Below are 139,873 nucleotides of genomic sequence, written 5' to 3'. Positions count from 1 at the left end.
GCCGTGAAGTAAACAAGGGCTGACCTGGCCACACTCTGTGGTTCACCAGCCAAACTGAACTGCTGCTTAGCTGGAGAGCCAGCCTCTTTTTGGTTCAGACTCAGGTCAGGAGTTCAGGAAGCGCATAGTTACAAAGAACTTCCTACTTGGAGCCCTCTCATTTCAGGAGCAGAGAATCAGCAGATCAGGAACTCACCTGCACCGAAGCCAGTCTGTCATAAAGTCTTGTCTGCTGTATGTCTAAAACATACTCAGAATCCAGCTTCTCTATTTTGGCCTTCACACCAATCCAAAGCCACCTCACCTCTCCCTGACCCACACAAGGTCCTTCTCTTTGAGCTCCCTGTTGCCTCTGGTGCCCCCTCTAATAGCTTTTCCACGTAAAAGCCAGAGTGATTTGTAAAGTCACACATCAGATAATGTGGCTGCCCTCTTTTAAAATCCTCTAGATGCAATGTTTAAGAGCTTCCCATGGACCAGGCACTGTTCCAATTGCTAAATATGAAATAACTCATTTAGACCTCAAATAACCTTCTGAAGTAGGTAGTATTACTCTCTCCATTTGCAGATGAAGAAGCTGAATAGAAAACTCAACAGAAAGGTTGAGTAATTTATGTAAGGCCGCACAGCTAGTATGTGGCAGACCTAGAATTTCAACTCGTGAGCCCACACTCTGCACCACTGTCCACTATAGCTTCCCCAAAAGACCACCCGTTGCATTAAAATTAAAATCCAGATTCTCGCTTGTTGCCGACAAGGCTTTATTTGATCGGTCTCCACTTATAGCTCCATATCTTACTATTCTCTTTACTCCCAGGTTCAGCCACATTTGCCTTTGCTAAAATGTGCCGATGTTGTTCCTGCCTCAGGATCTTTGCCCATGCTGTTCCCTCTGCTGGAATGCCCTTCCCTGGCTACATTCAGGCCTTCGCTTAAAGGCTCAGAGAGCCTTTGACCAGCCTATCTAAGTGGCTCACCCCCAAGTTGTTCCCTAATACCCATTTCATTGGTCACACTTTTCACTGAGTCTCATGCGCATCTTTGATATCCGTATTCCTGCCCTGGAGTGTGTGCTGCTGTGTTGGGCAGAGACATCACCAGACTTGTTCCCAGCTCTATCCCCACTGCTTGGAACATGGCGCATGATAGGTGCTTCCTGGACTTTGGTTAAATAGATGAACAGGCAAGTGAGTAAATGAAACCTCTTTTACTGCATCCTTATCTGAGCCCTCAGAGCCTCAGACAATCAGTCCCTTGGGGCCCAAGCCTGCTTCCTTGGGACAAGGGAACCAAGCATCAGCTTTGGGGTTGGACAGGCTACCTTCCAAACTTTGTGACCTCAAGCTAGTTGCATAAGCCTCTAGTGTCATTTCCTCACCTGCCAGATGACAGTGTCACCGTCCTGATGTGTGTAAAGCAGAGCACACAGCTCTTGGCATGCCCTGCAGGCTCAGGCCACAAGAGTTCCCTGCCATCCTGTCCACACCCCACTTTGCATCAGAAGGCACCTCTAGGTGGACCTGGAACTCCAAGGTTTCACAGGCTGTTGGGCGGCCCAGGATGAGATGTTGTGTGAAATGAGGGACAGTTTAGTTATTTGGAGGGTTTTCTTCTCACATAATTGCCCCATACTTGCAGGGGAAGACATATACCCAACTGATCTCTTACACATTCTGCCTGTCCCCCAGCAGTGTCATGGATGCTGCAGGGGATCTGAAGAAGCAAGCCAATGAGACCTTTTGTAACCACAGGCCGTGTACTCCCGTCCCTCAGGTGCTGGCTTCTCTCAGTAGCATCTCCGTTTTGCCTCCTTTGAGCAGGAAGGAGTGTGACAGCTGAGGTACCTGGTCTGTACCCTGGGAGTTATTCCCTTCTCTGCCTGATGGTTAATGCAGGCATAGTCTGAGTTCTTCCACAGCCTACAAGCTCTCTGAGGACTAGGCCCAGTGCTTTCCCTGACCTGGCTTCCTCCGTGCCAAACGCGCACTTGTTGAAAGACTACAGAGGAGAGAAGCCAGGGATGCAGGGAATGCCAGGGGTCAGTGTCGCCATCCTGAAATGCCTCGTTTAACCTGCATCTCCTGGGTCACCCATGGCTCCCCCGGGCTTCACCCTGCAGAGCAGCAAATACGCGGAGAGCAAAACAGAATGGTTGTAAGCCCTGCAGGTGAGAACAGCATTTAGGGTTCCCCACCCACCCCCTGTGTGCTGGCTGAGGATTTAAGAGTTCTCTTAAAAGACTTGGGAGCCCCAAATAGCCAAATGAAAGAGAAGTCCCTTCTCTTTCTTCTTTGAGTTGGCTCAGTGTTCCTCAGCTAAGCATGTGGCACAATCATCCCACAGGCTGTGTACACACAGGGGTGACTTTGGGGATTTGCGGGGCACTGAGACACACTGACTTTTGAACCTGACCCTGTGGACTACCCAGAGCTTCTGTCCTCATAGAGGATTGTAATCGGTGCAGCGCAAGTTACGTTGGGGAGTGGGAGCTGCGAGGAGGGCAGAGGAGGGGGTCCCAACCCAGCCTGGAGGCTGGGGGCTGCCTCTCAGGGTGAGCAGCATCCAGGTGAAGTGCTTGGGCTCCGGAGCTAGGTTGCCTGGGACGGATTCCAGTCCTGCAGGTTACTACAATTGACTTTGTGCAAGTTTCTTAATTTCTCTGTGCCTCAGTTTCCTCATCTGTAATATTGGGAATAAGAGTACACATCTCACAAGGTTACTTGAACATGAAATGAGTTACTTACTACAGGTAAAGTACGAAAAAGCCCTCAGGGCTTGCTCAGTAAATGTTAGCTCTCGTGAAGATGGTGATAGCCGCCTTTCTTATGTGTAAACCAGCTTTATTGAGTATAATTCATATGTCATGAAGTTCACCCATTTCAAGTATGCAATTCAGTGGTTTTTAATACATTCACAGAGTTGTATAACCATCACCACTATCAATTTTATATTTCTTCACTTCATGAAGAAACTGTATCCTTTAGCTAGAAATTATATCCTCCTATTCTCATAGTCCCTGGTGTACTTTGTGTCTCTATAATAGAGTTACCTATTCTGGACATTTCATCCAGAATGACATCTAATATGTGGTCTTTTAGGACTGGCTTTCCTGTAACATAATGTTTTCAAGCTTCGTTTTTTAGCATGTCACCCTGCTTCAGTTCTTTTTGTGGCTGAATAGTATTTCATTGTGTGGAGATACCACATTTATCCATTCTTTGGTAGATGGGCCTTTGAGTTGTTTTCACCCTTTGACTGTCATGAATAATGTGTTTATTGAGAGCCCACTTTTATAAAAATATTTTTAAAAGAATGATCTATGTTTCAAAAATTATAAATAGTGCCTGGCACATAATAAGGACTCACTATAATCCTGGGAGTGAGGTGGCATTATCTCCACTTTTTAAAGAAACAGACTCAGGTTAAGGGCCTCACACAGCTAGAAAGCAGCTTCTGAACCTGCCTCCAGCCATGAGAAGGTTGATGAAGATGGAGATTAGGAGACGCCCTGTTTCTCTCTTCCCTGTTCCCAGCATAGGGCGCCTGCCCTCTGCTGCCCTCTGCCCGCTCTCTCCTCCCAGGTATCCACGGTGTGGAGGTGCAGTTGGAGAACCAGATGGTCCTGCTGCAGACCACCCTGCCCAGCCAGGAAGTGCAGGCCCTCCTGGAAGGCACTGGGCGGCAGGCGGTGCTCAAGGGCATGGGCAGTGACTTACTGCGTGAGTAACCACTGTGGCCTTGTCTTTGCCTCTCTGGGAGGGAGGTGGCCTGGGACTGGTACAAATCTAACCTAGGATTTGGGGGCTTTGGGTTGGAGAGGCTTTGGGGAAGGCGTAAAAGTTACGTGGGGCTCTCTCTATGCCCGCCCCCAGCTTATGAAGGGGTGGGGCTGGGTGAGGTAGCGAGCCAACTTGGATGTCTAATACATTGCAGAGAATCTGGGGGCAGCAGTGGCCATTCTGGGGGGACCTGGCCCTGTGCAGGGGGTGGTACGCTTCCTACAGCTAGCCCCTGAGCGCTGCCTCATCGAGGGGACCATTGATGGCCTGGAGCCTGGGCTTCACGGACTACATGTCCACCAGTTTGGGGACCTCACAAAGAACTGCAACAGGTAAGTCGTCTGTAACCTCCCTTGTAGAATCCTTATTCTCCCAGTCGTGCACCTACTATGTGCAGGGGGCTGTATTGAATCCTTTACACACACTGTGATACTTGTTACTCACAAGTACCCTGTGAGGCATATGCACATAGGCCCTGTGTACAGATGAGGCAACTGAGGTTCGAAGAAGTTAAATGACTTGTCAAAGGCCCCAAAGAATGTAAACAGTAAAGTGGGGATTTGAACCAAAATCTGACCTGGATGCTCCTGCTCTTAGCCACCTTTACTGCCTCTGAGATGGAAGGTAACACCCGGACATGAGAAGGGCAGGTCCCTGTGTCGTGGTGTTTGTCATGCTGTGGTACAATTAGTCGTTGACTCAGCTGTGTCTCCTCTGCAAGCTTATTGAGGGCAGGACCCATGTTCGATTCTTCTTGGTACCCTCAGACCAAAGCCTATCATAGAGAGGGCCTGTTTGTTGAATGAATGAATGAATGAATCAGTGAATGAAACAAATGTAGGGTATGGGTCACTTGGCCTATGAATTGCTGTTTTGCTGCCCACCTGCTGCCTTGTCTTCTTAGCTGTGGGGACCACTTTAACCCTGATGGAACGTCTCATGGGGGCCCGCAGGATGCTCACCGGGTGAGTGCTCGTCTGGGCGAGGCTTGGGCTGAGGGAGCCCAAGATCTCAGAGGCAGAGCAGGCAGCTCTTGGCACCTTTGGGCGAGATTCCTTTTTGGTGGGGTCTTTTCCCTTCACTTCCTTTTGTTCCCTTTAGAAGCATTTATTGACACTTCCTGTGTTCAAGGTCTGCCCCCTAGGCACTCCCAGTCCTGTGGGGTTGGAGGGGCACGGGCAGCATGTTGAAGTTGAAGGTTTTCCCTGAACTAAATAGCCATTCCCGACGCTCCAACTCCTGGTCCTGGAGTTTCCTTCTCTCCCTCCCTTCCTCCCTCCCTCCCTCCTTTCCTTCCTTTCTTCCTTCCTTCCTCTTTCTCTCTCTCTTTCTTTCTTTTTTTTTTTTTATAGGCAAGGCAACCCTTGGTTGACCTCACAGATTGCAAGGACCTTGTCAGCTTACAATCTCTTATTTTTTATTTTTTATTTTACGCCTACAGCACCTGGTCTTCTTAGGTAGTTTCCCATCCAAGTACTAACCAGGCCCGACCCTGCTTAGCTTCCAAGATCAGACGGGATCCGGCATGTTCAGGGTGGCATGGCCGTAGACTGGAGTTTCACTTTTCACCAGAGAAGTGCTTTCCCCATCAGCAGCGAAGTCACATGCTGCCTTAATGATTTTTGCCTAACCTGAGTACTGCTTGTTCTGTTACTCAATGTTTTGGTTTAAATTGACTCATTTTTTTCCTTAGGTAAATTTAGTTATTTTTAGTATTTTAACCTGTCACAGAAAGTTTCACACAGATTCCAAAGTAAAGAAACTACTGTCCCGAACCCCCGGGTCCCTGTTACCGAGTTTCAAGTCACCACCTCATGGCTGAGCCTATTTTGTCTACACCCCAGACCTTGTCCACCATTATTTTGAAGCAAATCAAGTCATTATTTTATGTAGTAAAGATAGATTTATTTTTAACAAGAAACTTGATATTGCCACAGAGAATGGCGAACCAGTACTTCTAGCCGTAATGGGAGGATCTTTGTAGAAATAAATCAGTGCAGGCCTACAAGTGTTCTTGGAGTCCTGCTGGGGATTGAGGTCCCCTTTGTCTTTTGTTAAAGTGATTAGCGAATGTTAGACAGAGCCGTGTCAAAGACCTGTTACCAGCAAACTAAAACTTTATCCCAGATGTCAAGCCAAAGAGGACTGCCTCCTCTCCTGGGGATTTGATGTCTCCTAGTGGACACACACCTAAGACCATCTTCCACTTCCGGTGGTATGTGCTCCCCCCACACGGGGATTTGGTACCAGGAAGGCTCTGGGGCCTGGTCCTAAGAACTGGTGACTCCTCTTTATGCCCTCCCAGGACTCAGGCTTCCTTGGTTTTTATTTTCTATCTTGATGAAAATTTGCAGGCTTCTGACACAAGACAAGTGAAAACATGGTATGTGTTTCTTAATTCATGTAACTGATTTTTTGTACTTTTCACAGCTCTGTCACATTTTTCATGGTCAAAAGTTTTTATTCCAACCCCTGCTCCCCCCAAAGTTGGAGAAGCCTTTCTGTCAGGTCCATTGTACAGTCCCATGCTTGCGTTTAGTGTATTAGTTATCTATTGCTGTGAATCCAATTACTCCACACTTAGGGGTTAAAGCACCAAGCACTTATCAACTCATAGCTTCTCTGGGTGCAGCTTAGTGAGGATTGGAGCGTCTGGCTCTGGGTCTCTCACAGCCTTCAGCCAAGATGTTGGCTGGGGCTATAGGATTGCCAGGCTCAAGGTGGGGACGGTCTGCTTCCATGCTCGCTCACGCTGCTATTGGCAGGCCTCGAGGCTTCCCTGGCTCTTGGCCAGATGTCAATCCTTGGCCACGTGGGCCTCTCCCTAGGGCAGCTCACAACGCAGCAGCTGGCTTCCTTCAGCAAGTGAATGAGAGAGCGAGGGAGGGCATCCAAGACCAAAGCCACACTCTTTTGTAACCTAATCTTGAGAGTGACACTGAGTCCAGTCCGCGCTCAGCGGGAAGCATACAAGTATATGAATACAAGGAAGTGCTGCTTAAGCCTGTCTTCCTCACAGAGCCTTGAAAGGTGCTGAGCCAGAATTAAGCAGGTGAAGAGTTGCGGGGCTGGTAGTGGCAGGCTTAGCAGAGACCTGGAGGCATGAACCAGCAAGGAGCATCTGGGAACTGCAGACTATGTTGCTTATGAAGCGGAGGTTTCTGAAGGACAAGAGATGACCTATGCCCTGGGCCAAGGCCCCTCTCAGGGCCAGGAATCAGAAGGGGCTGGAGTCAGCTGGAGTCCGGTGTAGATGGAAGAAGACTTGAGCAAGAGCTGTATGGCCAAGGCTGCCATGATGACTGGCAGGTTCTTTTTAGATTTCAACATCTGGTTTTGGACAGATGTGTGAGAATTTACATCCAAGCCTGGTTGTCCCTTTGCATGTCTTCGAACTGGTCTCAGCTTTCTTCCCTTCTCTCGTTGTCCCCCTCCAGTTCTTTCTCTTCATGTACCGTACTAGAGGGATCGCTGCAAAACATTGGGTCACCATGTCATACCCCTCCCTGAAACGCTTCTTGGCTCCCCTGCGCCGAGGGTACCAGGCTCTGCCCAGTTGCTTGGTGTGACATTCAAGGCCATCCGGCCCAGTTCTATCCACCCATGTGGAGGGGAGGGACTGGGAAGGCTGCCTCACCTGACCCTTTGCTGCACTGCCCACTGCTGCTCCCTCAGCCCAGTCCTGAAAACACTCCCCAAGGCTCAGTGTCCTCGCCTCCCCCTCCTTGATCTTTCTACCATAAAAGCCCCCAATACAGGGCATAACAAAAAGTACCAGATGTAAGCAGCAGATGTCTCTCTGAGAAAACAGGATAAAAGAGAAATGGCTCTTCTTGCTGCTCGTCAGACCCATCATATAGTGACATGCTTTGTGACCATACTTTTCAGCAAGGCCTTACGTACCACCCACAGTGGTATAGGTACTTGTTTCTGCCCAAGGTGTCAAGTTGGAGACAATTTATTTACACAGATGCGAGTCTCTGTGACTCACCAGTAAGGTCTACTACACACTCAGTGTTGTACTAAATAATCACTGTCTGTTCCACATCGGGCTCCCACCGAGCTGCGACCCCTTGAGGGTGGTGACCACGTATGCACCCACATGCCTGGCAGAGGGTGCCTGATGTAGGAGCTGCTCTGTAGATGTGTTATGGCATTTTTATTACCTTCAAGGGAGAAGGTGGCAGAGCCGGCTTCTGGAGGGACACAATAGGCCCTTTGCCCCTTGACTTTCTTCTCTCTGCTTCCGGAGGCCGGAAGTCAGGAAAGGATGCTGGTCTGATGGTCAAGAAGCCAAGCTTGTCCATCTTAAGCCCAGGAGAATCACAGACTGTGGAGGCCTCACAGAGTCAGCAGGAGGCTAGAGAACCGGACTTGGAGAGAAGCAGGAACTGGGCTGGCTTCTGAGACTGGGGTGCAAGGCTGGGCGATAGCCTCGTAGGAGAAACAGTCTTGACTTCCTAGGAACGGAGTCACTGGCTGTTTTCAGTGGACTGTCATTCTGCCCAGCAGATCCGGGGGCCAGCATCCAGTTGCCTTCCTTATGTCCTGGGCTATCCCTTCACCCTACCTGACGATACCCACAGGGGGACACTGGTACTTTTGGGAAGGGGAATCCGATACTGAAAAGCCAGAAGGTAGCAGCCGTGCCCCATGTGCTCCTCCTCCCTGGCTCTCATTGCAGCACCGGGGAGACCTGGGGAACGTCCGTGCGGATGCTGACGGCCGAGCCAACTTCAGGATAGAGGACGAGCAGCTAAAGGTAGGGTGGAAAAGAAAGTGGGGACCTTTCCTCACAGGTCCACTGTCTAAGGCTGTTGTCTCCCCTCAAAGATATGGGATGTGATTGGTCGAAGCCTGGTCATCGATGAGGGAGAAGACGACCTGGGCCGGGGTGGCCATCCCTTATCCAAGATCACAGGGAACTCAGGAAAGAGGTAGGTAATGCCACCCCCATTAGGAGGCCGTGCGTGCGGAGACCTGGAGGGGCCCGGACAAGTACCCACCCTTGACCACACATCCTTCTGCAGTTTGGCCTGTGGCATCATCGCACGCTCCGCTGGCCTCTTCCAGAACTCCAAGCAGATCTGCTCCTGCGACGGCCTCACCATCTGGGAGGAGCGAGGCCGGCCCATTGCTGGCGAGGGGCGAAAGGAGCCGGCCCAGCCCCCTGCCCACCTATGAGTGTGGCCTCAGCCTCGAGTCTCTTACTGCTCCCAGTGAAAGTGTGCCGTCCACTTCTGGGGGTGAGGAGAGGGAGGAGAACTAGGATATGGGGTGTGCAGGGGTGGCTGTGATGCTCCCTTGGCAAATTAAAGTTTTATTTTCATATGGAACTTTGTGTTTTGTCTGTGCCTCTATGGCCCTTAAATGAGCTCGGCGAACACAGTCCCTCTGCCTCTGCCCTCCCCTTCAAGGGCCAGCTCTTGGCTTTGGAGCCAAACAAAACTGAATTCAAATCCACCCACCTCCTCAGGCTGCATCTTCCTCCTTGAGGTCACAATGAAGGGCCGTAGCAGTCATATTTCTCTTTGTGGCCTGTCCCCCGCCCCTCACCGTAGCCAGTTAGAACCAAGATGAACACCTGACTCATGCAGGGCCTTGCCTTCCCTGAGAAAGCCGAGCAGATGTAGCTTCAGTTTCTCCCTGTGGCTGCATCTGCCACATGGGGCTATGGGGGCTGCAGGCAGCCTCTTCTCCCTGCCTTATCAACTTAAATGAGTATCCGCATCTGCCGAGGAGGATGAGTATCCACATCTGCCGAGGAGGATGAATGAGGTGGATGCACAAGGAGAACCTAAGAGTTGCTGGACAATGCCAGACGTACAAGCGTCCCCCCAACTCTAGGCCTTTCTTGAGGCCAGCTATCTCCTGACCTGTGGTTCAAGAGACACTCCTGTATCCTCCCAGTGCACCCCTCCCCCTTTTTAAAAATTAATCTGGCTTGAGTTGATTTCTTTACTCACAAGTAGAAGACTTCTCATTAATAAGCGAAGTGCTTGGCACAGGGCCTGGCACATGGCAAGTCAAGGGAGCAGTGGCTGTGATTCTGAGGCCAAACGGGGTCCTGGAGGTAGCCCCAGCCTGACTGCCCTCTCAGAGATAGCTGACATCCACAGACTAGTGTCAGGCTTGCTTATGACAAAGCTGCTTTAATGACACAGCGAACTGTTGGAGTTCAAACTTTGCCCCCTACACTGCCTACTTGATTCTTGTGGGTGGTTTTATAGTTAGTTGGCCTTGGCTTAGATGCACCTGGCTCTGTTCCCATTCTCCAGGCCCTGCCTGGTTCCCCCTGAAGGCTGCTGGCTGTACCTCTAGCCCCAGCCCTTGGACGCTGCTTTTTTTGCCAAGCCTATGCTGGTTGCTTCCCAGCTCCCCTTGGTTCCTGGGAAACCAAATCTTTCTAAGCCTGGGGCCCATGCGTCTTTCCCCATAGCCCAATCATTGTAGACACTCCTCTTAGACTCTGCCTACAGCCAACCCCCGACCTGCTCTCACCTTCCTTGTGGAATTATAGCTGGATTTAACCCTTTTATGTCTAAACTGTTCACTATTCCCTACCGATCTGTTTCAACTCTTAAGGAATCAACATCCCCATTAGTTTTCTCTTTCTGAACTCTTAGCCGTGTGGTGTTCAAACTCTGTTTTTAATCGCAAAATACTGTTCAAACATTTTGAAGCCCCATCTTTAAAGCAGTAGTGGAACTGCAGCCAAGGATGCTTAGCCCTGATAGTGATTATTAAGTGCCAGGCTCTGTTGTAAGCACTTCACATGCTGTAATTCATTTAATCCCCATGACAGAACTACAAGGTGGATTCTGTTATCATCTCATGTTACAGATGAGGAAACTGAAGCACAGAGTGGTTATGTAACTTGCTCAAGGTCACACAGCTAGTAACATGACCGGATCTAGCTAGATTCAGACGCAGGTGGTATGGCTTCAAGTCTATGCTCTTAACTAGTCTCAGCTTTCAAAAAATAGTTAGCTCACGGCCCGGCATCTTCTGAGAGAGGTGTGTCTGCCTGCTGCTCCCTGTCCTGGTATAGTAGAGATCAGGACCATCCTCCAGTTCCCCAACACTTCCCTCTAAATATATGTCACCCACTTCCAAAAAGGACCTACGTTATCTTAGCCAGAGATAGATTATACCTGAAAACACTGGGAGAGAGAAGCACCGTAACAGCTCAGCTTTAAGGCAAAGAGGAAAGTGCTGTGGGCTCCCTGGGTCTCATTGCCCAATAATAACGCTACCAATTTCAGCAGGAAAGAATCTGTCACCATGTTTATGATGCACTTTAGTGGCTTCGGTGCACTGAAAAAATTATTAACAATTAGGTGTTTGTTTGTTTGTTTGTTTGTTTGTTTGTTTTTTTAATTACTATGATAGGCTGAAAATGGCCCCCAAGTTATCAGTTCCTAATCCCTGGAAGATGTCAATGTTACCTTATTTGGAAAAAGGGTCTTTGCAGATGTGATTAAGTTAACAATTTTGAGATGAGATTATCCTGGATTATCTGGGTACTAAATGCAAGCATATGTATCCTAATGAGGCAGAAAGAGTTTTGACAGATATACAGAGAACACAATGGGAAGATGGCAGAGAGAGAGTTGATGGTTCTGACCTTGAAGATTGGAGTAATGCAGCCACCAGAAAACAGCTGGAAGATGAGAGGAATAGATTCTCTGGAGAGAGCAAGGCCCTGTTGGCACCTTGATTTCAGCCCAGTGCTACTAATTTTGGACTCCTGGCCTTCAGAACTGTGGGAGAATAAATTTGTTACTTTAAGCCAATAGGTTTACGGTAATTTATTTAAACAGCCACAAGAAACATATAATAATGATTCAATTTGATGAGATGAATACATTTAAAACCTAGTTTTCCTTAGGCTTTCAAATTCAGATTACACATTTTATTGTTCTATTTATAAATCTAGCAATATAAGAACTATTATCTTTATCTTTTCTTTGATAACTCAGGTTGGATATATCAGACTCCTTTAAATAATCATACCCATTTGCAACTTAAGTTCTCTCAATCTTCTAAAAGTATTTTTGTATATGTAATACATTTAATTTTCTTAAATACCACAGATGTCTGGCTTAAATGTAAACTTCCCAACCTACTTCCTGGTAAATCTTAAATGTATCAATACAGAGAAACTATTGTACTACCATTAACAATCTTTAAAAAATATACATATTTTTAGCTAAAAATCACAATCCTAAAATCAAAGTTTAAAAACGTTTTATTTTGAAATTATTTTAGATTAATGAAAAACTTGCAATGCAGATGAATCTTGAAAACATTATGTTAAGTGAAAGAAGCCAGAACACCAGAGTCATATATGTGTATGATTTCATTTATATGAAATGTCTTAAATGGGCTTGCAGCTACATCGTTCCAATCTTCAGGGCCAACATCTTCAGATCTCTCCGGGCTCTGTCTTCCCATCGTCTTCTCTGTTTATCTGTGTCGAATCTCCCTTTGTCCCCCTCTCATGAGGATACACATGCTTGCATTTGAGCCTACTTGAATAATCTGGGATAATCTCATCTCAAAATCCTTAACTTAATCACATTTGCAAAGATACTTTTTCCAAATAAGGTAATATTTTCAGGTTCCAAGATTAGGACCTGATATTTTTGGCCTATTACAGTGACCTAGTAAACCAAAGAACTTTTGTTAATATAATTAACCAAGGCAAAGGTCTTAAAAGTAAATTTAATTGAGCTCTGTTCTCTAGTTTACAAGACAATTTCTAAGGTTTCCTTCCATTCTTTGTAAAGAGATAAGGACTTTTCCTATCAGATTGCTTTATTACAGAAATACAAAGTTAACTCAAAGTTACCCAAAGTTAAGTTTACTCCGAGTTTTACAAAATTTGGTTTAGATCAGTGGTTCTCCATGGGGGTGCTGCTGTCCCTTAGGGCACTTATGGGGGTTTGTGAGGGAGATTTTTCTTGTTGTGACATTGCTGGGTGGGGAGGTGCTCTTGGCATTTATTGGGGGAAGGCTAGGGATCCTTGCCAGCCTGCAACGTGCAGGATAGTCCAGCTCGATAAAGAACTGTCCTATTTTCTGCATAACTCTCAAATGTCCCATCAGGGATCTTTGTATTTGAAAACGTTTATAATTAGAACCTAATTTTATTTACAAACCACAAAGCATTTATGGTACAGTTTTAATGGACACTCAATTTTCCTGTTGTTTTGTCTGGAACATTACTGAGGGTCATTCCCCATTTTGTTGCCGGTGGTAACAGCAGTTGCACTAGTGAGTTGCCAATGCAGGGCCTGCGTAACAGTCTGCATTTGACCAGACGCATAGCTCATTATGGATATTTCACATGATATATATTATTTTATTAGAAACGTCTTTCCTCTTGGTTCTTTTTTGTTTGTTTTAATTACAGTTAAGGCCATTTGGCACAGCCATGATGGGCTAGTTACACCTCTCGGGTACCACATGGGGAAAGGGGAGGCATCAGGGAAAGTCTAGCATTGTTACCAGAGAAATAGACCCAATTGTGGGTATGACGTGGGTGAAAAACTGCGAGAGACGCTTTTTGTCTTCAAACACATACAAGACATTATTAATTCTAATTGAATGTTGTTTCAGAAACTGGAAGAATGCCTGGCAGATAGTAGGTGCTTAATAAAATTCTAGTTGGGATCCCAATGTGTTTAATGCTCACATTGACCTTGTGGTTCACAGGTACTTACAAAGAGAAACTAAAACTTTTGTTTGCACAAATGCCTGTATGCGAGCTTTAGTCATAATTGCCAAAAATTGGAAATAATCAGATGTCCTTCAACTGGAGAATGGAAAAACAAATGGTGATACAATGTAAATCATTGATGAAAAGGAACTAACTACTGATACAGGCCAGGACATTGATGACTATCAGATTCATTATGCTAGTGAAAGAAGCTAGACTCAAAAAGCTATATAATGTATGACTCTATTTATACGACATTTTGGAAAAGACAAAACTATAAAAGAAAACAGATCACCGTTTGCCAGAGACCAGGGTGGCGAGGTTGGGGGAGGTTGACTACAAAGGAACAGCATAAGAAAACTTTTCATGGTGATGGCACTGTATCTTGATTGTGGTGATAGCTATGTGACTGTGTTTGTCAAAACCGAAAGAACGGTACACAAAAAAGAGTGAGCGTCATATGTAAATTACACTTTAAAAAACAAAATCCAGCAATTTCACTTCTGACTATATACCTAAAAGAAGTGAAAGCAGGGACTCAAATGGATACTCGTATACCCATATTCAGAGCTCAAAGGTGGAAGCAACCCGAATGTCCATTGTCAGATGAATGGATAAACAAAATGTAGTATATGCATACAATGTAATATTATTTAGCCTTAAAAAAGAAGGAAATGCTGACACATGCTCCAACATGGATAGACCTTGAAGACATTATGCTAAGTCAATCACAAAAGAACAAATATTTGTATGATTCCGCTTACATGAGGAATCTAGAGTAGTCAAAATTCAGACAGACAGAAAGGAAAATGGTGGTTGCCAGGGGCTGAGGGGAGGAGGGAATGGGGAGTTAATGTTTAATACGTACAGATTTTCAGTTGGGGGAAGATGAGAAAGTTCTGGAGATACAGTGTGGTGGTGGTTGCACAAAAACATGAATGTACTTTACGCCACAGAACTCTCCCCTTAAAAATGGTTAAAATGGTAAGTTTTATCTTATGTATATTTTATTTTTTGTTATGTATATTTTACAATGATAAAAAAAAATCTCGTAGGAAGGTGGGTTATTTTACAAGTGAAGGAGGTAATGTTCATACACATGAAGACTCTTGCTGACGTTCACATCGTTGAGAATCACGATTTGAACATGGCTGTAACTCCTTGACCTGGGGTAATGGAAAGATCTCCTACTCAGCTCCACTTCTACACCAGCTTGATAGTGGGAAACTCCTTTCCTGTCTCCAGCTCTGAATGGATCTTTCACCTGTAAAGTGATTGGGCCGGCCTGGCCTGGCCTGGCTCATCTCTACGAATCCTTTGCAGCTTTGTTACTATTTGTTGATGGATAGTTTGAGCTAGATCTTCCTGCCCACCCTCATTCTCCACACTTGGGGCTATTTTTAAAAATCAGATGCATCCTAAACATTGCAGTTCTGCTTTTCTAAAGGAGGTCCCTTCAGGATCAGAAAGCCATTTCAAGAGGAAGGCTAAACCTACACTAGCCAATATGGCAGCCACTGGCCACATGTGGCTACTGAATACTTGAAAAGTATGTAGTCCAGATTGAGATGTGCTATAAAAGTACAATATACAAAGAATTTCGAAGACTTAGAACAAGGAAAAGAATATAAACTATCGAATTAATAATTTTAATATCGATCACATGAAACGAGTTTTTAGATATACTGAGTTAAATAAATGTTATTAAAATTAATTTTACCTTTTCATTTTTTAAAGTGGATACCAGAAAAATTAAAGAACATATGGGTTTCACATCGTATTTCTGTTGCGCAGTGCTCTGACTCTAAACCCTACCAGCATTATTGGGACAAACATGGAACTGCCCCCATGATACCTTTAAAATCGCTGTTCTCGCTGGGTGGCTAAGGGCTTGCTGATACCCACGGTGGGAATACTATGAGCAGTTTTGATCGTGAAGATATCAGAGTGGTACCAAAGCGGTGCCCCTTTTCCTCCTTGAAACGTATTTTATTTTTTTAGTTATAAAAAATTAGTGTTTTTTTCCCCTACAGTTTAGAAAGATGTAACATAATACAATCACATTGTGGTTTTTCCTTCTTAGATTATGGTTATCCTTCTATATCAATAAATTCTGAACTACTTTTAATAGCAATATAATGTTCCATCATAAAGCAATACCTAATTCTCTTATTTATGGACATTCATGTTACTTCCACTGCTTGCTACTACAAACAATGCTACTATAAATAAATTTATACCAATATCCTTATTGATGAGTTTTCTGAATGCTAGTTTTCCAGTAAGATTACTATATCAAAGACTCACCACATTTAAAGTTTCGATATTGCCAGAATACTTCCCAAGTAGGATGTAAAATTTGCGCTATTGTCAGCAATATGTGAGTGTACTTTACTCTTACCAGGAATGTAATCTGTCATTTTTTTTTTGCAAATCTGAGGGGTGAAAAATGTTCTCATTTTCTCAGGAAATTGCATTTCCCTGACTACCAATGAAATTTCTTGTTTATTGGCTGGCTATGTGCACTTCTTTTCCTATAAAATTGCCAGTTCATGTCCTTGACCCATTTATCTTTTTTTTTTTTACGTTTAATTTGTAGTTCTTTGTACAGTACAGATGTTAACTCTTTAGATTCCCAAATTTATATCCCCAGCCCAGACCTCCGAACTGCAGATACATATTTACTTGCCCATTGGTTATTTCCACTTGGGACAACTTAAGAGGCATCTCAAACATACCATGTCCAAAATTGAATTTCTGGTCTTCCACAGAAAATTTATTTCTCCTGCAATGTTCCCCATTTCAGTAAATGGCAACTCCGTGCTTCCAGCTGCTCAACATCTCTGACTCCTCTTACACAACTCACATCCAATCTGAGCTCTACTGTCAAATTACATCCAAATCTGACCACTTCCCCCTTAATTCTACTGGGGAACCCTGACTTCTGTTGCCATCACCTCCCCCCTGTATTTTTGCACTAGTGGTAATTTTTCTGAGCAAACAACTGTTTTCTCTTTGTTCTTGCCTATTTCAATAACAACCAGAATGATATAAAACTTATGAAAGATAAGTCCTAGCAGATGATCCCCTCTGCTCTATGCCCTCCACAGACTTCCAGCATAAGAGTGAAAGCCAAAGTCATTTCAATGGCCCACAAGGTGTTACACCTCTTATCCTCCCCTCCCCCCATGCTTATGCTCTATTATTCACTCTGCTTTGGCCTCCAGCAATACTGGATCGTTGCAATTCCGTGCACCAGCGGACATGCTCCTGCCTCAGGACTTTCTGAATTGTACTTTCTGGCTGGAATGATTCCCCTGGAGGACGACTTGCTTGCTCCCTCGGTTACTTCAAGTCCTTATCACTATCCAACAGGTTATGTGTTATACTTGTTAATCTCTCTCCCCACCATAATATAAATTCCAAGAAGGTAGGGATTTTTGTTACTTTTTGTTCACTTCTATGTTCTTGGTGATGCCCACATGTCACATGTATTTGTTTTTGATGTCTTAAGCCATGCAAAATCTTTTCTACACACATCTGTCGGTTTTGAATTTTTCCTTTTTGTTTTTTTTTAAAGGCTCAACTTTTGTCCACTCAAGGACTGTCTTTTTGACCAAATTTTCTATTATATTAAACTTTTTATTGTGGAAAGTTTCATTAATTAATCTTCGCTTGTAAATTCCATAAAGGCAGGGACGTGCTCTGATTTTTCACATCTCCAGCGCCTGCCAGGACCTCAGCAACCTCAGAAGATGTGTTTCCGAAGAAGGAATTAATGGCACGAAGGTTTCTCCTGGGGCAGATGCCTCTCAGATCCCTTCAGACTGCTCTGCAAAGTCCCAGAGGCAGAAGTCCCAGGAGCCGTTAGCTGATGAAAGGCGTTAGTCTGGGTTTCTCATGCCAGGCCTGGCCTTCCCGCGGACGTTCTCTCTGCCACTTCTAGGCGTGGGTTTGGCCTAGGCTGCCAGAATAGGAGAAGCTCGGACTTCCGACTGAACAAAGTTTTTCCTTGGGCCCGCGAATCCCCGCCCCGCCCGGGCCAGAGGCTGCTTCACCAACTAGGCCGCTCGGCTGCCGGCGCACCCCGAGCGCGTACCTACCTCTCCACCTCTTCTTCCCCTCCCCCCGGTGGTGGCGGTTGGTCGCGCGCCGCCGTCCCTCTCCTACCTAGGCTAACGAGCGGGCTCCAGGCCCTCTGGGATTGGCTGTGACTGAGTGCATCTTCTCTCAGCCTCTATGATTGGCTGCAGGGCGCGCGGGATGCGAGCCCTGATTGGCTAGGTCAGAGCGCCTGCGCGGCGGGGTTCTCGGTCGCCAGCCATTCCTGGGGAGGACTGCTGGCCGACCGGACGTCTCGCCTGTCGCTGGAGGAGCGGTCCCGGCTCTCCGGGAAGGCGGCTGCGGCGGCAAAATGAAGATATTCGTAGGAAACGTCGATGGGGCGGATACGACGCCGGAGGAACTGGCAGCCCTCTTCGCGCCCTACGGCACGGTCATGAGCTGCGCCGTCATGAAACAGTTTGCCTTCGTGCACATGCGCGAGAACGCGGGCGCGCTGCGCGCCATCGAGGCCCTGCACGGCCACGAGCTGCGGCCAGGGCGCGCGCTCGTGGTGGAGATGTCGCGCCCAAGGCCTCTTAACACTTGGAAGATTTTCGTGGGCAATGTGTCGGCTGCGTGCACGAGCCAGGAATTGCGCAGCCTCTTCGAGCGCCGTGGACGCGTCATCGAATGTGACGTGGTAAAAGGTAACGCGGAGACGCGCGCGGGGGGGCGGGCGCGGGGACGCGCGGGGCACTCTGCTTGTTAGCCACGCCCCTTTCCCGGGGGTCGGTCACTGCGCGGTTGTGGGGGTGGGGAAGTCCGCGGGAGCGAGGCCGGAGGTGTTGGGGGCGCGATGGGTAGAGCCACCCTCCTCCCCTGCGATCTAGGCACCATTCACAAAATGGGAGGAAGCGGCTCTGGGTGGGTGCGGTGGCCACTGTTGGCCAAGCTACGGGGCCGGGGCCGGGGCCGCGGCCGCGCCTGACAAATTTGCGAGTGTCCCGGGGGCGCGTCTTCCACTGTTTTCCTGGGCCTGGCACCGAGCGGAAATTGGGAAGTGACGGGCACAAGCCGGATCATGGAGCGGGGAAGATCTCTCCACTTCCCCACTTCCTCTCCAGACGTCGGTCAGAGCGAGGGAAGAGGGAAAAGGTGGGGGCTGACGCCCCAAGACCACCCTCGTGTTCCCTCCCGGTGAATGCTCCCGAGCGGAAGGTAACGGGGCCCTTGGTCGTTTCTTGGGCTGGGATCTTTTTAGTATTGTGTGGCATGGGTGTATTCATGGGTATAGTTACTCATGGGTACAGGAGGGTCCCCTTCTGAACCACTTTGGCCTTTCAATACTGTTAGGTGGGTTAGGCGTGGCAACTCTGCGCTTTCCAGCTCCCGCAAAGTTGAATTTTTTTCCTTTGGGTTTGATTCTACTTATATAAACTGGAAACCCTGACCTCTCGCATGTGGAAGGAGGCTTGTTTGCTGAAGACCTCTTCTCCGTAGACTACTGGCCAAGCCTGTGCCCCAAGGCAGTGTCATTCTTTTATAAACTTGGTGATTTTGCAAGGGGGCATACTCTGGCTGAGGGGGGATATGGGAAAGGGCGTGTGAGAGGTCTTCGTTAAACATTGGCTAGACAGATTTACTTAGTAGCCGTCTTTGCTTGAATGTCTAATCTGCGCAGATCCCTATATTGCTTTTGAGAAAAATACATTACCATAATTTAGGCCTGACTTCTTTGGGACCCATTTGATGTTTTTCATAACCTGGGTTCCTACTCGTAAGCTCTTTATTTTATGTTGGCAGGATTTGGTGGGACAGCCTTGTGTATGTGGCTAGTCTCTGTACCACTTGGGAGCAGATGAGAGTTAACTTTGCCCTGCCACCTTCAAGGATGCAGCCTGGGAGTATCGGACGCCCTACTCCTGGTGTTGGGTTCATATGTGCTCATTCCCTGTGAGACAAGTTTTGAGGATAATTGTGGGTGCAGGTGCTTATTTATTTCCACCAAGATACTTCATTTGCTGTCTTGGAAAAAAAGCACATCTTTTGGGCCATACCTTGTCCTTTTCGTAACTGGGAAGTGTAACGGGTTGTAGTCTTCACTACCAGCATCAATTCCTTGTTCTGCATTAATACTGCGTTCTATTTTCCTCAACTCAGGTTATGCGAGTCCACGAATATCCGGAATCGGGCTTTCCTGCTGGGTGCTCTGAGGCAGGCTGTATGGTGCATGGATTTTTGCTTTTGTTCAGAGTAAAAGAGTGGGAAGGGCCTCAGATTGGGCACCTGGCCAGGAAACGGATGGGGGATGTATGGCTCATTATGAGAGTTCTGTGTTTAATTGACCTACTGTGTTTCTTTTGTGATTCTTAGGCAGGGTGGTTACTAGTTTGGAGTCTAGAAACTAGCTTCTGCAGGGACGGTGTGCATGGAACTCATTGGTCAAGAAGCTTGCTTTCCAGGTGGTCGGGAAAGCTGACAATTTGCCGAATTTGCGTGGGACCGACACTAAGTGGCAGTGGGGGACAGGGTGAAGTGTATAACTACACGTGTTGGCTGACTCCTTGTGAGAGAGTGAAAATTTTGTGCATTTTGTCCCTTTGTAAACATTTGATTAGCAGAAATGCATTGACTTCCGCAGGGAGTTGTGGTCAGCTGTTATTTGTAGGTACGCTGATATGTAAGGGATTGCGAAAGATTTGAGCATCATATCCTTCACTGTTGCTTTTCTATCTCTCGGGGATGAAGGAAAGTGAAGTTTTTAAATTGGGAATGTAATAGAAGAGACTGACTCTGGCTCTGCAAATAACGTACTCTTTTCTTGGGCTGGGAATGGACATTTGATTGAGTCTTGTGTCGGCTGTCAGGCGAAAAGCACAGAAGCTTGCCATGGCACAGGACATCCAGTTCTGTTTCATTTCACAGGGAAAAAAACAGTTGCTTGGTTACCCCAGGAATTTAGCTATGATTTGATTTGTGGAGTTAAAAACTCCATAGCAACAGTGCATTGTAACCACTCTCCACAGCTACATCCTATTGGGTGTTCCAGGATGAAGTAGGAGTATGAGTCCCTGACAGCTAGGAACCATTTAGACTTTAGGGGAGGTCTGAAAGGCTTGTGGGTGACCATTCTTTCTTCCTATACCCAGCTGTATAGTTTCAAGTTAGAGGTTTTTGTTCCTCTCAGGATAGGAAAACTCGTTTTTCTGGATTATCAACTTGATATGAGAGGAATTGTGAAGACCACATGGAATTCTCTGTAAAAACATTTCTTGCTACTCCCTTTAAATGCAGTGGATTTCCTTCAGAAGTCACTGTTCTTGAACTAGCTCTCCAGGAAGGTGGCTCCCTGGAGTTCTTAGATCTGTTTTTTCTTCATTGTCCTAGGAGTAGTTGAGTTCCTGGGAATCTTTGATAGGGTTAGGCCTGTCTTTGGCTGCTCACTATGATAGAATTAGCTAGCCTCGATGTGATCGAGTCAGCTGGACATCTGTTCACACTTCCCTCCAATGTCAAGTTTAGGCAATTTCTGATATAAATTGGTTATGATTGTATCTGATGGCTTCTTAAAAAAGTCAGTTATGCAGTCCATCTGGGTGGTCATTTGAATCGTGCATGTGAAATCTCAATTTTCGAATTTCACAACTCGGTCTCAATAAAACCCAACTATGTAGGAAGTAGACAATGGGATGATCTAGTCTTAAAATCCCCTTTAATTTGTTTTTTTTGTTGTTAGGTGTTTTTTCCTAGCTCATTCTAGTCTCAGTATAGTCAGGAATATAGTATGCTGCTTTTAACATTTTCTCACAGTGCTTGGAGTTTTTTCCCATTCCCTTAAGCTGCCAAGAGGTCCCGCTTTTTGCTTGGTGTTGCATTCTCTGGTTGGTTTTGCCATTCTGAAGGGTCAAGCTCAGTCTCTGCTTTTAAGGAAATCCCCTACCACCAGTATCTATTTTTAGCTCACTCTACCCAAAGTGGAGGTGAGAGATCAGAGAACAATTCTAGTTCCCTGTGGCTAGGTGGAAAGTAACACTTTTGCTTTTCACAATTGGTAGACATCAGGTTCTGGCCATGGGGGGTGTGTGGACTGAGAGCGGTGATAGTTCATTTTGTTTTATCATCTTTGGCAGGTTCCAAATTTGCATGTACAGATTTCATTGTAGCTCTTGTGTTTTCTTAGAGGTGAATAATAACGTTCTGTAGGGAAATAAGCCTGTGGTTATTCCCAGGCTTGAATAAGCATCATAATCTATCACTTTATAGCTATTTTTACTTTACAGGGCACTTTTATATTCTCATTTCAATCTAACTCTGAGGTAGGTAGGAGAGATTTGTCAGATGGAGAAGTAAATTACAAGTTCCTTGAGAATTTACAGCAAGTCTGCGATACCCAGATCTGTAACTGAGGCCTTTTAGCTCCTAGCCCAGGATTCCTTATGCTGTACCACACTTCTGACTTCTGCCTGTTGGTTAAATTTTTATTCTCATTTGTATGAGAGTCCTTTGGAGGCATCGCCTTACATCCAGGAAAATAACTTGCTCTATAGGAGCAGTAAGTGAGGGCATCCCAGTATGAAAGTTTCTAGAAAGTAGAACATGTTATTTAGAGGCCATTTAAAAGGATTTCTTATCTTCAAGAATGGAACCTTAGTAATTTCATCCAGGTAGTACTTCATTTCTTAAACTCATGTGAGAGAGATGGGGTCCTGGTACTTGGACTCTCTCTCTCTCTCTCTTTTTTTTTTTTCTCCCCGCCTGCAGCACCTGGTCTTCCTTAGGTGGTCTCCCATCCAAGTACTAATCAGGCCCGACCCTGCTTAGCTTCCGAGATCAGTTGAGATTGGGCATGTTCAGGGTAGCGTGGCCGTAGACTGGACTCTCTCTTAAAGTAGCAATAGGTCCAGGTGGAGTTAAGTGCATGGCTTTATTTCCCACAAGCATGGGCTGCTTATTGTTCCTCATATCCTGCTTGCACCATTGTGATTTGTGAGTTTGAATGTGAACAAGAATTTTTTCTCACTCCTTTCTTTCCTGAAATTTTCTCTTTCTATGCGGTAGGTGTGTAGGTCTTTGAGATCATTATCCTGTCTTAGAGCGTATCCCACCCTGCTCATTCAGATCCTGAATGAGGGCCTCAGGGGTAACCTGTTTAGCAGAGCCTGGTAGCTGTGGAAATTGCAGCTTCTTGCCTTAAAGCTGAGAAACCAAATCTTTGCTATAAATGGTCTGCTCTATGAACAGAAGCCCAAGGGGTAAGGTGTACCTCTGTCCCTTGTAGAGGAACTGATGGAGGCTGTAATGTAGCCTGGGGGTGGGGAATGGGCCTGAACTCAGACAGGTTCAGTTTCTGTTCCCACACCTTGCTGGCTTACATGAGGTCCAGCTTCTCCCTTCCCTAGTCATGTTACACACGTCTACCTTATGTGTGGACTTCTCAGGATAGACTGGTGTAGTGAAGCAGCGTGGAGACCCGGGATTCTGTTCCTGGCTCTATCTAGCACATTTTGATTTGGGGCAAGCCATATATATATTCTCTGAGTGTATTTGCCCACCTGTGAAATGGGGAGAGTGATCCTTTGTTCTGCTTACCTCACAGGATTGTCGTGCGTCTCATTGTGGTCCTGTGCATGAAAGTACTTTGAAAACTGGGAAGTACTGTGGAAAGGGGGAGATAATATTGGAGGAGTTTTATGAACTATGCATTGCAGTCTAGCTCTCTTGGCCAAATTGGACCCTACGCTGAGAAATGGGTCGTGCCAAGACATAATTGGTCATTTCCAGTGTTTGAGAGTCAAGTCTCAAAGGTGAGCAGTTGTGTTTGGTGACCTTAGGTTAGAGAATACTGAATGACAGTGATCCAGGCACCCTCTCTGTGCTTTGTTTGCTGGTTTATACTTACAGGAGCTGTGAAGATTTTTATCCTGTGTTGCAGTTCATCTTTGCTCTTTCTTCTCTCACCAGGAAGTTGGGTGAGGTGGCAGAGGGAAAGGGGAGAATGGGGAGAAGGCCACAGGCAAAGGTGGCTGCTTGGGACAGTCAGAAGCTTTGTTACATGGGAGCCACATTTTATGACAGACTCCCGGAGAGGAGGGTTTGGAGGCCTGGAGGTAGCTGGCAACAGCTGGGTGCTGTTGGTGTGTCCATTTTGGGACCCATCGGGTAGCATGCCCTGCCCCCCTAATTGCTAACCCTCTGTCTGCTGCTTTATCAGACTACGCGTTTGTTCACATGGAGAAGGAAGCAGATGCCAAAGCCGCCATCGCGCAGCTCAACGGCAAAGAAGTGAAGGGCAAGCGCATCAACGTGGAACTCTCAACCAAGGGTCAGAAGAAGGGGCCTGGCCTGGCTATCCAGTCTGGGGACAAGACCAAGAAACCAGGGGCTGGGGATGCAGCATTCCCCGGAACTGGTGGCTTCTCTGCCGCCTTCGACTACCAGCAGGCTTTTGGCAACAGCACTGGTGGCTTTGATGGGCAAGCCCGTCAGCCCACGCCACCCTTCTTTGGTCGCGACCGCAGCCCCCTGCGCCGTTCACCTCCCCGAGCCTCTTATGTGGCTCCTCTGACGGCCCAGCCAGCCACCTACCGGGCCCAGCCCTCGGTGTCGCTGGGAGCTGCCTACAGGGCCCAGCCTTCTGCCTCTTTGGGTGTCGGCTATCGGACTCAGCCCATGGCAGCCCAGGCAGCCTCTTACCGCGCTCAGCCCTCTGTCTCCCTTGGGGCCCCATATAGGGGCCAGCTGGCCAGCCCCAGCTCCCAGTCTGCCGCAGCTTCCTCACTTGGCCCATATGGTGGAGCCCAGCCCTCGGCCTCGGCCCTCTCCTACGGGGGTCAGCCAGCTGCGGCTTCCTCGCTCAATTCCTATGGGGCTCAGGGCTCCTCCATGGCTTCCTATGGCAACCAGCCATCCTCTTACGGCGCGCAGGCTGCCTCTTCCTATGGGGTTCGTGCGGCTGCCTCCTACAACACCCAGGGAGCAGCTTCCTCCTTAGGCTCCTACGGGGCCCAGGCAGCCTCCTATGGGGCCCAGTCTGCAGCCTCCTCACTGGCTTATGGGGCCCAGGCAGCTTCTTACAATGCCCAGCCCTCAGCCTCTTACAATGCCCAGTCTGCCCCATATGCTGCACAACAGGCTGCGTCCTACTCTTCACAGCCTGCTGCCTATGTGGCACAGCCAGCTGCAGCTTATGCCGGCCAGCCAGCCGCCTATGCTGCACAAGCCGCTACCCCAATGGCTGGGTCCTACGGGGCCCAGCCGGTTGTTCAGACCCAGCTGAACAGTTATGGGGCTCAAGCATCAATGGGCCTGTCAGGCTCCTATGGGGCTCAGTCAGCTGCTGCGGCCACTGGCTCCTATGGCGCCGCAGCTGCCTACGGGGCCCAGCCTTCTGCCACCCTGGCAGCTCCTTACCGCACTCAGTCAGCCTCACTGGCTGCTTCCTATGCTGCCCAGCAGCATCCCCAGGCTGCTGCCTCCTACCGTGGCCAGCCGGGCAATGCCTACGATGGGGCAGGTCAGCCGTCTGCAGCCTATCTGTCCATGTCCCAGGGGGCCGTTGCCAACGCCAACAGCACCCCGCCGCCCTATGAGCGTACCCGCCTCTCCCCACCCCGGGCCAGCTACGACGATCCCTACAAAAAGGCTGTCGCCATGTCGAAAAGGTACTGTATGCCCCCCCTGCCTCTGCCCCCAGCTGGGGCTTAGGGCAAGGGGCTGAGGTTGGCATGGGAGGGAAACTGGAGCCATCGGCCCCTCCCTTGGTTTTCTCTATTCCCGTGGGACATCCAAAGGCTGAGGGGGATATCTGTGAACTTTCCTGGTCACCAGGGTTCAAGTGGATCATAGTGCTCAGTCTGGGGTGGTACCAGCTAGTCAGGCTGGGAGAAGTGTCACCTGTCTGGGCTAGCCCAAGTGCCATTGGAGCTCCTGCCTGCAAGATCGTGGCCCATAGCCTTTCCCACCGTCTCTAGGATCCTTCAGCCTGTTACGTGGTTGGTTGTCCTGGCTCTGGTGGGGGTGGGTTTGAAAGAGTAGTCCTTTTGGCACTCACTGGCTGAAGGCAGGGTGTGTGAGGTGCGTCCACTCTGGGGGAAGTTGGGGACCTTGCTTTCGTCCGCCGTTCTGTTGATAAACAACCACGGTCTTTCTGTGTAGGGCCCAGGGGTAGGAGTAGTTTGCTCGTGGTTTGGGACTGTAGAGCAAAATCCACCCTGGCCAGCTCAGAAGGGAGGGCTTCAGCGGCGGGCTTGGTTTCCCACTGAGCCGAACCATTGATTTCTTGCCCTGGGTAGGGTGATGAGCCTTCTGACAATCTTGTTTGTTGGAGACCAGTCTGATCACACCCTCCCTGCCCCCATTGGCATCTCCCCCATGCCCACCTGGAGCCCTCCCCTCGATTGTCTCATTCACCAACTGTCTTCTTCTCTCGACTAGGTATGGTTCCGACCGGCGTTTAGCCGAGCTCTCTGATTACCGCCGTTTATCAGAGTCGCAGCTTTCGTTCCGCCGCTCGCCGACAAAGTCCTCGCTGGATTACCGTCGCCTGCCCGATGCCCATTCCGATTACGCACGCTATTCGGGCTCCTATAATGATTACCTGCGGGCAGCTCAGATGCACTCTGGCTACCAGCGCCGCATGTAGGGCCGTCCTGGGTGGGGCACCGCAGGGAGGGAAGGAGAGGAGGAGTGGGGTCGGGTGCAGACCCAGGTTATAACCACTGGCCCAGAGCTCTCCCGTTTGCGGTTTTTCATTCCTTCTACCATGTGGGCCTTCCCCAGGAGACGATCCTTTTGAGTGTTCGGCAGTAACCTACTTTGTTCCTTCGCCTCAGCAGCAAATCTTGCTACTGGCTCTAGATCTGCGGTTTCCCCTCTCCCCTGCCTCCCATCTCCCCAGGATGGGAATTTCTTTTATGTTTTTATTTTTTTCCTGGCTCCCTTTTATTTTTGTGCGCGATATTTAAGGTCGTCTGGATGGGGAAGCAACCTGCAGCTGAGGTCGGCGGCGCCTTTTTCTTTTTAGATACGAGGGAGGCCAGGAAAGGGTTAGCTTAACCATTTCCTATGCGCCAAGCTCTGCCAGCAGTCCAGGGGGCCCTGACTGTCTCTCTGTAGACTGTGTTGAGACTGAGTTCCTGTCGGGACAGTCAGTTGGTACACATCCACATCCTTACCCCTGATGTTCTAGCGGATGCCGAGTGGCACAATCCCACTTCCCCATCTCCCCAAGTAGGTGGTGTTAGAAAACCTTAATTTTTTTTCCCTTTTGTATGGACTACAAATAAAACTTGGGGCAATTTGCAGTTTGGAAACCTGGTTGTCATTGTCTTGATTGCACTCAGTTTCAGAGGAGTCAGTTTGACATCCAGGAAGACGTGACAGCTGAAGGGAAGCAGCCAGAGGACCCAGAGCAGATGAAGGAGATTTGAATGTGGAACTTAGAATGATTTCCCTGCATCCCAGAGGGATTTAGCTCATCATTGTCCTGCTCGTCCGCCATCTTTAGGACTGGAGGGTCCAGACCAAGTTGCTTGGGCTTTTTCAGCCTTTGGCTTGACTTAACCACACCAAAATGCACTAAATTCATTGCCCATTTTCCCCGGCCTGTGCTTGACCATTTTCCCTCATTTGTTTCCCATTGAGAAACAACCTGCGCTCCAGCAGAGTGGTTCTGGGGTTTGGCTTCTCAAGTGAGAAGTGGGGAATGGGCCGCTTTGGTGCTTGAGAGCTAGTGGATCCTTCAGGCAGTAGGCTTGAGTGACTGCTGAGGCCGGGACCTGGAAAGGAGCCAGTAGTGAGCTGAGGATGATGTCGGTGTCTAGTACTGCCCTCCCTGTGGTTGGAGAAAGAAGGGCGGGGACAGGTGGAAGCAGGTATGGGAGATTTTCGCCACGAACATGGTATTTCGCCTGTCGAACATCGCCTGGAGCGTCCTTCCTGCGTCCTGCCCTCCCCTACCATCAGTCACTTGCAACTCACTTTCCCTATCTCCATATGTTAGGATTTCCAGATATTTTCTTACTGGGTTTATTTTTTAAGCTGTCATGATAGACTCTAAAGGGGTTGAGGTGCGCATAACCAAGTGGGGATGCTGAGAGAGGGTGAGAAATTGAAGATCCTTTCTCTACTTTTTTTCCCAGGGCTAGGGGTTAAGAGGACTTGGGCAAAAAAATATGGCGGTTCCAGCTAGGGACAAAATGGGAGGTTTGGGGTCGATGGGTGAATGGAAGAAGACCGGTAGGGTGGGGTGGTGATAACCGGACAACCAACTGATGTTCCTTTGGGTAAGAATGCTTTAGAGATTTGATTTGGGAGCCTGCTGGGGCAAGGTGATTTGGGGGAGGTGTGTGTGTAGTGCACATGAGTTCTGCCTCCTTCACTGGGTACTTGTGAACTGGTCTGTGACAAAGTAGTTTGCCCCAGATGTTCTCTTGCCTCTGCCCAGTAGGCAAAAGCATATGGATGGTCTTTGTAACCATGAGCACTTGTGGATACTAACGAGTAATTTCGGGGTACTGGGCCAGGGCTCTTTTTCTGTTCATTGCTTTGCCTTCAAGTGCTTTGCTGCTCCTTTTCATTTCTTTTTATGACTGGGAGGCTGTGTTTGATAGGTTTCTTGTCATTTTTCTGCAGTGAAGGTGGGGTGATCTCAGGGCCAAGCTAACAAGCTTACCTCTGGTTTTTACCCTGGAAAATGGAGAGTTGGTTGATTGTAGGGCTGTGATTGTGGCCTGCGTATTTGTAATATTTCTTTGTCAATGTGGCTTCCTGTCTTCCTTTCTCTCCAATGAGGGTTCTGCCACTCCCAACCCCATGGTTCCTGTGAAAAACAGCTTCATGTGCTCTTGGGGCCAGTGTTGATGTTCTGTATTGTAGCCCAAGTTCTTCAGAGTGACCTGGCCTTGATGATCAATCACTGTTTAACTGCCTGTCATCTTTAGGTCCTGATGCCCTTGTCGCCTCAGCCCTCAGGCTTCTCACTGTTTAAGCAGGAAGAGCTACAAAGCTAAATCATTTGTCATTTTCCTTTCTTGCAGATTGTTTTAAAATTCCCTCCCCTCTTAAATTATGCCACTGTGTCAGTCCTATAGCCCATTTCTCAAACTTTGCTTTTTGTGGATTTGTGATTTCCAGGGTCCTATACCTTGGAGACAGTTGGGTCGAGTGAATGGGAGGGCAGACGTTTAATGTGTGTTCTGGGAAAAGGGCTGGGGAATGTGGGCTCCCAGTATCCTGTAGATCTTAACACTTTTGCATCTTATCACCTCTACAACTTGGCCTTCATTCATTGGGGAAGTTTTAGATGGTTTATTCCTGGCACAAGACCAAATAGAGCCTGCTTTTCTGAGATTTGGACTTTGTTTCAAATTCTGGGGTAAGCTTGTGGCCCCATCCTTTATATTACAGGTAATGAGACTATCACCGAATGGTCAGCCTCTACGAGTGGGCACCCTTTCAGGTCATACCTGTAGGTTGAGCTCTGCTAAAGTCCATGCACAGACCGTTGGTTCTCTGGTCATTTTGTGCTGTCAAGCCAAGTAAGTTTGACTCTAACGTGGGGTGGCTCAGGTTATAATGAAAATAAATTTCCTAGATTTACGGACTAGTATGCTATGTAATAGGATGCTATTACCCTAGTTGGGTGATAGAGAAGATTAGTAGATGGCAGGTGGACAATTATAATAAGTACCTAAATTCTATAGGTGTTTTTTAAAGGGTCATAAAGGATGGAATCTAGAGTTTTCCAGGAGAAAAAAAAAGTTCTTAAATAATTTTAAGTCTAGCTCTCTAAGTCATTTGAAATACTGCGTCTGTAGTGCTGGAAATACAGTGTTTACGTAGCTGGGCCCTTGGGCTGACCTTGAAGAATTCATAGTGTGGGGAAGCCAGACCTACCTCAGGGAACTAGCTACAGTTCATAATGCCAGCGAAATGATAGGTAAGGAAGGGGAGAGGGCGGGGCAGTGCCATTAATGAGAGAAAACTGTGGAGTTAGGATTCGTTTGATGTGAAAACTCATTTGGCACAGAGAATGACTAAGGGTGTTGGCTCTAAAATCACATTTCTTGAATTTGAATCCTGCTTGGTTCTACCACTTAGTTGTGTGATCTTGGACATGTCAGGTACTCTACCTCAGTTTTTTCATCTATAAAATGGGGATAATAGCTAACATTTATTGAATGTGTGATAAGCACTGTTAAAAGTTTTTTCCATGTATATTCCTTTAATCTTCATTGCAACCCAAATGCATTAGGGATTCCTAAACCTATTTTATAAAAAAATGGATAAGTTAAAGTTGTAGAGTAACTTTTCTTAAGATTACATGGTTAGAAAGTAGTGGATTAAAAAACTGAACCAGCCATTTTGAACTGTTTAGGACTTTGCTTGTAGTCATTGCAACAATACTGTTGGAAGGCTCAAATGAGAACATGTGACAAGTGTAGAGCCTCATATATAGTCGCTGCTCATTAAATGCTAGCCATCTTACAGAAATGAGAACATTCTAGGGAGATTGGTGTGGCCTAGTGGAGCACACATCTGAGCAAGGACTTTGGATGTAGGCGCGAGTGCAGCACATATGAGTAACAGTGAAGGCAGTGGATTTTTGTAACGTGTGGTACTAGGAGTGACATAGGGCACTGAACCACCCCAGTTTTGGCTACTTCCAGTCTCAGTGCCTTGGGACCAGATTCTCCTGGGTATGGAGAAGAAAGGTATGGGCCTGTGAAGACATTAAAGGGAGGCTTGAGAGCGTGTAGCTGAGAGTGGGATTGGAGGCATAGGAAGCTTGCTTAACTGGCCTAGTGGCTCCCTCTGAACATCCCTGGAGAATACTTGTTTTAATTTGAGCCCTTATTAGACCACTAATTTATTTCTGGACCAGGAGCCAGCGTTATTTATTAGGTGTATTAAATTTATATATTCACCTCTAAGGGTATGAAATCAATACAGATCGCTTATTCACATTTGAGTGGCTTTCACTGACACCAGTGTTTCCCCCCCTAAATTTGGATTTGCCTTTCATTTCCCTTTCAAGAGTCCAGGCTCCAAGCTCTTATATTTCTTTTTTTTTTAATTCTTTTTTTCCTTTTTTAAAATTATTTTTTTAAACTTTTTTTATTTATCCCCTCCCCCCCTTTTATTTCTTTAAGATCTTCAGACAGAATATTTATACCTGACTCTGATAGAATATCAGCTTTCTAAATGACTTTGGACAGGTCACTTTACCTTTTAGGGGCTTGGTAACCTAAACAGCAAATTAAGAATCAGCAAAATTGCATCTACAGTGTTCCAGTCAAGGTATTTTGAAAACATCCCATTCAGTCTCATTCTCTGTAGTGGGGGTGGTAAAGTAGAGGATTTAGACTAGATATCTTTTAATTAAAAACCTGTAATGGTTTTTAAGAGACAAACATTAAGCTCCTTTAATACTCGGTAAAATAATGGTTGAGTAGATGATCATTATGGAGACACTTGAGCTATAAGTCTTCCTACTTAAAGCTTCATTTTGCAGCATTTGTCAAGTTGGTGATCCTTGTGATCAAATGCTGTAGCATAGGTTATCCCCTGGTTTTTGGGCCCGTGTCTTTTCTGTTTGATGGAGACTGGAAAGTGTACTTGCTGATAAGAGTAAATGAGCTTCTTTTAGTATTAAGTATCTCATCTTTTAAAGCTGGTATTAACTGAAAATCCAGTCATTCCTTTCCGTTATCAAGAAATCAACTCGTGTTTATTTGTTAGCTAACAAAGTTTAATTGCCTACCATGTGTCACGTGCAGTTCTAACACTAAGGACATGATAGGAAATAAGAAAGGCCCTGTCCTTGTAGAACAAGTATTTACTGGGGCCTGGGCGTAGGAGGATGGCAGAAAATGAACAAATAGGACTTCAAGTAGTGGTAAGTATTTGGAAAAACGGAGTCATGGGATAGAGTGCCAAGGTAGTGCTGCAGTAGGAGGATGTCTTTAGATGGGTGGCCCGTGAAGGACCTGGAGAACATTGCAGTCTGAATGGGCTTGGTTCAGAAAGGCCAATGTGCTGGAGCATAGTTGGGGGATGGGGGAGTGGTTGGGGTTGTTAAAGAGATTGGGAGATTCTGGCAAGAACCAGATTGGGTGGGGTGAGTTTGAAATGTTTTGAATTGCAATGAGTCTTAAAAAGCAGGGGGACGATTTAATGTGTTTTACTCAGTTGGATGAGCTTGCAAAATGAAACATAACAACCTAAAGGGCTTTCAGAAGTAAATCAAGTAATTAGATTGGGAGGTGGTGGTGGGCAGTGGTGTACAAACTGGCTTGATTTGTGATCCTGAGAGGATTTATATTCCCAGTCTCTCCTGCGGACTTGGAGAGATTCCTAGTTTCATAGAGTGAGTTGATCTCATATGTTTTGGTATTTTGGAAGATCAAAGTGACAGGAACTGAGACGATTTCTATACCAGATGCGTTTCCCTGTGCAGCTTGAGTCGCGACCACCTCCTCAAAAGGGCACATGGGCAGCTGACTAACATTGAGTTGGTTTTCTTCATCACTGATCCCATGGCCTTGATTTAGTCTCAGAGTGTCAGTATCAGAATCTACAATGAAAATGGACCAAGATCAGTGACCACGACATCTGTAAATATTTTTACGTTTTTAGGTCGTTATTTTCCCACCCTAGAGTAAGTTCTTGACCAGTTTTCCACCATTTGATATCATTTCCATAACCTTGGCTTCATCTTTCTCTTCGTGACCCCACACCCTCTTTTTTGGGGGGTGGAGTGGGAGGCACTGCTTTGATCGGTAGTATGTTCATTTCCACTCCTAATCCTTCCCTCATAAACAATTCACTTCTTTTTATCATACTTTGTTTTTTCACCCAGTATTTGTCTCTACCCCTTTTAACTCTCTCTTGAAAAGCTGCCTTGCAAAGGGTCATTGCTTGCTCAGTAAATATGAAGAAGCCAAAGGATGGAAAAAAACCCAAAACGTGATGAGGGAGCCAGACCCTCTGGAGAATGCCGTTTTGATTGTACTTTGTTTATAGCTGGTTGTGAGTAGGCTCCTTCCTCCAAGGTCGGTTCTAGGAGTTAAACCTACAGCTCTGGCTGATGGCGCCTAATAAAATAAAACAAAAAACTTTTCTGCTCCAGTTTTTTCTCAGGGCAGGGTGGGGGGTATTTTCTCGATCTCCATGGTCACACAGAGAAGCCGCATCTTCATCTTGGACTCTGGGAAGCCGATTCGGGGGGTGGGGTGGGGACTTGTCTCAGCACCTCCTGAGTAATGCCAGCTCCAGCTGGGCGGACTTTGGGGCCGTTATACCTTAATTGAAGCTCTGTCCATTAACCGTTTTCAGAGTTCCTTTCATCACTACCTATGAAAGTTTTAATTTGGGGGAGCCCCGCGACTCCCACGGCTACAGTATGGATTCTTGGTCAAAAGAGGAGGTTTATTCGGGTGGGACGCTTCGCTATTTTTCTTATCGGATTTTGGGTCTGCGTAAAGCCGTCCGCAACATCCTGGCTGCGAGGAGGTAGTTTGAGAGTGTAGAGGGAGACGTTTGGAGTAGAAGGCAAAATAGAGTGCGGAATACTGTCAGGGTGTGCACGTGGAAGTGGCGAAATGAAGCTTAACAAAGTTGGCGCCATGAAGCTAAAGACCGCCACACCTGGGCCCTAGCTCGCTCCGCCTAATGGCGGGTCGAACCCCGCTGGCGAAGCCCACGTTTGTAGTTCCTCCCTTACGCTAACCCCTTGCCCAATCAGTGACTTCGGCTTCGCAAGATTGGTGCTCATTGGCTTTCGTGTAAAAGCTCCGGGGTTACTGACGTTCCCACCTCTTCCCGGCCTCTCAGGTAATTGGCGTTCGTGCTAACCAATCAGGAAGAAGATCTGCGGGAACGCCTGCTTTTTACTTTCCTGAATGGCCAATCCGGTGGTAGGCTCACCTCCCCCTCTCTACCCAGAGTCACTGCTGCGGTCGCCGCCATTTTAGCGTTTTGTCAGAAGCGTCCGCGCCGCGAGGAAGAGCTGCTGCTGTTTTCCGTGCGGGTGAGAGACTCCGACCCCCCTCCACTGTCTTTCTTTTGCCCTGTTAAATATTATCTCACTCCCTTGGGCTTCAGGGGTATCCTAGTGGGGTCGCAGCCTCCGCACCGTTCGCTGAGAGCTGACTTGGGTGCTCGGCATTGCGTGATAAGCCTGAAACGTCCCTTCCCCCACGGCCTCCCCCGAGAATACCTTGCTTTCTCCCACCCTTCCCTCTACCGGACTTGGCTCGGCTTCTTAGCCCGAGGTTTGCACTGTGATAACCAAACTTCCCTTAGACTTAGGAATTACAACCCAATTTCGCGAATTTCTCTAATCCTGAGACATTGGTGTTTGGCTCATAAGTCTGAAGCCCCCTTTCTCTGGCGTCGTATTTCTCCATGCTGCAGGAGCTCGTAGGATGGCACCCGGAGAGAGGCGTTCCCTACTCCAGCACTTCCTGTACTCTCCTTACCCCCTCGCTATTTGGCCCAAGTCTCCCGTTCTCTGTTTCCAAAGGAAACCCTAAAACGTAGCCCACTTTCCCGCAAATGGTTGCTATGTCGGTTACGGGAAGAAGAGCCCGTTCATAATTTCAGGCAGCCACTCCGTCTGGTCAACCGGTATTTAAGACCTTCGTTTTCCGATTATCCTTATAGCGGATAGAAAAGCTCAGTCCCCTCAGCGCTGCATTCATGCTCTTTAGTTTTCATTCCCATTTGAAACTACCCATTCCTTATCAAATCCTTTGTCTACTAAGGAAGGACCTCTCTGTTACACACATTCTTACAGGTTTATAGTTAATGTTGTAGCAGGCCTCCTTATTCCCACTTCCTTTGATTATTGTATGGCGGTGGGTGTGTGAGGGGGAAAACTGGAAATATTTGTTGGAGTAAAAAAGGAGATGATCGTTTTCTTTCTTTTTCTTTTGTAAAAAGCGATATGAGCCTAAGGTCTCCTTAAAATAATGTTTTTTCTTGTTCAGGCGGAGTCAAGATGGTGAAGCTGTTCATCGGAAACCTGCCCCGGGAGGCCACAGAGCAGGAGATCCGCTCACTCTTTGAGCAGTATGGGAAAGTGCTGGAATGTGACATCATTAAGAACTATGGCTTTGTGCACATAGAGGACAAGACGGCGGCTGAGGATGCCATACGTAACCTGCACCACTACAAGCTGCACGGGGTGAACATCAATGTGGAAGCCAGCAAGAATAAGAGCAAAACCTCCACAAAGTTGCATGTGGGCAACATCAGCCCCACCTGTACCAACAAAGAGCTTCGAGCCAAATTTGAGGAGTATGGTCCAGTTATCGAATGTGACATCGTGAAAGATTATGCCTTCGTACACATGGAGCGGGCAGAGGATGCGGTGGAGGCCATCAGGGGCCTTGACAACACAGAGTTTCAAGGTGAACCGCCCTCTTTGGGAAGAGGGCTTGAACACAAGGCCATGTGCAGAAAATAGATTGGATAAGTAAAGGAGGGTTTTGGGGTAGATATACAGCTGGTAGCTGGCTAATGGCGAAGGATTAAGTGTGGGTGATGGATCTAAAATGGAGAATGCATGGGGTTTAGAGGCTTTATTTGAAGCAAATCAAGACTCGGGGGAAAAAAGTCACTAGGCTTTAGTTTGGAGCCCTTAAGGCTGTTATGCCTATTAGTGCAGAAATCCATTTCTCTGAGGATTGCCCAGTTATGTTTTCTTTGGGGGTGAGGGTGGTCAAGCACATTGCAGTGTTCTACTTTCAATTTATTGCCTCTGCACTGTACAGGCATACCTTGGAGATATTGCAGGTTCGGTTTCAGACCACTGCAGTAAAGTGAGTATTACAATCAAGCGAGTTAAAGCAAGTAATCTTTTTGGTGGTGGAGGGTCTTGCCTTCAATTTGAAAAAAACGCAACATCTGTGAAGTGCACTAAAGCAAGGTATGCCTGTATCAACATTATGCATTATTTTATATATGAAGAACCTGGCAAAATCTGCTTAAGCAACACATTTAGGAGTAGAATCCCTGTTAAGCTCTTGCACCTCATCCCAACTCAACTTTTCAGTAAAGATAATTAGTCTTTAGATAACTGATGTCTTTAAAGGGCTACAGCTCTTACTGCTTGTACCAAGCGATTCTGTTTTGAGGATGAAGCCACTCTAGAATTAAAAGGCTCATTTCAGGAGTTTCTTCATTTCAGGAGGAAGTATTTGGAGGGCAATAATGGCACAGCCTTTTCACTGGTTTGGGGGGTGGACTCTAACATTCTTAGTAAGTAGAGCACTTAGATGGGTGTTATCTCAAAGCCTAGACTAGATTAATTCTTTTAGTGTGCTTAGAGGGCAGTATGGGTGTTGCTCTGGAATGTCACTTTATTTGGAAGGTGTTCTCTTGGTTTAAGCTCTAAGCTCCTGTGGCGAGAGTGGCAGTTGGGAAGGGAGTGATAGCCATGGTGAGTTGTTAACTTTTCTTTCACGCCCTTTAGGTCCCCGTGTCAAAAAGTCTTTTCCCTTTGATTGTAACTGCTTTCAAATTAGAGGGTTTTCCCACAACTCCTTGCTATATTTTTAATCTACATTCCAATCGTTTTAGCCCAAACCATGGTAGTGGCTGCTGCTTTCCCTGAGCACTCCTCTTAAGAGTCATTGCTGCTATCTTTGCTGTTTATTTCTCTTAAATTGGACTTTTCTTAGAGCTGGAGGTCTGATCACCCATCATTCCCTCAAGTAACGGGTGCCCTGTGTCGTGGGTATTAATGTTCACTGTTAAGGAGAAGTGTCACAGGTCTCTCGGGTCTAGTTTGTTTTCCTTTTATAATTGGTAAGTTGAGAATTATTTTGTATCAACAACTTAATTGGGAGCAAAGGCTGCTTTTGTGGAGCGTTTGTGGTGTGATACCTAATTTTTGGACACTACTTCAACTTGGTCATAGAAGAGGTGGTGATGTCTGTAGCAGTTACTTGTGTGAGGGAAGAATAGCGTGGACTGATTCAGGATAAATTATCCTTGTAGCATCTAAACTCTGGGCTTTTTGATGTTACCTGTACTTAGTTATTTTTGCCCTAGTTTCCTTAATATTAGCCATTCTTAATATTGCTTAGTAATTTTGTGTGTATGTAGAATAGCAGTATTTTTAAGAGGGGTCTTTTTCTTTTCAGTTTCTCAGTATTGGGTGTACAGTTGACTCTCGAATAACACGGGGAGTTAGAGGTGCTGTCCCACCCCACCCCATAGTTGAAAACCTGAGTATAACTTAAGTTGGCCCTCTGCGTAAGTGGATTTCCATCCTCAGGTTGACAAAACAGTTGACCCTTGAACAACACAGGTTTGAATTTCACGTAAGTGGGCCTGCATAGTTCAAACCCGTGTTCAAGGGTCAACTGTACATCATTTGCCCATTTAAAAAACATCTCTTTTAGATATTTTAAAAACTTAGTTTTTTTCTGGGCTTAGATCAGGCATTTATTAATGACTTTCATGTCTTGAATGTGCTTGGTTGGTTCCTTGGTTACACTTATTTTCTGTTAGAGACCAAAGTGGCCCCATGGGTAAATGCCAGAGGAACACAGGTTAGCACTTTAAAGAACTCAAAATATTTAATTGCATACCTGCGACCTACACTTAACCAGATGTAATATTTAAACTAGGACATTTTTGGTTTTTAGTCCTTTCACCTTTTTTTTTTTCCCTTTTCTAGCCTTCCAGAACCTGACTTGAATTTTGCAAGTGAAATGGTATATTTACTACTTTCTGTAATGTTAGATGAATAAATAGCCTGTCGACTCCCCTGATTCTGACCATTCACTTTGACATCTGTATGCTTAGGTGTATCATAGCCAATTGCATTGGAAAGTTTTTGCTAGAATTTTGCTTACCATTAAATTGGTAGATCATGTTAGGTGGAAACTACTGTGAAAGGGTTTAAAACTTAAACTTTTACAGTATTTTTTTTGTTAGGTTTTAAAAAGTAATATTTTTCATTTCCAGAATACAAATTTTAATTTTCAGTAATAATAAGTATTAAGTGCATGTTCTTATGATCTCAGATCCCTAGTAAGGGGGAAAGTATTTTAATCTTGCCAATATGAACAGTTTGATCTACTGATTAATATTACTGGTTATTCTCCACTTTTCTTCCATGTTTTTCATAATCTTTTTAAAAATTCAGGCATCTTGTTAATTTCCTGTCCTGAATCCTTTGATTCTGGTAGGGGTCATCATAGTTAGTTGTCAGGTTGTAAAGAATCCTTGCTGGGTTGTATAGCAGATCTAGCAATTTAAATAACCCAGGTTAAAGGAGTGGGCAGTCCTTCAACTTGTATTTCACTCCTCCCCCAGTTCACGAGTATTTTTTCAGGAAATCTTGAAAATTGCCTATCACATTCAGCCATGGATCAAGTCTGGATGACTATAAGTGGTAACTTTAGAGCCTTATTCTATTCTTTTTAATTTTGGAGTGGGGCGGGAGTCTGGGGGATGGCCTTTGCATTCTGCGTTATGAAATCAGCCGTGATAGAGGAGGTTGGAAGTGTCAGAATCTCGTGGAGCACTCTAATTGTGGTTTCTTTTGACATTGGGCCACTGTTCAGAGTAGTTTTTGTCCACGATTACTTGGCAAAGGATGAGATGTTTTTGAGGGAGAGTAGTTTCTTAATCATTAAACTCAGGTTAGGTGTTAGACTAGAAACATTGTTCATCTAATTGATCTTTGTTTGAAATCAGGTCATTATACTGAATTTACATACTGGATTAAAAAAAAGTTTTGGCATTGAGTCCTTCATTAGAGTTGTCTAGGTAAAGCCATTGCTATGACCAGTGTCTGGGGTAGGGGTTGGGGCTATGATTAAGAGTGATAGCAACCCTTCTTGCGTCTGTTTCTTCAAGGCAAACGAATGCACGTGCAGTTGTCCACCAGCCGGCTTAGGACTGCGCCCGGGATGGGAGACCAGAGCGGCTGCTATCGGTGCGGGAAAGAGGGGCACTGGTCCAAAGAGTGTCCGATAGATCGTTCGGGCCGAGTGGCAGACTTTACCGAGCAATATAATGAGCAATATGGAGCAGTGCGTACACCTTACACCATGAGCTATGGGGATTCATTGTATTACAACAACGCGTACGGAGCGCTCGATGCCTACTACAAGCGCTGCCGTGCTGCCCGGTCCTATGAGGCAGTGGCGGCTGCAGCTGCCTCCGCGTATAATTACGCAGAGCAGACCCTGTCCCAGATGCCACAAGTCCAGAACACAGCCATGGCCAGTCACCTCACCTCCACCTCTCTCGATCCCTACGATAGACACCTGTTGCCGACCTCAGGAGCTGCTGCTGCTACAGCTGCCGCTGCTGCAGCAGCCGCTGCTGCTGTTACTGCAGCTTCCTCTTCATATTACGGGCGGGATCGGAGCCCCCTGCGTCGCGCTACAGGCCCAGTCCCCACTGTTGGAGAGGGCTACGGTTACGGGCATGAGAGTGAGTTGTCCCAAGCTTCGGCGGCTGCGCGGAATTCCCTGTACGACATGGCCCGGTATGAGCGGGAGCAGTATGCGGATCGGGCGCGGTACTCAGCCTTTTAAAGCTTGAGGTGAGAGTGGTGGGGTGTCCCCTGGTATGGTTTTGCCATTCCCTCCTGCAGCCTAAGGCTCCAATTAGGCTGCCCTGCTTGCTTGCTTTTGCAGGGTTAGGGTGTGAGGTTACTAGCATGGTTCAGAGGCTAGGAAGAAATCCTAACTGCCTAACTTTTTGAAATACGTAGACATCCTTAGCCATCATGGCTATTTTTCCAGTGCTCCCTAGTAGTGGGAGTCGATCTGATTCTGTGTCTGGAAAAACAAAGAATGGTGTGATGAATCTTGGGTCACACCTCTGTGTTATAATTCGACTAAACCTAAGACCCAGACATTCAGACTCAGGTGTGCTGTTTTTCAGAGCCTTTGTTGAAATTCCTAGATATGTGACATCACTAAGGTCTGCAAGTTTCCTGTTCTTCGTGCTGTGTGAAAGGTCTGATATGACCTGCAATGGTAAAATCTGTAACACAAATAGTTAACTATTCATCACCACTCAGGTTCCAGTTACTGTGAAGACTACCCAAGTGGCATCATCTTCATCTTGAAGCAACATGTTTCGGTTCCTGAACGGTTCACCCCCTGTGAACTTAATAGAAAAAACTTATTTGATGTTAATTTGGGGTAGAGAGGAGTTGAAAAGGTATCTTCTTTTATGAAATTGAGTTCAACAAGGACTCTGGGGCATAGATTCAAATTCAGCTTCTCTGTGCAGCTCAGATTCATTGCCTGAATAGAACACACCCACTCCATTGCTTTATCTTTGAATCTGCCCTGTGAGAGCCCATTTACTTTGTTCTCAACTGTCCCCACAGTGTTAGATTTCACATCCTCCCCTACTTCTTCAAGATGTATGATAATAATATAAATACATATGCACACCTGTTAATTTTACTCTCTATGGTAATGTTGAAATCCAGGGTTGGGAGGTTTGCTTTAAGCAGATTACTCCATCTTCCCACTAGTTACGGGCATTTAATCTTCTTGAACCACCACTGCTACCTGGAGTCCTCTGGCATTTTCCTTTACTATATACATTTTGAGCCTCGTGATCCTTTTGGCTCTACTCAAGTATATTCTCTTCTGATGCTTGCCAGTTTTGGGCTCTAGGTGTTTGAGATTGCTGTTGTATTAAAGGGTGATTCTCAATGCCCTTTGTTTTGAGTATGTCCCAGCGTGTCCCAGATATTGCTCTGTAATCCTGTAGTAACAGAGTGGGGGATACTCCATCTTTTCCTTCAGGGCAGAAGATGTGTAATTTGCCCAGGGTTGTTAGGTAGGAAATCACTCATACGGCTGGAAAAGAAATGATGTATAGCTTACACTTGCCCTCTAGTATGTTCTTTTAGTTTCTTTCTAGGCAGAATTGGATGCCTTCAGGTCTAACAGTTTTTTCAGTCGATACTACTTTTGCCTAGACCTTGAATGGTTTTTAACTTGGACCTTGGTAGTAGTTCCCAGATTCAGACATTGACTTTTTACCCTAGAGAACTAATTGGAACCTTGCCCTTTTTTCCACCTTCCAGTAACAGTTTGCGATAAGGAATTACCTTCTCTGAGGAATGCTAATGTTCACACCAAGAGAAATGCAATATCTTTGTCTACTCTCAGGAAAGAAAGTTTGCTATTTAATTTAAAGAAAGGCCCTAGTCTGAGATTGACCTTCCCAGTTATTCTCTGGTCTTAAAGCTTTTTTCACTTTGAGATTATTTTGATACCGGGGATGGGTACAAGTAAGTAAACTTAAAAGGAGTATCAAGTTACTAGACTTTGTAGAGATGTTCTTTGAAGTTTTAAGTGGGAAAGCCCTTTTGAGCTTTGCTGTAAAGCCCCTGTATTGTGCTCTCTTTCAGGTGGGATGTGTGTGGGCTGAAATTCCGAGCTGCGGTTGTGCATGAGAATACACCCTTCATGGTACCCCGTCTCCGGGACGTTCTCGGCTCTGTGCGTTCAGTCCCTCAGGAACCGTGGACCTTAATTTACCTTGCTAAGTTCAGACCACCTCTTCTTTTCCTCCCTCCTGCCCATTTTCCTGTTCTTCCTGTCCTTTAATACTTCTGTAGCTTCCTATTCATGTTCTGTTTTCCTAGCAGGCCTCGTTGTGTGCAGAAACTGGTGGGGGCTATGCCGTCTCCTCACCTCCTGCTTCCGGTGGGTGTTGGATTCGGGAATGACCGTGGTGAGAGTGTCACTGCTTCTTAGTCTTTGGCTCAAAGGCTTGTGGCAGGTGTACACATAGAGTTGGATCACTTTTTTTCTTTCCAGTAAAATAAATGGTTTTTCAACTTAGGGTATGTGTGCTTTGAGAGAGTTCTTGCTTGGGCTTGTGTTCTTTATTCGTCCCTGGAGAAGGGAGGGTGTAAAGTTTGACATTCAGCTCTGGGTGGACTTCGCCGTGGTTATTTTCTTTAGTGTAGATAGACTTAATAGGTGCCAAAGAAAAAAGGGGTTATACAGCAGAACCCAGGCAGGTATCCTTATTCTAGTGAAGACTTCCTTCCATTGGTCCATCTTTGTTAAAATACCAGTTACTTATTAGCAGATTTGAAATGTGGGTCTTCTCCTTGAAAAACAATCATCACCCACCCCTTTACTACAACCATTCCAGCCTCTCAGTGCATCTAGATCGACTTATTTCCAAGGAAGAGGTCTAAGAAAAGGAAGGTCAGCTTTCACTCAAGTCAGATGGAAAAAAACTATGGCTCCAGTAGCATTCTGCTACTTCTCTAGGTCAGTAAGTAACACTTTTTAAGCCTTTCACCGTCTATTTGTATAGCTCTGCTAAAGTCCAGAGAAACCCACTAGCACCTCATCACTAATAGCTGTAGAAAAAGGACCTAGTGATGAGCTTTAGATTATTTAACAATGAGGATGGGTGGGTGAGTGCAGGGAAGAGCCGCTGCCTCTTAGTTTTGTGCTATCAAAACAGACCGTCTTCCAGATTTTTTTTTTTGTCTATACATCCTTGCTCCAGTTGTAACATGTATATAGTAGGGCAGTATCTAATTAGGGCGTTTCCCAGAATCATTCGACAAATACTGAGCACCTGCTATATGCCAGGCATACAGTCTGCTTTTAGAAAAGTGGAGTGTGGTGATGGAAGATAAAAAGGAGCTGGACTTTAGTTGGATGATCTGATTTTTCTACTTAATGCTTCTACTTGACTGCTGCTGATTCATAGATGGCCTAGATGAGAATAACAGTGCTACAACTTGTAATTTATTGAATATTTGCTCTATGTGAAACCTGGGATGTTCCATGTGTTATTTAATGCAGTTATTTTTCTGCCAGTTAGAATCATTCTACTCTCAAAAATAATTGCTGAACATGGAAGCTGTATTTGGTGAGAAGTCAAATGATTACAAGACAGCAGTTCCAGGAAAACTGTTAGAGTTAAGGAGTAGGGATGGGAAGAGCCATTATTAGTCCTGCTGGTAAGAAATGGTCAACAATGAAGATTATGACTAACATCTAGACTGGGTACTTTCTTTGCATTTGTCTTTTATGTGTTACCTAACTGGTGTCCCACCACTTCTTGGAGGGTTGTATCTACTTTGGTCCCTTTTTCTCTTAAAAGACCCATCACAGATCCAAACTTTTATTGATACACCCCTTGGTCTGATGGGTGAGGTTAGTAAGTTTCAAAAGATAGAGACTAGCCGTATTCATAGATTCAGCGGATACTTTGATATTCTACAACGTGTTGTGGGTGCTGGAGACACAGTTCTGTAGCTTATATTCTAAGATGGGGGAGTATATAATGTAGAGAATTTTATTTAAATGGGAATGGTCAGTGAAGGCTTTTCTGAAATGATGACGTCATAGGTTAAATGTGGGAGTAATGTATAATTGCATCATGAAACTGGTTAAAATTTTAAAGGGAGTCATTCTGCTTTGAAAGCTTGGTCTCCTTATATTCATAGGTAGGGAGACTACCTGTGTATAGTTTTCACAACTGCCAGAATCAGGGCTGGTTTAATGCTGCATTCCCACAGCTTTTAAAAAAAATGAATTAACTTGTTAAAGGAAAAAAACACTATTAAGAACAACAAAAATAGTGAACTCTGAAACTTTATTTGAAATGATTGAATTTACTTTGTTGATATTTCAACATTAAAGTAAGTTTTTTGAAATTATTTTTGTTTAAGCTTCCAATCAAATGTATCTCTTGAGGTCATCACTTGGCTCAGGAGTTAGTTTTTCTAGAATAACGCTTTAATACCCTGATTTTCCGTAGCCTTCCACCATTTGTTCTGTTGAGTTAAATGTGATTAGCATTCACCTTAGAGCTGGCTTTGCACTTAGTACTGCTCACTGGTTGCCTGCTCTGTGTAAGTACCATGGGAGTATGAAGATGAATGGGCGTAGTGCCTCTTGTCACCTTGTCCTCCACAGCAGCCTGTTTAGGCCTTGGGGTGTTCAACTAATGGGTTTATCACTGGAAGGTGAGGATGGGATGGTCACACTTCTGTAGTGATGGCATCTGGCCCATCCTGGTTCTGGATTGGTCAGAGGTCTTAGGATGGCAGTTTTCAGGATGATTTTGGGGTTTCACTTAGTCTTAGACCTCTGAATGTTGACTTAAAAATCAGCCATCCTCAAACTTGAGGTTGACTTGGGTGAATGCTAGATTAAATGAGGCTCCTTACCCTAGAGCTACATCAGCACTAAACTGGGTCTTAGAGGGATGGAATAGTGAGAAGCAGACAGTTTGCACTTTGGTATTAAGTTCCGTTGGAAACTACGTGAGTAAAGCGTGCCCAGTCCTAGAGTTTTCCACATGGTCTTATGGGTCTTATGCTGAGGCCAATGGAACTCCCAGAATGGTGTCAGGAATGGAAGTCTCAGCTACTTTTCTGAGGGCTTGGAGAAAGAGTAGTCTTGGTTGGAGCAGGAGAATTTAAGTTCCAGAAGGGGACATCCAGGACAAGAAATTACTATATTTGAATATTTTGAGGAAATTTTTGGTTCATTTGAACAGTTCAGAGCTAAATTACTGATAGGTACATAGAAAATAAAAGGTAAAAACATATAATTATGAGGTTCAACTTAAGTCATAATCATGGCCACACCAAATATTTAATAAAAATTGTCATCTAAATCTGGAGAAGGGAGAAGTGGATGGGTGAGTAATGAGGTGTGTTTAGGAGCAAAATTAAAATTCCATAATAGAAATGAACAGAATTTTAGAAAGTGGTAAATGAGGATTATGAGCATCTTATTCAGACACATAAAGGAACAGCTAAAAAGCTAAAAGCTGTTGCCTCTGGGGAGGGTGGGGCAAGAGACTTGAAAGCCTTGTACTGTTTGCTTTGTTACACCACATTCATGGATGATTTTGATAAAAGTAAAAAGTTTTGTCATGCTAACAGCTCTTTTCTGTCTTAAGCTTGAGACAATGGCTTTAATTCTCTGAACTTTCCAACTTCTCACCAAATACAAATCTAACAGGGGTAGGTACTTTTGTATTACTTTATTGGCAGGGATGGTGCTAGCAGTCTGTCAAGGCTGTCTGATCTTGGAAGATCTGATCTTGGAAGCTAAGCAGGGTCGGGCCTAGTTAGTACTTGGATGGGAGACCATCTAGGAAGACCAGGTGCTGTAGGCGTAAAAAAAAAAAAAAAAAAAAAATTACTGCTCCTGTTTTGTCTAACTTGTCAAGGCCAACAGAGGGAAAGGGTACTGTGTGTCCTGGTTTTTCCTTTAAGAGCTAAGCCTGCCGTTTACCTTCAGTACCTCTGTCCAACATGCTGAATTGTTCGTACTCGGTTATGCAACAAGATGGGACCTCTCAATTTCACAATGTAAGGAATATCGAAACCAGATTTGAGCGTTTGGAGCTTCCTTGGTATAAAATTTCCAATCTGATCTATTTCATCCATGCTATTGCAAAGGGAACAAAGATACTTTTTATCCACTGGCTTGAGCTGGACTAAGACATTCCGATTTATTTGCAGACTTGAAATGGTTTGAAGAGCAGACTTCAGTAGTGAACTTTAAAGTGTTTTCCCAGAAAGCCAGAGAAGCGGCCTGGTAGGTTGGGTGCCAAAAGTTTCCTGTATAATTTCAGCATGGCACATCTGTAAAAGCAGAAGGCCCAGCAAAGATAGGGAACCAGATTTTGAATATACACCTCAATTAAAAAAAAAGATGGAATGAAATTAATAGGTTATAGGATATTTAATCCCTACATTTTGCCCACATTTTTTAATATCAAATTTAAATGTATTGATATTTGTAGTTTAATTGGCATTTTTTTTTTTTTTTTTTTTGGTTTTAGTGGTATATAAAATAATGATGCATCTTAAAATCAGTGGCATTTTGGATTAGATTAAATATGGTTATTTTGCATGAGTGCAAGTATACCTATAAGCTATATACCTAGAGGTGGAATGACATTTTACATTTTGCTACATGTTATCAAATTGTTTTCAGAAGTTATTCCAGTTTATAGTCCCACCAACAAGGTATAAAAATGTTTTGTTAAACCCTCATCAATGCGTGCATTGATCTTTTTTTCCAACTGGATAGGTTAAATATCTTAATATAGTTAATGTTTAGCATCTATTTTTATGAGCGAAGGTCATCTTTGTTTTTAAGAGCCATTTGTATTTCCTTGTTATCTTTTCACATCCTTAGTCTTTTTTTTAAAATTCAACATTGGTCTTATCAATTTGTAGAAGCAGCGTATAGATGGAGGAAATTAGCTCTTTGTGGTATGAGATGTTCATATATTTTCCAGTGTCATTTTTATTTCATGATGGTTGCCCACAGGAAAATTAAATGTACAATAGTTGAATTTCCAGTCTTCTTAGGACTTTGGGATTTTGCATCATACTTGGGATTTCTGCACTTGAAGAACATAAGAAAAATTCTTACTTTTTTTGGATAGTTTCATGGTTTCATTTTTTAAGTTTAAAATTTTAATGTATTTGGAAATTATTTGATATAAAGTATGAGGTAGATATCTAACTTTGTGTTCTAGATGGCCACTCATTGAGCACCAAGTTGAAACTAATAGCAGTGGAACTAAAGGGGTGAAAATAATGTTATTAAACATATCTCCTTTTCTGATTATAATAAGGAATTTTATCACTTTTTTTGATGGAATGAGCAGGACATAGATGCCTTCTGCCTACTCTTAACAAACCCTCTTATCCAGGGGGAACCACTGCTTTAGACCAATTAAATCACAGCCTCTAGGGGTTGTGGGGAAGTGGGGAGAAATCAACCCCTGTTGTAAGTATGTGCCTAGAATGCTTTGAGTAATGTACTTGTTTTACTTTAGGGGGTGTTAGTCAGACTTGCTGTGATTGGCAGGTCCTCTCCAGGGATTCAGTCTGTAGGATTCGACCTACAGAACCTGCTGAAGGACTAGCGGTGCTTCCCAGTCCAGTTGCAACAATGCCCAGGACTTCCCTGTCAGGATTGAACCTACGGGGACCCACTCTGCCTCTAGGTGGATGAGAATGACATTTCTCACCTATTATTTCTCTGCCTTGTAGCACTTACCATGTCTGGTGGACAGCAGACAGGCCAATTTGGGGACAGATAATGTAAGTTTTAAACCCTTAACTTTTGAAAAAAATTTTCTTTGGCAAATTATCCTCATTGGCAATACCATACAAAGCTTATTTGTGATTTTTCGAACCTTATATTTGGTGAAAGAGCTCATTTTACTTGATTTGCAATAAGTAAATCTTCCATTCCATCTGGGTGCATTGCCATTCTGGCCTGTTCTTATGTTTGTTGTATTAAGAGCACCTTATTCTTGAATTAGGCTTTTAAGACCATTGGTAGCCTCTTAAAATATAGAAATTACCTGATTGTAAGACATACCCTTAGACTTGGAAAAAGTTATGGGCCCTTATGTTGGCCTAAGTGGATATCTTACCCCCCGCCCCAGGTTTCCTATTAGGTGGAAGACTTGCTGAACATTAACTCACCTGGCTATCTGTAATGCTTGTAGGTCAAAGTACAGGTTAGATGTTAGCAGACCTCCTCAGACCCTATGGGGTGTGTGTGTGTGTGTGTGTGTGTGTTCCTTAAGCATCCAATTCTAAGGTTATCTTGCTGCAACAAGAACAGCTCCACCCCCCTCCCATTTTATTGTTTGACGGACTTTACATGGCTTGGTGTGTACAGACCAACATTCTTATTGGTTGGTCCAGTCATTCATCCGAGACTGATTTCTTGAGTAGTCCATCTAACTTTGGATTTAGAATCAAATTAGGAACATAATTCACTTGCTTTACCAAAATAAATAATGAAATATAAACAGTACCTGGGCATCATCAAAAATCAAATTAGTCACAAAACAATTTCTTTGAACAAATTTCAGTTTTAGTGTTGGATCTCTCTTAAGATAGCGGATGGATAAGAAATTTAGCTGGCAGTATTTTCCACCTTTACCAAACGGGGAATGGGTATATCACAGTGGTAAACCATTCTTAAATACCAATTGACGTAGAAGGGTGTTTTGTTTTGGAGACAGTCCTTCCTCTTAATCTCTTGAAATTTTCTTGTCCTTACCTCAGCCATTTTCTCTTTTTCCAACCCTTTTGATCCCACTGTAACATCTAGTCCATCGATGCCAACTTTCCATTGTCCCTCATCCTCTTAGATAGTCTCATTTCCTTACCCAACTTGAAATCCATAGCCAATAATTGCTGTTCCTTTGCCTCCTCCATCATTTTCTTGCCAAGCCCTGGGGCTACCCAGTATACCAGCTTCATACTCGCTTGGCAAAACCACAGCCCAGATTAAATTCAGTTCACCTCACCTGACAGATGAGGCTGAGGGTAACTGGAGAAAAACAGTGATGAATCTCACTTTAAATGATCACAAACTGTAGACCCATAATTCTGCCAGTAAGTCAGAGACTAGATCCCTGGTCCATTCCTCAGCCCTCGTGTTTACTCAGCTAATGACCTGCTTCATACATCACTGAGAAAACCGAAGCAATCGGAAGAGAAATTTAACGTTCTCATCACACCTCACTTTCCAGCACCCTCACCCACATCACATTCTCTTGGTAACGGCTTCTAAGGCCGCTTGCTCGACTTCCATGTTCCTGTCTCCTCCGGTTCCTGCGGTTCTTTCCCACTGTTTCCTCCTGACCAGATCAATCTTACTAGCAAACATTGTCATCCCCATTTTAGAAAGTTTCTTGACTATTTCCTTTGCCAGTTAGCACCACTTCATTCCTTCCTTTTTGTAGCAAAACTCGAAAGCCTTTCCTATGGTTTCTGTCTTCAGTTATCACCTGCCATTTTCTCTTAAACCCTCTTTAGTCAGGTTTTACTCCTATTCCACAGAAATGTTGCTCGTGTTTCATGGTGCTAAGTCACGTCACTTTTTTAACTTAAAACGTTATGTCCATTATGGTTGTGGTGGTCCCTCCGTGTTATCCTCATGACCCAAACTGATGGAAGTGCCACCATGTGAAGCTTACACTCCAGCCAAGACAGTGAACACAGTAAATAAGTCAGTTGTATGTTAGGAGATGAGAGCTTTGTATTGAAGGTGGAGTCCAATAAGGATTGGGAGAGCTAGAAAAATGTATGTGCGTGCAGGTTACTGTAATAAATAGTGTGGCCAGGTCTCATTGAGAAATTGAAATTTGAGCAGACTTGAATGAGAATGAGAGTCAGCCAAAAGGACCGCTAGTATTCCAGGTGCAGAGAACAGTTTGAGGGAGGGCCCCAAGGTTTGGGCTTGTAGCGGGCCTGTTCTAACATTAAGGAGGCTGGGGGCAAGAGCGGAGTGATGGAGGGAGAGTAGTAAGAGAGGAGGTTGGATGACCATCTAGGGCCTTTTGGCCTTTACCCTGAGTGACATAGTCTTGTGTTTTTAAGCAAAGGAGTATTATGATGTACACTTATAAAAATAGCTTTATTGGGGTATTTTTATACAATAAATTGTACCAATTTTAAGAGTACAGTTTGACATTTTGATAAATTATACAGTTATGTAACCATCACCACAATCAGGATAATGGAACATTGTTGTCACCCTGAAAAGCCCCTGTGTTGCTTTGCAGTTAAGCGCCTTAGCCCCTGGGCAATTCTGCGTCTTCATCTACCTGTGTATCTCTCTGGGGTTAATATTTTGACATAGTCGATGACTGTTCTTTTTAACACTTACTTTGTTTAACTTCCAGTTCACAACACTCTTGGTTTCCTACCCTCTCAGTTTCCTCTGCTGCTGCTGCTTCCTTTCTCTGACCTCTGATGTTAGAGGATCCATCGTTCAGATCTTGGTCTTTGGTGGATTCAAATGCCATTCTGTATACAAAAATTCCCAATTTATGTCTCCAGTTCAGATCTTCCTCCACAACTCCAGGTTCATATTCTACTACTCATTGATGTTTTGGCTTTGGTGTCTGATATTTCAAATACAACTTGTATAAAACAACCTCTGGTCCCCTGTTCCCTGCCTCCCTGTTCCCTTCCTGCAACTCCGCCCTTTAGTTACTCTGTCCAAAAGCTTGGGGCTTGTACCCACATTCAGTCCATAGGAAATCTTGTTGGCTCTGCTCCTCAGTCTCCCTGGCTGCTGGCTCCCTAGGCGGAGCCACCATCACCTCATCTGGGTTTCCTAAGTTCTTTCAGAAGTGATCTCCCTGCCTCTAAATTGCCATCTATTCACAAATTAGCAGCCAGAGTGATCCTTTTAAACCAGAAATCAGATAAGGTCACAGCTGTCCCCGACCCCCAGGCTTTTCATTTAGAGTAAGAGTCCATGGGAAAGCCTGTGAAGCCTATGTGATCTGCCCCCTTCCTCCTCTTAGCTCTGACTTTATCTTACTCTTTTGCTCACTTGGGTTCAGCCACGCTACACTAGACTTTTTACAGATCTATTCAGCATATGCCAGGCCCCTCCCCACATAGCATTTGAACTAGCTATTCCTCTAGATAGTCCTTGCAGGCCTGTTTTGTTTTAAACAGCAGATTTGGGGTTTTAAGGTAAAAAGGAAGCTGACAAGTTTTGGGGGCAGTAAAAATGAGGCCAAGGCTCTATCTCTTCTCCACGCTCCTCATTTAGGTGGTGTCTCCAATTCCCTTGGCTTTACCTGCTGTCCAGATTCTGAAGATTTCCAAATGGGTATCTCCAGCCCCAGACTTTCTCCTCTATGCTCAAGCAAGCTGTGTCTGGCCAAGAGGCCATGGAAGCTTGATACTTGAACCTGTACCCTTGGTTCCTTCTAATTTGGATAATCCCCAGTCTCTCCAAACAGGTGTATGGAGTTTTTCTCTGAGGACAGTGGTCCTCAGTAGATGCTTCCAGTTGTCAAGAGGAAGGGGTCAGAAGAGAAAAGAAAAACCTGATTATATAAGAAGCGACAGGGGAGGAAGACCTCTTGGTGCTGCTGTTAACAGACATTGGTTGGGTTTTTTTCATGTGCTAGAAACTGGTGATCTCTGCAGTTCTCACATGAAACCACCCCATCCCGCCTTTAGTTTCCCTTGGGACCTGCAGTCCCTAGGCCAGTGATGCTAAACACCCTGCAGGATAAGCCTCCCTGCCCCGACAAAGAATTATCCAGTCCCAGATATCAGTAGCATGATGATTGAAACCCTGTTCTAGGTGATTTTAATCAATTCCCTTGGCTTTGTATAACGTGAGGTAGTGCTATCCCATGTGATAGCCACAGCCACCTATGGTGGTTGGTGTAAGTGTAAAATACCCATGGGATTTCAAAAACAGTATGGAAAAGAATGTAAAGCATTCATTTTTCATGATTATGTGTCAAAACGATAACTTTGGATTATTGGGTTAAATACATTGTCAAAAATCATGTTATTTTAAATACACGTTAATCATGTTAATTTTACCTGTTTCTTTTTACTTTGCCAAATGTGGCTGTTAGATGTTTTCACATTACATATAAGACTTACATTGAGGCTCATTATATTTTGGTCAGATAGTGCTGCTTTAGATGCTGAAGACTCACATTTACATCTCTCGTCTCAAACCTCTGCTCAAAGTTCAGGGATCCAAAGACCTACAGTAAGTCCTCACTTAACATAATTGATAGTTTCAAGGAAACCAGTTTTACAATAGGCTAATTTACTTTAAATAAGACTTAAGTTCCTATGACATTTTCATCAATGTTACAGCAAAAGAACATTGAACAAAGATCTACAATACTTGAGAGTTCTCCTTGGTTGTCATAATATATCTCAAACCTGTTACGTCCGAAGTAGAATTCCTGAGTCTCCCAAATAATTTCTCCAACCTTTCCCATCCTTTTAAATGGTATTACCATCTACGTAGCTGCTCCAGCCAGATTCCTGGTGGTCATTCTTGGTTTTCCCCTCATTTCTCATCTCCCTCATCCATTCTTCAGCACATATTATGTCAAATGTTGCCACTTCTGTTCGTGTCTTTGCCACAGCTGTAGTCAAGAGCACACAGTCGTTTCCACCCCCAGGACTCCTGCGGTGTCTGCTTCTGGCATCTCTTTGCTGTATTTTTTTTCCCCCTCTCTTTCTTAAACTTAATCTCCATTCTGTAGCTGGGATGACACTGATAACTATAAATCAGATGGTCACTCCATAACTTAGAACCTTTCAGCAGTGTCCCATCGTATTTAAAATAAAATGCCAATCTGCTGCCTTGGCCTACAGTGCTTTGAGATACCTGGCCTCTACCCCACATTCCGGCGTCACCTCAAGCCCTTTCCTCGACCACCATTTTCCAACCAGACTGGCCTTTGTATCAGATCCTTATGCACCACCTTCATGCCTTAGGGCCTTCTTTCTGGAAGAAACTTTGCCTCAATCACTTTAGAGCTAATTTTTCAACTTTTAGGTCTTAGCTTCAGGATCAAGCATCAGAGGGCCTTCCCTGACAACCTGTAGCTAAACAAATGCCCCTTCCCATTCTCTCCACCATTATGCCCAGTTTTTGTATTTTGTGGTACTTTCCCCAGTTTGTTTGTTTACTCACTTATTGATTCTTTTTCCTCACAGAATTTTAACCTATGGGTCAAGAAATTGCCTCAGTGCCTGGCAACAGTGACTGACACATAACAGGCATTTAATAATAAATGTACATATATAAGCCATCATTTAAATGACCCTCTACCCTTGCCCCCATCCATTCATTGCCTTAGTAGTAACCAGTCAGGCGAGAAACAGAGCCACCACAGGACCAGGCCTTGGGGTAGGACCAGAGGGTTCGTGGATGGCCACTCTTAGGGCTGGAGCCTTGCCCCATCCCATAGTGCTCAGTGGTGAAGAAAAGCAGAGATAGTGGAACTGTTTGATAATGTAGGAGGGCCCTTTAGCTTTGCAGTCTGGTGATCCCTAAATGCAGAGCTCGAGCGGTTTTGGGTTTGTCTGAGTCCCACGGCTGGGCAAGAAATGGAAGGAGGGGAGCTGGAATCCTTGAAGGAATGAAGGGGGGAGTGATGACAGCTCTCTCCCCTCTGTCTCCCTGCAGATAGTCCTCTTGATAGTTTGTCATCAGATCTGTGTATTCGAGAGTCTGCCTCCTCTGTTAGTTGGTGAGCCCCAGGAGGGCTAGAACCCTGTCTTTTGCTTGCACATACCACAGTTCATTTGTGATAGTGATAGCCAATCGACTGCTTTGCAGTCACTCCTCCAGACAACTCTAAGAGGAAAGTATGTAATTATTCCCATTTTATGAGGAGGAAACAGGCCCAGAGAGGTTAAGTAAGTAACATGCCCAAGGCTACAGAAAGGGCTCAGATTTAAATTCTGGCCATCCAGCCCCAGAGCCTGAATTTCAGCCATTAGTCTAGTGAGTGTGCCAAGGCCTGTGGCAATGCAAGCCCCATGCCTGGGGCGGGGGGGAGGGGGGCAAAGCAGTGTGGTTCGGATTTGGCCTGAATCCTCAAAAGGGCCTGTGAACCTAAGACACTGCTGATTGAGATCATCTCAGCAGACCTTTCCCTCTTCTGTAGATTCCTGGGACTGGTCTGTCATTTCTTGCACTTCAGTTCTCAGGGGCGTTAGAGCATAGATAGCCCTGATCTTAAAGCCCTGAGATGAATTCTTCTGACAAGCTGACAGCAATTCCTAAGAATGTATTTTTATTTCTCCCTTACTCCTCCCAAATCTCCTAGGGCAGGAGACTTCTTATCTCTGAGGACTAGATATGTGAGCCAAATCATGAGGCCAGTTTTGGGCAAGCTGCTTCTCTTTTCTGCCCGAAGAAGCTGTGGTCAGTGTGTTGAGTGCCCTGAGGGCCTCATATCTTTCTATGCCACATTGTGTAACTTCAGTGTGGCTGGAAATCAGAGGAAGGGGTAGAGTTGAGGCTGCCATAGGCCTACAAGGCAGAGCAAGGCTTGGACCAGATCAGAGCTGTGGCTCCGTAGGTCTCTCCCCTACCACCTTAGGGAGTGTGTTGCAGCAGAACCCAGGGAGTTCTCAAATACCACCTAGGGACATCTGGCCATTTTTCGCCCAGGCAGCAGCAGTTTTTAAATCCAGCTGGGGTTTATTTTGCCTCCCACTTGAAGCACCTCACGGACTGCTTCTACTGTGGCTGGGCCTTGTTTGGGTGGGTGCCCAGAACCCACCTCAAATCGCTGTCAGAAAGAAATCCATGGAGATGGAAGGCCTGGGGTATTCATTATTCTTTTTCTCAAACAGCCAGGGACATCCCCTTGGCCTTCGTCATCTCTCAGAACCATTTCACTCTCTGTGGGCTACTGATAAAGTATATTTCCACTTCAAAGGAGAGAAATATTAAAAGAATTTCAACTTAAAGCATAAAGAATGAGAGAGTTTTGGTAGGATGGCATAATTGCCCTTCTCTGAATTCTCAGTGTTTTTACATTTCTTGTAGCAATTCCATTTTCACTGTTATCTTCCTCTTCAGATATCCGAGACCTTATCTCATCTTCCCTGCCCCCCAGCACTCAGTGGTGCCTCATGCAAAGCCCTTAGGCCGGGCCCAACCCACAGGGCAAATGTTAGGGTGGAAGAGGCACAGCCCATCCCATTATTTACTGCTTCATCAACCAACCTCAGGGATATAAACCCTGCCCCCTCGACTGCCCCTTGAATCACCTGTCCTTATGCGTGGTCCTCTTCCTGATTTTGTCTTCCTTTAAACAAAACATAACTCAATTGGCTTCATGGTTTCATGGTCAGGGGAGAGACCTGTTCTACGTCAAATTCCACACTTTTGTTCCTCTTCAGTCAATGATCTTTTACGAGAAATGAGTCTGATCCTGTTACCCTCAAACATAAACCCTTTAATAGCTTCCAGTTAGTCTTAGGGTCAGGGTGAAATCCCTTACACAACCTACAAGGCTCTCATGAACTGGGCCTGTAACTTACCCCTTCAGTTTTCTACTGCAGATTTTCTTTTGCCACAGAGCTTTTTCTGGTTCCTGATGGGTGCCACTTCATCCTGATCAGGGGTCTTCATGTGACTTGGAATAACAACAGCCCCATCTTCCCCCAGACCCCCAAAGAATCACTATTAGGTTTTCAGTGTCCTGTACTTGTCCCTCCATAGTACTTATCACAGATGTAATTAAGGTTTGCCTCTATGGAGAACTACCCGTCACATTTATCACCCAAATCCTGGCTCATACAGTTCAAATACTGCTAGATGAATTCAGGAACTTTTAGTGAGAGGCCTTATAGGACTCTAAAATGGTCTATGAGAAATGTGGTCTTGGTGCATAAAAGGGATTTTGTACCCACAACATGCAATTTTTCATGTAAGAACTGAGGTTTAGAAATAAACATTTGTTCCTAACTCAACAGTCTTCTTCCAAAGGCTGAAAACTAACCTTTCCCAGTGTTACCTATTTTGCGGAGAATGAAAGGATTTTCTAAGGGAAAGCATATAGGATTCTGTGAGGCTTTTTTCCTGATATTATGAAACTTACTTAACCATATAAACTGTGCTAATACAGTAGTCATTAGCCACATTTTGAGTCCTTAGTAGCCTTGTGTGGCTAACTGAAATAAAAAACTCAGTTTCTCAGCTTCACTTTTTAATTACCTAATAGCCACACGTAGCTTGTGGCTGCAGATACAGAACAATTTCAACATTGCCCAAAGTTTTATTGGACAGTGCCGACATAGAACTATTTTACGGAATATAATGTTTGTCTGACAGAAATCAAGATGTTATACTACTATGTTGTTGGCAGAGGACTGGAGATTTTGGTGAAGCCAGCAAAACTTGTACATTATTTATGTTCTGCCTGATGTGTTGCATGTCAGTCACAAGGAAACCTCAGCATCTTTGCTTCATTCTTTTTCTAGAAGAGGGACAGTCCTGCCGATTCAGGGAATGTTAGAACCAAACTGGGCCTCGTGTATTTCACAACTTGTGGGAGTGTCTGTACTGACAGGTTAACCTCTCTAGATAGTTGCACCCTACCCCCAAAAATCAGGGAAATTTTTGCTTCACCCATGTCAGGATTATTTTAAGTATAAAATATGTGGGGAAAAAACTGTAATTACAGGTAGTGAGAATTTATATGTCAACATTTCCATACAGGATACAGTAAAGCTTAGTAGGGTTGAGTCCATCATTAAACTCCCCTTTATGGAGATTTCAAACAATAATAAAACATCCATAAATCTTTTTTTAAAAAGTTTAGAGGACACATTTCATTGCAGAATGTTGTCACTGCCAATCACTAATACCTTTCTTTTCTCTTAAAATATTGACATGTGATCCCCTTTTTTGATCTAACAGCTGTCATTCATTTTAATCCTAGCAGGTTATCAACACCATGGGAAGAGAGAATTCTTAAAACTGTGTAAGTGAATTTAAACATATACTATGAAGTCAAACTGAGTCAGCCTGATAGGTCTTTAGTGATACTTTGACTCAGCTTTTTTCCTGATGCAGGGTTCTATGTAGGGCTTACTTCTATCACTACTAACCTGAGTTTGCTAGCCTTTAAAATGGAAAGCAGCTCTGGTTATTTAGAAAGAAGGGGCATATTTGTCAATGTCTCAAAATGCTGGCTAACTTCTCTCCGCCCTTTGTTGAGGCCACATTACTTACTCCACTAAATCCTTCCTTCTACATCTAAATTTCAGACATGAATGCATTTGAATTTTGCAGTGTGAGCACAACTGAGAAACCAGAAGATACTGGTTGTAAATAAGTCACACAAACACAGAAGGATACTTAAGTGTTAGAAACGTTTATTTGTCAAAATATTTTTTAAAAAAAAGTGGGAGGAGTGGAATAAAACAAGGCTAAATTTCAGCTAATGCTGTACCACGATCACAGGTCAGACACCAAACAAAACAAACAAAACAAAACCCCCCTCCCAAAAAAAAACCCCAATGGTCCTAGCAAATTCAGAAGATTAGCTTCAATGTTAAGAGTCCAGAGCTAACAGATGAGTAAAAGGTTGCCTGCCACTACATGGTCATTTTAAAGGGAAAGGAGATATTGCAGGTAGACAGGGAGAAGGGTTCAACGCCTAAGGAAAGCAAGATAAGAGGGGTTCCACTGTACGGGAGAAGGGATGCCAGCATATTCCTTACCTAAGGCTGCTCAGAGGCTGAGAATATAAGGAACAGAGTGAAAGGCTACAGAGACTCGTATCAGGAGGAAAGAAAAGTCAACTTAGAATTAAATTAAGAAAGAAAACATAGTTGGTCACAAACTCCTTTGTTTACTGAAACATGAAGCAATGGAAACATCCCGGCAAAGGGGACCGCGCGGAGCAAGTTCTCATATATGACCGCAGCCCGAGGGTTCAGTCCGCAATTATCCTACCTGAAAGAGAGCACAACACAAGAGGCTTACACAGTGCCTGGAGAGCAGCTTGGCTCCGAGTACAAGGGCCCTGGTCCTGTCCTGTGTTCCAGGGGGGAAAGAACAAAGAACAAAAAACCTAGTCAGACTGGAGCAAACATATCCCATGTAATTACCCAGGAGTCTACTTTGACTACATATAGGAATCTACTTAGAGCTATATATAGAACAAGAAGCAATCTATCTGCAAGACTGTGTTGGTGATAAATACATCTGATTTTCTTATCCATCTTTTAGGCAAGACCTCTGTGATACAAGGCTACTGTCACTGTAACAAAGGGCATACAGATATTATGAAGAACTATAATTTAATGTTTGGGTCCAACAAAAACAGAAGATGCCAAGATCTCGAATATGGCCAATTGCACTATTCTAAATTTGTTTCATTTAAGTCTTTCATAGTAAACAAGTTTTCAAAAACGACAATCACAAAGGGTATCAAAGAGTGCTTCATTTACCCTCCAACATACCTACATGCCATACAGTCATGGATTTAGAGCAGTAATCCTAGTGGTTCCCTTAATTGACCACATCTCCCTTACCAAATCAAAAGTAGAAATCCTAAAATTCTCTAATTCTTCCATTGATGATGGAAACTCCAGACACCAATGGCTGGGGGAAAAAAAAAGTTAACTCACACCAAGTTCCTCTACTTAATACAGACAAAGGGCCAAATCTTGGTCTTGATCTGTGTCAATCGACTTCAAAAGTTGTGACGTTCTTGAATCAGTTCTGCTAGGGTGAGACCCGAATTTGGATCCCCAACAGTTCTGGAGTATTTCATCCTGGCAGCCTCATTAACATCAGGCTCCTGGGACTGCAACCAACTCAGGGTTATTCAGTCCATTTGAGGTTCACACCTGGAAGGTAAGTTTCTTTAAAAGTCATCACTAAAAAGAGGTTAGTTGAACAACCACCGCTTGCAGTCAAAATTCACTTTAAAAACCTTTTAAAGAACACATGTACTAATTAATATTTAACTTTGCTTTGAAACATATTCGAGAGAAACAGAAGTTATCTGATAGATGATACCACCTTACTTTAGAGGCATATCCCACTTCGTGGCAGATTCAGCTGCATTCAAAGTAAAAATTAATGGCAAACTACACAAGTTGTAAGATTATCCACTTCATGTAAATGAACACACACCGCTATACAATGGTCTCCAGAGTTCCCAGTCTTGTCAGGCTCATTCAGGCTATACCTTGTCACAAGTTCATGTGTATCTGCCTCTCACTATCAAAAAGGGTGACTCTCTAGCGCTGTGTCTTCTACACACGTGCTGGAGAGATAAGTCAGGAATGCCGGATACTCAGTGGTACTTTGCTACTAGGCCTCCCATTCCAATCAATCTCAAAGGAAAACCATGAGAATAGAAAGTTGTCATGAAGCCATTTCCACTCAGATGAAGAGATTTCTCAACCTCTAGATACTCCTGATTATTCTTGCCATTCTGACATCATTGGTATCTATTTTTCTGAAGTATGAAAAATTAAATTTCCAGGGTCACCACCAATTTTTATACACATCCAAAAAAATTACCAGTTTTATCTAGTCCCCTATACGTTCCTCTCAAAACAAAATTGCTGGGGAAAAACAGGAAGCGTCAGGCTCTAAATGACAGCATCATAGGCTATGCAGATATTGCCTAAGTGCCCATGTAGAACGAGATGCTCCAGATTACTAGTAAGGAAAGGACTCCATGGGACAGTGGCATCAAAACATTCTGCTTTCAAATGAGTGTCTTAGAAATAAACACCTAAAATTTATAGGACTTTATTTGGCTTATAGCTATATATTAGAAGAGTTTCCTCTGATAAAGGCTAATGAGTTAAGTTCTAGCTTTATTAGCCAACTGAAAGTCTAAAGTTATAGTTAAAATTCTCACTGTGACATTCATCATTAACTCCAGAACCCGTACTCTTCAGCTCACACCACAGTGACTTTAGTGGAAAGAAAATAGGTTTAGGAGTCAGCCAGGCCTGAGTCTGAATTCTGGCTCTACCTCTCAATTACCAGATGACTTAACTTCTCTGACACTTAGTTCCCTTCTCTGTAAAAGAGAAAATATTTTAAATGCTTATGGTGTGGATTAAATGATATACACATACACAGAGAGCACTCAACAAATGTTAGTTCTCTTGACTATGTTTCTGTAACCCAGATCTGTTTATACCCGATTAAAGAACAATATTCTGAGTTTGTTCTCTCAGAAGAGACAAAGTGATTGGCCAAATGAACCTCAAGCTTAAGCTAAAGAAATATTTAAGACTAACATGTAATTTATACCTTTTGGATACTACTGTCCTGATAGCAAACAGGTGGCGTTAGTTTCCTCTATGCGGCATGGGTCTCTTTCAAGGGAACTAAATGGAATCTCTTAACCACACCCACCCCACTCTCACCTCCAGTTTTTAAAAGGCTGAGTACCGTGCTCGGTCCACATACTGCTCCCGCTCATACCGGGCCATGTCATACAGAGAATTCCGTGCAGCTGCTGAAGCCTGAGACAGCTCACTCTCTGGCCCATAACCGTAGCCCTCTCCAACTGTGGGGAGCACAGCTGCAGCACGACGAAGGGGGCTCCTGTCCCTTCCATAATAGGAGGAAGTGGTGGCAGCGGCAGCAGCCATAGCAGCTGAGGTGGCAGCAGCACCTGAGTTCGGCAACAGGTGTCTGTCGTAGGGATCAACGGAAGTGGAGTTGAGGTGACTGGTCACAGCTGTGTTCTGGACTTGAGGCAGATGGGACATGCTCTGCTCTGCGTAGTTGTACGCAGAAGCTGCTGCTGCTGCTGCCACTGCCTCATAAGAGCGGACCCGGTAACGCTTATAGTAGTCGAGTGCTCCATATGCATCATTGTAATACATGGATTCCCCGTAGCCCATGGTGTAAGGCGTGCGCACCGCTCCATACTGTTCGTTATACTGCTCGGTAAAGTCTGCCACGCGACCCGTACGATCTACTGGGCACTCTTTGGACCAGTGCCCCTCTTTCCCACACCGATAGCAGCCACTCTGGTCTCCCATCCCAGGGGCAGTCCGAAGGCGGCTTGTGGACAACTGCACATGCATTCTTTTGCCTTGAGAAAATAGATATGAGATTTATTATAATTCAGTGACGTTCTTTATCCTCCCCCAAATGGAAGTAGTTGGCATAAGACACACGTACATACACACACTCCTGAGACCCAATTTCAGCAATCCCCTCTAAAAGAAGTTTTAATACAGAGAAGAGCTAGAAAATTTGAGTCCTTAGAAACAAGTCAACCCTTTCTACTTACAACCGATTCCCTACTTCTGTTTCTACAACTTTCCTTTCCCCGCCCAAACACAGAAATGGAAAGTTTCCACTTTTTACTGCTTAGACTGAAAATTGTAATGATTCAGAACCTGCCAATTCTTTCAAATCAAATATCCACAAAACCTCAGTTACGACAGATTCGGAAAGTACCTTACCAACTTCTCCCTGATTTACTCAGGGCCATGTTAGGCCTGAGCATTTAATGCAGCTTAAAAACCACAGTGAACTTCTATCCATCGTTTCCTCCAGCCATTTTTGCAGGTGTCACAGAAGGCTATGTTGCATACCTGGCTCATCATCTGCTTTATCTGCAGTACGTCTAAGACTTAGAAGACGCTCCAGATTTCAACCCCACCCCCACTTTTTTCAACAAGGGTGAAACCATGCCTACTGTGGAAAAGAAAAACTACTTGACCAAGGGCTCGCAAGAGCAAGAATTAGATCTCGAAACAGCACTGGTTTCTTAGGGACGGTGTGCTCCCATGTAATGAAATGATCACTTCATCCTGCATGTAGCCTTACAATTCTTGGGGTTTATCTACTTGTTAGAAAAATGCAGCATTTGCCTAAAGTCTTCTGGGCTCCCATACAAACAAGCCACATCCATACTTCCAGGCAATGATCAGCAGTAGGTACAGCTGAAAGAAGAAACATCTTCGCCCTGGGCCTGTATACCACCAAGCCCAGAGACCCTTACTGATGAAAGCATCCAAGGTCTTTAAAAACAGTTTGAGGAATGCAGTATTCTTGGCAGTATTTAGTCCCAAACTGTGTTAAGACTTTGGAGATCAAGTCAATGCTTTTTGAATTGTAGCCGAAAGGCAGCCAGTATAGACGTAGAAAACGGGCTTCGCATCACTCCTAAGGGCTGCTCAGAATAAATCCCCCCTCCGCGATCAGCAAGTTGCTTTCTCTTTAACAGACCTTGTTCTGGATGCAGTTATGCGATAGGAGGCCTCGTGCTCCACCATCCTGTTGGAAACAGCCTGATTCAGGACGGCAGCCAGCACAGCGCCATGCACTGACCCTGAGAGGGGAGCGGGTTAGTGCAGTAATATCACTTTAGTCAAACTCATTTCTGCCCAAAGTCTTAAGATTCCTGCCACCCCAGTTTCTAGTAGTTGCTGCCTCCAACTTAAAACCCTTTCCTTAGCAGAAACGAAGGTGCTCAGGTTTTTACTTCCAGTTGCTAGCAGAGAGTTAGCGTCCATCACCACTGATATGGTCAACAGGTACCAAATGGCAATAACTATCTGAAAGCAGCATTTAGCCATTCTACTGTTTTCAAAGATTTAAATACACCCATTCTAATTCTTAGAAGTTATTAAGAGCCACATGCTAACTATGCATAGAACAGAAACACAAGATTTTTGCCCCAATTTATACTGCAAACGTAGAGTCCCCTATAATTTAGACTGGAGAATTACAAATTACTTGGCTTTCAACCACACATGGTAACATTACTGTGTGACAGACACAAGACACAAACTGTACTTTAATTCTGAAGCTGGAGTAACCATGCCAATCTAAAAAGCGGCCAATCCAGAGACTTAAAAGTACATTTTTAGCAAAAAGTTTCAATTTAACTTGCTCTTTACTTTTACAGATTCTGGGTCCTTTTTTTTGAGAAAACCTAGTGGTTTTTCCTTGATGTTTCTGTCGCTATATTTAGTCTTCACTCCTAAGTTTATAAACATATATGGCAAAATCTATTTCTGTATAGCTGTGAAAAGGATTTAGGTCAAATTTTTTTTTACCTAAAAGACCTATAACAAAAGTGATATGATAGTTTTTTCCACACAATCTTTCCAAAGGCTGTACTAGGCTTTTAATTTAAATCCTTAACGCAGGGGGTCTCTAATCCCCGAGCTGCGTGGACCAGTACTAGTCCGTGGCCTCCTAGGAACTGGGCCACATAGCAGGAGGTGAATGGCAGGAGGGTGAGTGAAGCTCCACCTGTATTTGCAGCTGCTCCTCTGCGCTAGTATCACCGCCTCAGCTCTGCCTCAGCTCATCTGGCATCGGATTCTCATAGGAGCCCCAGTCCCTGGTGCCAAAAAGGTTGGGGACTGCTGCCCTAACGTTCTTATAATTAAAAAATACCGTGCTTCTCTATTACCTTCAGAAACCAGGGCAAAGGAAACAAAGAAAATTAAATTCTACCACTTTCCTACACTTAGGCGCAAAGTTTAACAATTTTCTGAGACCTCCAAAAGTTAATGAAATGCGCTTATTTCCCAGAAAACCAGTCCAATAACAGACTATTAAAATGCTGAGGTGGATAACTTAGGGTCTTAATTGCCAAGGTCCAGAGAAGCTGATACACACAGTACTCCAATTTAATGCTTGTTTACATATTGGGGGAAAAACTGAGACACCTGAATTCTTACCTATCATTCCCAATTCAGCTGCCTGAATTGTTACTTGGGAACAGCTTAAAATCTTCCAATGCAAACTGTTTGCTACCTCAATACAGGTGCAGTTGCTTGTGTGGAAACAGATCCTGAAAGACTCAGGTAAACACAGATTCTGCTTCCTTTCAGAAATCATACAACACAGATGCCTAAATGGCAGCCATTAACACATAAAGGTTCAATAGATGCCCAAAGTAGCACTATAAGAGGCCACCTTTCGATAGCTGATAAAGCTTTATCGAAAAATGTGACAAATTGGTATCTAGACTGTATTTTCTGTAAAACTGACTTATCCCAATGCCAACCTTTCTCTTATCATCTGTAGAAAAAAACAGCTGATTATAAAAATGTCCATATGTGTAACTTGGAGTAGAGTGCTTTCTCCAGAGGGGCCAGGCTAAGAACATGAAAACCAAATAAAAGATTTTTCTTTTCCAATGATGATGTTTTAAAAAATCTTATGGATCACTATGTTACTCATACCCACTTCCTAAAATAATTAAACCTGCTTTATTAAAATACACACTCCTTCTATGCCAGCTCCCCCAATTAACTGACTTCCACATATATATTTTTGCCTCTATTCTTTTTTAAATTGTATATTAAAAAGGTAAGGATGTGCAGTATGACACTACCAGAGTATCTCTGCAGTTTGTACCTTTGCATTCTTTTTACGTTTTGCTTGTTACGTCAAGAGAACCTCCATTTCTCCCCATCACTGTCCATTCATGATTCCCTCCCCTATCAAATGAAAATATCAAAAAAAATTTTTTGAAAATAATTTTAAAGCTGTCTCAAGTGCAACACTTTCTAAAATAAACTAAAAACTAATATAAATAAGAAAAGCTAACTATTACATTTTAAGTACATTTCTAACTATAAGAGAAACACACCATTGCAAACAACACTCACTCACTTTTCACCATATAATGTTTTTACTGTCAAAACACTTACATCTATTGCACCTCATTCTAGCCTCACTACCATCCTGTGAGGGAGATACTGCAAGGATCATTAACTCTATTTTATAAGTGGAGAAAATGAAGCACAGAGAGATTAAAACACTGTTCAAAGTCATATAACTAGTTAATGGTTCAATTCTCTATAACACTTGCCCTACGCTTAGGAGAGTTGCTGAAAGCCAAGGCACCACTGGCTAAGGTCAGAAATAACTGATGCACTACCTGCCATCTCCACTATTTGTAAACTTTCTTACCCCTATCTGGTCAACTTTTCCTCTTCTCCCATTTCTTTTGTTTTCTAGGTTAGCAAAGGACCCTTACGTACTTAACCGTTTTTAATGGCAGACAAAAAATGATATTAATTTATGAACTTGAAAAGTGGCTGTAAATGTGTGATCCAAGATGATACTGTCAACAAAAAACTTGTAGGACATATTGTCCAACAGAACTTTCTACAATAGAAGTGTTCCATATCTGCACTAATCCAGTAGCCACTTGCCTCATGTGACTTCTGAGGACTTGCAATGTGTGTAGTACAACTGAGAAACTGAATTTTAAATTTAGCTACACGTGACTAGTGGTTACCATACAGTTTTAGAGTCTTCAGACAACCTCCTGTGGTATTAATCACATACATAACCTTCATTACTGGTGTAAATAACATGTTATTTACTAGAATATCTTACAGGGTCCCCGACTTACGATGGTTTGACTTTGATGGTGTGAAAGCAATACACATTCAGTAGGAACTGTACTTCAAATTTTGATCTTTTCCCGGACTAGCAGTCGGTGCGTGGGACGATACTCTTTGGTGATGCTGAGCAGTGGTAGCGAGCCACAGATCCCAGTCAGCCATGCGATCAAGGGTAAACAACTGATACTCTACAGTGCACTATTAAATGCATTTTCAACCTACGATAGTTTCAACTTATGATGGATTATCAGGACATAACCCCATCCTAAGTCGAGGAGGATCTGTAGTCCATGGCATGGTTTTTGGCTCTGCTAGTTCACAGGCTGAACAAATTTGAGCACTAACATATTCCCCCAAATCCAGATTCACAATATAGGGATTCTTCCAGGTGTCCTTGTTCCTCTTTCCCACCACAACTCATCACCCAAGGCAGTAAAGAATATCAGCCCTACACATTTAAACTCTCAGATGTAAGGCTTTCTGGTCAAGAAAAAAGGAAAGCCAGACCTTTAAGCTCCCTTCTCTCATGCAGTACTCATGTGCCCAGGCAGATTAAACTTCCAACAGCGCTCAAATGAATGAAGCCTAAAGGATAAAGTAACCCCCAGTTTATAATACTATGAAGCTGACAATCTTGGCAAATCTGAAAAGGGGAATATTTACTTCCCCATGAGTAGACTGTGCTTGAGAGGGATAAATATACAATCTTTCTATTATTTCCAGCTAAAATAGAATGGAAGACACCACCCTGCCAGCACCATGGTCCTATGTTCTTGCCTCTGTCTTGAGCTAAACCTCACTCATTTCTGCCACCCAGACCCCAGAGCAGTTCACCTTGAAACTCTGTGTTGTCAAGGCCCCTGATGGCCTCCACCGCATCCTCTGCCCGCTCCATGTGTACGAAGGCATAATCTTTCACGATGTCACATTCGATAACTGGACCATACTCTTCAAACTTGGCCCGAAGCTCTTGGTTGGTACAAGTAGGACTGATGTTGCCCACATGTAACTTGGTTGATGCTTTGCTCTTATTCTTGCTGGCTTCCACGTTGATGTTCACCCCGTGCAGCTTGTAGTGGTGCAGGTTACGTATGGCATCCTCGGCCGCCGTTTTGTCCTCTATGTGCACAAAACCGTAGTTCTTAATGATGTCACATTCCAGCACTTTCCCATACTGCTCAAAGAGTGAGCGGATCTCCTGCTCTGTGGCCTCCCGGGGCAGGTTTCCGATGAACAGCTTCACCATCCTGACAAAAGCCTGAAAGAAGCAAGATTTCCAAAAGTTAGGGGTGGAGCCATGCACTGCATTTGGTTTAACCCTCCAAAGAAGTTCTTGGCACCTTCAAGACCCTCACATACGCGTCCGTTATTTTTTTCTCAATAGAAGGCGAAAGGTTTGATCTTAAGGAGTAGTGAGTTGTGTGTGGCATGCAAACAGGAGGTCAGGGGTCAACATACACTGCATTGTTCATCACCTCCATGATATGAGGCTCATTTAAGTAAAAGGGTTAGCTGTTTTCAAGTCTTACAATACTAATATGGGGGGCAGGAAAGAGAAGAGCCCAGACGGGGGGAAAAGGCACATACAGCTGAGCATCCCTGGTCACAAGGTTTTGGAGGGAAATCTGTGTACCTCTCCCCGTGCGGTAACACCTTTCAAGATACTCTGAAAATAAAAAAGCCCTCTTGGCCCCAATCCGGAACCCCCCAGCGGCCCAACCTCCAGATCCTTCGCCCCAACAAAGACACGACCCGATTCCCGCGCCCCGCCCCCTCCGGAGACCCGGCCCCGCCTCCTACCGTTGTCTCCCGCGGACCTCCCGTAGCCAGAGAAACCCAAACCCGGGGCCGTCCCCACCCGCCGAGGCCCGGCCTGGCCCGCCCCGGCCCACCCTCGGGCTCCCCACACACCCACAAGACCCCCTCGCACCTCCGGGTGGCGGCGGCGGTGGCGGCGGCTCCCGCGTCAGAGAGAACCTTACAAAATGGCGACGGCCGCTCGAGCCTCGGCGCGACCGGGCCCTTTATCGCGCGCCAGCTCACGCACGCACTAGTGCGCGCTGCCTCTCCCCTCCACCTCGCGGGAGCCGGGCGACCAATCCTACGGCCGCATGCAAATGATTGCCCCAGGCTCGGCTCGCAGCCGCCCCGCCTCGGGGGCGGGGCCAGCTGATGACGGCGCTGCGGAGTGGAGGTCAGCCCGCCCCCAGCTCCGGCTAGCCAATCACCACTCGGGAAGTGGGGGGTGGCGCTCCCGCGTCAAAAGGGCTGCGGACGCAACCACTACCTTAGTGAAATCAGAAGGCCGAGATTTCACTAACCATCACAATGGATAGTGCTCTAGGGCGTGCTGGAGCGGAGGTGGCGGCGTCGACAGCTGATGACAAAGGGTCATCTCACTGGGTCTCCTAAAAAGGGGCTTTCTTAGCCTTCTGGCCAACCTCCGTGTCAGCTTGGGACATTTTAGAATTACAGACGCGCCACGTTTTAAGCAAACCTAATCATTTTTTGTAGAGCTTTAAACCAAATTTTATATTGCAAACATGTCATTCATTGGTGACGAAACCGAAAACCAAAGATGGCAGAACTGGGACAGCTCCAGAAGGCATTCTACTCGGCTATCCTCAGTCGTGTTTTGTTCGCTCCCGTGTGTACGTGAGCTGGTTTTCTCTCTCTAGCTAGAATGTGAGATTTCACTGTGTGTCATTCACAGTTCCTAGTCCATGGTGAGCACACCAAAGGAATACTTGGTGCAAAGGCTCAGAGAAGGCTCTTGATTTGGGTGTGGGAGAGGGTCTCCACGTCCACACCAAGCTGCTGGAAGGACTAGGCAACCGTGAGTCCCCACTTTCTAGCCTTCAAAATTCAGCTATGGTGCAAGGGCACCTCCTGGTGGTAAAACGGAAGCTATTAGGTGGATTACTCTCTGTCACCCTTGAACAAAGAATAGCCGTTATAGATTAAGGGACTGAGTTTATCTTCCAATAGAGCATGCCAGGGTGGTTTGTCAGTCACCATTCCTTATTGTGGGGGCTCCGTAGAAGCTTCTCTGATACCATCAGGCACAAATTCCTGAGGCTGCCTCTTCTCCCCAGCTACTTTGATCATTCTTTCACTGGGTTCTATTTGCTTCTCAGCCATTTCAGAAGAGACACCGTCCTTGCGATTTTAATAAGACTCATCCTTCTCTCCTACCTAATGCTGTATACCTCTTCCCTTCCCTTCTCTTTGTCATTTCCAGTTTCTCTCTACACTCAGACTTTTAAAACATGTATCGGGACCTCCTTACTCATTTCTGAAATAGCTTTCACACATCTTCACTGTACTAGACTTCACAAATGGAGAGTCTGAACCTGCTATCACCCATCTTGATAAACTGTGTTTTGGGTTCTGTCAACCTTTCTAATTCCCAGAATTTTCTGAGGTTACAAAACTAATGTCTTTTTAACAGTTTTTACCCTTCTAAATTTTTCATTTCATTACCATCCTTTTTTTCCTGTATTTATACTGTTTCTTCACATAAGTCTGGGCACCATTCCATTTCCTTCTCCCCACCTAATTCCCTACTTTAATTTATTCTCTTTTCTTCCTCTCCCCTTTCCTCATAGACAACCATTCTAATGAGTTTAATGTATATTATTTTGTTTGTGTTCTTGCAAGACATGTCTTTTTAGTGCTCATTTTCTTTTTCCATTTAAAAAATATTTTATCGTGGAAATTTTCAAAAAGGCACACAATATTATAATGAATTCCTACGGACTTTTTACCCAGCTTTGACAATTATCAACATTTTGCCAATATTTCATCTAGCTCCTCTACTTTTTTTTAAGGGAGGGGCTGGTATTTTTATTTTTATTTTATCCCTCCCTCTACCAGCTCCTCTCTGGTAACCACTAGTCCATTGTCCATGTCCATGAGTCTCTTAGTTTGTCCTGTTCATTTGTTGCTTTTAGGTTTATATTCCACGTTGGCATTTTTAAAAGCAAATTCTAGATATGTCATTTTACCTATAAGGGCTATCTTTCTCTAATGAAAACATCAGCACTATGGTATGCTACTATTGCCTAATATTTATATTCAAGTTTCCCCTAGATTGTTGCAAATATCGTTTTTCACTTGGTTTCTTCTAATATAGATCTAAAAAGTCCACTAATTGTGCATTTGGGTAAATTAATTTATGTTTATGTAAATTGCTCATTGTTTCTGACATTTTTCACTAAGTGCTATGTTGCTGTGTGCTATCTAACTCCTGAGTAATACTCCACCGTTTGCAACCACTGTATTTTACCTATTCATCTCTGGGTGTTGGTCATCAAGTTGCCTCCAACTCTCCACCATTATAAAAAGGTTCGCTTAACACTCTTTGGTTAATTATGAGTGCCCAAATGGATCCCTGGGAGAATCGGGAGGGTGTAAACCCATAGGTGGAATTGCTAGGTAACTGGTATGTAGAGTATACATGGAACTATTAACTTGACAAAGTAGTAGCCAGGTTGTTCTCTGGAAAAACTGTACCAGTCTACTCTTCCTGTAGCTCGTGACAGACCCTGTAGCTCATCGTCTCTGCCAGTGTTTGACATTATCCAATTTCCTAATTTTTTTTTCATTTCAGAAATTTTTGTTTTATTTTGGGGGTTTCAACCAGTTACAAAACTGGTGGAGCATTTATTAGAGCATAGTTTTTTAATTTAATTATTAGTGTCAAGTATACAGTACAATTTTCTAATCTCTAATGAAAACATCGCCAGTCTCATATAAAGTGATAGATCACTGTTGCTTTAATTTGCATTTCTCTGATTACTAATGATTTTAAGCGTCTCTTCTTAAGTTTTTTGGGTTTATTCTTCTGTGAATTTCCTATTCATATCTTTTGCCCATTTTTCTTGTTAAGTTGCAATCTTTTTGTTGTCAATTTGCAAGATTTTCTCATCTATTGTAGATATTAATTTCTTATTGGCTTCAAGTATCTTCTCTCCTTTCACCAAATTACTTTTGTCCATGGTATTCTTCATTGAACGGAAATTCTTAATTTTTTATGTAATCGAATTAATTTTTAAAGTTTGTGCTTTTGAACTTTTGTATAAGAGTTCCTTTTCTAACCCCCTGAGGTACACATATAATCTCCTGCATTTTCTTCTATTAATGGTAATGTTTTTACCTTTTATGTTTAGGTTTGCAGTCTATTTAGAGCAGTGCTATCCAAATAGAAATATAAAGTGAGCCACATACGTAATTTAAAAATTTCTAGTAAACACATTTAAAAAATAAATGAAGGATTAAAGAAGTACAAATTAGTAGTTGATGGTTGGGCACGAGGTTGGGGAGCATGGCACAGGGAATGCAGTTAACATTAATATGATGGCTAAGTGGAGGGCCGGGGAGGGAGGGAGCAATTGGGGGACCATTTTATTAGAACAATATAGATGTCTCAACCAAAAAAAAAAAGTAAAATGAAACGGTTGAGATTAACACTTTTGAAACCTGTTAAGGGTGGAAAATTTTCAAGTGAGCAAACTAGCTAAGTCAGCTACAGGGAAGAAATATCTTTAGATATCAGAAGTTGTCCTACTTGCTTGTGTGTGGTTTAGGAAGTGTATTGTATAAAATATGTAGACGGCCAATGTCTGCTTCTGTAATCCATTTACTTGTTGATTAAGGGTGTTGTTCTGGGCAAAGATATGCTAAAAGCCAACTTCCACTTCTGTAATCTGCTGGCTTGTTCAGAGGACCACCAGGATATGGTCTTGAGCTTTATCAGCTGCCTGCTCTGGAAGCTCGGGGCTGATCTCCTCTACCCCTGCGTGGTAGAGTCAGTCGCCGGCCGGCTAATAAAGGCTCATAATTAATCTCAATTGGCTCCGTGGGTCTCAGAATTGTTCGCGCCATAACAAAACCCAATATAGCTAAAATATTATTTCAACATATCATCAGTATAAAAATCATTAATGAGGTATTTAAAATTTTTTTCCTCTTCAGTCTTCGAAATCCAGTGAGCATTCTACACTTACAGGGAATCTGAATGTGGACAAGCCACATCTGAAGTGCTCAGTCACCACGTGGCTCATGGCTACGGTGCTGGGTAGCACGGATCGAGAGTTCACCCTCGGAGGTGGTGTCAGGTAAGAACGTAAATCTCTTTCTCTCTAAATAATCAATCGATTTTCATCTGTCCACGTGTCCCCATTGATTCGCTGTGCTCGCATTGCTGTACTTTTGTGCTCTAACTTGTCTCGTATCCGTCACTTCTCCATTCCATTCTGTCATCTTTCCTGGAATTTTCTGCCATTCGTATCCAAAGGTTCTCCCAAGACTTACTTCCTGACCTATGCTAATCATCTTCTATGTCCTGTCCTTAAGGATTCTTGCTCTCAGGTAGCTTCAGCTGCCATTGCATGTAGATGATGCTCAAACTACATTTTCGTTACTTTTCCATTCACGATGACTGCGTTCTGCAGGACTTCTGCTTGGCTGCCCTATCTACCTGTACGTTTTACATGTTAACATGGCAATTTCTCCATTAATTTCTCATCCCCATATACATGTCCTTCAAAAATCTAATTATTGCTTTCTCCCCAACCTCCAGGCTTACCGTCCTGGAGTGCAAATACCCAGATTCCCTGAACAATCCACACTGTATGACTTTCTCTTCCTTCACACAGTGGAGATTTTACGGTTGTACCGAAGAACGAGAGGTTGTAGTGCTGACATACTTATTTCATTCAGTCCCATGACACATTGTTTTAGTTACGTTTATCTACATGTTTATTGTGGAGATTCCTGAATCTGCTTTAAAGAGGATAATTATCCTGTGGGTATCTAGTCTACTGGCTCTCAAGGTTGGAGACCATTCTGGGGCCGTGTTGTGCTGGCCCTGGGCCTGCACTCATTCTGACCTTGTCTTTGTTATGGCTGACAATAGTCAAAGGTACACTAAAGAGAGGGCTGCTTTTCTGGAAAGATCTTCTCTGAGTCCCCAAAAGAAATGGTGTGTGTGTGCGTGTGTGTGTGTGTGTAACAGTGAAAGAACAAAGCTTTTCCTGTAAGAAGCCACCAAGGCAAACATTATTGCCCCAAAACTGCCCCTGCCAAGCCAGAGGCAAGGGAGAATCTTTTTTTTTATTTTTTTAATTGAAGAAATGATTTAAAAATTCCCACCCCCCATCTACCTGGGAGAATCCTTTTTTAATGCTTTGTTAGCTTTTGAATGTCCTTCTGTGTGTGCTTATGTGTGTATTTACATACTTAGGATGTACCTTGTGGCTTCCCAGGGTGTTGTCATTCTGTTGGTCAGTGGACGGGGAACCTGTAACTTATCTGATCCCAGTCTTAACGTCCTTGATCCTCTCCAGAGGAGACAGAAGGTGGGGTCAGTAAGCACGCCCTATGTGCTCCTGCTCAGCAGTGGCTGCGACTAGATTGTGGCAATGCTCGTCAGTCTTTCATTTTTGAAAACAGTTGAGAGAATCACAAGAAAGCTGAGCCCCAGGGAAGCAGTCGCTTACCGCTTTTAACATTAACACTGCTTGTTAAATTAACATTGTCCTGATCCCTGGTGAACTTCTTTGGTCTAAAAAGAGGCTTGACAGTCATCAGCCCAGCAAACTGGAGGTCATTATCATGGGGAAATAAGACCAAGGTAAGGGAGGCTCTTAAAATAATGTGGTTCTTCGAGGGCTTGGAGGTTGGGGGCAAATGGAAACCTGACCCACAGGGGACCTGTGCCAAAGGGAAGAGCGTGGCATAGACAAAGAGGCTTGTGGTCGGGGAAGCAAAGACACCCAGAGGCAGTAAGAGAAGCTGAGCTGTTTAATCACCTCCTTGGCCAGACTCCAGGCTGTGGTTGCCCCTGAACAGCTCACACCTGGAAGCCATTGAGAGTCGCTGGCAATGGCCTGGCCGCTCGAGTCAGAGGGGGAGGAAGGATGGGAAGGGTGCACCTCTGACTCCATCATTTGGCAGTCTTGCCCCCAGGTCCCGCTTCAGCTCTGAGAGGTTCCTGGCTGGTCCCCAGGGGCAAGGAACCAGATGGCATGCCCTATCAGTGGTGGGAGAATGACCCTGAGGCAGGGGCAGCCACTCCCCCCATGGCCTACGTTGAGAGTGCGGCGCTGTCGCGCTGGTGGGGATAGGGGCGTAAGGCTGGGGGAGAGGACAGGAGTCGGGGGAGTGGAGTTGGGGGTTGCCTGATCCCACCACCAGTCTGGAATTAAATAGCAGAAGAGAAATGCTGCCCTTGGGAACACTGGCTTGTCCCCAGAGACAGTTCCTGGTGATGGGTTGACCTTGGCAACAGACCCTAGCAGCAGGCAGTTGTCCTGACAAGAGAGTGGTCCCTGTTGACAGTCCCTGGCAGTTTCCTGAACAGAGGGAGGGAGCTGGCTTGGGAGTCTTGCCCCCAACTACTTGTTCTTCTTGAAGAAGCTGAAGCGTTTTTCTCGCTCTCGTTCTCTGCCGTCTTTGCTGCGAAGTACCACTGGCCCCTCAGCCCCGACCGGCGATACTGGGGGCATGGTCATGGCCCGGGTCATGCCCCGGGTGGCAATGGGCACCGCTGGCTCTTCAGGCTCTCCAGAGGCAGAGGACGCAGCGGCAATGGCTGCATTCACCACCCGCAGCCACGAGCTCATCTCTGCCTACGGGGGAGATGGCGAGACAACTGGTCAGCTTCAAGGACGCTGTGCTGAGGCAGCCGCCCTTGGACAGTGGGGAAGCCTAAGAGGAGGAGGCGGGAGAGCGATCTGACTATTTCATCTCATCGGAGAAAGAGATTCCTTAAGGTAGGGAACACGTTTTCGTGGGGCCTTCACGGACATCCAGATGGCATGTCGTGGGTTGTCTGATTACAAAGAACGGGACACTGAAGGTAAGGAAAGGAGACAGGAGAGGGAAGAAGGGCGACTGTACGGCCGAAGGGCTCTCAGAATGGCAATGCAGTGACGTGGGAGGAGAAGGGGACAGCTCACCTCATCCTTGGCTTGGAATAAATATTCTTTTCCATCCTGTAAGCTGTGGGAGAAAGAACCACCTCAGGGCAGAGCCGAGAATCTGGACTGGCCCGACCTGGGCTGGGCTGGGCTGGGCTGGGCTGGGCGAGCTCGGTTATCACTCCCAGACCAGGAAGGAGGACGAGCCGGCTGGGCCAGCAGGGCCGATCAGACACGTCCCGCACATTCCTCAGATTCCCAGGACGGTGCAAAAGCAGATCCTTCCTGACTGGCTGCGGGGACCAGGCTGAGCTCACTCCCACCCCGGGCCTTGCCTCCTGCTCTGGCTCATCAGCCACCGGGCCCGTGTCTTGGAGCTCTGGCTCCCCTTATTGTGGAACACAACCAGAACCCCGCCGTATCTCTGTCCCCAAATGCCTGGCCCTGTCACACTATCCCCCCCAGACATGGCTGATGTCCCCTGCCATCCCGAGGGCACCGTTCCTTTCCTACCCCAGCTTGAAGACGTGTTTGCGCTTTCGATAATCAAAGGCGACGCTGCCCTGGGCCCTGGCCAGGCTGACAGGCACTTCTCCGTGGTACGGCACTCCCGTGCTGGCGGCCTTCGCGTCTTTGTAAAAGCCAAGGCTCCCACGCCGCAGGACGCAGTACACGTTCTGCCATGACCTGGGAGGGACATGGTGCAGGTGACGAGGCGAGACGGGCTGACTGACCCCTTTTTGTGGGGCTCGTAACCCTGGGCAGAGCTCGGGTGTTCCAGGACTCCTGGTGCCACTGCCGCCTTTGGGCCCGTCATCTCTGCACGCTGCTGGCCCTGACTCGAGGCCCCACTCTGCTCCTGAGTCCTACCCCTTCCCCAGAGGACACTCCTGCAGGGCGCCCCTTCCCCCTCTGTTGAGGAAGAGGTTCCAGGCAAGCCTCTTCAGAAGGGGCTGGTGAGGCCACAGGCGCTGCGTGGCCAGACCCAATACCTGTTGGCGGCCTTCTTGCCGAAGGCCTCCATCTCCTGTTTGCGGCACAGCATCCCCTCCATCTGTTCCTGGGCAGAGAGCTCTGGGCCTCGAGCGGGCAAGGTGGCAACCCGGGCTGACTCGGATGACCTGCTCTGGGGCATGATAGGAGGGGCCGAGCCTTGTGTCCAGGCCTGCCTCTCTCCCTGTGGCCTGCTGGCCTCATCCCCTGCACCAGGCCCCTGTGGGGAAAACAGTGTCTGTGTCAAGGGATGATGTGGCAGGTACCTGGCCTGGATGTCAAGCAACTTGAAGACCAAGAGCTGGTCTTTCCATTCCCAATTTCTTAGAGCCTCTGCCCTTTCCTGTCCCCAGTGTCCCCACCGCTCAGCTCATGTACCTCTTTGTCCCTCCAGATATCAACACCCACATCTCCAGAAGGAACTTACAGGCCCTTCTGGGAAGCTGCCCTGCTCTAGTGTCTGTGGTTCCAACAGGGGCTTCGAGGACAGGGGATGTACATAGCTATAAGAGGATGTACATAGCGGGGCTAAGATTCTGACGGGGGCGCAGGGGACAGCGGGGGTCACCTGCGGGGACTCTGCATCTGTGCAGACTCCGTTAACGCTGGCTGGCTGTGTGGACGCTGGTAGCCGGGGATGGGTTCTGGAATGGCAGGAGGTGACAAAGAATGATAAGTCCTTGGGTTGCTCAGGCTCAGCCTCGTCCTCCCTCAAGCGTCCCAGCTCTCACCCGTCCCAGGAAGCATCGGGAGCCGTCTGGCTGTCCACCAGGACCCCTTCAGGCAGACTGGCTGTGGGCTCTGGAGTTGGGGGCTGTTTCCTCCGTTCTTCCTCCTCCCTCTTCCTTTTCCGCTCCTTCTCCTGCTCCTCCAGCTGTCAAAAAATTCCAAGGTCAGAGCATAGAAGGTCTCATTGAAGAGGACCAGGGAGTGGGGCAAAGCTGAGATGTCTCAGCTCTATCATGATGAGACGGAATGGAAGATGCAATTCCAAAAGAAGGTGGGGGTTAGAAGCAACGGGGGAGATGGTGTCTCAGCGTCACCCAGGGGAACTGCGGGCTCCTGGAGCTACAGTGACAACAGGGCACTCTTGGCGCACATCTGGGAGATGCTGGTGCAACGGATACAGAACTGTTTTCTTCAGGCGGGAGAGGGCGCGGGGCTTGGGGCAGCGGGATGGGGGGCATTCCTGCGGCCCTGTAGCCCTCACCGCAGTGAGCTTCTCCAGCGCGCTGAAACGCTCCTCCCAGGCCACCGCTGACTTCTGGAAGGCCTCGTGCCGCTTGATGAGGCTCTCGACTTCGTCGACAGTGCAACCCAGCTCAGCACTTCGCACCAATGGCTCCTGGCTGCAAAGCCAGGCCTCTGCCATACCTGCGTCTCTCCCAAACACGAGCACCTCCAAAACTGCAGGGATGGGGGGGCGTTGCAGGGGGTTGGCAGGTCAGAGCGGGCACTGGCAGAGCACTGTAGCCACAGCACTTCCAGAACAGGGACACAGAGAAAGCTACTGTCCCAAAGCAGGCGCACAGGGCAGAGCCAGGCAGTGCCAAGGGTGGCCGCCTTGAATTCCATGCCCAGGATGGCTGGTTTTACACTGGAAACTACAGGCCACGAGACCCCCCGCCCTTCCTCCCAGGGCCTGGAGCCCTCAGCCAGCTCCCTGGTCCCCACAGCAGCTCACCAAGCTGGAGCCAGTCCATCTTCTCCTGCCACTTGTCAGCTGTCTCCTGGCGCCGCGTCTGCAGCTGAGATAACTTCTCTGAGATCTGGGGGGTGGGGAGCAGAGATGTTAGAGCTGGGCCTTTTCAGGGTCCCTGGGGACCACACGGGGGAACTAGTGATTTCTGGTTTCATGAGGCAGATAGTTCTGGGGGAGATGGAATGGGGAAATCCCTGAACCGCACTGAGGGGAGAGAGAGTGGAAGGCTTCCATAAAGAAAGAATGAGAGGAAGTGGAAAGGCTCAGGGGAGAAATCAGCGTGAAGGCCTGCCCTGTGAGGACGCCCTGGCTACACCCAGGCCTCACCCACCTCCTCAGCCGCATAGTGGCTCCTGGCCAGCAGCCCCTGCCCCATGTCGATGCAAGAGGAGAAGCGGTCAGCCCTGGCCTCTATCTCTGCCTTGATGCCCTGGTGGTTCTTGATGACCAAGTCTGCAGAGGACACATCCCTGAGGGTACAGAGACCGCATCACCCACTGCCCACGACCGGACCCCAGCACCAGCTCACACCCCCCGTAGGTCTCGGGCACCATCGGCCTCACCGGGGCCGCTCCTGCGCATCCATCTGCAGGTTCACCCCGTCCATCCACAGCATCAGCTCCCGGACGGCCATGAAGAAGCGGAACTTGTCCGTGGTGTCCAGCAGCAGCTGGCGGCGGGCAGCAGAGCTCCCCTGGAGCTGGGCCCAGGCCTCGGCCACGGCCTGCATGTGGCGGCCGATCTCCTCAGCCTTGTCTCCGGCGTAGGCCTTCTGGAGCCGGTGGCCGTCGTCCTGCACCTGCTGGACCTGCAGGGCCCCAGGTCAGAGTTGGGCAGAGCTGGTGACTCCGAGGAGCTGTGCGCCCCTCAGTCCTGACCTCTGCTCTGCATCACCTGCTCGTTTTACCAGCCCGAGAAGCGAGAGGAGGAGCAGAGGGTGGGGGGCTGGGGAAGATGACGGCTGGTGCCCAGAGTAGGACTTGTCATACTCTGCTCTCTCGGGTCTCATCTGGGGGCCTGGGCTTAGCTTGGAAGTGAGGCAACCCTTTAAAATGGCCTTTAGCCGCTTGGGCTTTCAGAGGCCTGTCCAGGATGTGAGAGACCGTAAAGATTGCTAGAATGAGATTTTCAGCCTGAAAAGGGATTTGGGTGGGGGCCCACAGGGCTTCAACCATCACAGGAAGGCTCTATGCCTAATTCGTGCGGGTCTAGAGCGCTAGCCAACGGGGGCATTTTTAGGACAACATTAAGAATCTTCTAGCCATTGGAACCATACGAAAATGGCACGAGCCCTCAAGAAGGCTTGTCATGAAAGGTGTGAATGCGGTAGCTCGATGTCCCCTGGCCAGAGATGTTTACCTGGAGCGATTCTACCTCATCCCTAGGTGGCCTTCCAGAGGATGCCATGCCCCCAGCCCATTTCCCACCACGTCTCCTCCGAGCCGCCCTCTACCTCCCATGCTTGGGTCAGACCTGGGCGCTGAGGGCCTGGATGTCGTGCTCAAAGGCACAGTGTCGGCGCTGCAGGGCCTCGGCGGCGTTGAGGTCACGGCCGGTCCCATCCGGGAGCTGCTGCTGCTTGTGCTGCACCCGCGCCAGGGCCTGGCGAGCCCCGTGCAGGAAGCGCTGCAGCTCGTGCGCAGCTGCCAGCACCTGAGCCCGCGTGTCCAGCAGCTCGAGCAGGTCGGCCCAGGCCTCGTTGAGACTGTCCTTCCACTCGGCCACGGTGGCCCGGGCAGCATGGCCCCCAGCGATGAGCCCATTGGCCAGTGCGTTGGCACTGTCCACACGCTCCTGACCGATGGTGCTCGTGTCCCGAGAGAACTCTCGGAATTTGTCCCGGAGCATCTGGTGGAGGGAACAGTTGCACGGACAACACTGTGACACGAAGATACGGTCCCTGCCTAGTGGGGCGAGTCCTCTCACCCCAACCTGAGAGCCCACTTCTCTCCCCTGGGCCTCATGGGCCGAAATGGGTTTCTCCAGCTGCTGAGTCTATGGGCAGATGCTGCTGGTTCCCAGTGACTCCGGATGTGAGTGACATCCCGGCCCCCGGCAAAGACACTGGGGATGCTTAGAACCTTTAGCCTTCAGATAGGGAGACCCTATACCTTCGAAAAGAGTGACTGGTAATTTCCTTTTTGCCTAAGTCTATGTGCAGCCCCACGTCCTCTTTTCTGCACAAGTTTTCAAATTAAATACCTTGAAACCCAGGAGAACAGTGCCTGCCCTGCCTGGTCTTGCCCCCCGACCCTTGATGCTCAGCCCGGGACCAGGCCCTAGTCTCCTAGCGGGTCCTCTTCCAGGAGCTGGCCTGCAGCTGGTGTCCTTCCTGCACTCACCGTCACGTGCTCGTAGTCCTGGCCCAGCTCGTGGGAGGCCGCCACCACCTCGCGCTCCTGGATCCACTGCTCCAGGTCGTCCAGCTCACGGCGGAGCTGGCACAGGCGGAGGTGCTCCTGCAGGCGCTCCCGCCGCTCCCCGGCCAGCTCCTTCAGGCTGGCGTACAGCTTGTCTACCTGCGCTTGGCGGATGGATATCCGCGTGCTGTGCGGGGGGTAAAGCGGCGGTCACCTCGGGACTTAGGGTACATGCTCTGATCCCTAGCCTGTTCCAGAGAGTCCCGCCCCTCTTAGCCTCCCAACTGCTTGTCAAGTCCCCGCTTTTCCAGCTTTCTAGATGGTTCTGTACGCACATAGTATGGAAGGCTCCACAATCCCTGCTCCTTCCTGGGACGGGCTCCCCTCTCCCCCAAGGGCTGGGCCCCCCTGCTGCCACTGTGCTCACTTCTCTGGGTGGTCGTGGTCAATCATGTCTTGGCTGCTGGCTGCTAGCTGGTGGATGGTCTGGGCGTAGTCAGCCAGGGCTTGCTCCAATACCTGATGCTTCTTCACCTCGGCCTGGGCACTCAGCTCATCCTGGGGGACCGGACAGTGGGCATCAGGCAGTGGGGGGTCACGGGAAGGAAAGAAGCGGCCACACAGGCTGAGCTCTGCCCTGGCCCTCACCTTGGCTTTCTCCTGGCCCATCATGTGTAACTCTTGCTCGCCCATCCAGGCCTCTGCCTCGGCGGCGTCACGGTAGAACTGCTGGGCCCGCAGGGCTTCCTCCAGTCGCTTCCCTCGAAGCTCCAGCTCATGGCTCAGGCGTTTCCACATTTCCTGCAGCTCTGCCAGCTCCGGGCCTGCTGCGGCCGCCCCCAGGGCACGCTGCCGCTCCCTTAGGTCCGCAATCCGAGGCTCATGGCCCTGGATCTCCTTTTGCAGGGTCTGTCCCCAGCAACATAAAAGGAAACACTGTAAGGTTTGCTAAGGACCTCCCCACCTGCCGTGTCCCCTTACACCTACTCAAATTAAGGCCCCTCACACTTGTTTCTCTTCCTTCCCGAATCCCCTTCACTTCCCCTCCCTTCTGGCCCGGGGGTGTGATGGTAAAGCCCCTCTGATCCCTATGATCTGCTACCAAGGGTAACCGTCCACCCCTGGTGAGGAAAGGCCAAACCCACTGAAGTCTGGGATCCCACACTGCATGGAGGGGAGCCAGAGAAACCCCAGGTCTTAAAAAGAAACAAAATTCAGCGTCCAAGGAGGATCTTGGGATTTTTTTCTTTGCCGTTAGCCTCTGCCTCACCTGGTTTTTCTTCATAAGGAGCTGGACACTGGGCAGGTCCTTGCCGTGTTCCCTGGAGCTAGCCATGGGTAGCCGCTCCGTCACCCACAACTGCGTGAGGAAGGGTGGGGGGTGGTCAGTGGAGGTCCGGAGGGCAAAGTAAGAACTGGGGTTGGAGAGTGGGGATTCTTGGCAGGGAGGCTTTCTAGGGCGCCTGGTTTGTGTATAGGAAATGGTCTCGTCTGGTTCTGGGGTAAAGGGACCTAGAGGGCATCCCTCAGTGTCTTGAGAGGGTTGATTTTCCATGCCAAAGGGAAGCACTGCTGGCACCTTCCCAGCACAAGGCAGGGAGCAGGTTGCCATGGTGATGACTCTACCCTGTCCCCATCCTAGTGACTCACGATCTCATCCTCCACGTCCCGGTGGAACTGGTGCTGCTCGCGAGAGGCCTGCAGGCGCTGGCAGCGCTCTTTCATGGGCTGGCACAGGGCCCTGAACTTCTCCTCCACAGCCCTCGAGGTCCGCTCCACCTCCCCTGCACCCTGGTCTTCCTGGGCCAGCGCTTTTGCCTGGGCCTGGATCGCCTCCACCTCCTTCTCCCGCACAGCCATCTCCCGCTCCAGCATCTGCCAGCCCAGGAGAGGAAGGAGATGTTATCGCGATGCCTGCACCAAAAAACTCAGGAGACACTAGTCAGCATGAAGCCAACGTGATTTCTTGTCTTGGGGCGAGCCCCGGGAAAAGTATCTCTTCGTGGCCTAGATGGGTGGATTTCAAACTCTAATATACATTTTAACATACAGAAGAGTCCGGGGGAGGGCGTGATAACTGTGCCAGTTCGCAATTTATTGCCTCTCAGTCCCAAATGTACCTTCATTCCAAATCCACCTTTCTCAGTTTTGAGATGTGGGAACTGGACCCTATAAACCTTTCTCCTTTGCCAGCTGGCGCGATGCTAGGCCTTGTCAGTAGAGGGCGCTGGAGGGACACCAGGATGCATCAGAGAAGAAGGGTGACTTATGGGTCCAGTGTGCTTTTCTTCTTGCTCCTGCAGCAAAACTGCCCATGGTGTGCAGGAGACCTGGTGGCTTGCCCCCTACAGCAAGTTTTGCTGGCATCCCAGTGGCAACATCCTGCTGGCCAGCCTTGGCCTGCCAGCTTCGGCCCTGCTCTGGTCCGCAATATCCTAACAAATTTCTACTCCCTCAGCCTAAACTCAGCCTTGGGGTGGGGGAGGGCATCTAGTTCCTTCCATGGGTACTCCCCACATTTGCTATTCCTATATTCTTTGGAGCAAAGATCGGGAAATGCAGGCTCTGCCTGTTTTTTTAAATAAAGTTTTATTGGCACACAGCCACGCCATTCTTTTATGTATCGTCCTATGGCTGTTTTTACCATACAAGGACAAAAGGGAATAGCTGTGACAGAGACTGCATGAACCCCACAAAGCCTAAAATATTTACTACCTGGCCCTTTACAGAAAACATTTTCTGACTCCTGCTTTGGAGTTCTCTTTCTCACTCTGGTAGTCAACCACCTTTTACTAACTAATACTTTTTTTACTAAAGTTTTCTTGTTGAAATTAGCGTAGTTTCTGTCTCCTGACTTGACTCCGACTGATAGACACTCCCAGATCTGATCTGGTGGCCCATGGAAATCGCTTTGAGAAATACCAGTGAAAATGTCATCTGTGAGGGCTGGAAATGGCCTCCCCACTCGCAAGAGCTACAGGCCCCCTCCTCCTTTCTTCTGCTGTTCATCATCCCCAGCCAAGGCCTGCGCACCTGCTGCTTCTTGAGCAGAATGTTGACGCTGGTGAGGTCCTTGCCGTAGTCGTCAGAGTGCAGCTGGGCCTGCAGGCTCAGCAGCCAGCTCTCCAGGGCAGAGCAGCTCTGGGCAAACAGCTCGGCCCGGTTGGCATCGAAGAGGCTGCGGGCCTTGGCCTGGGTGGTGGTCTCCAGCTCGTCCCAGCGCTTGTGCAGGTCCTCCAGTTTCTCCGACACCAGGGCTTTCAGCTCTGGCTTCTCGAGGCTCAGCTCCCGCCCTTCCTAGGTGGTGGGACAAAGAAGTGTGAGTGTCACAATTAGACATCACTAAACTTCACAGGCCAGGGACCTAAAGGGCAGTAGAGACCTGAAGTGTGGGCAAGACTTCCCAGTTGTGTGTTTTCCTCAACATGGTCTTCTCAGAGGTTTTAACCTCCTCTAAATGTCCCTGCCTCACTGCTGACCGAACCCTACTTCTCCTTTGAGGTCCAGCTCCAACCTCATTCAACGCAGAAGCCGTGGCGATCTTTCCTATTTTGAGTTCCCTCGTGCTTCTGGTTTCTAGTGTTATGTCACATGTGGTCTCGTGTTGTTTGCTATCATTTCATCTCTCTCAGCTTCCTCACCCCTCACCTGACCTATCTTACCTGTCTTCCCAGCCTTTCTGCTGGCGGACCTTTTTTTTCCTGAGAGATGAGGGAAGCATGGTCTCCTGACTTGCTTGCAAGGCAGGCTGGGAGAGCCAGGAAATTACTTCCCCGAGAACCAGTGGCAGACAGGGAGTCAGTGGACAAATAGTCGGCATCCTTGTGCTTTGGTCGGGATAACTCTGATGCATGCCTTATGCTGCCCCGGGGTGCCCGTTAGGACTGAGTGCTGGCTGCCCATTGAGGTGGCTGACATGGTAGTGAACCCTTAACTGACCACCTTTCCTGCTCCGTCTCATCTCCCCACTCCCCTACTGGTGTTTCCTACGATCATCCTCCATTTAAGTGGCCTGCCCTGAAAGCCTTGTTTCAGAGTCTGCTTCTAGGGGAACACAAAGCAAGACATGTGGCTGCCAGGATGGAGAGCGTCGGAGTGTAGCCCTGTTCAGGTAATTTCACAAATGTTCAGCACAATCCACACTGTGACACACACACAGTCTTTAAGTGGCAATCACGGCTGTCACGACCTGGCCCAGCAGGCTTTTTCCGCCTTTTTTCCCATGGGGCCCCTTCATGCATTTTCTGTTCCTGCCAGACTGACTTATCCCGCCTCACTCCCATACAGGCACCCACCACTTCCACGCTTCTCTGATTTCTTGCTCGCATTGTGTTCTCTACCTAGAAGCGTCTTCCCTCCAGCATCTCTGCTTGTCCAAATTCTACTCGTCCTTCATGGTCTACCCTGGAGGCTCCTGCTTCGAAGAGTCCCATATCTCGTCTCTCCTCAGCGCCTGGGTTTCATCCGGCCCTCTCTTATTGTACTGATCGTATTCTGCTTTGGATTTAATTTATTTATTTGTGTTTGTCTTACATCCTCACCACGGTGTCACTCCTCGAGGGCAGAGCCCATGTGGAATCACCTTTGATCCCCCTCAGTGCCTAACACAAATATTTGCTGAACAAGTGGAAAAACTGAACACAGGCTGATCTCTTCTTCTCCCCACCCATTATGCCCTCGAGGGAGGAAAAGTGTCTTTTTATATACCTTGCAGCACCTAGCAAAGTGCTGAGCACGTATAACGTTGTCCAGGAATACTTGCTGAGTAGAAATGAAGTCTTACCCCTGCTCAGCGTTTGAGAAAGAGCTGGGTGGGAGACCGAATACTAGGAATTGCAAGACTCAAAAGCGAGGGTTGGCAAACTGCGGCCCGTGGGCCAAATCTGGCCTACTGCCTGTTTTTATGAATAAAGTTCTATTGGAACACAGCTATGCTCATTTGTTTACATATTCTCTACGGCTGCTTTTGCGCTGCAGTGGCAGAGTTGAGCAGTTGCAGCAGAAACTGTATGGCTGCCACAGCCTATAATATCTACCCTCTGGTCCTTTATAGAAGTGTGCTGACCCCTGCTGAAGAGTGTCATCCTGCTCCAGACCCAGGAATAGTTACTGTGTTGACCGAAAACTGCAGTTTGGCTTCTTGCTTATACAAATCTCCTCCTAGTTCTGGAGTCGCTGTCCCATAGACCTGAGACTTTGTTCCTCAGATCATAACTTTCCACCTTGGAAGTTTGGCACAGGAGGCCCCATGACCTCTCACCGTGAAATAGCCATATCTAGAAGCTAGAAGCAGGGCCCGCCCCTGCACTGTGTTTAGAGGAAGCTGCTCCTGTCACACTGCTCACCTTGTCCACCTTGTCCAGCCAGTCTTTGTTGGCGGCCAGCTCGGCCATGAACGCCTGGTGCTTCTGCCACTTGGTGTGCAGGTTGCGGGCCTCGTCATAGGACACGTCCTGGGCTGTCAGCATCTTCTCGTCGATCCAGAGTTTCAGCTGGACCAAGCACAGAGCAGGGATGGACAAAGGCAGAGTACATTTCAGAGGAAGGGGAGAGTGAGGCATCAAGTGGGGGAAGGTGAGGCAGGAGCAGTGGTGGGTGTGGGGAGAAGCCATGCAGGGGTTCGCGTGCTCAGGCGACACCGCAGTGGACTTATTCTAGGCTCAAAGAGCCAGAGCGCTGTGGGAAAGGGATGGCTAGGGGATGCCGCAGAGGACATGGGGGAGCTGAGGGTCTCACCTCGTGACAATCTTGTAAGAAATGTTGCTGCTCTCGGTTTTCCCGGAGACGGCCCAGGAGCTGCTGCACTGCTTCCTGATTCTTCCCATGCCTGTAATGACGGCCCCCTGTGAAACTCTTAAACTTGCTGGGAAAAGGTTATGACCCTCTAACTAACCAGAAGCCTTCCGTCCTCCTCGTGTGGGGACAAGGCCTTCAGGGAACACTCTAAGACAATCCAGGAACCCTACGGCCAGCGTCCAGCTACCCTGGCAGACTTCATTTCACCCAGGTGGGGGAGGGGCAGAACATCCCAGCCCATCGCTTAGTCCCCCTGACCACTGGGCTCTTGCGCCTCTGTTTTATGTCAGCTCCCCACCCCCGTCTGCCGGTCCGACTGCCACTCTCCGTCTTTGAGGCCATCCTGCTTCCACTTATTTCCCGCTCGGGCCTCTCATTTGCCTGCCGTCCTCCTCATACCTCTTCTCAATGGAATCTGCCTTCTCTCGGATCTTCTCCGCATGGATGTTGCCCTCAGACACCAGCTGGCGCCCGGCCTCCAGGAGCCCGCGGATCCGCTCCCCGTTGGCGTCCATGGTGCTCATGAAGTCTTCCAGTTTCTTTATGGTGGCATCAGCAGCCTGGAGCGTCCCCGGCATCTCCGTGTGAGACAAAACATACTCCTGTGTGGAGGGGAGGGAGTGAGCTCACTTCTCAAAGCATAATTCAGCCTCTCAGAAGGGGCCTACCAAAAGGGCACATCCGAGACATGGAGGCCGACCAGGAAGGGGCGGGGTGGACCGGCCAGCTCTGAAGACAGGGGCAGATGGTGCCTGGAAGTTTTAAGGGAGCTGGGCTGGAGGATCTTTATAGTCCAGATCCTGTTTCATCTTACCTCTAGCTAGTGACTTGAGTTCTTTAATAATTCTATGACAAGCCAGTTTACATCAGTTTTGGTAAGTTATAGTTATATCATTTTTTTTCACGTCCATATTTTCCTGACATGTTCTTTCTGCCCATCCTGTGGCCTTGACTACTCCACCTGCTGCCTTTTCCTCCACATCCACCGCTCTCCTTCACATTCCCCCTGGTCCCTACTTCCCTCTTCTTCCAGGTTGGGACTTTGTCCTCTGGGTTCTCACCTGGCTGCTGAGTACACCCTCGGCCTGGCGAGCATCCCGCAGGAAGCCCTGGAAGCCATGGGCCTGGGCCAGGCGGCCTTGCCGGCTCTCCCACATGCGGCCCAGCTCTTCCCAGCCAGTTCCCAAGGCTTCAAGTCGCTGTCGTAGAAAGAGGCACTGGGGATCGGCCTGGTCCCGGGTCACTTCCTCACCCAAGGCCCGCAGCCTGCTGTACTCGCTCTGGGCCCGCTCCACTTCTCCACGCAGGCCTGCGTGTTGGGCCAGAAGGGCCTCTGCCTCAGGCAGGGTGGCCGGCCCTTCTTCAGAGGCCACAGCGGTCTGTGTGCGACCTAGCCAAGCCTGGAAGTCATCCAAGCTGCGTAGGAAGTCCTGCAGCCGTCGTGCCTCACCCAGCGACTCCTCTCGACGTCGCATGGTGGCCCTGAGGTCCTCCCAGCCAGCTTGCACCTCTCCAAGCCGAGCCTTGATGGCAGGGGCTTGGGCAGGGTGGCCAGCAGCCAGGGCATTTGCCTCGCGAGTCAGTTCACCCACCCGGGAGGAGATGGCTTCCAGGTCCCGCTCGGTGCCAGCCAGTTTACGCTGCAGAGCCAGCACCCCGGCCAGGTCATTGCCCAGGCCCTGGGTGGACTCGATGACCTTGGTCTTTTCTCTCATCCAGGCCTGGGTCTCTGTGCACTCCAAGTGGTAGTTCTGGATGCTCAGGGCTGACGTCAGAGCTGCCTTCTTGCCATCCGCCAGGGACCGAAACTGCTGCCACCTGAAAGTAGAGGGTAGGTCTGGTGTCCGGGGTCGCTCGGCTTCCCTGCCCTCCCCAGGTATATCTAGAAGCTTCTTCCCAGCCTCTCTCTCTAGGTGTATTCTACCACCTGTCTCATCTTGTCTTCTTCTTGCTTGCTCCCTGTCCAGGCCCCAGCTTCTTTAGAAGACATTTACCCGCTTCATCCCTTTAATTATTCCCCTACCCCCAACACATCCCAGACCACCTGCCCTCCTCATTTTCCGCCTCCATCCCATGCCCTACAGAACTCTCTTCCAGTTGCCATCCCAATCTGCCGTGCCCCTTCTCAGTTCCCTGCCCTCTTCAGCCCACCTGTGATTGAGCTGCTTCTGGGTGTTGACAATGCTGTCCTTGCTCGGAGGGTTGGCCTTTAGCAACTGTTCCGCAATGTCATTCACGGCAGTAATTCGTGCCGCAAGGGCATTCATTTCAGGCTCCAGGGTCTCGAACCTGAGGGGGTGGAAGAGCTGGACGTGAGCGGGGGAGGCTGACGCACCAGCCCGCCTGCCCAGATGCCCATGAGAACTCCTGTCTGTCACCATGAGGCTTAGCTACAGGAGCCTCTGCACCTCTCACTACAGGCTCACAGTACCTATGAGTAAATGGGGAGCTCTCAACTCCCCCCAAACAAGTAGAAAAAATGTCATCTCTAGATTTGCTCAAAAAGATGTGAAAGTTGAAGGTCAGGAACAGTTGCACAATAAGTCATCTAATCCTGGCGCAGGTCCCCACCCTTTATCAGAACCTCTCTTGTTCTTCTGGGGACTTACCCTTAGCTGTCCCTCTGGGTCCCCTCCTAATATGTGTTAAAAATGAATTGAGTCTACGGCCATGCTACCCTGAATAAGCCCCATCCCGTCTGATCTTGGAAGCTAAGCAGGGTCGGGCCTGGTTAGTACTTGGATGGGAGACCACCTAGGAAGACCAGGTGCTATAGGTGTAAAAAATAAAAAAAAAGAAAAATAAGGGATTGTAAGCTGACAAAGTCCTTGCAATCTGTGAGGTCAACCAAGGATTGCCTTGCCAAAAAAATTAAAATAAATAAATAAATAAATTTATTTATAACCAAAAATATTTAATTGAAGTGTAACTTCTCCCAGGGATGTTTTACATTCTCATAGAGCAAAGTCTCATCTGTTTCTGTAAAGGGCCAGATAGTAGCTGTTTTAGGCTTTGTGGGCCATACAGTCTTTGTCGCAAGTATTCAGCTCTGTTATCTTAGTGCAAAAGCAGCCACAGGACAATATATATATGAATGAGGGTGACACTGTACCAATAAAGCTTTATTTACAAAAAAACAGGCTGCAGGCTGGATTTGGCCAAAGGGCTATGGTTTGCCAACCCCTGTCATGGATATTTTGACAACTAAAAAGTATTTTATTATAATTTTAAAACTACCAGGAAATTTGAATATAGAGTAAGTAGTAGATGACAGACAGTAAGGAACTGCTAATTTTGTTCCATGTGGTAATGGTGTTGTGGTTCTATAAGAAAAACGTCCTTTCTAAATGATTTTAAGATTTATTGCTCTGTAAATAAAGCTACTTCATGAGAGCTCAATCGGTGTCTCTGCCTACAAGGTTTACAACTTTAAAACCTTAGCTATTTTAGGTCCACGCACACAATTAAAAAATAATTTACTATATTTAAGAATACTTTCTTATACTTCTTAAAGGACGTATCCTGGAGAATGAATGTACAGATGAAATGATAATGTTGGGGATTTGCTTTTGAAAAAAAAATGAATCAAATAGAGCAAGATACTGGCAATTACTGAACCCGGGTGGTGGACTATAGGAGTTTGTTGCATAATGTTTTCTACTTTTAAGTATGTTTAGCATTTTTCATTAAAACAAAAAACCAATTCAAGGGCCATAGCCAGAGCAGGCAGTTTAGGGCAGGACGCGGTCCCACAAGCTGGCCCCCAACTCCCAAGGCCGTCAGGGACGGAGCCCGTAGGGGGCCTACCTCTGCTGCACGACTTCGAGGTCCTCCAGGCGCTCTGGCAGGGTCAGCCCGTTCAGCCACTGCTCCTTCTCCTCCACCCACAGCCCACAGGCCCCGGCCTCGCTGAGCATGGTATAAAGTGCCAGGGCCGCCTCCAGGGCCCGCGCTCGCTCGCCCGCCCGGGCCTGCAGCTCCTCGTAGTGCCGCTCCAGGGCGGGCACCCTGCCCTGCACCTCGGGTGTGCGGCCCAGCACGGGAGGCAGGGCTGAGGACTGTTCCTTCAAGGCATCCAGGGTGGGCCGGTGTCCTCGGATCTCCTCCTCCAGGGCCCGATGCTGCCGGGCCAGGGCCTGCGTGGAGAACTCGTCGTGCCCCAGCTCGGGACTGGACACCAGGCGCAGCGCGTCCACCAGCCAGGCCTCCATGTCGTTGGCGTCTGCCTGGAACTGGTAGAGGCTGGCGGCCTGGGCGAGCCGCTGGGCACGCTCCTCCGCCAGAGCCTCAAGCCGCTCCCACTGGGCTTGGAGCTCGGCTGCACGGGCAGCAGCCTGGCCTGCCCCGGGGTGGCCCTCGGCGACTAACTGCTGGCCCTGCTCCAGGGTGAGCTTCAAGGGCCCCAGCCGGCCACTCATCTCGCCTCGCAGGGCTGTGTGCTTGTTGAGCAGGCGGAGGACGCCGGTCAGGTCTCGGCCGCTTTCAGCTGAGGCCAACAGGTGCTGCTGCTCCCGCACCCAGGCCTCGGCCTCGCCCACCTCCCAGAGGAAGCGCCAGAGGCGCCGGGACTCCTCTAGGCGCGCCCGCCTCGCCGCTGCCAACTCGCACAGGGCCTCGTAGCTCCGCTCCAGGGTGGCTACCCGCTCTGACACCAGCTGCGGGTCGCATGGTTTATACTCTGAAAAAGTCACGGTGGGGAGTCCAGCGCTGTAACCCAGCCCTTCTGCTGCCCCCGCATTCATCCTTGGTTACAGACAGTCCCCACCCTCCTCTCTCTGGCCTCCCTCCCTAGTTCTGTTGCCCACCATCCACCTGTCACCCCTCCCGGCCACAGGTTTTCCCAGTCTTGCTGTTTCACCTTTCCCTGGGTCACGGAAGCGCAGGGCAGAGGCACTGACAGCTCGCACCCTCTCAGCCTGCACGGCGATGTCTGCTTCCACCAGCTCGTGCAGCTGCAGCAGGTCCTCCACTCCAGCCAGGTGTTTGCCCAGGTCCGGAGACTGCAGCCGGCCCTGCCAGGCACACGCGGCACGCTGATGCCCGTCTGAGCGCCGCACCGTTCCCTCCCCACCAGGCCTTTTCAGCCGACACACACACACACACACACACAGACCTCACTCACTCACTCACTCACTCACTCTACCCTCGCTCTGTTTTCCTGGGTCAACTGTACCTCCTGACCTCTCTGGGCGGCTCCGGGTGTCACACCCAGGTAAACACACCTGCTCCCATCTGCCAACCCTTACTCACACATACGGTGACACCCCAGTTCTGTCGGCCTCTTTATACTCAACTCCCCTCCTGTGGAACCTCCATCTTACTAAATCCTGGTCCTGGAATCTCTGCTCTGACTCATCTTCTCAGCCCCAGAATTATCGCCACCCTCCTATCGTCACGGCTTGGTCCCCAGCACCCCAGCGATCTTCAGCCTCTCTCCAGACCCATCCTTGTCCCCATCTCTCGCCTGGATCACTTCTAACAGGTCTCTCGGCTCCCACGCTGGCTGCCCACAGCCCTTCTTTATATAGTAGTCAAAATGACCTTTCAGAAAATGTAAGGCAGAATCACGTCTTTCCCCTTTCCAAACCCTTCTAATCACTTTTAATGCTCCATGTCACTTGAATAAAACCCAAACTCCTTGCCCAGGCCTGTAAGGCCCTAAGTGAGCTGGCCGCTGTCCCCCCCGCCCCCCGCCCCTTTCCCTGTCCTTACAACCCTCTGGCCTCCCTCTCATGCCAAACATGCCACGCTGAACAGACCTGGGGCCTTTGCCTAGCTGTTCCTTCTGCCTGGAATGTTCTCTCCTCCGATCTCCCTGTGCTGGCTCCTTGTGCTAGTCTGGGCTCAGCTTAAAGGGCAGGTGCTCAGCGAGGCCTTGCAGACCACGCCATCGCATGGTCCTGCTCCCGCTTCCTCACAGGTGTTATGCCACCTGCTATTTTGTTTGTCGAGAGGTTCATGATTTCATCATCAGTCTCCTCCCACTAGGATGTGAGCCCCAGGAGGACAGGGCTGTCTGCTCTGCTCATCTGAACTGGGGACGGGGCTCTGCACTGGAACACACTCTGTGAAGATCAGCTGAGCAAGTGAGAGAATGTACCCCCAGTGGTACCCCCACGATCCCGATCATCTGAAGCCCGCCACACATGCCCTGCTGGTACCTTCATCTCTTCCATCCAATCCATGAGGTAGAGCAGGTCCTGAAACACCTTCTGTAGCTCCAGGTTGATGAGGAGCCGCTCCCGCCGGGAGGCCACCATCTGCCGCAAGAAGTCCCAGAGCCGGGCCACGTTGTGCTGCCGTGCGGCAATGCGCTTGATGTCGTGGTAGTGCTCGGCGGCCAGCTCTGCAGCCACAGCGTCCACGGCCTGCACCCGGCCGCTGTAGGCCACGATGTCCGTCTCAATGGCTTCGTGTTTCCGCACCGCTGCCTCCACGGCTGCCAGCTCCAGCCCAAAGTTGTCCTGGGCAGGAGACAGGGCGGGGAGGTTTGGGAGCTCAGGGACACTATCTCTGCTCGCCCCTCTGCCCTCCGGAGCACTCCTGCTGCAAGATGCCAGCCCCACGAGGCGATCTAAGCTTGCCCTCTATCTCACCCCGCCCTATCTCACTAACCCCTCCCTCTTGGTCAAGCCTCTGGCCCCTGGTTCCTGGGATCCTCAGTCTTCCCACCTGCGTGACGGGTTGTTCCATTAGCTCCCCACATTGCAGGGCTCCTTGCCCACTGCGCTCTCTCTCCCCTTTCTCCCCACCAGTCTGGACAGGCCAAGAGCCCCTCCGTGTTCTACCTGGGACACGAGGCGTTGGTTCTCGCTAAGCCAAGTCTCCCGCATGGCGGCCTTGCGGTCGAAGCGGGCGGCCAGCTGCTCCAGCTTCTCCTGGCGGATCAGCTCAGTGCGCAGGGCCAGCTCACGCTCGTGCTCAGCTTTCTCCAGCCGCTCCCAGGCCTGCGAGAAGGGGGCAAGATTAGCGCAAAAGGGCTAGGGCTCAGGAAGTGAGGGTGGGGACAGGTCACCAGGGCTGGGGGCACATGGTGAGTCCCAGGGAAGCTCGGTCTAGTGGATCTGTGGAATGCGGCCAGTTAGATGCCTGTGCATGGAAGTGTGAGAAATGCGGGGTGGGTGTCGGTGCAATGGAGCCATGTGAAAACTACACCTGCTTATGGACAAGGACCCAAGGGGAACAGGGACAATGGACACCACCGGATTTATTTGGGGTGAGGGGGACTGTGGGTGAACCCTATTATGTTTATTAATCTTACAATGTCTGTGAAAAAAGTAAAAGTAGGGAGTGTGAGTCAGGGACGGGCTGGACAAGATAAGGGACTGGGGTAAAATCTGATTACGTGAACTCGCACGGAGAGGCAGACGGAGGAGGGAGGGGCTGTGCAGGATGCACGAGAGGACGTGTGAGTCACATCCGCACCAGGGAGGGGTGTTCGAGTTGGGGGAGTAGGGCTGGCGCCAAGAGTGGGCTGCCTGTGGGACAGGTAGGGGGGCCGTGGACCTTGTTGATGTCGGAGATGAGCCGGCCCTCTCGAGGTGTGTAGACCTTCTGGTTGTTGGCCCGCAGCTTGCTCTGGACAGTGAAGAGCAGCACCTCCAAGTTCCCTTTCTCCGTGAACCTGGGGCAGGAGGCCAGGTCCGGGTCAGAGTCAAAGGCTGTGAGGGGCACAGGGACTCTGCCTTTCACAATGAAGTGACCTGTGTTGTTTTACTTCTCATAAAAGCAACATATGTTGTGTGCAAAGGCAGAACATCCCAGCAAATCAAAAGAATCTAATTTTAAAACAACCGAAAAACACATAAAGGAGCACTGTTGCCCTCTGGCATGAAGGCATTTCTGTTTTTTTTTTTTTTTTCCCTTACACAGATGGGATTGTATCATAACCATGGCTGACATTTGTCGAGGACTCACTCACAGTGACCTAGGCCCTCTTCTCGGGGCTTTACATGCCTTAACTCATTCAGTTCTTGCTGTTAGCTACGTTCTCTTATTACCCTCATTTTCCAGATGAGGAAACTGAGGCACAGAGAAGCTAACAACCACCGTTAAATGGCGGAGCCAGGATGTGAACTCAGGCACTTTGAATCTGGACACTTAGCCCTTGGCTCTGCTGCCCACAAATAGCCGTTTCTGTAAACTGCGCCTTTGCTTCTTTGTCATGAACACCTTTTCGTGTCAATAATGCATTTTTCACCATTACTGTCAGTGGCTGTGCCGTGGCTTATTTTTCTTTTACAAAGGTCACATTGGTGAATATCCTTGAAGTTACATCTTTGGTCAATGTCCAGAAGGGGACTTTCTGGGTCATATCATTCCCTGAGACATACAGGAACAGATGTTTTCTGGATTAATATTAGTTTTGGAGCTGAAACATATTAACTCCGAAAGATCTCAATAATAGGAAACCAGGCATTTTAGCATGTACTGTACAGAACTGCCCAGCAGCAATTCCACACCTGAAAAGAGTTAATTGCTAAAATATATAAAATAGATATAAAATATATAAATTCTAAGAAACTTTGCAATATGCAAGTTACCAACTGCGCCCATGCTGCCTGTAGGTCCAGTCTCCCCCACCCCGTCCCTAAGCTGGGACTGGGTTCCTGCGACCCCGACCAGTAACCTTATCTGAGCAGATCACACTGACTCTACATACCACAACAATCATTTCCACGGCAGGATTTTTTTAAAACAGATAATTTAAAAAATGTATTTGGGAACTGCTTCTGGCGCTTTGCGCTGAGGAAAATGAGCCTCCACTGCATTTACATACTGCCAATTTCCCTCCTGTAAGACCGTCCTGATCTAGGCTCCCCCTCGTGTGAGCACAGCTTCGGGGCAGGCCCGCTGCGGCCTGGGGCGACCCAGGGGTTACCTACTTGGGCGGCTTCTCCACCGTGCGGTAGGAATTAAAAGATTGCAGCTGGTTCTGGACGCCACTCAGGGAATTGGCCAGCTGCCGGTCATTGAGGGTCACGATCGTTTGCTCGATCCACTGCAGCAGCTCTGAGGCCAGGGACTCATACTTCTCCACCAGGCGTTCTGCCTCCATGGCGTGGTCCAGCACCTGCGAGACAGCGACGTGGGGTCCCGCCCATGGGCTCCCCGGCCCGGTCTCACAGCTCTCCCCTGGCTCGAGAGGAGGAAGGCCCCTAGGCTGGGCCCCCTCTGGCCTTCACGCCGACTATCCACGGGGGAGAGTACCTTCCCAATTCTTTTGCCTTCCACAGCCAGGGCTTTCATCTTGGAAAAGTAGTGGTAGTAAGTAGCCACGTAGGTAATGATTGATTTCTCATCTGGTTGGTCCACATTCACATCTGAGAAAAAGGAGCACTTGGAAACCTGCCTCCCAGAAGTACCCCCGCAACCTGAATCACTTACCCCAACCCCAGGGCCCTCCCAGCCCTCTAAGACTGACATCTTTCCAGCTCCCTGAGCAAAACCACAAATAAACCATACAGACTAAAAGGGCATGAAAAGCTAATTTTTCCCCCCTCCTAGAAAACAAGCAGAGTCCAAAACCCAGAAGCCCAAGGAGGCTTTTGCCAGTGCTCCCAATGGAGACCAAAATTAGCTGTTTGGAGGAAGCAAGACAAGAAAAGAAACAGCATTCCCACTTGGGGGTGGATCGTGGATTTATGCGTTGGAAACATGTGTAAGAAGTCAGAAGATTCTGGGGCAGCAAGATGGAAGGTATGAACAAAGCCCCCTAAACCTGGAATGCTCAGAGGGATGGGCCCAGTGAGCCCTGGCAGCAGGGTAAGAAGCCAGTCCTCTCTGGGCATGGGCACGGCTATGTCTGACCTCAATCTCAAGTTCAGCTGTGGGCCCCAGGAAGTGAGTGTCCTTTAAGCCAAATCAGCTCCCACCACAAGGATCAAGGCTGATCATGACTTGAAATCCCTGGGTTCTCTTAATTAGGCCAGATCGTATCCTACCTAACGGGAAGACTAGGGGACCGGAGGCCCTCCTGACCACCGCTAAAACCCACAGGCAAGGAGGGGCCACTGAAATCATCGCAGAAAGTTACACAGGATACTTAGATTTATTTAAATGTTCATTATCCTAGCTATGCTTCTCAAATGCTCTCCATGGAACCTTGTATTTGGCCAGTTTCCACCACTAGTTAGCTGATGTTTGTCATTCTGGACTAAGAGGACATAGCAGATGGGGCTACAGGTGGGATGGAAAACATGGAGAAAATAATTAAGACCCAAATCTGCCCCAAATGAGCTTAAGAGGGAATGTTTTCAGCAGCGAGGTCACTTGACCCTCCCCTCCTTCCCTTTTCTGGCGCACCAAGATTTGGGAGCTGGGCTGCCTGAATTTAAATCTCAGCTCCACCAGCTGTATGACCTTGGGAAAGTCACTTAACCCTTGTGGGTCCCCGTCTTCTCTTCCATACGCTGAGGATAATAATGACAATGATCTCAAAGGAGGGTGTTGTAAGGATTAAATTAAAGCATGTCAAGTGCAGTGTCAGGTACAAAATAAGAGCCCAGTGGCCGTTAGTCACATCGTCAGGGCCAGCTGACCATAAGGTAAGTGCTAGGTGAGATCCTCAAGGTCATATAGCTTAATTTAGAACCCTAAAATTTTGGAATAATAAGGGCTCTGAGAGACCATGTAGACCAATCTTCTCATTTCAGAGATGAGGAAACTGAGCCACAGAGAGGCCGTGCTACTCTGTGGTGAGGCCGGGACAGAACCTCACCCCAGGGCTATTTCTGCCACAGAGCTGCCTTGCTTCCTACAGTTTTAAAATTTTTTAAATTGAGATATAATTTTTATACCATAAAATTCACCCTTCTAAAGTATACTAATCAGTGATTTTTAGTATATTCACAAGGTTGTGCAGGCATCACCACTAACTAATTCCAGAACATTTTTGTCACTCCCAACAGAAACCCCATCTGTCTCTATCCCACAGTCTCTTTTTTGCATATCTCTGCCCACCTTCAGGATCCAGCAGCTTCGTGAGTCCCAGCTCCTTCTCAGCCAGATTGAAAGCATTCTGCAGGTTGTAGTGTGCGTTACACTTCTTCAGGGACTCGAAATCCAGCAGGTCTGGCCTGGGTGGGAGGGAACATGGAAGGTATCGAAAACACGTTAAGACCCTAAAGAGGAAAAGTAAAGCCACCCCTCTCTTTATCCCTAAATCACCAGCTCCATTTTGTCCAGAACCAGGCACCCCAAACCCACACCCACTGCTCCCACCCCCTCGCTTCCATCACAAGCCCTCTTTGCAGGGCGGCGCCCCCACATCCTGGCTCTTCTCTGAAGGTTCGTTCCCCAGAACTGCTGTGCAACTCGGCTCATAGCTTTGTCTACGTGAGCACATGCCCAAGTCATTAAAAAACCCCACCTGCAGCTCTGATGGGATCGCTACCCCCGTCCTCTCACCGGTGCTTGTGCACGATGGCGTTGAAGGCCAGCCCATCCCTCCAGCTGGTGGTGAAGTTGTGCACGTTGACATTGGGGTACCTGGCAACAGAGACCGGAAAAGCAGCGAGTGAGTCCAAGCCCTGGTCTGCGACTTGAGGACGGCCCCTCAGCCTGCGGTCCCGGGAGCCCATCCCGCACAGCCCCGGGCATCCACCCCACCCGGGCCACGCTCACCCAGCCGTCTTCATCTGGCACCACAGCAGCAGGGCATCCTTGGCTGACTTCTTCTCCTTGTTGTCCTCTGTTTCCACACTGATGTCTTGGATCTAAGAGAGAAGGAAGAAAGCCTTTACTCCTGGGACGGGGGCTCTTCGAGTTACCAGAGATGCTCAGGCACACACACCAGGAAGCTGCTCTTTGGACTCCTGTGATAGTGGTGCAGGGACAGAGCCTGGGGACCTTTCCTCCTGGACTAGTGACCACAAAACATCAGGTCAAAGGGGTTTGAGGCAGCAGAGTGGGGGCGGAAGTTATGAGAGTGGAAGTGCCTCGAAGTGAAGGGTGCTGGTTCCTGCAGGTGGGGAGCTGCAGGTGGACCACTGACCGTCTTCTGGGAGCTGGGTGTCAAAGGTGAGGCTGGCAGAGCTCGGCTCAGGGCTGGAAGGAGCGGAGGAGGTTGCATGCGGGGCGAGCAGGAGAGCCGTGAGGGAATCGGGATGCTGGACTGGCTATGCTTGGAGCATAAGGAGTGGGGCGCTGTTCTTTTGAGGGAGGCAAGCAGTTTGTGGCAGAGGAGTGGGCCAGTGAGCAGACCCCAGATGTGGTTCTAGAGCTGGCAGTGGTGAAGGGCCAGTCTCCGAAATTTCCAGTCCCTTGTGGGCCGACATGGGGTCCTACTGCATGTGATCAGGACACAGACCAGGCCGCAGGGAACTTGCCACAGAAGTTTGACAACACCTATGCTGGTCTCTCCCCTGTTTAATGAAGAGAGTCCCTTGTCTGGTGTAGCAGCCACAGAATGCTATACATCAGTGGTCCCCAACCTTTGTGGCACCAGGGACCGGTGCTCCTATGAGAATCTAATGCCTGAGGATCTGAGGCGGAGCTGAGGCGGTGATGCTGGCGCTGGGGAGCGGCTGCAAATACAGATGAGGCTTCACCAGCTTGCCCGCTGCTCACCTTCTGCTGTGCGGCCCGGTTCTTAACAGGCTACAGGCCGGTACTGGTCCATGGCCCGGGGGTTGGGGACCCCTGCTATACACAGTTCTAGACCCTCCGTTTATGTGTTGATCACACCGTGGACGGGCAGTGACTGCTCGCGGTGCAGGGCTGAGGTGTGGCGTGCGTGCTGCGTGACACTGGGCCGGGGTACCTGAAATCGAAGGATGATGGTCCAGACCAGCCCAAGGGTCAGACGGTGGTTTCCGTCCACAATGTCGTGGGAGCCCATGTTTTCCAAGTGCACTTTCTGCTCCTTCAGGAACTGCAGCGCTTTGTCCACATTCTCCAGGCAGTGGATCCGCATGCGGCCCTTTGTGGGCTTTGGCTGTTGAGGGACAGGGGACACGAAGGCATGGGACCGTGGGCCTCCTTCTCCTTCCCTCCTACCGTCCCTGCTTCATACACCTTCCCCCTGACCTCCCTCGGGAACACAGGGACAGCCCCGGGGCTGGGCCCAAGTTCACGGAGCCAAAGCCGAGGTTACAGATGAGGCTTCGGCCAGATTAAGATTCCCAAGGGAATTATCTGCACCCAGAGTGCGTGGGAAAAGAAATGTTTTCAATGGGGCCACTGTTCCAGTCTCCATGAAGCAATGTTCCCATTTAATCCAGGCAGCAAAGCCTCTCAACGCGACACCATCCTCTGAGCAGGGGCAGCCCTGCTGTCCCCTCTGGTGTCACTCTTCTCTCTGAGGACGACTCCTGTGCTTTGACCCCTTGACCACTGTCTCTCAGGCCCCCTCCTTCCTCATCACCAAAGCTCACCAGTGTCTCTCCCGAGAGCACCTCAAGGAGCCTCAGCAGGTTACGTCCATCCCGGAGGTCACTGTACAGGTCTCCCACCCGGCATGTCACCCGGGCCAGGTGCGAGTTCACCCACTTGGTGAAGGTTTTCTTTTGTACGGCTTCTCGCTCATCTGTGGTGGCAACATGGGGTCATTTCTGCCTGAGTACAGTGCACCTTCTAAATGCCAGCTGGTGGGGTTGGGGGTTGGGGGGTTGCCTGAGAGGCCGGAAGTGAGGTCTGGGGAGGACGAGAGGGAAGAGGGCCAAGATGAAAATCCCTAACTTAAGAAGCAGGGAAATACAGAGATTGAAATGAGCTCATAGGCAAGGTAAAAGACAAACATGAGGGTGAGAAACAGACTGTGAGAGAAGGCATGAGAGAAATTAGAAGCAGTGGGATGGTGCAGGGAAGGGCTGGGGCCCGGGCTGGGGCGCTGTCATCTAAGAGTGGTGAAACGCTGTTACTTCATCCACCAGAGCCTCATTTGCCTCTTCTGTAAGACAGGCATATGACTTTCTACTTCAACAGGTCATTGTATCAATTAGACAAGACAGCATGTGTACGGCGCCTGGCACACAATGGCTCCTCAGTGAGTTTCTGTTCTATAGGTGTGGCCTAACCTCAAGGAGAGAGCGAAAGCTACTCGGGCTCAGCAGGCAGTGTGGCTGTTCCCTTTGGGCGGTGGACAAAGGGAGGGCGTGGACTTAAATCCCAGCAGTGGCACTTCCAAGTGGCCATTGGAAGGATGTGATATTATAGAGGCTGTGGGTCGCCTGAGTCAGCTTGCTGTCCTGGGATAATTTAAAGAAAAGACAAGCTTTTCTGGGGCAGGTTCATTCAATGGGCTGCAAGGAATGTGGTCCCAGGACACCAATGTTCCAGCGCTGAGAAGAAAAACGAGATCTTGAAGCCGGGAACAGGAAAAAGGGTGAGCCAAGGAACATGGAGTGTGTGTGCCGGGCGGCGGGTGGAGGGCAGGCAGAGTTGGGGAAATGTCCTGTTGCCTGGTCCACAGGGGGAGCTACTGCTGAGGGGATGCTTTTACGTTCCAGAGAAAAAGAAAAATTAATAATGTTATCAACGACAAAGTGAGGGAAGAGGCTCAGGCCATCGGACGTTGCTTCGGTCACTAAGATTTCCGCCAGTCCTCCCCACGGGAGCCCAGTGCAAGGACCCAGTCCAAGGGGCCACGGCCTGAAGAGTCACTTTTGGTTTCCCTCACAGCACCAGCATCTCAGAAACCGAAAAGACTCATCCCTTAATCTCACATTCCTACGCACCTCACCCATAAAGCATAGCGACACACCCATGTCTGGTCCTGTCTTTCTTACCTCCAACCCCTGTACCTGGGCCAACTCGAGGTCCTAACAACTGCATGGGATGGCCCGATGCTCTGTAGCAGCTGCGGAACCAAGGGTGCCTTTGGGCCTCCTTTCAGGGTCTATAGACCGAGCTGGGGATTTCCTGGAGTATTGGCCATTACTGGATCCATGGGGACTGTCTGGATGCCAGGTGCACGGTGGGGGTGGGAGAGGGGGAAGCCATTTTGGCACACAGGTAGAATAAAAGGGGAAGACGTGGAAGCAGGGGCAGCTAGGAGAAAGATGCGCGAAGCCAAGCACCGGAGGCAGTGTAACTTCACAAGGCATCCGCAACATCCATGGTAATCCCCCCGCCCCGCCAGCACACAAAACACAGTGACTCCCAGAAACAGAGATATTGGTGCCAGGTGAACACACGCCTGCTCAGACATATACCTGGGCCTGTCTGCACCTACTCCCTTTGACACATTCCCGGCTTCCCACACACACACTACATTTAGACGCCCACTCAGAAACCCAGGGCAGCACAAACAAGCCCTGGGCCCCTCCCCTTCTCATCTTCCTCAACTATCCTAGCGGGCCGTTGTCTCCAAACCCATCGAAAGTGCACTGTCTCAGTGAGGCTGCACTGGCAGCCTCTCCATTTGCTGACGAGACGCTGCTTCACAGCCTCGCCCGCTGCCTCCACGCTCACTGCATTCACTGCGACACATGCTCCGCAGTCCCCAGCGGGGTGTTTGCGGTCACACCCACACACGCTTTCACACAGTCGCTCCCAGTGGGTCCAAGCCTTTCCCGGTGCTGTCAGCATCCATGTATTTTCTGGCCACTTGTAATTATTCCCCTGGCACATTGTCTCCCAAACGCCTGAGTCACGGCAAATGTTCCACTCTGTGTTCTTGGCTCGGGCTCCTCTCCCACGCCCCCAGGTCCCCTCTCTGCTCCCCTCTGCCCGTGGAGCTCACCTTGAAGCTGTTTGAAGCGTCCTTCCAGCACGCTGGCGTACTGAGCGGGGTTGATGTAGGCAGCTGGCGAGAGCAGGAGGCCCCCGGGGTTCTGAGACCCTTCTACAGCCTCATAGTAAAACTCGCCAGCCCCGTTCAGGCTGGGCCCGTGCACCCTGCTCACTCCGTTCCCATTCATGGTGCTTGCTGCCTCCTACACGGCCTGGGGCCCAGAGTCCATGCTCTGCCCACGCTGTTCCAGAGGCAGGCTCTGCTTCACCTAGAGCCTGGGATGCCCAGAGGCTGGGGTCCTGGGTCGGGGGTGGTTCAAAGATGATAGAAGTTTCGAGGAGTGGGGAAAAGGAGTTACCGGACGTCTGAGCTCCTGAGCTCCGGGACAAGTAACAGGGCACACCTAGCTGTGGTGAGAGGAGACAGAGGCAGCTCCAGACAAACAGGTTGGACAGTGCCGGGGGAGGGGTAGGAGGCGGAGCCGGCTGGCTGAGGCAGGGCCGGGCCCTGCCAGACGGAGGAGGGACCTGTAAGCACCTTAGAGACCTGCCCATTAGGCCCTGAGTTGCCTAAGAGTACAGAGAAGCCAAGAGAGGGGTCCCCAAAGCAAAGTCCTGCTTCTCAAAGGTCTGCGGGTATGACAAGGTTGGCCCTTCTCTGGGTAACTCTGGGAGGGCGTCCCCCTTCTGGACATGGACTTTGATCCCCAGCTCGGAGAGCAGAGAAAGAGAAATTGCTTATATCCCCTTATCTGTGAAATGGGTGTTTGTCATCATCACCTCCCCTTCCCGGCCACTGGACCCACCAGGCCCTCCCCAGCCAGGCCATCCCAGGCCCCCAGCACACCCACTGATGAGCACATCTACCAGATTCCCTTCCTACCGCCCCTTGGGCTTCAGCTCCTGTCACTGACAGCCTACTCTTGCCTTTCTGCCATCTTCATTCATTCAGCATTTATTTGGCACCTACTGGTGCAAGACCCAGCACAAGGCAAAGCCCATACAGCGATGCCTCCTCCAGAAGCCCAGCTTATGAGTGGAGGTAAATACCTATCGACAGCATGGGATGGGTGCACAGACATTGCAACAGCCCTGGGTGACACATGTCATGTGCACACAGACATTAGGATAGTTCTAGAGGCTACAATGCACTTAAAGTCAGTATACCAGGGGAACTTCCTCCCAAACATTCTCTGTAGCTCACATCCTCTGTCTCCTCTCATCTATAGAAACACTGATACGAGTATTTCACAAGCCAGCCTGAACACACAACCAGAAGGACAGAGAAGCCCAGGAGAAAATGATAAGGGATCCCCAGAAGCTATAGCCACCATACTGGGGTCCTCAGACTGGTGCTGGGCTGGCTAGAAAGAATTACCTGGAGAACTTAAAAAGCCTGATTTCTGAACCATATACCCAAAGATTCTAATTCAATGCATCTAAGAAGGGGCTTGGGAACCTGTATTTGTAAAAACGGCCCTGGATGATCTGGTAAAAGGGTGACCAATTTGGGAACCACCCCCTTCAGCGTCTCCCTTCTTTCAGGAGGCCACCCCACCCAGGCCGAAAGTACCACCTCTCAGGATGAAGTAGCTGGGACCTTTTCCACTGTGCTGGTCTGGGAGGCCAGCAGGTCAGTGCAAAGGACGAAGGTGGCATGGAGGGTGGCCAGATCGGGTGGGTGGCCTTGGGGTGTGTGGGTGACTCAGCCCCACGCCAGCCGCTGGTGGTGTCAGGTGGCAGCGCACTCTTGTTGCCATGACAACTCCACCCCGGAACGCAGGGAGGCCCGTCAAACGGGTTTGTTTGCGCTCTGCGAAGCTGAAGGGGAGAGCCCAGGCCATCGGGGAGGGCAAGGGCTGGGCAGAGAGCAAACCTGGGAGAATGGGCGGCTGCGGAAACCGGTGGAGGGCGGAGGGCACCTGCTTCAGGGAACAGGTAGACAAAATAATGGGAGGAACAGGCCGCAGGTGGAAGGAACAGATGGGGAGGGAGAGGAGAGGATAATGGACTGGGAGGGAGAACAGGTGTGAGAGATGACAGTGGAAATCAAGGAAGACCAGGGGATGAAAGATAAAGGAGAGGTGGATGGAAACAGAATAGAAAGACTAAGAGTGCAAAGGAATGAAGGACGTGACTCAGAAACAGAGGCCTGGAAGTCAGCTGAGTGCAGAGGGGAACACAGCTGAGTCCCAGGGTCAGCATGGCTTCTCTATGCTTTGGGGAATGAAGCTGGGGAATGTTCTAGATTGCATGAAGTCTGTCCCTGAGGCTGGAGTTGGGGACCAGAAGCTTGAGAGGGTGATCTGGATTTCCCACTCTAGTGCAGCAGCTTAGAAAGAAAGTTGGTCTTCCAATGAACTTAACGGACTCCTCGTGACAAGCTTCTGTCCCCAGCATCCTCAGCATCTCCCGTGCCCCTCCTCTGAACTCACCTGCCAGGGCCTTAATTCGAGACCTCTCAAAGAGGCGGGCGGAGCTGCTGTCATTGTCCCAGTCCGAGTCAGGTAGGTCCCAGCGGTTGTTGATGTCACTGTACTGACCCTGGATCTCCAAGCTGTCGAAATCTGTGGGTGACAGGGTGCTGCTCATGGTGGTGGGTGGCCTCCTGCTCCTGCAAGGGAGAACAGGGCTGGTGAGGGGCATCTCGGGGCCACTGAGCCCATCACTCACTGCATTCTTCTCTCCTCCTGTCCTCGATCTGCTCCGCTCCCGACGGCCAAAGAGTGGTTGGTTTTTCAGTCAATAGAAATCAGCTGCCAGTGGGAGAGGGGAAGCCATGATGGGGAAGCAGAGGGACCGGATGCACATGGACTGAGGCTGGAAGGCAGGGGTGTCTCAGAGTGACACAGCAGGGGGCGAGAGCCTCAAACCAGAGAGGGACAGTGAATAGAGCCAGGGCTGAAAGCAGCGACAGCCTTCAGTGTGGTTTAGGACATCATGTGTAAACCAGGGTAAAGCAGGATGCAGGCATGGGACCCCTTGGGCAATAATGAGCATAAACCAGAGTTCTTTTATTCCCAGGTTCCACAAACTGTTCTGAGCCCCTTCTCTACACAAATGGCCTCCTATACCCTGTAGGTGATTTGAGATGAAAAGACTGAGATCCTGTTCTCGCGCTAAGATACATCTATGATACACCAGGAAGACTGAAGTGCTGCTAGGTAAGTACGGATACGGTGCCAGGAGCTCAAAGGAGGACATAGTACGGTTCTCTCCCCTTTTTTTTCCTTTCGTTTATGACAGGGAACACTTAAAAGGTGCTTGATAAATGTCAGCTGTGATATGTGTCCTCATCATTTACTTGCTTCACCTCATCACAACCTACAGGGCAAGACAAGAATCCATTATCATCCCCATTCACAGATGAGGAAGCTGCACCATGAAAGTTAAGTCATGGTTCAAGGTCATGCAGCTGGAAGGAACAGAGCAGGGTGCCGAAGTGAGGTTCTCCCTGACTTTGGGGGACAAGTTCTTAATCACAACATGTACGCTTCCCTGAACTTCCTGGAGCCCTTCCAAGCTCCCCAGGAGAGATCAGCTCCCATCGCTCCCTCCTAGGGCCCAGGCTGGGGAATGAGGCACATGTATGCTTGCCAGTGCTACTTTCTCATGACTCTACATTATGCAAACAAGCTCTGTCCTCAAAATTAACACATGAGCTTCAGCTTAGCTGCTAAGGATTAAAAACAACAGCAACTTCTACTGTCCAAAGTTCTCATGTAATTCAGCATTTAGCAGCCATCCAGGGAAGTGGAGAGGGCTGGGTCTATACCTTTATCTGAACCCCAATTCTGCATTTCTCATTTTCCTAGTACCTCTCAAATACAAGGGTATATTTTGATCCTTAGCACTACTTCCGAGGGCCGGGACTATGCTCTTGGAAACCTCTGGTTCTGGAAAGAAGGTATGGAGACTCTCTTGTGTGGTTTTGGGGGAGGAAGAAGGGATAGGTAGTGAGATGCGGGTGGGTAGGGGCACACAAAGGCAGAACTTGGCTTCTGTCATTAATTGGTTCCATGAAGCTGAACCTGACCCACATGAAGGGCAGGATTGCCTGCCCCTCCCCTTTCTCCAAAAGAGAAAACACGTGAGGACTTCCTGGGAGGAGCGCTAACGAGGTGTGAGGGAGCTAAGGTCCAGGGTTCCTAGAGTTGGGCTTTCGTTCCTGCAATAGGAAGGAGAGCGTAACTTCCACTAGGTCTAGGACTCCTTCTTCATTCAACATCCATCATTCTCCCCCGTTCCCACAGATTCTTTGGATTTGCTCTGTCAATATTTATATAAAAATAAACTCTAGGTCAGAGTTGAGTCACCCTGAGCAAAGAGCGCAGTGGGCAGGGTGTGACCTAAGCTAGAGTCACCTAATACTCTCAGCCGCTGGACAGGGAAGCAGCCCAGGCCACAGGACCATTTCAATTCCATTCTTCTTGGCCCTTCGCCAGCAGCCCTGCTCACACTTAGCTCTGGGATGGACACTTCTAGCACCCATACTCTTCCTGCACAGACCTCCCCCACAAAAATGCTTACATACACGACCCCTTTTCCTTCTTTCAGGAGTCACAAACCTACTAAAGCCAGACCCCAGGAGTGTGGCCAGTACGCTGTTTAAAAATAACCGATTTGCGATTCCTCTAAGTGGGCCTGTGCTTTCCATTTCTCTACAGGACCCACCATTCCCTTTTGTCTCCTTGCCAGCCACGTCATGATTTTGGTTACCTGCCTGGCCCCTGCAGGCATGTGGGGCTGTCATACTCTGTTTTACATCTTTGTACTCCACAAAGAACAGAAATTTAAGAAAGCAGACTGTTTGACCTTGTCTCCAAACTATGTGTGTCTCTGGGGCCCCTGTAAGCTAAACATGGACTGCTTTGGCTTCCCTTCGGTGATCCATCTTGGTTCTCCCAAGGGATCCTCTGGGGGCCCAGGTATGGGATCCAGACCTCCCAGTGAGGACCGGCTGTTAGCCCCTCTCCGTGGAATCCTACCATCTTGGGGAGAAAGTATGGAGTTGGAAGCTTCTCTTCTCCCAAATAAAATTAAATGCTCCTTTGGCCAAATCAAAATTTGACACACATGTTCTGTGTCCTAAGTTTCCAGAGGTGCTGTCATAGAGAAAAGGAACCAAGATGACACTGGTATCCTTAGATCACGGATCTCCATCTGGCCACCATGTTGGGACTCCAGGAGTTTAATCCCATAGACCTGCATGTGAACGGTGCTCTCTGGTGGTTCCGAGGCCCTGTCCCTGTGCTTCTGAGTTTTAGTTTTCAAGCATTTGGGCTCTACAGTCTCCCAGCTTTTTGGAGAATATGCTGTGTTCTCTGTTGGTGTTCCCTGCGGCCATCTCCAGATTCCGACAGTTTTCTATTCCAGTGTCTTCTACACAGATCCTGCTCTGTTTTTTCGCTCTGAGTGTATTATTCCTCGCCTATGATCTGGGTCTCCATGCTCACATTTCCTTAGTCTGTCTGCCCCCCAGCCCATGACCCCCTGTCTCAACCTTTTCCTCTCCTCTGGATTCCTGAACTCTAATGAGAGGGCGGTGAGGCAGCTAATCCAGATTATAGTTTCACTCGCACCTTATTCTTAGCCACTGACCTCCAGGCCAGACCCAAGTAGCTTACATTGTTCATGCTAGAATAAAGCCGACTACCACCAGCTGCGAGCTGGGGGTCCTGCTAGATTCTAAACCCAAACTCTACAGGATGCAGACTCTGCTCAGCAGCTTGCCCATCGACCCTCAAGGCCAGCTGCCTCTCTGCCCCTTTCTCTTTCACTGCTATGCAAAGCTAAAAATCCTATCCCGAGGGTTAGAGCCTGTCTTGTTCCCTAATGCCTTCTCTGCCACATCCTGCTCCTGATTAATTCTTTACCTCCCTCAGAGAGAGTCGATCCTTCCCTCCTCTGTGATCACTCCCTCCTCTGTGATCATTCCCGCCTCTGCTCCCGCAGCACTTCAGCAGGCAGCTATTATTGCACTTATCACATTGTATTACAGTTAGTCGTTTATGCGTCTCTCTGCCAGCTCCACTTCTAACACTGAGGACAAGGGCTGTGTTTTCCAAGCCCAGTACACAGTTATTCAAAAAAGATTGAATAAGTGAAATATATATATATATATATATATTTTTTTTGCCATCGAACAGATGTCTTTCTTAGGGCTAGAGAAGAGCTTCGGGATAGAATGAATATAGAATCTGAAGCCCCTTTGCTTCTCAGCTGGGGGCTCTCAGTGTTGGGCTCCATAAATCAGGACCAGGGATTTTCAAATTTGCAGGAATCACAATTACCTGCGGTGGGAGTGGAGGGTGCTATGAAAATACAGCTCACTGGCCTGCCCCCAGAGTTTCTGGTTCAGTAGATCTGGGGTGGGCTTGGTGATTTGCATTTCTAATCTGGGAACAGCTACTGGTCTGGGATCACACTTTAAGGGCCACAGTTGTCCAAAGATGAGGAGCGGTTAGAACTAGTTAGAAGAGCTATGAGGACTGAGGAGACATAAAGTTTCAGGGGTGAGTGTGACCCGAGTTTAGCTTCTGGGTGCCTAACCCATGCTCAACTCAAATATATAACTTCTCAGAAATCCCCAAGACCTACAAAGAGCCAGAAGCCTCAGGCGATGAGAGAAAAATGAAGTGGGTTCTAGACCTAATGAGATGAATAGAGCTAACGTCCCAACACGGGGCAATCACAGGTGTGCGTAAGGAAGACAGTACGACTAAGATACTATGGTGAGGCAGAGCTGAACAAATAACAGCAGGTCGAATAATAGATTAGAAGAAATGGGGACCCTGGCAAAGTAAAAATCTTATTTGACTCAAAGTATGGGTGGACCGGCAAAGAGAGAAAAGGAAAAAGAAATCACAAACAAACTCAACGCTCTCAGGGCAATCAGAGACTGGCAGGAGAAATGGAACCCCAACCTGTTTCTCTCCAGGCTGTTTTCCTGATGAACAGAAATTCTCCTCCAAGAAACTTAGGAACTGGGCTGAAGAGGGCTGCGTTTTTGTTTGGTCTCCTTTAGAATCCTCCACTGAGGGCCGAATCATTCAAACTAATTTTCACTCCCTTGCTGCTTCCCTCTGCCAAGCCTGTAACCCATGGGTTAAATCAGTATCTCTAAGAACAAATCTAAGATTCTTATTAGCTTTTTCCTCCCTAATCCTTTGCTCTTCTGAACATGCCAAGAGGTTTCCCAGTACCTTCAGCTAAGACACATGTTTGGAACTCAGTCTGCCACACTTCCTCTTCAGGGAAAACTGGTTTGTGGCACCCCTACCCATGCCTGAACGGACTAGCCCTCCAGCGCTGGAATTGCGGCTGCCCCTGGAGGGGAGGGCCTCTGAGAAACAACCCACGGAGACGACATGTAGCAGGTCAGGACTGGGGCATGCCTGCCGCTCACACGAGCACGCAGTGCCACAGGGTTAACGGGAAAAGTCGTTCCGAGCCAGAGTGGATGGGAAAGGCCAACTGAGGCTCTGGAGTTGGAAGACCCCAACGACGAGGCCTTGCCGGGTAGTCCTGTACCCGGCAGACTGCAAGCCTTATCTCTGGAAGTCTCGACCACAGAGACATCTTACACCGCAGCCTCCCCATCACTGAAAGGGCTTCATTCTCTCTCTCTGCCAGCGTTCTGGTCACCACAGCCAACCAGTAGCCTTTCACACACACCGAGAAGATGTAGAAGGGAGAGCATGGAGCTAGCTACCAAAGAGGCGAGGAGAAGCCCACCCAGCCCCAGAGGGAGCCCCCGGCAAGCCCCGGCGAGGAGCCGGGCGCTCGCAGACGCCCGGCAGAGACCGTCGCGCTTGGCCGCAGCACCTGGACCGGCGCCGGCCGGTCGGCGGAGGAGCCTCAGCGACGCAAGCCGCTGGCGCTGTTAGAAACGCTGGGAGCCCAGCCGACCTGATCCTTTACGGCGTTTGTCAGCCCCCACTCTTCCAGACTCTTCTCTCACTCTGGAAAGGCTCGCGTCCCCCTAGCCTTGACCCCCACCGCCCGCACACCGGTACGTGGGTAGCTGGCACATGACTCTCCATCCTGTACCCGGGACCCGGCTGGAGCGAGGGAGAGGCGCCACATCCTCTCTCCCCCGCTCCCCTGGCCGGCCCGGACCCCGACCCTGTCCCAGGCGCCCGCACGCGGCCGCACAAAGCGCGCCGCCCCTCCGGCCCGGACAAAGCGGGCCCCGGCGCCGGCACCTACCTCCGTGCTGAGCGCCGGCCCCGCAGGCGGGAGCGCGGCGGGCGGGGGCGCACCGGTCGTCGCCGCGCCCGCAGCCCGGCCACGAGGGGCGGTTGCGGGCGGCGACGGGTGGCCGGGCGGCGGCGGGGCGCACGGCTGGCGGCGGGCGGGCGCTGTCACGGGGTGCGGGGGACGCGCGGGGCTGGCGGTGGCGGCGGGGCGCGTGGCGGCGCGCGGGCGCGAGCGGCGGGACTGCGGCGCCGCGGAAGGAGGACAATAGCCTCCCCCAGCCGCAGGCCGCCGGCTCCCGCGGGAGGCCCGGGACCATCTGGAACCGGCTACCTCGCGGGACTCCGGGCAGAGCCCGAGTCACCCCTCCCTGCCCGGCGCCATGGTAACCGCGGCCCCTTTCTGTTCCCCGCACAGCTCCCCGGCTCGGGGTCGCTGACCTTCCCCAGGGCGAACGCGGCAGCGGCTCCGCGACCAGCTCCCAACCCCCTCTCTACCTTCCCTGCAGGTGGCCCCCATAACCCCGCCTTCAGATCCTCCCCAGCCCCGGTCAACCCCGGGCCATCTGCGTAACCCCCACAGCTTACCCGGCTTGATCTCCGCAGTTTGCACACCCCACCTTTGTCCCTACTCCGATCTTCGTCCAAAATCTGTATCCCCAGGACACGCAATCTTTCCTTTAACGGCACTCACCGCCCAGAAGGCTCCCCAGTATTCAGCCAATGTTTTCCTTTTCAAATTTTCCTCTTTGGGTACCTCCAGTTCATCTTCTTTTAAGCATTTCTTTTATCAATCCCTTCTCTCTCCCGTCCTCCTCCAGGCAGGTAGGCCGGCTCTCCTTCCCCAAGCATCTCCATGGTAAATGGAGTGGAGATTCGCCTCCTCGCAGATCAGATTCTCGGAACAGTCATCGCTGCAGCTCCTCTCAGCTCCTTCTCAGCTCCTCTCATTTATCAACCAGAATTCCGGCCTACTCACTGTCTTAAGAGGGGGTGGGGGTGGGGATGGACATTTCTAGGCCTGGCCCAGCTGGCTTTCTCCTTGGTTTGTAGTGTCTGAGTGGTCTAAGGTTATTAACTAAGGTGAACTACTACCTGCTTAGGAAAGAAAAGAATTATTCCCCACTAATAACAAAGTTACAAAGTGCCAGATTGGTGTTAAAAACACATTATCTCATGTGACCCCCCACCCCCACTCCAGCTCAAAGAAGTAGGTACTGTTCTTCCAGACCAGGAATCTAAGCTCAGAGATGAACTAGTAATAACAGATTAGGCTTTCTACAGAGTAGTCTGAACTTAACCTTTAGGTTACACTGCCTCCGAAGTTGTGGGCCTGTTTCTACCAGGGAAATGCCTGAAATGGCCAAATAAGGGCAACGTGAAGAATGGGCTTTGCGTAAATTATTGAGTTTACGGTGTTATTTGAGTAATGGAATTTTAGGATTTTGTTCCCTTCTGAAAAGGGATGCATACTGAAACAAATACATAACTGAAGTACTTTCCAGATTTTAGCAAGGTGAAATCATTTGTGTTAAACACCTTGAAAACATTTTCAAAAAAGTCCTGCTACCAATCGTCACTTACCTGGACTTGGTTTTCCTAGAATGGGTTGGGAGGAGGGTCAGGGAGTTGCACTAAAAGATGACCTTGAAGTTCTCTTCTAGTTCTGATAGTCTGATTCTACCACCAAATCAGAACTTGGCCTTCTAAGGAGCACCTCACTATTAGCTGTAATCAGGCTATTTATTACTTATTTTAACAGTCACTCCTTCAGGCCACAGAATCAAACACGTGAGGGCATAAACTGTAACTGTTCCCAGAGGTAGGAGTAGGTGTTCTCAGGGGGAAGAGGGCACTGAGGTGTGCTTTTGGTTATCAGAGAGACTTGGTCAGGATGTCAAAGCAGATGGGATGAGAATCAGCTGATTTGCCCAAGGAGCCAGGAACCCCAACCTTTGCTGCTATACTGGTTATGAAAACTGGGGGTCTCGACAACAGCCTATTAGATTGTGATCCAATTAGAAGACAAAGATATTAGATCTTCTGATTAGCATAATAATATCTTTTGTATAGTGATTTCCCATTTTCAGCATTTCATAATCCTTTAAAAAACCTCATAAGGTAAACATTGTCATTCTCATTTTATTGATGAGCAAACTGATGTTCAGACACCTAAGTGAATGCCCAGGTTTATGGAGTTAGTTCACAGTAGAGACACCAGGTTTTCTGATTCCTAATTTATTCTTTCCCCTCTGCTAGAGAGGGAGTTTAGCAGAGTGGTTAAAAGATTCCACTTTGGAGACCAACTCCCTGGTTTAAAGCCTAGTTTTGCCACCTACTAGCTGTTGACCTTGGGCAGGTTACTTAACCTCCCTGGGATTCAGTTTCTTTACCTGCAAAATGGTGGTATACTGTGGGGATCAGTTGAGTTATTGCAGGTAATGTTCTAGAACAGTGTCTGGCACATAGTAAGCACTCAACCAGTGTCAGCCATTACTATTTTACCATATTATCATTTTCCCATACTCTTTCCCAATTCTGGAAGCACGATCCATAAAGAGAACACTGAGATCGCTCGTCAGCTGTTACCGAGTTGCTTTGGAAACTTGTTATTTTGCTCTGTAGTGCGTCAGTACATTCAAGGAAGAAGAAAACGTCTGCTTCCTTTTTACATAAGTTGCAAAAATGAATGAAATGATGTCCACCAAGTATGCTGAGTCAGAGAATCCAGATTTGCTGCTTACGTTACCAAGACTGATGGAAAGGTCTTGAGCACAATTCCTGCTACCAAACCTACAGATGAAGCTGAATTCTCAGCTCCTGTTCCTATACCATGGAAGAGATGTCCCTCCTGTTTGATACTGATTCTCCTGGCTTCTGCCCTAAGTCCCATTGCCTCCCATAGCCTCATGGCTCTCACTCCTGGTGAGCCCCCTCTCTTCTGGCTCCTTCCCATAAGCATTTAAACATGCTCAAGACCTGCCAGCTTAAAAAATAAGTAAGACCCTGATCCTCCTCCACATCTTGCCCTTACTCTTTATGATCACTATTTTCTTGAGTCATTTGAACTCATTGGCTCCACTTCCTCACCTCCCATTCAATCGAACATTCTTTCAAAAACTATCTGGCTTATGCACCAGGCGCTGTGCTGGGATCTGGGGATCTACTGATGAGTCAAATGGACACTGCCTCTATCCTATTGAAACTTACAGTTTGGTGGGGTTGACAGACATTAATAAAATATTAATCACAAAGTATATATGCTCAGATATATAATCACAAAATATAACAAGTATTATGAATGAAAAGTTCAGGATGCTATGTGAAGATATAAGAGTCATAACCTGGTTAGAGAGCTCAGATCATTTGAACTAGATCTGAAATATGAGAGCGTTAACCAAGCAGAGAATGGAAAATAATAATAGCCATTACTAACATTAATCGGGAATTATTTTTCTGGTACTTTACATATATCATTTCATTTCATTCTGGTAACGACTCTGGGAGGTAACCCCATAACCAGGCCTGATGCTGCAGGATGCACGGCACATGTGAGAAACAGAGAAGGGCAGTGGGAGGGGAGAGAGAGAGCAAGAGGGAATGTGTGGTGAATTCTGGCTGGGGAGATAGGGATTTTTTTTCTTTCCCTGCAGAAGCTTCCCTTTAAATATCAAGAGACAGAACCTGATAAACCCAGTGTTTATGTCATCAACTGTTATATTGGGAAGAACATGTAAGTTTCCCCTCCACACAGAAAAGACAATCTTTTTTGAGCTTGAAGCAGAATTGAAGAGGATAGAGAAAGGAGAACAAGAGAGTTTAGATAAAACTATGGGGCTTTGTTTGCTGTCCCCACCACCAAACAATAGTGGACAGAAGGGGCTTGTGCTTCATTTCATTCGTGGAACTCTGAGAAGTCACAGCCTTTCAAAGTACCCTGTGCTAACAGGCAATCACCACACAGTACAAATGGCATTGCCACCTGTGTAGGTACAGCAGGTCTGAGATAAATTCCATCTCCTCACCACCTCCAGCCTTTTCACCCCTTAAGCCTGAGTCTTCATGGCTCTTTGATGTTTGGAGAAAATCTGAAATTTTCCTTGGTGACCCACCCAAAGGAGTGTGAGAGTAAGCCAAAAGTCGGGGTGTCTGTGGGATTGCTGTGGAGTAGAGGATGAGAACCCACAGAAGGAGCTGGGGGGAGGCCTGGCCAAGCTAGGGAATAGATGGAGGTTTGGTAGTACCAATAATTGCTGAGGTGGGAGCCACTAAGCTCCCCATGAAGCACCGCTATGCTTTGTCTATATCAAGACCACAGGTTCCACCTGCTGGGGAACTCTGACACAGATGCAATGGCCACAGAGCCCAGTGGCCAAGACCAAGTGAAGGAAGCTACACTTTATCAGTTAGGCAAGAGAGACAGAAGATGGCACTTGACCCTGATGTCCCTTCCTTGATATCAGAATGATACATAAACCCCAAACTAGGACATCATGAAAGAATGGGACAGGGCAGAAAGCAGAGACTCCTAAGAGACTGTGTATAACACTTGAAATGACTGAGTTGTCTTGAGTAGGTCAAGTTTATTATATTTCTGCCATTTGTATAAATGGGGGCTGAAGAGCTAGGTTGAGAAATAAAGAAAATTACATATTTCCTCACCTGAGTCTATGATTGAGACTATAAACAAGCCTGCTATACAAGTAAAGGTCAGAAAGGTGGGCTTGCAAGGGAAGTACCAGTGCCGCACAAGGACGGACCTTACTTCCTCTGACTACTATGGACCAGCAGGCCAGTGTAACGCCATCGTGGGACATGATTTGCAAAGAATGATCATGTATTTGAAAGCAAAAGTCTGCAGATGAGCCAAGGTAAAGTCTCAAGTCCGATGGGGCATTCTGATGGTGGAATGGAAGGAGGCGGGGCCTGGAGGATGGAAGAGAGTCCTACCTGGAACTCCCTTACACAGTGTGGAAAAGTCTGGGGCTCTAGGGATGTGTTCTGAGCTGAGAAATGTTGTGAGTACAAGCTGTGTTTTACAAAACTGGAGAAAATGAAACTGCTTTGAGGACATGGAAGTATTACATCCATTTATCTTTGTCCAGCTTGGATTCAAAACAGCATTTATTTATGGACCATCCCTCCCAAACTATTTTTAAGTTACAAACCTAAACACCATTAAAAACTGGGCCTAAAAACCCATTTGAATGGTTCCAACCCATCTAGGAGAAAGCTGGAATCAACCATGAGTCTCCATACTTTTGATTTTAACCTGTCTGTAAGTAATGACTTCTTTTTTCTAAGAAGATACTTATGCCACAAGCTCCTGGGAATACACAGACTCTTTGAAAAAGTGTCTGATCATACCCATATACCTGAAATAAACTTAGGCAGCATCTGTTTACTACTAATAGCTGAAGAGAACTCTTTGGGTTCCTTGATCAAATGGCAACGGAAACTGTGAGTTGTGCTAGGGAATCTATGATGCCAGAGCCCCAAAAGAGTAGATTTTGTGTCCACCGTTGATGTTATAGAACTTTTAGGTCAGTTTTCTGTATTGTAGCCTAATCTACCTGTGCTGTGATACTACTATTATCCAACTATTACTGGCATCTGGAACTTCCTGGTAATCAGAACACAAGACTCTGGAGTCTTATGGCCTTGTTGGAATGCTGGCCCATCATATTCTAATTGCGTGACCTTGAACAAGTTATTTCTCTGAGCCTCTCTTTTCTCATCTGTAAATAGAGAATAATTTTAAAGAAGTTGTGGTGAGAAATTAAATAATGCATGTCAGGTGCATGATGCCTAGTGCCTGTTAAGGGCTCAATAAATGTTAGCTATTGCTAATATCATTATTTTACTTGTTTTGGATGTAGGCAAATCTGCCTTAAGAAAAATATACAGGCATACTTAAAGAGACATTGCAGATTTGGTTCTGGACCACTGCAATAAAGTGAGTATCACAATAAAGAGAGCCATCATCTTTTTGCTGTTGGAGGATCTTGCCTTCAATTTGTAAAAAATGCAACATCCCTGAAGTGCAATAAGGTGAAGTGCAATAAAATGAGGTATGCCTGTAATGATCCATAGAAATCTAGATTCACAAAAATGGTTAATGGGGGAAGCTTTTGTATTATAAAAGGATTCTTCAGTTTATGAAAGAACTGAAAACAGGGTTTCTTTTAAACAGTCAGCTTCCCAATATGTCTAAAATGATTTGATTCACACAAAACTGGGTTTATACACTGTTTTAGGGACGCAGTGTACAAAGCACAGGACATCTGTAATACATCACTCAGGCCAGGTCTGAACCACAGTGACAAGTTAACAATAAAAATCCTGGGTATTCCCTACTCCTCTTTATAAAGGGATTAGATGAATTCTCTGTGGTTTCAAAGGGGACAGCTGGGATCAATGGGTTGAAGATACAGTGGGGCATATTTCATTCAATATAATGAAAAACTCTCCACCAAACCACTGCTGTCCAAAACTGGAATGGGTTGACTCTGAGGTGGCAAATTTCCCAACACTAGATATTTAAGTAAAAGCTAGATATCAACTTGTCAGGACTGTTGGCATAACTATTGCATAAAATAGGGAGGTGAATTAGGGCAGTATTTCCCAATCTAAATGCACTACATATATTATGCAAACTAGATCAATTCTCTATCTTGGATACCAGGAAGACACAAGGAAGTAGGTAGAGAGAGGCTATTCAGGAATAGGGGTGAGGACAAAGGAAATGAATTGGAAAACATATGGCTCCTCTGGTTAGGAAATACTAGATTAAATGATTTCTAAGATTCCTTATAATTTAAAGATTCTAAAACTCTCAAATTATTTCACAGATGTTATTTTAACTATATTCCTGAGAGAATTTTCCTATTTTAGTTGTGGAAAACTAGAACATAACACCTAAAGTAACTGGTAAAATGTGAAAAGAATTCAGGCACCCTGACCCTTTTAGACTTTCTATCCCACAGCCTCTTTTCACCTAGTGAGAATGTAAGATGGGGAAACAGAAGAAAAAAGTGGCCTAAAGCTAGAACAGATAAAGATCAGGTCAACTTCAGAGATCAATGAAAAGTCAGCTCAACTGAGGTACCATATTACTAGCTTTAAAGACCTTGCATCCCAGCATTCCTGGTAAAGCACTTCAGAGCACCGTAATCATACAAAGACTGAACCACAACTAAACACATGCAGCCAGTATTTTCTTTAATGGGGCTCCTAGAAGACAAACCTTTGCCCCAGTTAGCCTACTTCTCTTCCAAATAAAGTTGATTGTCTGGCCTTTGGATCAATAGGTTTACTTGGCCATACATGACCAGGTTACACTGCTTTATCTATTTCCAAGGCTTCTATGCCACAAAGAACACTACCCTTCCAGTGGACATCAGCTGGCAGGACAAATCCAGCCCTGCCTAGAGAGGAGGTAAAAGGCCAATTACAGAGGGCAGAAACACTTTAAGATAAAGATTTTATTGGTTATCTAGGAAGAGGAGAATTGGACACTAACAAGAAAGGAATAAAATCTCCTGGGCTGGCCCTAGAACTTGCTATTGGTAGATGAGAAATCAGAGACTCTGTGCAAAGGATGATTGTCAGTCAGGAAAAACAGGAAGCTGCCTAGTATCATCATCAGTCATTTTAAGGAGAAGAAGAAAATAGGGAATGGGGGTGAAGAAGAAAACACTTTAGTTATACGAACGTTGATAGTGTCTTGGTTGTAGGGGGATCTTTCCTTTGCTCATAAGCCTTAGAATAAGGAAGAACAAATGCTGGCCAGAACTGGCACAAAATTCAGCACCACTATGGCCTCTAGTGCCCACCCCCCACAACCCCAACCTAACATTCCTCTGCAAGAACATCCCTCTGCAAGAACATCCCTGTCTGACCCCTGATAGGAAAGCGGAGGGAGGTGAGCAGTGCAGCTGCCCCAGATTCTGTGCTCCAGGTGGAGAAGGCCTCAAGAAGGTGAAGGGATGAGCTAATCTGAGCTCCATGGCCCCATTTCCAAGGATGTGATTAGTGGAGAGGCACCTGGGACCTGCTCCATTTCAGGAAACCCGGTTATGGGAACTGGTGGGGGACAGACTTTGCTCAGGACCTGAGAGAAGCAGTTAACCTTTTCCTATTGTCTGTATGGGAAACAGCTTCTTCTAATAGTTTCCCAGGGGGAAAGGAACTCCTCAAATGGACTTAGTTTTGCATCAGCCTGATAAGGGGGACTTCAGGGATATTTTCTACCTAAGTTCCTGGGGTCAGTCTCTTCAGGGCCTTTGAATGCTCTAAGGGAGCCTGAGGACAAGGTAGGACCTAAGAAGAATCTAGGAATAATATACGTGGAGAGGGCACATTCAAAAGGGAAAGCAAGCTCAACCATTCCTAAAATGTCACTGTCTACCTGACAGCATTCCTTAGGATGTTCTGGTTCCGCTCAAACCATTGGGTTTGGGTCAGAATCAATCTGGAGCTCTTCTGGTAGACTCTCTTCTGGCCAGAGAGGGGATTTCTTCTAGAATAAACAGGATATCCAAAGTGGACATGAAACACTAATCCAAGTCCTGAGATGAGTGGAGGAATGCAAGCAGAATCAACATGCCACTAAGTCTAAGGACTAGGGAGAATTGGCCCCCGGCAGACACTGCTAGGACCTGAATATCAGGGCTGAAAATATCCGGGCAGCATCCAAAGGCTCCTTGGTTGACCCGATTGACTAAGGTGACCTTAACCCTGGGCAGATTGTTTAACTTCTTTGGGGTTCAAATTCCTTCATCTAGTGAAGATCATCGCTAACCTCTAAAGTTCCTTCTAGTTCTATCATTTTCTTGCTCTGAAGTTGAGGTCTAATTAAAAAGAGTTTTAATAATGTGGAGTCACTCCAATAGTATGTTAGCATACTCCAAACAGGTTGGGGGCAAAAACTGATGGGTGAGAGAAGGGCTAGATGCTGTGGCTCGCTCAAGCCTTAGTTTGTAGAAGCTGAGGAAATCTGAGTTCATTGGCTCCATAGCTTTTGCACAGAAGGGATGGCTTCTCATGGTAATATTTATGTTCCCATACCACAGAACTCTGACACAAGCAGTTAGGCAGGTCATCGCCAGGTGGGAGATGCACTAGGTATGGGTGAGTGGAAAGAGATTTTTGTTGTAGATTCTGGCTCTGCCATTTACAAACTCATTGTCATACAACCTCTCCTTGGAAACCTCATCGTCATCATTTATAAAATGATGATAACACCTTTCATATGAGGTTGGATTCCTTAACATAAATAAGACCACTTAGCACAGAGCAGATGCCCACCAAATGTCAAGCCTGCATCAAACCTTGCCTGGCTACAGGGATATATGCTGTGGAAGTTGTAATGGCAGGCCCACTATATCAAAGGCTCACTTCCTTGCTTTTGCCTACTTCCGGTACGGAGGGAGTGAAGATTCTCTGTCCCTGGCTACCTCTGTTAGGCCTCCCTTGCCTCTAGGATGGTGTTAGGTGTTCTACTGCATGTTCATCCCCAAGGCGTGCTCCAAGGCCAAGAGCTGAAAGCCAGCATGACCAACTTATCTGAAGAACTTCTATGCTGGCAACTGTTCTTTCATCCTTCATTCACAATGCCATTCTCAAGGTGGGGCATTTTCTGCTGAGCCAACACTCTCCATGGGAAATATTTTAAAGAGCCATCCTCATCACCTTGGTTTCTCACCCATCAAGTAGTGAAGAAAACAATTGTCTTACAAGATACTTGTGAGACTTAAAAATTTATATAAAGAGCCATTAGTGTCTGACAACAAGCAGTCATTCAAAAAATGTTAGCTCCCTTCCCCTTGCAACTTCTTTTCCTAATGGGGACACCTGAGAGAGAAGAGAGTGAAAGGGAGAGAAAGGCTCCAATGATTCCCCAAATGCTAGCTCTTTAATGCAGGCTGACATGGTACTATGATGAATTTTCCAGAAATAAAAGCCGCCTTTCTCCAATAGGTTTACCTGTGAGCAACTGAGATGGGGAGGGTGGTCAACAGCGTTGAACGCAGACTTGAAAAGGCTATGATTCAGGTCTCGGTAGACATGTTCTTTGGAGTATCACCAAGGCTGTACACCATATTAGGTACTCTGCCAACTCTCCTACCTGTTCAGTCCAATCCTGGCTTCTTGGAGGTGGGGTGGAAGAATTTTCCCTGAAGGAAAGCAGCCAACACCCGGCCCCACCCTTCTCCTTGGGCAACTCTCTGCCAGGCAGAAATCTCTCTCACCAGTTTTCTCTGGGGTGCCTGAGGAAACAGCTGCCAGATCACCCGTTTGGGCTCGACCCCCCTCGCCACGCCCCTCCCTGAACTCGCCGGAAGCCCTGTAGCTGGAGTCTAGAGAACTACCTTCCCGTCAGCTGGGAACACTCTCGGAAAACCCGAGCTTCTCCTGTCAGCCGGCTCCTAGGACAGCCGGCTCCTACCCTTGGCATATTTAGCGGAGTCAAAGGGGAGAAGGGGCCTTTTATCTGGGGTCAAGGGTCCCCTTCCAGGTCCTGATTGGGCACTTTGAAATTAGTCTGGGAACATGCTGGGGACAGGTTGCCAGAGAAAATATAGGCCGCCCAATTTTGAATTTCAGATGAATAAATAATTTTTTAAGTATATATATATGTCCCAAATATTACATGGGACATACGTATGCTTTATTTCTTTTTAAACTATACTTCAAATTCAGCTGTCTGTCCTGCATTTTCAACTGCTAAATCTGGGAACCAGAGGTTGGCCTGGGGGACTAGAGGCAGTCCGCGCAGGAGGTGAGGCTGCTTGGGGGTCAATAACCGGCTTCGGGGTCCCGCAGCAGGGGCTTCTTCAGGCTGAGGGCGGCCGAAGCGTTTTGAAAAGGGCTGAGGGCTGCGCCTCGGCGGGAGCGTGGGAAAATCTCTTTCAGAAGGAAGAAGTCGCGGCCTTGCCTCATCCCTGGTCGCCTCCAGCTTCACTCACCGCCCGCTGGCTCTCCCCAGCCCCGCGGCCCGCCCAACCGTCCACCCACTGGCCGCGGCTGCTCGGGGAGGCTCCCCAGGCGCCTGAAGCAGGTCCGGGGACTCCCGGCCGGGGGCGGGGCGACGCCGAGTGCGCAGGCGCGGCGGGCCGGGGGGCGGGGCGCACGCGCGCACGGGCGGGAAGTGAGGCGTCGCGCGGCGGGGCGCAAACGCAGGTCGAAGCGCAAACGCAGGTCGAAGCCGAGGCTGGCACCGTGTGGCCGGGCTCCGCGGCCGCTTCTCGCGCAGAATGGAGGGAATGGCCGTGGCGGTTTGTGAGGTGATGTAGGGAAGGGAGAGAATAGCAGGGAAGGATAGTTTATGGGGAGACAGGCCTTGTGAGGAGACTGTAAAGTTTAGGCAGAGAGGCCTGGCGCTGCCTAAGGTGGTGAAGGAATGTTCGGGAATGATATGATTCCCTACAAGTCAGCCTGCCCCACGCGGGGTTCTGAGGGGCAGATGAGACCCGGGGCTGGGAGCGCTTGGGCAGTAAAGCCGGGGGTGGGGGGCGGGGCGGTGGTACAAGGGAGGAATAGTTAGTTACTCAGCTGGGAGAATGGCCGAACGCTGTGGCCCACACGGGCCCTCGGGCCAACCAAGGTGTGGGACGGCTTCCTGGGTCCTGTCCCAGAGCAGCTGGGTGATGAAAGGCCTCACTCAGCTCTGACCACACCAGGGACCAGAGATCTTTTCTGCTCTGGAAGGTGGGACTGAACACCTGACACCGACTTGCTACGTTTGTTCATCCTTTACAGCACTTTCACAGCCATTACCTGGTTGAATTCTTAGCTCCTGGCCTTGTAAGGGATACTACTAGGCAGATAAAATAGAGCCATAAGCCACACGGGGTTGACCTGATGACACTTTAGAGTTCTCCCAGTTGTCCTGCTTTCTTTGTTCTCAAAGAAAGTTGAAAGGTTAGGTTTTATAGATGACAGAACCTAGGATAGAATCAGAGCTTCTGACTCACACTGCCATTATTGGTAAAGAAACTGCGGGAAAATCTTAACAGGGGGAGCCCAGTAAGTCAGAGGATGTGTGAAAGAAAGTATTAGACTGTAGAGATGCCTGGAAACTAAAGTTACATACTCTGGTACAAATTAGGATCTTGGTTCTTAAATTCTCTTATTGAGATCTCCCTGCCTTTAAAAAAAAAAAAGGGTAATAATTTTCCAGTGGTAGCTTAGTGTTGAAATGAGAGTACTTTTATAATAATGAGAATTGAATACAGTACATTTTATTTTAAATTTGTCTCATCAGATTGAATGTTTTATCCAGACATCTTGGAGACCTGTTCAACTTAAATTGTACAGTCTTTACTGAAGATGAATTTATTAGTTATAATGGCTAATATTTTTTAAGCGTTTACTATATGTCAGGCACTGTGTTAAGCATTTTGCACATATTTTGATTATGTTTAGCACCAGCCATATGTGGTATATTTGTTCTCAATTTTATAAATGAGGAAGCTAAAGTACAGAGAAGTAGCTTGCCCAGGGTCATGTAAAATTTGGCATCAAGGATTAAAAGATAGGCATCTGCCTCCAGAGCCAGTGCTCTTAGCTAGTATTTTGACCCTCAGAAATGTTGATTTAATGAAAGGTAAAGATGATTCATAACTTAATATTGGCTTTTATTTGGGAAGGAAAAAAGACATGGGAAAAACAAACTCCCACTTAATTTTTTCAAATTGTTATTTCCAGATGAACTTGTCCTTTGAATAAAACAATTTAGTGTTTCCATTTCCTGTTTTGTTGGGCATTGTGTTGAATTTCACTGTCTCCTTTCTTATGTCACTCTCCTAGCTATTTCTTCTGTTTAGATGCAAGGCTTTGTTCTGAACAAATTTAAATCTGACATTTTGCAAGCAAGAATATTATTTTTTAGAAAGTAGAATTATTAACTATCATGCAAACTTATTACCATGATTTCTAAAGAAGATTGTGTTTTCTTTGAATTGTGCCCTTTTCAGATTTTGAAATATTTAATAATTCACTGGAGGTGTGAAACAGCAGGAGTATCAATTGGAGCATTGCTAGACGGACAGCTAGTGATTTCCATAGAAGCGTTTAATTCTAAGCACCAGGCAAATACTCTTCATTGTGTAACAACTAGTAAGTGGAGGAAGAAAAAATATTGATTTTCTACCTGTTTTGTCATGATTTATGTTAGTTTATTTAAAATTTTCAATTAGTCATAATCTTTTATCATGTTATCACTTCAGGGTTATTCCATAGTTTAAAAACTTAAATGATTATGTAATAGATATTTGGTGATAGATTTACAAATGTATCATACAGGAAAGGTGAGTTGAATGACTTATCACAGGATTATTTATTTTAGTGCTTAAGGTAAAATTGCTCAGAAACAATCTCACTCTTGTTCTTGGTTTTAACCTTCTCTTTTACAGCAAAATTATATTACATTGAATTTTATCTCCTTTTTCTTTCCTGTCCAGCCTTTGGTAGTTGGAAAAGAGCCAAAAAGTAAAGGAAAAGGAAAATAAATAAAATGATGACTTGCGCATACTTTACAATTATATTGAAAATATACTTCTTTTCCATTTAGCTCTTATTCTTTTGTCATTTTTGCCTATATTCTTCAGTGAAACCGATGCATTGAGTGGCCCTGAAATGAATTTTCTTGAACTCGTAAAGTGATAACTTTTTTGTTTGTCTGCGTTTTTGGAGTGTTTGTGTAGATTTATCGAAGAATACTTTGGAATGAAGTTGTCCCATTAGCCTTAGAGAAGTCACCCTGAGTCCCAGTTGAGACTGAATAGTACTTTAGGCTCTACAAGACATTTTTTCAACTGAACTGGAATGACCTGTCTTCTCTGTGTACCTAGCAGTAAACATCGTCAAGAGAGGTATGATAGGTTGGTTTGCTTCTACTCTGCAAGAGCTCCATTCTGACTGGACAGAATTTTCATCATTCATGAGAGAGATGGTTAGTTACATGACTAGGGCAGTATTGGTCTGTATATAATTGTTTTAGCTTGTGCATTGATTCTAATCCAATAAACTGTTACTAAGTTAGCAGAGTTGATTTCACTCAAAGCAGAGGACTTGAGCCACAACAGCCTTTGGTAAGAAACCCAATTCCAATGGCATTTTGAGCCTAGTAGATTTCTTCAGCCCATCTAGTTATAGGGGGGCATTTCTCTTTACTGTATCTGACCTTTAATTATTTTCTTTTTGTTGGGAAAGATGATACATGCTTGTTATAAAACAATACATTACAAAAAAACAGGTATTATGGGAAGTGAGACTTTCTGGTAATCTCACCACTTGTGATAATTATTACAATATCTTCTAGATTGTTCTATGCCAGTGGTTAGTAGTCTCTCACCAGATAGATAGAAAGCCAGATTGCCAGATGGAATTGAGGGATAAAAGAGGTGTTGAGTAGCTCAGCATTCAGTATATATGTTCACTCAGTGCATTTCTTTTTAGTACAACTTTGGTTCTCAGCCTGGAGACCTATGTTCTACCTTTTCAAAGAATAACCTTTCCCCCACCCTCCACCAAGGTTAGGGAGGGCCAGTCCCTAGAATGCTGAGTGGAGGAGGGAATCTAAAGATCTGACTACTTCTTAAATTCATTTTTTCAGCCGACTCTCTTATTTTAGTCCTATCCCACCCCTACTTCCAGAGATTCCTGATAATGCCACTCCTGCGTCTTTAGCAATTTTGTTGTAGAATTTGGGTTGTTTCCTGGCCGCCTTTTCTGGCTTATAATTCAATTTCTCAGGTCTTCTAAATCCTTTCCCACTAGTCCTGCTTTTCAGTTCCTAGAATTTTATTACAATCTTTGTGTCTTATTCTCTATCCTTGTGGATTTATTCCTTTTTTTTAAAGTATTCCTTTTCTGTTGTTTTATTCAGATTTCAGGAGGGAATAAAAAGAGATGTATATGTTCAATCTGCCATCTTTACCTGAAAGTGTGAAGTGGTGTCTTTAGTCCAAACTCTTTGATGATGAAGAATTATGTATAAGTTACCCAGGGCTGCTGTATTAAAGTACCATACTCTGTGTTTATCTGTGTCTTGTCTTCACATGGTCTTCTTATCAGGACATCAGTGGGATTTAGGGCCACTCTAATCCAATATGACCTCATCCTAACTTGATATCATTCATGAAGACCTATTTCCAAATAAGGCCATATTCACAAGTAGTGGGCTCAGTTCTTCAAATCTTTTTTAGAGGTACAAATTTCAATTCAGAACAAACCAACAAATTTTATTACTGGAATTATCCATCCATGAGAAGCTGAAAGATGACTACATGTTTTTTCTATTGGTAATTGTTGAGGGCTTTAACAATATTTGTTGCAGTGTTTCTCAAAATGTATGCTATAGGATGTTTATATGAGTTAGAGAAAGGAGTTATGTAGTCGTCTAAATTAAGGGAATGTTTGTTAAAAAGTGAGTTTCATTACGTTAGATCTCAGAACCTTTAATATGCCAGTGTGAACTGTGAACCTTTTAAAATGGGCTGTATATAGCATTTCCCAAACATATTTGACCTCATAATTCTTTTATTTTATTTTTTAAGATCATCTATTCTGTAGACGGAATTTTGGGGAATGTCGTTGCTTTAAAAATGTGTTCTATAGATTTGTCTCCACTATCCGTCATCTTTGCAGCTGAAGGATAGCACTTTATTACTTTAATACAGAAACCTTAGAAGTATAGCTGAAAATTGGAGGCTGGATGGGGTTTGGAGCAGGTGGGATGATTGCTCTCCTTTAGCACATTCACCAAAAGTGACCCATTTTCAACAACTGTTAACATGGTACTTGTTGAAACTAAGAAAGAGTGTTAGGGGAAATAGTGTGACGTATGCAAGACATACAGATTTTGTTTTCTTGTTTATGTTCTAGCTCCTCATATCACTAATGTAGGCCTGCCACCACCTGCTGTCCCTATCCCGATGACCCACTCTCCTTTAAGTTAGAACTAGTATATGCCTATGAGGAACACTAAGAATAAAAAGATGATTCTCTTTTATTTAATGGTCTATGCTATTTATGCTTAGGCGTTTTGAAGTATGTATCATTTATCCAGAATCATTCAAAATCTGGAGATCTAGGGCACTGCTATCTAATAGAACTTCTTGCATTGATGGAAATGTTCTATATCTGTGCTATTCAGTACAGTAGCCATTAGCCACACTTGGCTATTGAGCACTTAAAATATGGCTCATGTGGCTGAGGAACTGAAATTTTCATTTCATTTAATTTAGCTAATATTAAATAGCCATAGCTAGTGGCTGCTGTATTGGAAAGGGCACATTTAGAGAATGGTGTTGCCTCTCACTATTTCAGTGATTCTTAACCTTTTTTCCCTGCCTGAAGAATACACATTGCTTGATGGATCGACACATTTCCATTGGTTCCTGTGGCAGTGATACTTAGATTCTTAACTATTGGGGGTCACATCGCTTAGGGGAAAGGCATGTTCAATTTGGAAAAAGGCCTCTAGGTGGTTCTGAACTTTTTTCCCTTAGATACCTGCTCCTTCTTTACCCTCTTCCCCTGAGGAATTATTGCGGTAAATGTTCTAATGTTTAGATTTAGAACTCTAGGTACAGAGAATTCTTACTTGATAGTCTAGTATTTTCTACTAAATAGTAAATTGGTTAAAAGAAGGGCCAAATTTTTAAATTTTATACTAGAACATGGGTTATTGGCATGATATACTCTGGTTACTAGCTACATTTTGAATTCTTCCTATAATCCTTTTCTATCAGGAATAGTAATATCCAAAGAGGTAGTTCTGGTGTTGAATATAGGTCAAAAGACCTGGGCTATTTGATTTCATCTCTAAGAAGTTTCTCTGCCCCAAAATAGTCATTGTGGCCTCATAACATATTTTTGGTGCCTCCATTTTTACTGAACTCACTAGTAGTGGTCACCTTTTTTATGTTTTATATCTATAAGCTGTGTTTTCAGGCTCCCATTTGATTCTTTAGATAAAATCCATTTAATTGTTTTATTTGTGATAATCTTTGTATTCTGTTTCTTTCAGTTTCTTCTGCAGGAAGCATTTGTGGAGGTCTGGTCTGCGAGATGTTCCTAAAAGGTAAAGAATTACCCAACTTCCACGAGACTAAATCTCTTCCTGGTAATGAATTTGGTATTTTCTGAAACAGACTTACACTGAAAGGTAGGGTTGCCAGATTTAGGGGAGAATAACAGAAACCCACTTAAATTGAATTTCAGACAATCAATGAATGATTTTTTAGTATAAGTATGTTCCATGCAATATTTTATCTGGCAATCCTACTGAAAGATGATCTTTAACGTTGTGTAGATACAGGAATGGACACGATACCTAGATCACTATTGCTTCTCTGAATACTCTCTATACAACCTCAGGCAAAATTTACTTAGATATAAAACAAAACTTTTAATAAAGTATTTGTTCTGTCTACCTCAAAGAAATGTGTGGATAACGCTTTTACCATAAATGATTTTGGCTAGTGTTTATACTGTTTTCAACATGCCAAAGTTGGTATAATTTAGGAGCTTTCAGTGACCTTGGTTTTAGAAGTTCTTTTTTCCTTTGACCTCAGAATGATTTAAAGCTGAAGGACATGCATTTATTTTAAGGAGACTAAAACGATCTGAGAACTGTTGTGCTTTCATTTTTATCTTCTACGGTTGTATGGTTTGTAAACATCATCCCATGGGGCTATCTTTTCCTAACGAGTGATTAATTTACAAACTTTACAAAATAGTTTTTTAGCATTTTATTTTATTAGTTTCAAGTATACAGTACATTGGTTAGACGTTTATATAGTTTATGAAATGATCCCCCTGATTACTCTCTTCTGGCTTTGCACATAGCTATTACATTACTGCTGACTGCATTCCCTGTGCTGTGCTCCCCATCCCCCTGACCATCTTTCAGCTACTAATTTGTACTTCTTTAACCCTTCACTTCTTTCAAAATAAATTTTAAAAGAAATTTTCCCCAACTAAATCTGGAACATAAGTAGATTGTGGTGGCTTCTTTTTAAACTTATATTTGTTATTGCTTTAAGATAATATGGTATGTATTAAATATGGAAACAAAAAAGCTACATTAGAAAGTGTACAGATGTTATGAAGCGTATTACCATTGGACTTTTTTAAATAGTAAGGTTTCTTAGTGCTTTTTAAAGTGCAACCAATTAAAATTTAATTTGTACCCAATTTTTCATCAACTTAGTTACTGCATAAACCAAATTACCTTCCTTTATCTTGGTCATGTCAAAGAAAAAGAAAAAACTTTTTATAACTCACAAGATGAATGGCTCTAAAGACATAAACATATAGGAAATAGTTCTACCATTCGAAATTTCTTTTTTGAAGTAATCTTTAAGCATAGGGATTTAAAAGTGCTTGCTAAATTAAGGGTCATCAAGTGTATCCCCCTTTGGCTCTGAAATTGTTTTGGCTCTTGGAATCTACCTTCCAGCTGTCTATAGCTTAGATTCTTAATAGACTTCAGCTTTTTGTTCTGTAATCTGAATTTTGTTTAGATTCTGCTTGGTGTGCACACATTTAAAAGCAGTAATTGTGAAGGAAAAGTAATAAAACAAAAAATAAATTGAGATTTTGTTCTTAGCTCCATAGTAGAAATTCTGTGGGAGCTTGGGTAGAATGTTCTCCTTATAAAAATAATCACATGATTTATTGAGCATTTACTATCCATTGAACAGTATGCTTGGTACAGAGGAGTTAAATTGGTGAACAAGATATATTTGGTTTCTCCCCTTATGTCTATATGTAAGATATCTTAATCACTTAATTCTTCCTCCCAGAGCTTATGCCTGGAAGAAAGAGAGAATCAGCTTATTGTCCTGGAAAGTTCGCTCTGATTGTGGGACTTTTGGGAAGTCTGAATCCAGCTTTAAGAATCATGAGTTTACTGCTTCAAAATCATTTAGTGTATTTATCAATATTTAGTTTTCTTCTTTTTTGAATTATGCCCTTGCCATGATGCAAAGAATGGAAAAATCATTCCTAATGCCACTGCTTCAGTTAATTTGTGTGAAGGCGCTTTGAAAGAAAGAGAGTATGTTATTAGCACTAGGAAAGAGATGGGAATATTTCTTGCAACATAAACCTATATTTAACATGCCTGTATAATCAGTGGTCAGATGGAACATAATGCTACTTCTTTGATTAATATTTGTGAAAGTGCTTTGAAAAAAGCGAAAGCCATGCAAATACAAGGGAATGGTTTGATTATCATTGTTAATACTAGAGAGAAGGTATTGAGTATAGTTTATGGAATAACCATCTATTTATTATGCTAATACAGACTTTAGACAGTTTGTATCATGGTGACTTGGTTTTAATTTAACTGTTATTTTAAAAGCTCAGAGCATTTTTTTTTCATATTTAATCTATTTTTATAGTCTTATGATAAAGGAGAGGTGGCTTTTGTACAGAAGGAAGTACTGCACATTAAGTACGCAATAAAAATTAAGTCATTTGCTCATAGTTACATTTAGTAGCCAACTTTAGCTGTTTCCTTCCCAGCTGTTAGGACTCTTAATACTACCAGCTTCCATTCAATAAGGCTATTTATTCCTACTAGTTAGTAACAAAAATTAACTGTGACGCTCACAAAGGAAATTGTCCAAAACTAGTATTTGAATTCCTTAGCTTTCTGGTTTATGCATCATTCATTATGCTTTTATTATTATTGTTATTTATTTAGCATTCCTGTAACATTATTAGCAAACTGCTTTGAATCGGTCCATTCACAAATCTTTATCCTCTTTAATTAGCTTCATCAGGAAGTCTCTGGTAGCTGATCATTAACGATTGGATTTTCAGATGCTAAAGAATTATATATCTATACAAAATAGTATGCCTCTGAATTGAGTTTGTTAACTATGTTGTCTCCTTCATTGCTCAGTTGATTTCTCTTAGGGCATAAAGTAAGGTCTGACAACTCTTGAGGGGGCCTGTACTGTTGTAGACCCATCCAACTTCAGTTTTCTTTAGACTTCAATCTGTTTCATCAGGGTTATCTCAAGGTTCTTTTTCTCTGGATCTGGAATACTTCAGAGTAATTCCTATACAAACAGGCTCATATTTCTGGGTGTTTTATTTATGCTGGACCAATAATAAAGAAGATAACCTTCCTATTTTCCTACCTAATGGTTTATATTCTCTTTTTGTTTTCTTTCTTCTCTGGTCCCTAACTGTTTATACTTTTATCCAGTATACCTTTATTGAACATCTACCTTGTCGCAAGGCAGTCATAGGGAGAAGTAGCTTTGAAAATAAAATACAATGTGGTAAGTACTATAATGGAGGTATGTATGTTCAAGGTGCTTATTTGGTAACTTAGAAGATATTCCCTAAGTTCAGTCACTATATGCCTTTCTTCCCTGCATTCTGTATCATTATTCTATATTTACTTCAAATACTTTTCTACTTTTAAGGCTTTAACTATCATTTCAATGGTGATGAGACTTTTTTTCCTTTTTATCACTAACATGTTTCTGGCTTTGATTGTCAATTAGACTATTCTATTTGAGAGTTCCTCTGGAAAATCATGTGCAACATGTCTAAAATAGGGTTCATTTTCTTGAAAACTAATTTTCTGTGTACTATTTCCATTCCTTTCAGTGATACTAACTTTTGGCTTTTTTTTGGCTTCTCCATTTTTTTCTCCATTATCTAATCTAATTGAATTTTTTGTTAATTCTGCTTTTTATAGTATAGAATTATTATATGTTAAATTATATGTTAATTTAAATATAGCTGAATATTCCTCCTGATTGCTTATTAGAATAAAACACCTCAGACCAGATTGGAGCTCCTCTGTCAGGTAGAATAATCTTCTGTACTTTGAAGGATGATACCCATTAAGATAAATTCTTGTGTTTAAAAATTCTCATTACTTTATATTAACATATGTACTACTATTCTGCATCATATACTTATCCATTTATGTAGAACTCCACTTATATACCACTTTATATGCTTATCCATTTATGTAGAACTACTTTTATCATAAGTGTCTGGTGAAATGTGATGGATTTAGTTTGTCTTTGCCCAGGTCTAGAAGCTACTTCCTGCCATGTCCTTACTCTAATGAAGAAAAGAAGAAAGGGTAGAAGAGAATGATGAGATGGGGGAATATGAAAAAAGTCATATTTATAGGTCTCTGTTTATTTCGCTGTTTCTTTTTTATCTCTTCATGTTATTTTAATTAATTTTTAATCTTTTAAAATATCTTCTCATTAATTAAATTTGTTGACATAATTTAACTAGTAAAATAAGTTTTGTTATATTTATTCCTAGTGTCTTACAGTTTTTGTCACTACTGTGAGTAGTATTTCTTTTTTTTTTCCAACATTACTGAGTTGGACACATAATTTTGATAGTTTATCTGTAGATTCTCTTAGATCCTCCGTATAGGCAATCAGAACATCTTTAAATTATGACAGTTTTGTCTTTTCTTATTCATTCCTTGTATGGCTTCTTTTCTTTGTCATATTGCATTGGCTGGAACAGTACTATTATTGGTTAGAAGAGCAGGATGATATTAGGCATCTGTGTCTTGCCTTCCTTTACTGGGATTACTTAAAATTCTACCATTAAGTATAACTTTTAGTACAGTTTTTTGGTGTTTGCTCCTTGTCAAGTTAAGGAATTTCTCTCTCATTCTTAATTTGCCAGTAGTGTTTATTATAAGTGAGTATTGTGTTTTGTAAAGAGCTTTTTCTACATCTTTTAGGATTATATCATTTTTTAAATCTTTAATCTATTAATTTGATGAGCTATGCTGATAGATTTTCTGATAAAATATCCTGCTCTTGTATCACAATTTGATTGTAGAATTTTTATATATCCTGGATTTAATTTTTGCATCTATGTTTCTAGTGAAATTGGTTTAAATTGTCTTTGCCTTGTTTTGGGATTGAGATTATGCTAGCTTTATACAATGAGTTGGGTAGGTTTATCCATTTCTGTTCCTGATTTTTTTTCTGTTCTTTGAAGGTTTGGTAAGTCTAACCTGAAAAAAAATAATTTGAACCTTGTATTTGGAGTGGGAGAGGCGAAGAAAGAAATATTTTTGATAACCAACTTTATGTTTTTTAATGATGCTTGGTTTAAGTTTTCTATTTCTCCCAGAGTCAGTTCTGGGGATATGTATATTTCTTTTAAAAAATTACAAACATACAAATTATACCTCATTCCCTTTAATTCATTCATCCAGTATATATTTATTGAGCACCTATTATGTATTAGGCATTTTATCTTAGTTTTCAAATTAATTGATGTGAAGTTATTTATAGTACTGTTTATGATTTTAAAATATGTGTACCCTATCTCTTTGGGGTTTATGTTTTTGTGTCTTCTCTTTTTCTCGATGGTAGTGATGATAACAATAATAGCAAATATTTCATTTTAAATCCCAAAATTTTAACTTGTTCAAAGTCACAAATTTAGTAAGTGGTTGAGTCAGATAGGAACCTGGACAGACTGACTCCAGAGACTGTGTTTTAACCACTATTCCACAGTATTTCGGTCTAGTTTTCAATTATACTGTTTTGGTAGAGGTTTGCCTACTATATTAGCTTTTCAGATAACCATCACTATTTACGTTCAGTGAATGAACAGATACTAATTTCTCTTCCTTTGACAACTCCTCACTTCACTCTCACACAAGTTGAAGAAATCTATAGGCTGTATCACATTTGGTGGTTCAGTTGTTGCCATTGTGTGAAGAGGCAGATGTACACTTGGAAAATCATCAAGTTTTCTCTGCCCATTCTCAGTCTATGTCATTTTTGTTTGAGAACCAGTGGCAGTATGAGGCTCAGATGCATATTCTTTTGTTAGAGAGTTGAGTGACCACACCTTTGCTAACGAGCTTGTTTAGCTAGGTGAGACCACTGAATATGCAGCAGTGACTTCTGGTCTCCACCTCTTGAGGGAGTGAATAAGGATTTGACACATTTCTAAAAGATTGCTGATCTTCCATTAAAATGCCCTGCTTTCTAGTTCCTTCACTAAAGCATGTCTGGGTTGTATAATGTGGAAATAATTAGCCAATTTAACTAATGACATCAAGCCACAGAGCCAACCAAAGAACCTTTCATTTTTAGCTTAATTAGCCTCATTCTTTAAAATGCATTGGTATTAACACTTCATTTGCTGGTACATAAACTGTAAGCATTATTGTAAGACTGTGTTAAAGGACAAGAGGGAGGTCAAGCAAGCCCAAATAGTTATGGTTTGATGAGTCTCAGGAAAAAACAAAACAGCCAGATCTCAACTTTTGCCACCATCAGAAAAATTATTTTTAAGTGGAACTTTTTGTCATGGAAGCAGTAGAGCCCACTTTAGAAAAGTAGAGAAAAGGAAAACACTACCTATGCAATAAATATTGGCATTTATTATATTCTTTTCAGGCTTTCTCCATGTGTTTTTAATACATACAACTGTAATCACAATATATACACAATTTTGTCTTTTTTTTTACTTAACATGTAAGCATTTTTTACGTTATGACAGTCTTCTAGTCATTTTTAATGAATAAGTTGTCCATAAGAAGATGTATCATACATTAATGAACTATTTTAACATTTTTAGGCATTTAGGTTTGTCTCTTTTTCCTGTATTATTTTTAATAGCTGTATATTGTAGTGATTAGGAACTCATATTTTATGCCCTTGAGCAAGCTGCTTGATTTTTTTTAAAGTACTTACCTCATAAAGATGTTTCAAAGATTAAATGAGGTAGTACACATAATGCATGTGCACAGTGGTTATTCTGAGTACATAGTTCTCAGTGCTAATTACTGAGATGAATATCTTAATGCATGTAGGTTTTTACTTAACTGAAAAATTTTGGACTAATTTCTTGAAGTAGAAGTAACTTGATCAAAGTCTGGATATTTTTATGCTCTTAAAATTGCTTTTTAAAAGTCATGTAAAGGTAGCATTTGTATATAAAGATAAAGTATAAGAAACTTCTCGTATTTTGCTAGCATTGAGAATTTCAATTACTTAATATTTTAGCCAATTTACTAGTTAATGAAATGGTATTTTGGGTGGGATTTTATTTTTTATTAAAATTATTGAGGTGCATTGGTTAATAAAATCAAATAGATTTCAAGTGCACAGTTCAGGAATACGTCATATGTATACTGTATTGTGTGTTCACTACCCAAAATTAAATTTCCTTCTGCCACCAAATATTTGACCCTCTTTATCCCTACCTACCTCTCTCCCCCACCCTATCCCCACCCTTCATTCTGGTAACTACAAATCCACTGTCCATATCTATGAGTCTCTGTTTGTCATGTTCGTTTGTTGCTTTCAGTTTTATATACCACATATGAGTGAAATCATATAGTACTCAACTTTTTCTGTCTGACTTATTTCTTTTAGCATGACAACCTCAGGAATCATCCATGCTGTCACAAATGGCAGTATTTCATCTTTTCTTATGGCTGAGTAATATTCCATTGTATATATGTGTGACATCTTCTTTATCCAATCATCTATCAAAGGACACTTTGGTGTTTCCATGTCTTGGCCACTGTGAATAATGCTGCAGTGAACAACAGGGTGCATATATCTTTGCGGATAAATGTTTTCAAGTTTTTTGGGTCATATGATAATTCTATTCTTAGTATTTTGAGGACCCTCCATACTGTTTTCCATAGTGGCTGTACCAGTTTACATTCCCACCAGCAGTGTATGAGGGTTCCTTTTCCCCCACAATCTCTCCAACACTTGTCCTGTTGATGAGAGCCATTCTAACAGGTGTGAAGTGGTATCTTATTGTCGTTTTGATTTGCATTTACTAGTTAATTTACTAGTTAATGAAATGGCATGTAGTTTTAAATTGATATTTATTCGAAGCTTTTTCTAAGTATTTACTCTCTGTACCTTCTTTTTTTTCTGAACTTCCTCCATGTCTTTAGGGACAAACTTTAAGGTGAAGTTTAGAATAAATTCAGCCATTAGCTGTGTGCTATGACATTTTATTATATTTTTTTCAGACTTCCCCCCATGTATTTTTAATACAGCTGTAATCACAATAGATAACACAATTCTGTCCTACTATTTTTCACTTGACATATAAGCATTTTTCATGTTGCGATATAGTCTTCTAGTCATTATTTTTAATGGATAAATTGTAAGAAGACGTATCATAAATTAATTAACCATTTTGATATTTTTATGCATTTAGGTTCTTTCTTTTTTGCCCCGTTATGAATAGCAGTATATTGTAGTGGTTAGGAACTCATACTGTGTCCTTTTTTTACTTTTGTTTTACTTTTTATATACCCCCAAAATTCAAATGGTGAAATCTTAATGACCAATATGATAGTTTTAGGAGATGGGACCTTTGGGAGGTGCTTAGGTCATAAGGGTGGAGCCCTCATGAGTGGGATTAGTGCCCTTGTAAAAGACTCTCCACAGAGCTCCCTACCTAGGTCCTTCTGCCACATGAGGATACAGTGAGAAGTCTACAACCCAAAAGAGGGTCCAGAACCTCACCATCCTGGTACCCTTTCTAGCTTCCAGAATTGTAATTTATGTTGTTTATAAGCCACCCAGTCTGTGGTATTTTGTTATAGCAGCCCAAACAGGCTAAGATACTGTGCAAGCTGTATTTCAGGCTTGACACCATGATGTACAAATAACAGATTCATTTTCACTTTTGTAATGCCATTATGTTTCAAGATGCACAATTAGCTATGGAATGATAAGTCTAATGTAATGATTTCCTAAGTCTCATTTTCTTCTAATACTCTACTGATACAAGAATATCAGTGTGGAGGGTCTTGAAGAATTAGAATAATACCTAAAATGTTCTTTAAACAACAGCTATTTATGTGATGATGTTCTTTTCCAAAGAGAATAAAACAATGAAAACTGAATGTCTATACTGTTACTTACAGTCTTAGAATTTATTTCACAACAAATAAGTATATATAGTGATTAAAAACACAGGCTTTAAAAGCAGTCAGCCCTATGCTTGAACCTCAACTTTTACATATTATGTAACATTTGAACATCATGAGTTGAACAGTGTGAGTTGTAAAAAATGGGAATAATAATAGAATTCCTACCTAGAGTTATACAAATTTAGTTAGGTAACATTATGAGGTGTTAGTGTGCCCAACACATAGGAAATGCTTAATAAATATTACTTGTTGTTAATAATAATAACATTTAGTTTTACTCAGGCCGGATTCGAACTAAAGTTTCTCCATTTTATTCCAAACTTTCTGAAAGGATTTCTTGAATATAAATCACTTGTTTGGGAGAAGCTAACAGAAAACTAGACGGTATCAGTTCTCTTTAGTTATTGAAAAAAATCATAACAGGAAAGAAGACACTTTCATTTCTACCATACTTTTTATTCCCACTCAAAAAGGAATAATTTCTTTGCATATTAACTGCTAGATAGAATGTATAATGCATAGCCTGACAGTTGGCAGGAATTTTACTTTTTAAAGTAGACTTGACTGTATTTGATACATCAAATCTAAGTTTTATTTGAATATTTAATTACTTTATGAGCATTGAAAAATTATTTTTTGATTGTGAGGTATTTTATATACATGATATTAACAAAGAATAACAAAACAAATACATTATACTATAGATAATAACTATTAACATTTTAATATTTTTTCTTAGTCTTTTTTTCTGTACCTATATATTTTTTTAAAATTATTGTTTATTTAGTTTCAAGTATACAGTACATTGGTTAGACATCTATATAGTTCATAAAATGATCCCCCCAATTGCATGCTCCCTCCCCTGCCCCTCCATCTAGCCAATGTATTAATGCTAACTGCATTCCCTATGCTATGCTCCCCATCCCTGTGACCATCCATCATCTACTAATTTGTACTTCTTTAACCCTTCACCCCATTCTCCCAGCCCCCCAAACTCCCCTCTGTCTGACACCAAATTGTCCACTATATTTGTGAGTCTGTTTTTGATTACTTTGTTCTTTTTGTTCCTTAGATTCTGCATATAAATGAAATCATACAGTGTTTATCTTTCTCTGTCTGACTTAAATACCTTCTAGGTCTATCAAAGCAGTATCTTTTCCCATCCCCTTCCTTTTCATATGTAGGGGTCTTGTTTTCTTCTCCTTTCAGCCACTCTGTCTTTTGGTTGGAGCACTTAATTCTTTTCCATTTAAAGTACTTATCGATAGGAATGTAGTTGTTACCATTCTTTATTCTTATTTTTAATACATGTTTTTTCTTCTTAAAGAAGTCTCTCCAACATTTGCTGTAATACTGGCTTGGTGGTGATGAATTCCTTTAGCTTATTTTTGTCTGGGAAGCTCTTTATCTGTCCTTCAACTCTAAATGATAGCTTTGCTGGATAAATTATTCTTGGTTGTAGATCCTGGGTCTTCATCCTGTCGAATATTTTTTGCCAAGCCCTTCTGTCCTGCATAGTTTCTTTAGAGAAATCAGCTGCCAGTCTTATGGGTGTTCCGTTATAAGTAACTATCTGTTTATCTCTTGCTGCTTTTAATATTCTTTCTTTGTATTTAACCTTTGGCATTTTAATTATGATGTGTCTTGGTGTGGGCCTCTTTGGATCCCTGATTTTTGGAATTCTCTGAGCTTCTGGGAGTTTTATGTCCATTTCCTTACACAGATTGGGAAGTTTTCCATCATTGTTTCTTCAAACAGCTGTTCGACATCTTGATTTTCTTCAGTTACACCTATCAGACGAATATTTGGAGCCTTAATAGTGTCCCATATCCTCCTTAAATTATTTTTATAGTCTTGGCATCTTTTTTCTTGCCATTCTGATTGAGTATCCTGATTTGCTTTCCTGTCCTCTAGATCGGGCTTTTGATCCTCTTCTTTATTCATTTGTTTATTCCATTTAATATACTTCTCATCTCAGATAACATGTTCTTCATTTCAGACTGGTTCTCTTTTATAATTTCCATTTCCATTTTTATATTTTTATCTCTTTTTTGAAGTTCTCACTGAATTTATCTACAGCTCCCAGAAGTTCATTGAGCATCTTTATAACCAGTGTTTTGAACTCTGCATCTGTTAGATTACTTGACTTCATTATATCTGGATCTCTGTTCTGTTCTTTCATATGGTTTCTGCTTCTTTGTCTTCCCATTTTGACTACCTTTCCGTGTCTGTTTCTATGTACTAAGCAAAGCTCCTAAGTCTCCTGGTCTTATTAGTGTGGATTTGTGAAGTAGGTGTCAGTGGCACAGTCCTGAGAGGGGTTCAGCTGCAGGCCAAACTTAGCCCAAGTCTCTACCCCAGCAGGGCCACCTGTTGAGATTCAGCAAATGATCCACAGTTGCTGTACTCATAGTTGTCTTAAAAGGCCACAACAGAAACCGAAGGTGCCTCCAGTGTGAGTCTCAGCAAGGAGCACCTGACTCACTGAGGATATACTTGGATGTGGCTTGGGTGGGGCTGCGAGTTGGGGGAGGTGGAGTTTCAGGGAATCATCTGGTTGGAGTGACCTCTGCTATCCAGTTTGATGACATCTCGGCTATGGTGGCACCGTATCTAGTGCACTGACAGTGGAAAAGGGCTCAACAGGGAACAGTGGAGACCGCCAACACTTCTGTACAGAGCGAGTCTCCCCTGGCCCTCACTCCGACAATGTCTCCCTGTAAGTCCCTGGCACCCGCTGCACGCAGCCGAATGGGCACTGGTGCTCAGAGTGAGCAGGTCCGTTACCGTGAAAATCCACTCACATATGCAGCCACCGTCTCACTCAGTTGCTCAATACTGGGCAGCCCCGCGTCCTCACCCCGTCCAACCTTCTGTCATTGCAGGGTGTTTTCTTTGACTTCTCCCTAGTTGTATGGCTTGTTTCTCTAGATCCCAGGCGATTTTTCCTCACTGCTCCTTGTTTCCGTCACAGCTTTTATTTGGTTGCTAGAGGGATGAACAGAGCCTCTATCATCTACGTCATTTTTTTTCTGTCGCTGTACCTATATGTTTTACATAAGTATCATTTTGCATAGTATATCTTATGTTTTTCAGTTAGAGTAAGCATTGTCTTAATTCCTAAGAAGTCTTTTAAAATATCATTTAAAAATCATAGTGAAGGCCCTAGCCAGTGTAATAGGGCAAGAAAAAGAAATAAAAGGCATGGAGTTTGGAAAGACAGAAGTAAAGCTGTCATTTGTAAATGACATGATTGTTTATGTACAAAGTCCTAGGCACTCTGCAAAATAATTATTAGAAGAAATATATGAATTTATCAAAGTTACAGGATATAAAGTCAGTATACTAAAAATATTTATTTTTTATATACCAGCAGCAAACAATTAGAAATTTTAAAAACAGTTCTGTTTGTAATAGGATCAAAAAACATGAAACACTTAGGGATATATTTAATGTAAAACGTAGAAGATCTCTATGCTGAAAACTATAAAACATTGCTAAGAGAAATTAAACACTAAATGGAGAGATAAGCCATGGCATAGATTGGAAGATTCCATATTGCTGAGATTTCTGTTCTTCCCAAATTGATCTATAGACTCAACACAATCATAATATCAGCAGGCTTTTGCAGAAATTGACAAACTGGTTAAATTTTTTCTATGGACTAATAAGTGATTATAGCAGAGTTGCAGGATATAAGGTTAACACACACAGTCAATTGGATTCCTATATGCTAGCAACAAACAAGTGGAATTTTTTTTCCCCTCTTTAATACCCACCCCCGCAACTTCCACCCCTGACCTATGGATGTTGCTGTTTCCCCTTAAGAATTGGATCTCTGAAGGCAGGGTGTCTTCTCCCACATGCTCATGGCATACCCCTGGGGCCTGGTGCACCCGGGGTATGGTCCATGGCTCTATCTGGGGTGGGAACCCAGGACCTTCTGCGTATAAAGCAGACGTGCTAACCACTGCACTATTGGAGCCACTCCCAACAAGTGGAATTTTAAATTAACACATTACCATTTACATTATGAAATACTTAGATATAAAGCAAAAATAATATGTACAAGACGAAAACTGTAAAATTGATGAAAGATATTAAAGAATAACTAAATAAGTGGAGAGATGTTCCTTGTCATGGAACACTGTCCTGATTACTGTAGTTTTATAGTAGGTCTTGATGTCAGGTAGTGTTAGTCCTTGACATTTTTCTTCTTCAGCATTGAGTTGGCTATTTTGGGTCTTTTGCCTCTCCATATAAACTTTAGAATCAGTCCGGCAATATTCACAAAATAACTTGCTGGGGTTTTGATTGGTTTCTTCGGATCTATAGATCAAGTTGAGAAGAACTAACATTTTTATAATGATAGTAGGAGATTATAACTCATTGAATAAAATAATGCATAACTTTACACTGATATAAATCATGGAGAAAGGAAAGCTCTTTTTTATGGTAATATGCCAATTAATAAATGCAAAAGGGATAAATGACTTAGAAAATCAGTGGATACTAAAATTAATAATGAGGAACAGCATATATACATAACTGTGGGGAGATACTTTGAAACTATTAATTACAAGGGAAAAATCTTCCTATTCATGACATGGAACATCTCTCCATTTATTTAGTTATTCTTATAGGTCTTGTACATATTATCATCCCATATTTGGTTGGTGGAAATCCCTTCAAGCTCCTGTCTTCTATTCCCATCATCTTTAATAACATCTTTAATTTCTAGGATATTCTAAGCTCATCTTGTATTTTCCTTACCCAAACCCAGTCTGTTCTCTATTTATAAGCTTAGTATTTTTTTAAGATTCCACATATAAGTGAAATCATATGGCATTTGTTTTCTCTGACTAATTTTTTTCGAATATGGTGAAAGGCTTCCTAAGGTCCAAGGACTTTGCCCCCAGGGTCCATCCATGTTGCTGCAAATGCAAGATTTTGTTCTTTTTTATGGCTGAATAATGTTCCATTGTGTATGTCACATTTTCTTTATTCATTCATCTGTTAGTGGACACTTAGGACCCTTAGACATGTTTCCATGTCTTGGCTATTGTAAATAATGCAGCAGTAAACATGGGGGTACGTATATCTTTTTAAATTAGTGTTTTTGTTTTCTTTGGTTAAATACCCAGAAGTAGAATTGTTTTCTCCATTCTATACTGTATACTACTTAAAAGAGAAGTAGGATCCAGGAACAGTTTTTTCTTACTTCACAGAAAGGAATCGAATCACAGAAAAAGGGGGTCACCTAAGGTCAGAAAGTCGGTCAGTGGTAAAACTGAAGATTGACACAAGGCATCCTGGTTCAGTGCCAAATTCATTAAACTTCAGTGTTGCAGAACCTTGCTGCCCTATTATTCTGGGCTTTATGACTGAATTGTATTTGAAAAACAAACTAATAGCAAGAAAAATATTACCCATTTAGATTGACAGAGCTTGATCTTGGTAATGTCCATACTTTTTGAGATAAAGTTTTATTAGATATGTAGCATGAACGCTTTAGGAAAAAGTCGTGCTATTATTTGGGGTTATATTTTATTGTTATTACACCTTTAAAGTTGGGTTCTTGTATAATACCAACATTGTCAACCTCATTTACAAGGTAGAACTTGCAGAGACTGAGATCTCTTCATAAGTTGTTCTCCTTTATAATACTGGTGTAGAGGGGGAATAGAGATGGCATTTCATAAAATGGGAAATTTGGTTTTTTTTCCCTTTATAATATGAGTTCTAGGTTATAGAAAGGAATAAGAATGGTGCATACCTTGCGGTTATCCTTGATGATGATCTAGGGCGCACTGATACTTTATGGAAAGGTAGTTGAGTCAACATATGTGAATATACCAAGTGGTTAGTTTACAAATTAAATTAGCAAGTTTGCTTTTCTTTATTAAAGATTATCTTATTAAAGACATACTATATTAGGTGAATATACCAAGTGGTTAGTTTACAAATTAAATTAGCAAGTTTGCTTTTCTTTATTAAAGATATACTATATTAGATAAATGCC

General features: G+C 45.9%; 6 protein-coding genes, 3 long non-coding RNA genes and 3 pseudogenes across 27 annotated transcripts in view; 8 read left to right on the top strand and 4 right to left on the bottom strand.

Annotated features, from left to right (window-relative positions):
- CCS (copper chaperone for superoxide dismutase) overlaps positions 1-9,115 on the top strand; it is an 11,123-nt gene extending 2,008 nt beyond the window's left edge. Inside the window, exons 3-8 of the mRNA XM_039840780.1 lie at positions 3,582-3,719; positions 3,934-4,111; positions 4,684-4,744; positions 8,464-8,541; positions 8,613-8,716; positions 8,810-9,115. Coding sequence (XP_039696714.1) covers positions 3,582-3,719; positions 3,934-4,111; positions 4,684-4,744; positions 8,464-8,541; positions 8,613-8,716; positions 8,810-8,963 — 713 coding nt within the window. The 3' untranslated portion in view covers positions 8,964-9,115. The remainder of the gene's footprint in view (positions 1-3,581; positions 3,720-3,933; positions 4,112-4,683; positions 4,745-8,463; positions 8,542-8,612; positions 8,717-8,809) is intronic.
- Positions 5,212-5,330, bottom strand: LOC120584886 (uncharacterized; annotated as a pseudogene).
- An 8,685-nt stretch (positions 9,116-17,800) lies between the features above and the next one.
- On the top strand, positions 17,801-41,390 carry LOC120584785 (RNA-binding protein 14). 2 transcript variants are annotated; one of them, XR_005648141.1, is made up of 4 exons: positions 17,801-18,254; positions 33,382-33,577; positions 34,539-34,961; positions 40,955-41,390. XR_005648141.1 is itself a non-coding variant. In XM_039840766.1 (3 exons), the coding sequence occupies exons 1-3, from the start codon at positions 17,918-17,920 to the stop codon at positions 26,186-26,188; spliced, it is 1,995 nt and encodes a 664-aa protein (XP_039696700.1). In that variant the 5' UTR covers positions 17,803-17,917; the 3' UTR covers positions 26,189-26,858. The 2 variants fall into 2 exon arrangements, 1 of the variants encoding a protein (XP_039696700.1); XM_039840766.1 differs by lacking the exons at positions 33,382-33,577; positions 34,539-34,961; positions 40,955-41,390 and adding exons at positions 23,759-25,208; positions 25,981-26,858 and having other exon boundaries at positions 17,803-18,254.
- Positions 22,300-22,419, bottom strand: LOC120584912 (uncharacterized; annotated as a pseudogene).
- On the top strand, positions 33,380-41,390 carry LOC120584786 (RNA-binding protein 4). Of its 4 annotated transcripts, none has more exons than XM_039840771.1 (3): positions 33,380-33,577; positions 34,539-34,961; positions 40,955-41,390. In XM_039840771.1, exons 2-3 carry the CDS (start codon positions 34,550-34,552, stop codon positions 40,972-40,974), a joined length of 432 nt encoding a protein of 143 aa, XP_039696705.1. In that variant the 5' UTR covers positions 33,380-33,577; positions 34,539-34,549; the 3' UTR covers positions 40,975-41,390. The 4 variants fall into 4 exon arrangements, with proteins under 4 accessions (XP_039696705.1, XP_039696704.1, XP_039696701.1 ...); XM_039840770.1 differs by lacking the exon at positions 33,380-33,577 and adding an exon at positions 39,602-39,744; XM_039840767.1 differs by lacking the exon at positions 33,380-33,577 and adding an exon at positions 38,425-39,118.
- Positions 41,391-51,119: 9,729 nt separating this feature from the next.
- On the top strand, positions 51,120-57,308 carry LOC120584789 (uncharacterized). Its single transcript, XR_005648144.1, has 2 exons — positions 51,120-55,866; positions 57,120-57,308. It is a non-coding gene; the product is annotated as an uncharacterized LOC120584789 (long non-coding RNA).
- LOC120584787 (RNA-binding protein 4B) lies at positions 56,239-66,342 on the bottom strand. 8 transcript variants are annotated; one of them, XR_005648142.1, is made up of 4 exons: positions 66,186-66,342; positions 65,090-65,513; positions 57,521-59,964; positions 56,239-56,924 (listed from the first exon to the last, which is right to left on the bottom strand). XR_005648142.1 is itself a non-coding variant. In XM_039840773.1 (4 exons), the coding sequence occupies exons 2-3, from the start codon at positions 65,499-65,501 to the stop codon at positions 59,297-59,299; spliced, it is 1,080 nt and encodes a 359-aa protein (XP_039696707.1). In that variant the 5' UTR covers positions 65,502-65,513; positions 66,186-66,342; the 3' UTR covers positions 56,239-57,742; positions 59,288-59,296. The 8 variants fall into 8 exon arrangements, 6 of the variants coding, with proteins under 6 accessions (XP_039696707.1, XP_039696708.1, XP_039696706.1 ...); XR_005648143.1 differs by having other exon boundaries at positions 56,239-56,843; XM_039840773.1 differs by having other exon boundaries at positions 56,239-57,742; positions 59,288-59,964.
- A 5,701-nt stretch (positions 66,343-72,043) lies between these two features.
- SPTBN2 (spectrin beta, non-erythrocytic 2) lies at positions 72,044-108,956 on the bottom strand. 4 transcript variants are annotated; one of them, XM_039840765.1, is made up of 36 exons: positions 108,492-108,956; positions 102,141-102,319; positions 97,407-97,558; positions 96,794-96,967; positions 95,656-95,747; positions 95,440-95,520; positions 94,993-95,108; positions 93,241-93,353; positions 92,916-93,103; positions 91,537-91,654; positions 90,819-90,977; positions 90,192-90,494; positions 88,889-89,042; positions 87,838-88,708; positions 86,182-86,319; positions 85,092-85,848; positions 84,430-84,632; positions 83,971-84,061; positions 83,580-83,726; positions 81,268-81,531; positions 79,885-80,109; positions 79,505-79,594; positions 78,883-79,143; positions 78,662-78,792; positions 78,217-78,421; positions 77,348-77,722; positions 76,438-76,682; positions 76,206-76,344; positions 75,857-75,941; positions 75,383-75,579; positions 74,904-75,046; positions 74,741-74,816; positions 74,172-74,392; positions 73,693-73,866; positions 73,219-73,261; positions 72,655-72,888 (listed from the first exon to the last, which is right to left on the bottom strand). In XM_039840765.1, the coding sequence occupies exons 2-36, from the start codon at positions 102,295-102,297 to the stop codon at positions 72,655-72,657; spliced, it is 7,122 nt and encodes a 2,373-aa protein (XP_039696699.1). In that variant the 5' UTR covers positions 102,298-102,319; positions 108,492-108,956. The 4 variants fall into 4 exon arrangements, with proteins under 4 accessions (XP_039696696.1, XP_039696699.1, XP_039696698.1 ...); XM_039840764.1 differs by having other exon boundaries at positions 108,598-108,956; XM_039840763.1 differs by lacking the exon at positions 108,492-108,956 and adding an exon at positions 107,917-108,027.
- LOC120584895 (uncharacterized) lies at positions 86,691-86,809 on the top strand (annotated as a pseudogene).
- On the top strand, positions 90,977-92,235 carry LOC120584790 (uncharacterized). The gene is made up of 2 exons (XR_005648145.1): positions 90,977-91,246; positions 91,903-92,235. It is a non-coding gene; the product is annotated as an uncharacterized LOC120584790 (long non-coding RNA).
- LOC120584791 (uncharacterized) lies at positions 101,370-105,192 on the top strand. Its single transcript, XR_005648146.1, has 3 exons — positions 101,370-101,643; positions 102,730-102,869; positions 104,373-105,192. It is a non-coding gene; the product is annotated as an uncharacterized LOC120584791 (long non-coding RNA).
- Positions 108,957-119,082: 10,126 nt separating the features above from the next.
- TOP6BL (TOP6B like initiator of meiotic double strand breaks) overlaps positions 119,083-139,873 on the top strand; it is a 59,863-nt gene continuing 39,072 nt past the window's right edge. For 4 of the 5 annotated variants that reach the window (XM_039840754.1, XM_039840753.1, XM_039840752.1 and 1 more), the window contains exons 1-3: positions 119,083-119,191; positions 120,884-121,025; positions 124,942-124,995. In XM_039840754.1, coding sequence (XP_039696688.1) covers positions 119,162-119,191; positions 120,884-121,025; positions 124,942-124,995 — 226 coding nt within the window. In that variant the 5' untranslated portion in view covers positions 119,083-119,161. The remainder of the gene's footprint in view (positions 119,192-120,883; positions 121,026-124,941; positions 124,996-139,873) is intronic. The other variant, XM_039840756.1, reaches the window with a different exon arrangement.

The sequence above is a fragment of the Pteropus medius genome, unplaced genomic scaffold (assembly GCF_902729225.1).
Source record: "Pteropus medius unplaced genomic scaffold, Ma_sr-lr_union100, whole genome shotgun sequence".
NCBI classification, from domain to species: Eukaryota; Metazoa; Chordata; class Mammalia; order Chiroptera; family Pteropodidae; genus Pteropus; species Pteropus medius.
Note: the sequence above shows the minus strand (reverse complement) of the source record. Positions and strands in the feature narration are given on the sequence as shown.

Coding starts and splice junctions, on each gene's coding strand:
- LOC120584785 (XM_039840766.1), top strand. CDS start 17,918: ATGAAGATATTCGTAGGAAACGTCGATGGGGCGGATACGACGCCGGAG. Junction 18,255..23,758: donor CGAATGTGACGTGGTAAAAG/GTAACGCGGAGA, acceptor CTGCTTTATCAG/ACTACGCGTTTGTTCACATG. Junction 25,209..25,980: donor GCTGTCGCCATGTCGAAAAG/GTACTGTATGCC, acceptor TCTCTCGACTAG/GTATGGTTCCGACCGGCGTT.
- LOC120584786 (XM_039840767.1), top strand. CDS start 34,550: ATGGTGAAGCTGTTCATCGGAAACCTGCCCCGGGAGGCCACAGAGCAG. Junction 34,962..38,424: donor TGACAACACAGAGTTTCAAG/GTGAACCGCCCT, acceptor TGTTTCTTCAAG/GCAAACGAATGCACGTGCAG.
- LOC120584787 (XM_039840772.1), bottom strand. CDS start 65,501: ATGGTGAAGCTGTTCATCGGAAACCTGCCCCGGGAGGCCACAGAGCAG. Junction 59,965..65,089: donor TGACAACACAGAGTTTCAAG/GTGAACTGCTCT, acceptor TATTTTCTCAAG/GCAAAAGAATGCATGTGCAG.
- SPTBN2 (XM_039840762.1), bottom strand. CDS start 99,893: ATGAATGGGAACGGAGTGAGCAGGGTGCACGGGCCCAGCCTGAACGGG. Junction 90,978..91,536: donor TCATCTCCGACATCAACAAG/GTCCACGGCCCC, acceptor CCCTTCTCGCAG/GCCTGGGAGCGGCTGGAGAA. Junction 85,849..86,181: donor CAGAAGCAGCTCAATCACAG/GTGGGCTGAAGA, acceptor CTCTACTTTCAG/GTGGCAGCAGTTTCGGTCCC.